Below are 124,710 nucleotides of genomic sequence, written 5' to 3' on the forward strand. Positions count from 1 at the left end.
TTCACGGGAAACACAAACAACTGAAAAAATCTACAGATATGTATTATTGACAAGAGTATTGATATGGGGTTGTGCTTCTCCATTCTCTCCCCTGCTGCTCACTGCTCAGGAGTGTGGGTTGGTTAACGGGTGCTGTGAGGAGTGTGGGTTGGTTGATGGGTGCTGTGAGGAGTGTGGGTTGGTTAACGGGTGCTGAGAGGAGTGTGGGTTGGTTAACGGGTGCTGTGAGGAGTGTGGGTTGGTTGACCGGTGCTGTGAGGAGTGTGGGTTGGTTGACTGGTGCTGTGAGGAGTGTGGGTTGGTTGACTGGTGCAGTGAGGAGTGTGGGTTGGTTGACTGGTGCTGTAAGGAGTGTGGGTTGGTTGACTGGTGCTGTGAGGAGTGTGGGTTGGTTGACTGGTGCTGTGAGGAGTGTGGGTTGGTTGACGGGCGCTGTGGGATCGTGTTTGAGTTGGATCCGGTCTGAGAGGAAGGATGTGAATGGGGCAGGTCTGGGTTGGATCTGGTCTGATATGAATGGGGCAGGTCTGGGTTGGATCTGGTCTGATGTGAATGGGGCAGGTCTGGGTTGGATCTGGTCTGATGTGAATGGGGCAGGTCTGGGTTGGATCTGGTCTGATATGAATGGGGCAGGTCTGGGTTGGATCTGGTCTGATATGAATGGGGCAGGTCTGGGTTGGATCTGGTCTGATATGAATGGGGCAGGTCTGGGTTGGATCTGGTCTGATATGAATGGGGCAGGTCTGGGTTGGATCTGGTCTGATATGAATGGGCCAGGTCTTTAATCCTCAGACAGCTGTCAGCAGAGGGTGAAACTTGCTCTCTACAACAGAGACTGTGAGAAAGCAGAAAAAAGACCACAGGCGTTAATAAACCATTGAAGCTCCTTGGCCACAGTCAGTTCAGTCTGAGTGGGAGTTCCTCTCATTCAGTTACAGACTGGTTTGTTGAGGAAACACACCACAAAGATACAGTCCAGTTTTAATTCAGGTTGAACAGAAATGTGCAACAAAATGCTTGCATAATAAACTATGGCCTGGCCTCTCAAATTATACAGCTGGTCTATGTCCTGGCCAGTGGATCCACAAATTACATTTATCCAGCCTATATTGGACCTAGCAGGACACCGTCCTTTGTGCCAAGCACTTAGTAGCAAAGTTAAAGTGTTTGGAAGGAGTTTAATATGGAGCCCTCTTTATCACACTGGCATCCAAAGGGCCCCCATGTGTCACTCAGCAGGCACTGGCTATTTTCAAATGCAAGAGGAGGTAGCAGATAGATAAAGCCTTGCTTCCTATGTTCGTGCTGTTGCCGGTAGGTGCACTTGATTCAGCAGCCCTAATGCCAGGAAGGCAAAGTGTTCCCATTTTGAACCATTTCATGTGTCTGAAGGTAGAACTTGTTCTAACCAGCAGGCCCAGAGAGCAATGACCTCTGAAAACCCACCCACAAGGCCTGAAAACTAGGCCAACATTCGCAGCAAGAGAGGAGTTGCCACATTTATCCAATAACATTATGGAAAATGGTTTATCGAGCGAATTAAGAAAGAATATCGACGTAATTTTTTACAACATAGGCTAAGAAGCAAAATTCGGTTTTCCATCAACATAATAATTCTTGTCAGTTTTTAAGAATATGTCGCAAGAGAAAAGATAAATCGCCCTTATTAAACTATTGTTTAAATAAATCCCGTTTGCGCATGTGCATAACTATAGATAAATCCAACAGGAGAGTTAGAGTGATGAAAGTTGGATAGAGGATCTCGAAATATCTGTGCAAGAAACACTGGAGGACAAACTTCAAAAAAATGAATGTTGGGCTATTTCTGGCAATTGGGCCGTTATTTTGTGTCTATTTGCGAGATTGACTTGTTATTTCAATAGGCATAGGCTACTGACTAAAATGTGGGTTTATAATTGCAATTCAACTTTGCCTGGGTTTGCTGAGCTAGATGCAGGTAGCCTATAGCCCCTGATAGGCCAACATCTCATTTCAGGGAAAAGTGCACAATGAAACTGACATTACATTTGGAAAATGATACATTTGCGATAGAGCTGTGACCATGATCACAATTGATAACTTCCAATTTAATTAACTAAACATGGCCATTCATAATTGCGCAATAACACAAGGCTACGACAACAAACTGAGTTATAGGCTATTTATTAAATCAATTTGCCAGCTCCTGGTAGGCTACCCAAGTGGCACAAATTGATTTGCAATGATTCCAGTGATTTCGTCATTTCAATATATTTATTGTATCAAATGGTAGGCTACAGTAGCCTGCAATGGCAAATAAATTAATAGCCTACTTGATGGCCAACAAATGCAACTGTAGCCTATCATTCTCCACATTTAATGTAATTTTAATTGCAGACTTTTTCCCATAACAAGCATGCTAAGGAGTTCCATAACTTCCATTTCACATGTCCACTCGCGCAGCGCTCCAGACCCTAGAACTGAGCATGAGTAAAACCCTTCACTTGATACTGTTATTCATAAGAAAAGTCGACATTAGAATGCAGTTTACTTTAAACCACCTCTGAGCGAATGTATCTAACGCGCTCTAGTGCGCCTTACAGTCGTTTTCCAATGCTTTGTTGCCGTTATATCAGTTCTAGCGCGTTAATATGCTTTATGGAAAAAGCGTGTCTCCATAATGACCAATCTAAATAGCCTACCTACAACTGGTCAAAAGTTGTCACGACGTGCGCGCGTGCTGCTCTGTCTCCGTGACTCAGCTGCAGCACTCTAATAACCAGTGCTCTCAACTCACACACACCCCTCCGGCCCTCCTCCTCTCAACCACTCACTCACTCACGCAGTCAGTAACACTGCCTGATAGTCAGCAGCAGCAGGTCACAGTGAAATATATATATTTTAAGAGAAATTACCAATTTTTCAGAAAAACAAAGAACATAGTAACACTGCCAGAAAGCAAATCAAGTGCAATTATAGGCCTACCGCTGGCCAATCAGATCAAATCAAATTTTAAATAAAATAAAATAATATTTGTCACATGCCCCGAATACAACCTTACAGTGAAATGCTTACAAGCCCTTAACCAACAACGCAGTTTTAAGAAAAATAAGTGTTAATTAAAAAATAGATACGTAAAAAATTAATAATTAAAGAGCAGCAGTAAAATAACAGTAGCGAGGCTATACAGGAGGTACCGGTACAGAGTCAATGTGCGGAGGCACAGGTTAGTCGAGGTACAGTACCAGTCAAAAGTTTGGACACACCTACTCATTCAAGGGTTTTTCTTTATTTTTACTGTTTTCTACATTGTAGTTCTGGGTGTCTTTAACCTCCCTACATCTGCCTTTGACTCATTTCTCTCTGTCTCCTTCTTTCCACTCGTTTCCTCTTTTGACCTCACCCTCTCACCGTCCCCCCCTACTCACAAGGCAGGCAATATGCTTGACCTCATCTTTACTAGATGCTGTTCTTCTACTAATCTCACTGCAACTCCCCTCCAAGTCTCTGACCACTACTTTGTATCCTTTTCTCTCTCGCTCTCCTCCAACACTACTCACTCTGCCCCTACTCAGATGGTAATGTGCCGTCGCAACCTTCGCTCTCTCTCTCCCGCTACTCTCTCCTCTTCCCTCTGCTAAATCCTTCTCCCTCAAATCTCCTGATTCTGCCTCCTCAACACTCCTCTCCTCCCTTTCTGCATCTTTTGACTCTCTATGTCCCCTATCCTCCCGGCCAGCTTGGTCCTCCCCTCCTGCTCCGTGGCTTGACGACTCATTGCGAGCTCACAGAAGAGGGCTCCGGGCAGCCGAGCAGAAATGGAGGAAAACTAGACTCCCTGCGGACCTGTCATCTTTTCACTCCCTCCTCTCTACATTCCTCTGTTTCCGCTGCTAAAGCCACTTTCTACCACTCTACATTTCAAGCCTCTGCCTCTAACCCTAGGAAGCTCTTTGCCACCTTCTCCTCCCTGCTGAATCCTCCTCCTTCTCCCCCTCCCTCCTCCCTCTCTGTGGATTACTTCGCCAACCATTTTGAAAAGAAGGTTGACGACATCCGATCCTCATTTATTAAGTCAAATGACACCGCTGGTCCTGCTCACACTGCCCTACCCTATGCTTTGACTTCTTTCTCCCCTCTCTCTCCAGATGAAATCTTGTGACTTGTGATGGCCGGCCGCCAAACAACCTGCCCGCTTGACCCTATCCTCCTCTCTTCTCCAGACCATTTCCGGAGACCTTCTCCCTTACCTCACCTCGCTCATCAACTCATCCTTGACCGCTGGCCATGTCCCTTCCGTCTTCAAGAGCGAGAGTTGCACCCCTCCTCAAAAAACCTACACTCGATCCCTCCGATGTCAACAACTACACACCAGTATCCCTTCTTTCTTTCTCTCCAAAACTCTTGAGCGTGTCCGCCTCTAGCCAACTCTCCTGCTATCTCTCTCAGAATGACCTTCTTGATCCAAACCAGTCAGGTTTCAAGACTGGTCATTCAACTGAGACTGCTCTTCTTTGTGTCACGGAGGCTCTCCGCACTGCTAAAGCTAACTCTCTCTCCTCTGCTCTTATCCTTCTAGACCTATCCGCTGCCTTTGATACTGTTAGAAATAGTGTAATTCAAATCTGGTATTGGAATAAGAGAAAACATAATCAAGAGATATTCAATCCAAGCTAAATTTATTATATGCAAAATGTATGTATGATAAGTATGATGGTTCGTATACGGGCTCACTGAAATACCACGCAGGGCAGACAGAGAACTGATCCATTGTTACAGGCTCTTCTTTAAATACCCTGACAGTGATAGTTCCCGCTCCTTGCTGGGCCTATCAGGGTAGAGACTGAGCGTGGTTTAGACTTACTCAGCCAATCGTTGGCGCACAGGCTGATCCCAGTCCCTTGGCGCTTCACTGTTGCCAGGCATAAGTTGTTATCATCACAACCTGTAGAGAGTCGGCACTTTTGCAGTACACATGTCCTTGAGCGCGGTTTAACAAAGAGGCAGTGTTCGTGTATGTGAGACATTTGAGACACAAGTTCTTATCTCCCCCTACTCCCTAACAGCTCCTCACATGAATCACAGCTTGTTATGTGAAACAATTTATATCAGTACAGTACAAACCTATTATGTTTAATCATTAATGCATTATTTCTAAGCTAGGCATCACATCTAGATCCCCACAATCCCCCTTTTCACACCCACTGGGTGTGAACCCAAAATAAGAAAACCCAAAATATGAAATTTCAGGGAAATGTAGGATTCCCCGTATTGACACCCTCTAGGGTGTCACTCATTAAAATACAATACAAACAAAAAGAATCACACTTTTATTAATAGGCAATAATGATAATAAAAAGGCCTTCAGTCCTTCCATCTACACCTAACTCGTACTAGGTTGGCTACCAGCCACCCAGGAATCCTTTACCTTCACATAAGGAAAGACAAACATTCACAATGGTTAACTTGATTAATAAAGCATAAAACACAGGATTAATAGAACACAAAACACAAGATTAATAAAACATAAAACACAAACAGGGAAGTAAATTTTGGCCCTCCACCAAGCCTGGTAGGTCATATCCTTCATTCCTTAGGTCGGAGTCCGGGATTGGGCCGTATCTCACCATCTGTTGGGAAACCGCCTACTCCATCCCCTTTCTCACCAACCCTCAGACACAGGGAATAAGACAACATCCACAAAGAACAAGTATACCCATAGAAGCTATAACTTCACCCAGAATAGTTACAACAATAGTTTTCCATTTACCAAATATGTTATCAAACCAACCGTTTAGGGAGTTATCAATACCAGAGTTCTCAGCCGGTTCGTTCGCCAGCGTGGTTTGTAGGTGACCAAATACTTATTTTCCACCATAATTTGCAAATAAATTCATAAAAAATCCTACAATGTGATTTTCTGGAAAAAAAAATCTCATTTTGTCTGTCATAGTTGACGTGTACCTATGATGAAAATTACAGGCCTCTCTCATCTTTTTAAGTGGGAGAACTTGCACAATTGGTGGCTGACTAAATACTTTTTTCCCCCACTGTATACAGGGGGTACCAGTACAGAGTCAATGTGCTGCACCGGTTAGTCGAGGTAATTGAGGTAATATGTACATGTGGGTAGATTTAAAGTCACTATGCATAGATAATAAACAGAGTAGCAGCACCGTAAAAGAGGGGGTGGGGTGGGGTGGGGGGACAATGCAAATAGTCTGGGTAGCCATGATTAGCTGTTCAGGAGTCTTATGGCTTTGGGGTAGAAGCTGTTAAGAAGCCTTTTGGATACTGGTGGTAGTTGAGGTAGAGCAGGGATACTGGTGGTAGTTGAGGTAGATCAGAGATACTGGTGGTAGTTGAGGTAGAGCAGGGATACTGGTGGTAGTTGAGGTCAGGGGTAAAAGTGACTGGACAGCAAATAATAATAAATAGTAGTAGCAGCAGCATAAAAGGTGAATGTGTGTGCATGTGTCATTGTGTGTAGGTGTGTGTGTGTGTGTGTGATCGTCAATATGTTTGTGTACGTGTGGATAGAGACCTGTGAGTGTGCATAGAGTCAGTGCAGATAGTCAGTGCAGATAGAGTCAGTGCAGATAGAGCCAGTGCAGATAGAGCCAGTGCAGATAGTCCGTGGGTGAGGGTGGGCAGCCATTGATTAGCTATTCATCAGTCTTATTGCTTGGAGATAGAAGCTGTCTCGGAGCCTGTTGGACCGAGACCTGATGCTCCAGTAACGCTTGCCAGACGTGGTGGAGATAACAGTCCATGGCTGGGGTGGCAGAAGTCTTTGGCAATTTTCCTCAGACCCTGCCTGGTATAAATGTCCTGGGTGGCTGGGAGCCCGCCCCCAGTGATGTACTTGGCTGTCTGCACCACCCTCTGTAGAGTCTTGGGGTCGAGTGCGGTGCAGTTGCCATACCAGGCGGTGGTGCAACCAGTCAAGATGCTCTCGATAGTTCATCTGTAGAAGTTCTTGAGGATCTGAGGGGCCATGCCAAATCTCTTCAGCCTCCTGAGGGAGAAGAGGCGCTGTTGTGGCTACAATATCTCTGTTCATTTCCAGATTATGCCGTGGGTAAAATGCATTCTAGATTATTTTGTGACACACAAATGCATGTGTGTAACGGGAAAATGTAAGATGAATAAAGGTCTTATTCAGTTTAGAGCGATTAACACAATGCTTAGCATATTTACAGTGGGGAAAAAAAGTATTTAGTCAGCCACCAATTGTGCAAGTTCTCCCACTTAAAAAGATGAGAGAGGCCTGTACTTTTCATCATAGGTACACGTCAACTATGACAGACAAATTGAGAAAAAAAATCCAGAAAATCACATTGTAGGATTTTTAATGAATTTATTTGCAAATTATGGTGGAAAATAAGTATTTGGTCACCTACAAACAAGCAAGATTTCTGGCTCTCACAGACCTGTAACTTCTTCTTTAAGAGGCTCCTCTGTCCTCCACTCGTTACCTGTATTAATGGCACCTGTTTGAACTTATCAGTATAAAAGACACCTGTCCACAACCTCAAACAGTCACACTCCAAACTCCACTATGGCCAAGACCAAAGAGCTGTCATGGGACACCAGAAACAAAATTGTAGACCTCCACCAGGCTGGGAAGACTGAATCTGCAATAGGTAAGCAGCTTGGTTTGAAGAAATCAACTGTGGGAGCAATTATTAGGAAATGGAAGACATACAAGACCACTGATAATCTCCCTCGATCTGGGGCTCCACGCAAGATCTCACCCTGTGGGGTCAAAATGATGACAAGAACGGTGAGCAAAAATCCCAGAACCACACGGGGGACCTAGTGAATGACCTGCAGAGAGCTGGGACCAAAGTAACAAAGCCTACCATCAGTAACACACTACGCCGCCAGGGACTCAAACACACTGCAGTGCCAGACGTGTCCCCCTGCTTAAGCCAGTAAGCAGGGGGACACGTCATGTTCCATCAGGGTCATTCATGTACTGTACAGGTACAGGCGTGTGTGTGTGTGTGTGTGTGCGCAGGCCCATCTGAAGTTTGCTAGAGTGCATTTGGATGATCCAGAAGAGGATTGGGAGAATGTCATATGGTCAGATGAAACCAAAATATAACTTTTTGGTAAAAACTCAACTCGTCGTGTTTGGATGACAAAGAATGCTGAGTTGCATCCAAAGAACACCATACCTACTGTGAAGCATGGGGGTGGAAACATCATGCTTTGGGGCTGTTTTTCTGCACCGACTGATCCGTGTAAAGGAAAGAATGAATGGGGCCATGTATTGTGAGATTTTGAGTGAAAACCTCCTTCCATCAGCAAGGGCATTGAAGATGAAACGTGGCTGGGTCTTTCAGCATGACAATGATCCCAAACACACCGCCTGGGCAACGAAGGAGTGGCTTCGTAAGAAGCATTTCAAGGTCCTGAGTGGCTCTAGCCAGTCTCCAGATCTCAACCCCATAGAAAATCTTTGGAGGGAGTTGAAAGTCCGTGTTGCCCAGCGACAGCCCCAAAACATCACTGCTCTAGAGGAGATCTGCATGGAGGAATGGGCCAAAATACCAGCAACAGTGTGTGAAAACCTTGTGAAGACTTACAGAAAACGTTTGACCTGTGTCATTGCCAACAAAGGGTATATAACAAAGTATTGAGAAACTTTTGTTATTGACCAAATACTTATTTTCCACCATAATTTGCAAATAAATTCATAAAAAATCCTACAATGTGATTATCTGGATTTTTTTTCCTCATTTTGTCTGTCATAGTTGACGTGTACCTATGATGAAAATTACAAGCCTCTCTCATCTTTTTAAGTGGGAGAACTTGCACAATTGGTGGCTGACTAAATACTTTTTTACCCCACTGTATATACGTTTTCAGTTTCTGTAATACACATGATTTCCAGTGTTCTATTTGTGACACTCATTTGTGTACGGGTTGATGGTCACTATACTAATTACTGATGTTCCTACCTTTGACCTGTGAAACTGCCAGTATCAAATGTTTGCCAGTGTTGAATGTTATGGTTAACGTTTGGCTCCATTCTGGGCCGGGAACACACTGATAATGTATCTTTGACCCTGTGTGATTCTGTAGCAGCTGATGTTGTGACTTCCTACAAACCTCTCGAGCTGATGTTCAGAGAACGTTTGGTACTGTCTGATTAGAATATAAAGGGCCTGTCCCCAAGAGGTCTGTTTCTGTTCTGTAGGTGTCTCCCTGTTGATTTATGATTGACTATATCCACGACTGCTCTTCTCTTTTATTCACCTAAACATCCCCTTTACAATGTCTATAGGCAATGGTGCGAACCATGAATGAATGAATGGGGTCTCTTCTGAATGGACAATAAGCACTCAGTGCGGGAGGTAAGCTAGGAAAAGTTTGTGAGATTTAGGCATCCATGTGATTGTTGTGAAACGGTCTGCTGGGTGAGGGTTGACCTGGGGACACAGCGTTGGTTTACCTCTCTATGACTGGGCCAGGGCTGACCAGGGGACACAGCGTTGGTTTACCTCTCTATGACTGGGCCAGGGCTGACCAGGGGACACAGCGTTGGTTTACCTCTCTATGACTGGGCCAGGGCTGACCAGGGGACACAGCGTTGGTTTACCTCTCTATGACTGGGCCAGGGCTGACCTGGGGACACAGCGTTGGTTTACTGCTCTATGAGGCCAGGTGTGAGGAGACTGCAAGGGACAATTAATATGCTAAATATGGTTATTACCACCTGGGCTCCTCATTAACATGAATGAATGTTTGTTTATTTATTTATGTATGTGTGAGAGAGTGTGTGTGGGCTCCTTGTGTGTGAGAGAAAGTCAGTGTATGTGTGAGAGAAAGAGTGTGTCTGAGTCTGTGTGTTTACGTGAGAGTGTGTGTGTGTGTGTGGTGGGGAGTATTTAGGTCATTGTTTGTGAGAATAAGTGTGTGTGTGTGTGTGTGTGTGTGTAGGTGTGTTCCGACCAGGGATTTACGTGTGTGTGTGTCATACATCTTCATGGTGCCTGTGTCACATGTTCCTGTCAGTCAGTCAGTCAGGGTGAAGCAAGCTGCCACATCACGTGACACACAAGGCCGCACGTAAAATTGATTATTGTCAAAATTAGCTAAAAAGTCCTTTATCCATCACCTTTGGAATTTTCAATGCTTCCTGACTGTCTAGCTTTCCTTTCGATGACTGTTAGCAAGTTGGATTGAGTGAAGAGACTATACATTACTGTTAGCAAGCTGGACAGAGGGAAGAGACTATAAATTACTGTTAGCAAGCTGGACAGAGGGAAGAGACTATAAATTACTGTTAGCAAGCTGGACAGAGGGAAGAGACTATAAATGACTGTTAGCAAGCTGGACAGAGGGAAGAGACTATAAATGACTGTTATCAAGCTGGACAGAGTGAAGAGACTATAAATTACTGTTAGCAAGCTGGACAGGGGGAAGAGACTATAAATGACTGTTATCAAGCTGGACAGAGTGAAGAGACTATAAATGTAGGTCCATTATCATTTCTACACAGTTTTAGTCATTTCAATGTCAATTGAGATCGTTTTTTCAAGAAAATGTTTTATTATATTTTAGGCATCCATGTGATTGGATGGTTTGAGTAAATAGGCCTTGAGTTTGACATGTGCTCAAAAAATTCAAAATACATCAACATCAACCGTTACATTAAAAACATATATATATATTTTTGTTTTTACATCATATTGAGCTCATTTATACAGGACTGAATGGAATAGATACAGTATATTTGTTGTGTATCTCTGGCTTGCTGAAGTGTGATAATAAGTTGCTATGGAAAAAGAAGGTGAAGTATCTTCCATTCTATTTCTTTCAGAGGGTTAACCTTGTGAAAAGAGCTATATTTTCCTTGAGAAACATATATTTTCCAAAAGACAAACAGCTTCTAAAGTGATTTTCCTCCAATGGAAACAGCTTTAGAAGTAGAGGTGACCGTATTATCGACATGCTAGATGACCTCCATCAAGTCAAGTGCATCTGGTGAGGGGAAGAGCAGCAGTCTTCCTTTGAAGCCCATGGATCATTCCCAAATGGCACCCTATTCCCTACATAGTGCATTGCACCCCCTATGGGACCTGGTCAAAAGTAGTGCACTACATAGGGAATAGGGTGCCATTTGGGATGCAACCTGCTCTTTTAAATCGCAAGTTAAACTGGAGTAAATGAAATGTTTAAAGTGTACCAAAGTAAAAAGCTTTAGTCTTTGGTGAAAGTCCTATTCAGTCCAACTTTAAACAGCTCAGTCTGAAGTAGGAGTTAGAAACTGTTAATCCCTTTTTAAAAGAATGAGCTTGAGTTGGAAGAGAGAACATTCCTCTCATCCTCTTCCCCTTTCCTTACTGATGACAGCAGGGTATGGCAGGACAACAGGAGAGCTAATACTAAAACTGTTTTGCTGTCCCTTCTGCTGACTGCTGGAGATCTGTATTCATTTACTAAAACAAACATAACAGCAATGTTTCAATGGCATAATCATTCATGGAAATGTTTATTGTACAATCAAATAGCTAATTAATATATAATCAGTATAAACCTAACATAAGCTTCATGCAATACAATGTTACTGATATGAATATGCAGACATGCATGGTATTTACAGTATTAGCCATTACAGATGGACATAAGGTGTGAGCATTTTCTTCTGAAATTACATAACATTCACTACACCTTTCCTGCAGTCAAATGACCAAATCACCCTCTAGTGGCCTCATGGGTGGAATGTTATTAATATATTTTATATTTTCATAATTAATCAACATTATTTTACAAAACCTGCCAAAAATCACAAGGTTTTGTTATATTTCAGTCTTCTGTGATATATAAAGTATATAAAGTGTAATATTGGGATGCAAACTCAAAATGTAATACATTTTAACTCTATATCTGACATGGTACAGGTGTCTTCTTTTTTTTAAGCCCATAACCATGTGTGTGAGGTGTATACTTTTGTTTCAAAGTAGATTTTATTAAGACTACCAAGAAATGTTTCCAAAAGAGAGCCAAAGCTCTGAACATCAGGGTCTATCTCTGAATTCTCTAAGTTCAGTTTATATTTTCAGTCGCCTGTCAGAGGCCTTGTGTCCAGAGGTTAGGGTGTGAGATAACCAAACAAGCCTGCTGGTCACTCTGACCCCTGACCTCTGACCCCTTACCCAAGCCTGACAGATCAGAGCTGGAGGCAGGGGAGACGGGCACACTGCCGCTGAGCTCCTGTCCACAGCTCATGTCCAAGGGGTCACGTTGTGTCCCTATATGCGCCCTGCTGACCCCTGTGTTACTGCCTTGGAGCTTAGTGGGATCTGTGGGGTAGAGGTGGTGCTGCTGGTGCTGGTAAATGCTTTCATCCTGCTGGCTACAGGTGAAGTATATGTCTGGATGGAGTCATCATAACTGCCCCTGATGCCTAACAGGTAGGTGGCCGTCATCCAGATCCAGAGAAAGGAAATCAGTTGGTGGAGTCACTCTCAATGTCTATACCTTCTACATAGCAGTCCAGGTTGAGGAGCTCAGGGTCAGAGTCAGTGCAGGAGAGGGCGGGCTTTTCTATACGTATACACTGCAACAGTTCCTGGTCTACGGGACACTGAGCACTCGGCATCCAATCAGATGTGTCCCAGTGATAGCCTGCTCAGGGCGAAAATGTCATCAGTGAAAAACAAGCATCACAAGTATGTACCAATGATTCATATTTTGGCACAAATAAGCTGTGCACCGCTGTTCATTGAGATGTGATTTAGTTTAATAATTAGTACACAATTAGATTATTTCAGTGTCTGTCTTCCTTTACACACAAATACACATAGAGACATTCATAGATCATCTCAGTAGCCTGTTACTGTGGCCATTGTTGGAGAATAGACCTTATGTCTCTATCATAATCTGTTCAAAAGTTATTGGAGTTTTTACCCTTGTAGGATGGCAAAGATTAGGGTCACGGTAACTAAATGAATGGAGCCCAGAGAAAATAAAGTGGTCAAAAATCAGGAAAATAGCATTGTGTCAGCTAGGCTGGATGCTGTGAGAGAATGATGGCCATTTGACAGGCTCACCATTGAACTCATCATCTGTTCTTGAATCAGGAGGACATAAAATAACATAGAGGTAAGATAGATAACGATTTTGAAACATGACATGTCATATTAATGCAAAATTCCGGTTATTTTTCTAAGATTTCTCTGAAAAACAAGTGTATCTCTGTGAAACGGAGCACTGAGCGTACCGGAAGCCATTTATTTTCAAAGCCTTTTACAGTTAATTCATCTCGTGTCATGTTAATTAAGTGATAACGCCCGAGAAGCCGGTGTTTGGAGGATATATTGGCACGGGTGTTGTTAGGCCCGAGACGAAGTCGAGGCAAACTGTGCCAATATATCCTCCAAACACCGGCTTCGAGGGCATTATCACTTTTATACAACGGGTTACCAACATACTGTGTCTATCAATAATGATTGATAGACATATATATTTTTTAAAACATTATTTTGATGAATTTATTCATACTATTTCTTCCACGAGATGTAGTCCTGACACAAATCTGGGGTTGCTACCCAAGCCGGCTGGTCGTTCGTTCTATCGGTTCGGTTGCCAGAGACGCGACACAGTAAAGTATCTTTTTTCTAAATCTATGGACACAATGTTCCATTGCCATGATGGCTGGCAACGTTCTTATCCCTTACTTGCTAGCTAATAAACTTTGACTAACACAGTCACGTCAAACAGTATAGCCAGAATAACAGCAAAGTAGCTGCATTTGCGTTTGTTTAAGCTGTTTTCTAGTGATTTTGGTGGGGATACATCCATAACAATGAGCCAATGATGTGCGATTTCGCCTGGCATAGAACATTTGCTCTCTTGCCAGGCCACTGTTCAGAAGAGATAGCCAACTACACAGCTAACACAATCATTTCAAACTGAAGCTGGAATGACAGCAAACTAGCTGCATTTCGTGTTTTTCTACTGACATTTCTTTGTATATATCCATAAAAATGATGCTGATTCATGATTTCGACTGGCTGAGAAACGGCTCCTGACACCATGTTCATTACCATAGAACAGCTGGATACTGAATTTCAATATTGAAACAGACAGCAAGGTCATTACACATCTCCGCTGCTGAAAACCAAATGCTAGTCTAAAAGAAATGTGAGATAATGTCTAGATACTTTTTACAGTGGAGATCAAGTTTATAAAGTGCCTGGCTGGGCTGATGAGACAGTGGATTGCGCAGTCAGATGGAACAGAGTAAATAGGCATTTTAATGTCATAGATTTAGCCGGTGGTAACTTGTGGAATAGACACCGGCTGGAATGCATTTTCAAACAATCAGCATCCAGTATTAGACCCACCCGTTGTATAATTTAACTTTTTGCGACCTGCAGAAACAACTTTGAAGACGACCACAGCATATAAAATCAAGTCACTGCGAGAAGCGGATTCACTCTGTCAACAGAGCTCGGTACGTATTATGGTATGTATTTGGTTACGAAATCCAACTTTTTTGATATAATGTTAATGATATGTTAGAGAAAGACCCAACTGAATGATTCAGAACATGAATAATCATAAAGGAAGTAAAATTCCATCACCAAAGTGTGTGACACTAATAATTAGTGATTTCTCAACATCGTTGTGAAATCTCCTCTGTATTAAATCAGATTAGACACCCGCAGGCCTTCAACAGCACATTAAACATTAAGATGTTATAGAGGGGTTGATTTACAAGGCAGCACATTATGTTAAAATATCCTTTCTGAGCGCAATTCTGCATTCACTATGGTAAGCTAACAACGCATGAAATAAGAGGAAAGAAGACAAGCACATCACCTCTGGGGTTTTGAAGAGAGAAATAAAATATTTCAAGTTTAAAATCAAGAGTTTATACTACAAAGAGACAAATTAACACCCATGGGAGTCAGTGTATTAGACTGATGCAGACTAAAGAGCATATACTACATGTAATGATGTAGCCAGAACCACTGGGACCTAGTCAGAACCACTGGGACCGAGTTAGAACCACTGGGACCTAGTCAGAACCACTGGGACCTAGTCAGAACCACTGGGACCTAGTCAGAACCCCTGGGACCTAGTCAGAACCACTGGGACCTAGTCAGAACCCCTGGGACCTAGTCAGAACCACCGGGACCTAGTCAGAACCCCTGGGACATAGTCAGAACCACTGGGACCTAGTCAGAACCACTTGGACCTAGTCAGAACCCCTGGGACCTAGTCAGAACCACTGGGACCTAGTCAGAACCCCTGGGACCTAGTCAGAACCACTGGGACCTAGTCAGAACCATTGGGACCTAGTCAGAACCCCTGGGACCTAGTCAGAACCCCTGGGACCTAGTCAGAACCACTGGGACCTAGAACACAACTATATACTGACTCCCTGAACACAACTATCTACTGACTCCCTGAACACAACTATCTACTGACTCTCTGAACACAACTATCTACTGACTCCCTGAACACAACTATATACTGACTCCCTGAACACAACTATCTACTGACTCCCTGAACACAACTATCTACTGACTCCCTGAACACAACTATCTACTGACTCCCTGAACACAACTATCTACTGACTCCCTGAACACAACTATCTACTGACTCCCTGAACACAACTATATACTGACTCCCTGAACACAACTATCTACTGAATCCCTGAACACAACTATATACTGACTCCCTGAACACAACTATCTACTGACTCCCTGAACACAACTATCTACTGACTCCCTGAACACAACTATCTACTGACTCCCTGGACACAACTATCTACTGACTCCATGAACACAACTATCTACTGACTCCCTGAACACAACTATCTACTGACTCCCTGAACACAACTATATACTGACTCCCTGAACACAACTATCTACTGACTCCCTGGACACAACTACCTACTGACTCCCTGGACACAACTATCTACTGACTCCCTGAATACAACTATCTACTGACTCCCTGAACACAACTATCTGCTGACTCCCTGAACACAACTATCAACTGACTCCATGAACACAACTATCTACTGACTCCCTGAACACAACTATCTACTGACTCCCTGAACACAACTATCTACTGACTCCCTGAACACAACTATCTACTGACTCCCTGAACAAAACTATCTACTGACTCCCTGAAAACAACTATATACTGACTCCCTGAACAGAACTATCTACTGACTCGCTGAACACAACTATCTACTGACTCCCTGAACACAACTATCTACTGACTCCATGAACACAACTATCTACTGACTGCCTGAACAACTATCTACTGACTCCCTGAACACAACTATATACTGACTCCCTGAACACAACTATCTACTGACTTCCTGAACACAACTATCGACTGACTCCCTGAACACAACTATATACTGACTCCCTGAAAACAACTATCTACTGACTCCCTGAACACAACTATCTACTGACTCCCTGAACACAACTATCTACTGACTCCCTGAACACAACTATCTACTGACTCCCTGAACACAACTATCTACTGACTCCCTGAACACAACTATATACTGACTCCCTGAACACAACTATCTACTGACTCCATGAACACAACTATCTACTGACTCCCTGGACACAATTATATACTGACTCCATGAACACAACTATCTACTGACTCCCTGAACACAACTATCTACTGACTCCCTGAACACAACTATCTACTGACTCCCTGAACACAACTATCTACTGACTCCCTGAACACAACTATCTACTGACTCCCTGGACACAACTATCTACTGACTCCCTGGACACAACTATATACTGACTCCCTGAACACAACTATCTACTGACTCCCTGGACACAACTATCTACTGACTCCCTGAACACAACTATCTACTGACTCCCTGGACACAACTATCTACTGACTCCCTGGACACAACTATCTACTGACTCCCTGAACACAACTATCTACTGACTCCCTGAACACAACTATCTACTGACTCCCTGAACACAACTATCTACTGACTCCCTGGACACAACTATCTACTGACTCCCTGGACACAACTATCTACTGACTCCCTGGACACAACTATCTACTGACTCCCTGGACACAACTATCTACTGACTCACTGGACACAACTATCTACTGACTCCATGAACACAACTATCTACTGACTCCCTGAACACAACTATCTACTGACTCCCTGAACACAGCTATCTACTGACTCCCTGAACACAACTATCTACTGACTCCCTGAACACAACTATATACTGACTCCCTGAACACAACTATCTACTGACTCCCTGAACACAACTATCTACTGACTCCCTGAACACAACTATCTACTGACTCCTGAACACAACTATCTACTGACTCCCTGGACACAACTATCTACTGACTCCTGAACACAACTATCTACTGACTCCTGAACACAACTATGTACTGACTCCTGAACACAACTATCTACTGACTCCTGGACACAACTCTCTACTGACTCCATGAACACAACTATCTACTGACTCCTGAACACAACCATCTACTGACTCCCTGAACACAACTATCTACTGACTCCCCTGAACACAACTATCTACTCACTCCCTGAACACAACTATCTACTGACTCCCTGGACACAACTATCTACTGACTCCCTGAACACAACTATCTACTGACTCCCTGGACACAACTATCTACTGACTCCATGAACACAACTATCTACTGACTCCATGAACACAACTATCTACTGACTCCTGGACACAACTCTCTACTGACTCCATGAACACAACTATCTACTGACTCCTGGAACACAACCATCTACTGACTCCTGAACACAACTATCTACTGACTCACTGAACACAACTATCTACTCACTCCCTGGACACAACTATCTACTGACTCCATGAACACAACTATCTACTGACTCCCTGAACACAACCATCTACTGACTCCCTGAACACAACTATCTACTGACTCCTGAACACAACTATCTACTCACTCCCTGGACACAACTATCTACTGACTCCCTGAACACAACTATCTACTGACTCCTTGAACACAACTATCTACTGACTCCTGAACACAACTATCTACTGACTCCATGAACACAACTATCTACTGACTCCCTGAACACAACTATCTACTGACTTCCTGAACACAACTATCTACTGACTCTCTGAACACAACTATATACTGACTCCCTGAACACAACTATCTACTGACTCCCTGAACACAACTATCTACTGACTCCCTGAACACAACTATCTACTGACTCCCTGAACACAACTATCTACTGACTCCCTGAACACAACTATCTACTGACTCCCTCAACACAACTATCTACTGACTCCCTGGACACAACTACCTACTGACTCCCTGGACACAACTATCTGCTGACTCCTGAACACAACTATCTACTGACTCCATGAACACAACTATCTACTGACTCCCTGAACACAACTATCTACTGACTCCCTGAACACAACTATCTACTGACTCCCTGAACACAACTATCTACTGACTCCCTGAACAAAACTATCTACTGACTCCCTGAAAACAACTATATACTGACTCCCTGAAAACAACTATATACTGACTCCCTGAACAGAACTATCTACTGACTCCCTGAACACAACTATCTACTGACTCCCTGAACACAACTATCTACTGACTCCCTGGACACAACTATCTACTGACTCCATGAACACAACTATCTACTGACTCCCTGAACAACTATCTACTGACTCCCTGAACACAACTATATACTGACTCCCTGAACACAACTATCTACTGACTCCGTGGACACAACTATCTACTGACTCCCTGGACACAACTATCTACTGACTCCCTGAACACAACTATCTACTGACTCCCTGAACACAACTATCTACTGACTCCTGAACACAACAATCTACTGACTCCTGAACACAACTATCTACTGACTCCCCTGGACACAACTATCTACTGACTCCCTGAACACAACTATCTACTGACTCCTGAACACAACTATCTACTCACTCCCTGAACACAACTATCTACTGACTCCCTGGACACTACTATCTACTGACTCCATGAACACAACTATCTACTGACTCCCTGAACACAACTATCTACTGACTCCTGAACACAACTATCTACTGACTCCTGGAACACAACTATCTACTCACTCCCTGAACACAACTATCTACTGACTCCCTGGACACAACTATCTACTGACTCCCTTAACACAACTATCTACTGACTCCCTGGGCACAACTATCTACTGACTCCATGAACACAACTATCTTCTGACTCCCTGAACACAACTATCTACTGACTCCCTGAACACAACTATGTACTGACTCCCTGAACACAACTATCTACTGACTCCCTGGACACAACTCTCTACTGACTCCATGAACACAAATATCTACTGACTCCCTGAACACAACCATCTACTGACTCCTGAACACAACTATCTACTGACTCCCTGAACACAACTATCTACTCACTCCTGAACACAACTATCTACTGACTCCCTGGACACAACTATCTACTGACTCCCTGAACACAACTATCTACTGACTCCCCTGGACACAACTATCTACTGACTCCATGAACACAACTATGTACTGACTCCTGAACACAACTATCTACTGACTCCCTGGACACAACTCTCTACTGACTCCATGAACACAACTATCTACTGACTCCCTGAACACAACCATCTACTGACTCCCTGAACACAACTATCTACTGACTCCCTGAACACAACTATCTACTCACTCCCTGGACACAACTATCTACTGACTCCATGAACACAACTATCTACTGACTCCCTGAACACAACCATCTACTGACTCCCTGAACACAACTATCTACTGACTCCCTGAACACAACTATCTACTCACTCCCTGGACACAACTATCTACTGACTCCCTGAACACAACTATCTACTGACTCCCTGAACACAACTATCTACTGACTCCCTGGACACAACTATCTACTGACTCCATGAACACAACTATCTTCTGACTCCCTGAACACAACTATCTACTGACTCCTGAACACAACTATCTACTGACTTCCTGAACACAACTATCTACTGACTCTCTGAACACAACTATATACTGACTCCCTGAACACAACTATCTACTGACTCCCTGAACACAACTATCTACTGACTCCCTGAACACAACTATCTACTGACTCCTGAACACAACTATCTACTGACTCCCTGAACACAACTATCTACTGACTCTCTGAACACAACTATATACTGACTCCCTGAACACAACTATATACTGACTCCCTGAACACAACTATATACTGACTCCTGAACACAACTATATACTGACTCCCTGAACACAACTATTTACTGACTCCCTGAACACAACTATCTACTGACTCCCTGAACACAACTATCTACTAAACACAACTACTAGACTCCTGAACACAACTATCTACTGACTCCCTCAACACAACTATCTACTGACTCCCTGGACACAACTACCTACTGACTCCTGGACACAACTATCTACTGACTCCCTGAACACAACTATCTACTGACTCCCTGAACACAACTATCTGCTGACTCCTGAACACAACTATCTACTGACTCCATGAACACAACTATCTACTGACTCTGAACACAACTATCTACTGACTCCCTGAACACAACTATCTACTGACTCCCTGAACACAACTATCTACTGACTCCTGAACAAAACTATCTACTGACTCCTGAAAACAACTATATACTGACTCCCTGAAAACAACTATATACTGACTCCCTGAACAGAACTATCTACTGACTCCCTGAACACAACTATCTACTGACTCCCTGAACACAACTATCTACTGACTCCCTGGACACAACTATCTACTGACTCCATGAACACAACTATCTACTGACTCCCTGAACAACTATCTACTGACTCCCTGAACACAACTATATACTGACTCCCTGAACACAACTATCTACTGACTCGTGGACACAACTATCTACTGACTCCCTGAACACAACTATCTACTGACTCCCTGAACACAACTATCTACTGACTCCCTGAACACAACTATCTACTGACTCCCTGAACACAACAATCTACTGACTCCCTGAACACAACTATCTACTGACTCCTGGACACAACTATCTACTGACTCCTGAACACAACTATCTACTGACTCCCTGAACACAACTATCTACTGACTCCCTCAACACAACTATCTACTGACTCCCTGGACACAACTACCTACTGACTCCCTGGACACAACTATCTACTGACTCCCTGAACACAACTATCTACTGACTCCCTGAACACAACTATCTGCTGACTCCCTGAACACAACAATCTACTGACTCCATGAACACAACTATCTACTGACTCCCTTGAACACAACTATCTACTGACTCCTGAACACAACTATCTACTGACTCCCTCTTGAACAAAACTATCTTCTACTGACTCCCTGAAAACAACTATATACTGACTCCCTGAAAACAACTATATACTGACTCCCTGAACAGAACTATCTACTGACTCCCGGAAACAACTATCTACTGACTCCCTGAATACAACTATCTACTGACTCCCTGGACACAACTATCTACTGACTCCATGAACACAACTATCTACTGACTCCATGAACACAACTATCTACTGACTCCCTGAACACAACTATATACTGACTCCCTGAACACAACTGTCTACTGACTCCGTGGACACAACTATCTACTGACTCCCTGGACACAACTATCTACTGACTCCCTGAACACAACTATCTACTGACTCCTGAACACAACTATCTACTGACTCCTGAACACAACAATCTACTGACTCCTGAACACAACTATCTACTGACTCCCTGGACACAACTATCTACTGACTCCCTGAACACAACTATCTACTCACTCCCTGGACACAACTATCTACTGACTCCCTGAACACAACTATCTACTGACTCCTGAACACAACTATCTACTGACTCCCTGGACACAACTATCTACTGACTCCATGAACACAACTATCTTCTGACTCCCTGAACACAACTATCTACTGACTTCCTGAACACAACTATCTACTGACTCTCTGAACACAACTATATACTGACTCCCTGAACACAACTATCTGACTGACTCCCTGAACACAACTATCTACTGACTCCCTGAACACAACTATCTACTGACTCCTGGAACACAACTATCTACTGACTCCTGAACACAACTATCTACTGACTCCCCCAACACAACTATCTACTGACTCCCTGAACACAACTACCTACTGACTCCCTGGACACAACTATCTGCTGACTCCTGAACACAACTATCTACTGACTCCATGAACACAACTATCTACTGACTCCCTGAACACAACTATCTACTGACTCCTGAACACAACTATCTACTGACTCCCTGAACACAACTATACTGACTTCCCTGAACAAAACTATCTACTGACTCCTGAAAACAACTATATACTGACTCCCTGAAAACAACTATATACTGACTCCTGAACAGAACTATCTACTGACTCTGAACACAACTATCTACTGACTCCTGAACACAACTATCTACTGACTCCCTGGACACAACTATCTACTGACTCCATGAACACAACTATCTACTGACTCCCTGAACAACTATCTACTGACTCCTGAACACAACTATATACTGACTCCCTGAACACAACTATCTACTGACTCCGTGGACACAACTATCTACTGACTCCCTGGACACAACTATCTACTGACTCCCTGAACACAACTATCTACTGACTCCTGAACACAACTATCTACTGACTCCTGAACACAACAATCTACTGACTCCTGAACACAACTATCTACTGACTCCCTGGACACAACTATCTACTGACCCCTGAACACAACTATCTACTGACTCCTGAACACAACTATCTACTCACTCCCTGAACACAACTATCTACTGACTCCCTGGACACTACTATCTCACTGACTCCATGAACACAACATATCTACTGACTCCCTGAACACAACTATCTACTGACTCCTGAACACAACTATCTACTGACTCCTGAACACAACTATCTACTTACTCCCTGAACACAACTATCTACTGACTCCCTGGACACAACTATCTACTGACTCCTTAACACAACTATCTACTGACTCCTGGGCACAACTATCTACTGACTCCATGAACACAACTATCTTCTGACTCCCTGAACACAACTATCTACTGACTCCCTGAACACAACTATGTACTGACTCCTGAACACAACTATCTACTGACTCCTGGACACAACTCTCTACTGACTCCCATGAACACAAATATCTACTGACTCCCTGAACACAACCATCTACTGACTCCTGAACACAACTATCTACTGACTCCCCTGAACACAACTATCTACTCACTCCTGAACACAACTATCTACTGACTCCTGGACACAACTATCTACTGACTCCTGAACACAACTATCTACTGACTCCCTGGACACAACTATCTACTGACTCCATGAACACAACTATGTACTCGACTTCCTGAACACAACTATCTACTGACTCCCCTGGACACAACTCTCTACTGACTCCATGAACACAATTATCTACTGACTCCCTGAACACAACCATCTACTGACTCCCTGAACACAACTATCTACTGACTCCCTTGAACACAACTATCTACTCACTCCCTGGACACAATATCTACTGACTCCATGAACACAACTATCTCACTGACTCCCTGAACACAACCATCTACTGACTCCCTGAACACAACTATCTACTGACTCCTGAACACAACTATCTACTCACTCCTGGACACAACTATCTACTGACTCCCTGAACACAACTATCTACTGACTCCCTGAACACAACTATCTACTCGACTCCCTGAACACGACTATCTACTGACTCCATGGAACACAACTCCTACATGACTCCTTGAACACAACTATCTCATGACTCCCTGAACACAACTATATCATTGACTCCTGAACACAACTATCTACTGACTCCCTGAACACAACTATCTACTGACTCCCTGAACACAACTATCTACTGACTCCCTGAACACAACTATCTACTGACTCCTGAACACAACTATCTACTGACTCTCTGAACACAACTATATCACTGACTCCTGAACACAACTATTATTGACTTCCCTGAATACAACTATATACTGACTCCTGAACACAACTATATACTGACTCCTGGAACACAACTATTTACTGACTCCTGAACACAACTATCTACTGACTCTCTGAACACAACTATCTACTGACTCCTGAACACAACTATCTACATGACTCTCTGAACACAACTACCTACTGACTCCCTGAACACAACTATCTACTGACTCCCTGAACACAACTATTTACTGACTCCTGAACACAAACTATCTACTGACTCCTTGAACACAACTATCTACTGACTCCATGAACACAACTATCTACTGACTCCCTGAACACAACTATCTACTGACTCCCTGAACACAACTATCTACTGACTCCTTGAACACAACTATCTACTGACTCCTGAAACACAACTATATACTGACTCCTGAACACAACTATCTACTGACTCCCTGAACACAACTATCTACTGACTCCTGGAACACAACTATTTCACTGACTCCTGAACACAACTATCTACTGACTCCCTGAACACAACTATCTACTGACTCCTGAACACAACTATATACTGACTCCCTGAACACAACTATCTACTGACTCCTGAACACAACTATACTGACTCCCTTGAACACAACTATCTACTGACTCCCTGACACTATCTCTGACTGGACACAACTATCTACTGACTCCTGAAACAACTATCTACTGACTCCTGAACACAACTATCTACTGACTCCCTGGAACACAACTATCTACTGACTCCTGAACACAACTATCTACTGACTCCCTGAACACAACTATCTACTGACTCCCCCCTAACACAACTATCTCACTGACTCCTGGACACAACTACATGACTTCCCTTGAACACAACTATCTACTGACTCCTGAACACAACTATCTACTGACTTCCTGAACACAACTATCTGCTGACTCCTGAACACAATTATCTACTGACTCCATGAACACAACTATCTACTGACTCCCTTGAACACAACTATCTACTGACTCCTGAACACAACTATCTACTGACTCCCTGAACACAACTATCTACTGACTCCTGAACAAAACTATCTACTGACTCCTGAAAACAACTATATACTGACTTCCCTGAAAACAACTATATACTGACTCCCTGAACAGAACTATCTACTGACTCCCTGAACACAACTATCTCACTGACTCCTGAACACAACTATCTACTGACTCCCTGAACTATCTACTGACTCATAGAACCAACTATCTACTGACTCCCATAACACAACTATTTACTGACTCCTGAACACAACTATATACTGACTCTGAACACAACTATCTACTGACTCCTTGAACACAACTATCTACTGACTCCCTGAACACAACTATCTCACTGACTCCTGAACACAACTATCTACTGACTCCCTGAACACAACTATCTACTGACTCCTGAACACAACAATCTACTGACTCCATGAACACAACTATCTACTGACTCCCTGAACACAACTATCTACTGACTCCCTGGAACACAACTATCTACTGACTCCCTGAACACAACTATCTACTCACTCCTGAACACAACTATCTACTGACTCCTGAACACAACTATCTACTGACTCCATGAACACAACTATCTACTGACTCCTGAACACAACTATCTACTGACTCCTGAACACAACTATCTACTGACTCCCTGAACACAACTATCTACCGACTCCCTTGACACAACTATCTACTGACTCCTGAACACAACTATCTCACTGACTCCTGGGCACAACTATCTACTGACTCCTGAACACAACTATCTTCTGACTCCCTGAACACAACTATCTACTGACTCCTGAACACAACTATTACTGACTCCTGAACACAACTATCTACTGACTCCTGGACACAACTCTCTACTGACTCCCTGAACACAAATATCTACTGACTCCTGAACACAACCATCTACTGACTCCTGAACACAACTATTCTGACTCCCTGAACACAACTATCTACTCACTCCTGAACACAACTATCTACTGACTCCCTGGACACAACTATCTACTGACTCCTGAACACAACTATCTACTGACTCCTGGAACACAACTATCTACTGACTCCATGAACACAACTATGTACTGACTCCCTGAACACAACTATCTACTGACTCCTGAACACAACTCTCTACTGACTCCATGAACACAACTATCTACTGACTCCCTGAACACAACCATCTACTGACTCCCTGAACACAACTATCTACTGACTCCTGAACACAACTATCTACTCACTCCCTGGACACAACTATCTACTGACTCCAGAACACAACTATCTACTGACTCCTGAACACAACCATCTACTGACTCCTGAACACAACTATCTCACTGACTCCCTGAACACAACTATCTACTCACTCCCTGGACACAACTATCTACTGACTCCCTGAACACAACTATCTACTGACTCCCCTGAACACAACTATCTACTGACTCCCTGGACACAACTATCTACTGACTCCCATGAACACAACTATCTTACTGATTTCCTGAACACAACTATCTCTACTGACTCCTGAACACAACTATCTACTGACTTCCTGAACACAACTATCTACTGACTCTCTGAACACAACTATATACTGACTCCCTGAACACAACTATCTACTGACTCCCTGAACACAACTATCTACTGACTCCTGAACACAACTATCTACTGACTCCTGAACACAACTATCTACTGACTCCCTGAACACAACTATCTACTGACTCTCTGAACACAACTATATACTGACTCCCTGAACACAACTATATCACTGACTCCTGAACACAACTATATACTGACTCCCTGAACACAACTATTTGCTGACTCCTGAACACAACTATTTCACTGACTCCTGAACACAACTATCTACTGACTCCTGAACACAACTATCTACTGACTCCCTGAACACACCACTATCTCACTGACTCCTCAACACAACTATCTACTGACTCCCTGAACACAACTATCTCACTGACTCCCTGAACACAACTACCTACTGACTCCTGAACACAACTATCTACTGACTCCTGAACACAACTATCTCACTGACTCCTGAACACAACTATCTACTGACTCCCATGAACACAACTATCTACTGACTCCTGAACACAACTATCTACTGACTCCTGAACACAACTATCTACTGACTCCTGAACACAACTATCTACTGACTCCTGAACAAAACTATCTACTGACTCCTGAAAACAACTATATACTGACTCCCGAAAACAACTATATACTGACTCCCTGAACAGAACTATCTACTGACTCCTGAACACAACTATCTACTGACTCCTGAACACAACTATCTACTGACTCCCTTGAACACAACTATCTACTGACTCCATGAACACAACTATCTACTGACTCTCTGAACACAACTATCTACTGACTCCTGAACACAACTATCTACTGACTCCTGAACACAACTATCTCACTGACTCCCTGGACACAACTATCTACTGACTCCTGAACACAACTATCTACTGACTCCCTGAACACAACACTATCTCACTGACTCCCTGAACACAACTATCTACTGACTCCTGAACACAACTATCTACTGACTCCTGAACACAACTATCTCACTGACTCCTGAACACAACTATCTACTGACTCCTGAACACAACTATCTACTGACTCCCTTTGAACACAACTATTTCACTGACTCCCTGAACACAACTATCTACTGACTCCTGAACACAACATCTGCCTGACTCCTGAACACAACTATCTACTGACTCCCTGAACACAATTATCTCTTGACTCCTGAACACAACTATCTACTGACTCCCTGAACACAACTATCTGGACTGACTCCCTGAACACAACTATCTACTGACTCCCTGAACACAAACTATCTCACTGACTCCTGAAAACAACTATATACTGACTCCCTGAAACACAACTATATCACGACTCCTGAACAGAACTATCTACTGACTCCCTGAACACAACTATCTACTGACTCCCTGAACACAACTATCTACTGACTCCCTTGAACACAACTATCTCACTGACTCCATGAACACAACTATCCATTGACTCCATGAACACAACTATCTACTGACTCCCTGAACACAACTATCTACTGACTCCCTGGACACAACTATCTACTGACTCCTGGACACAACTATCTACTGACTCCCTGAACACAACTATCTACTGACTCTCTTCTGCTCCCTGAACACAACTATCTACTGACTCCCTGAACACAACAATCTACTGACTCCCTGAACACAACTATCTACTGACTCCCTGACACAACTATCTACTGACTCCTGAACACAACTATCTACTGACTCCCTGAACACAACTATCTACTCACTCCTGAACACAACTATCTACTGACTCCCTGGACACTACTATCTACTGAATCCATGAACACAACTATCTACTGACTCCTGAACACAACTATCTACTGACTCCCTGAACACAACTATCTACTGACTCCATGAACACAACTATCTACTCACTCCCTGAACACAACTATCTACTGACTCCTGGACACAACTATCTACTGACTCCCTGAACACAACTATCTACTGACTCCCTGGGCACAACTATCTACTGACTCCATGAACACAACTATCTTCTGACTCCCTGAACACAACTATCTACTGACTCCCTGAACACAACTATGTACTGACTCCCTGAACACAACTATCTACTGACTCCTGGACACAACTCTCTCACTGACTCCATGAACACAAATATCTCACTGACTCCCTGAACACAACCATCTACTGACTCCCTTGAACACAACTATCTACTGACTCCTGAACACAACTATCTACTACTCCTGAACACAACTATCTACTGACTCCTGGACACAACTATCTACTGACTCCTGAACACAACTATCCTACTGACTCCCTGGACACAACTATCTACTGACTCCATGAACACAACTATGTACTGACTCCTGAACACAACTATCTCACTGACTCCCTGGACACAACTCTCTACTGACTCCATGAACACAACTATCTACTGACTCCCTTGAACACAACCATCTACTGACTCCTGAACACAACTATCTATTGACTCCCTGAACACAACTATCTACTCACTCCCTGGACACAACTATCTACTGACTCCATGAACACAACTATCTACTGACTCCCTGAACACAACCATCTACTGACTCCTGAACACAACTGTCTCACTGACTCCCTGAACACAACTATCTACTCACTCCCTGGACACAACTATCTACTGACTCCTGAACACAACTATCTACTGACTCCTGAACACAACTATCTACTGACTCCTGGACACAACTATCTACTGACTCCATGAACACAACTATCTTCTGACTCCTGAACACAACTATCTACTGACTCCCTGAACACAACTATCTACTGACTTCCTGAACACAACTATCTACTGACTCTCTGAACACAACTATATACTGACTCCTGAACACAACTATCTACTGACTCCCTTGAACACAACTATCTACTGACTCCTGAACACAACTATCTACTGACTCCCTGAACACAACTATCTACTGACTCCCTGAACACAACTATCTACTGACTCTCTGAACACAACTATATACTGACTCCCTGAACACAACTATATACTGACTCCCTGAACACAACTATATACTGACTCCCTGAACACAACTATATACTGACTCCTGAACACAACTATTTACTGACTCCTTGAACACAACTATCTACTGACTCCTGAACACAACTATCTACTGACTCCTGAACACAACTATCTACTGACTCCTGAACACAACTATCTCACTGACTCCCTCAACACAACTATCTACTGACTCCCTGGACACAACTACCTACTGACTCCTGGACACAACTATCTACTGACTCCTGAACACAACTATCTACTGACTCCCGAACACAACTATCTGCTGACTCCTGAACACAACTATCTACTGACTCCATGAACACAACTATCTACTGACTCCCTGAACACAACTATCTACTGACTCCTGAACACAACTATCTACTGACTCCCTGAACACAACTATCTACTGACTCCTGAACAAAACTATCTCCTGACTCCCTGAAAACAACTATATACTGACTCCCCTGAAAACAACTATATACTGACTCCCTGAACAGAACTATCTACTGACTCCCCTGAACACAACTATCTCTGACTCCCTGAACACAACTATCTACTGACTCCCTGGACACAACTATCTACTGACTCCATGAACACAACTATCTACTGACTCCCTGAACAACTATCTACTGACTCCCTGAACACAACTATATACTGACTCCCTGAACACAACTATCTACTGACTCCGTGGACACAACTATCTACTGACTCCCTGGACACAACTATCTACTGACTCCCTGAACACAACTATCTACTGACTCCTGAACACAACTATCTACTGACTCCCTGAACACAACAATCTACTGACTCCTGAACACAACTATCTCACTGACTCCTGGACACAACTATCTACTGACTCCCTGAACACAACTATCTACTGACTCCCTGAACACAACTATCTACTGACTCCCTCAACACAACTATCTACTGACTCCCTGGACACAACTACCTACTGACTCCCTGGACACAACTATCTACTGACTCCCTTGAACACAACTATCTACTGACTCCCTTGAACACAACTATCTGCTGACTCCCTGAACACAACTATCTACTGACTCCATGAACACAACTATCTACTGACTCCCGAACACAACTATCTACTGACTCCCTGAACACAACTATCTACTGACTCCCTGAACACAACTATCTACTGACTCCTGAACAAAACTATCTCACTGACTCCCTGAAAACAACTATATACTGACTCCTGAAAACAACTATATACTGACTCCCTGAACAGAACTATCTATGACTCCCTGAACACAACTATATACTGACTCCCTGAACACAACTATCTACTGACTCCCTGGACACAACTATATACTGACTCCATGAACACAACTATCTACTGACTCCATGAACACAACTATATACTGACTCCCTGAACACAACTATCTACTGACTCCCTGAACACAACTATCTACTGACTCCGTGGATACAACTATCTACTGACTCCCTGGACACAACTATCTACTGACTCCCTGAACACAACTATCTACTGACTCCTGAACACAACTATCTACTGACTCCTTGAACACAACAATCTACTGACTCCTGAACACAACTATCTACTGACTCCCTTTGAACACAACTATCTACTGACTCCCTGAACACAACTATCTACTGACTCCCTGAACACAACTATCTACTCACTCCGAACACAACTATCTACTGACTCCCTGGACACTACTATCTACTGACTCCATGAACACAACTATCTACTGACTCCTGAACACAACTATCTACTGACTCCTGAACACAACTATCTACTGACTCCCTGAACACAACTATCTACTCACTCCCTGAACACAACTATCTACTGACTCCCTGGACACAACTATCTACTGACTCCCTGAACACAACTATCTACTGACTCCCTGGACACAACTATCTACTGACTCCCTGAACACAACTATCTACTGACTCCCTGAACACAACTATCTACTGACTCCCTGAACACAACTATGTACTGACTCCCTGAACACAACTATCTACTGACTCCCTGGAAACAACTCTCTACTGACTCCATGAACACAACTATCTACTGACTCCCTGAACACAACCATCTACTGACTCCCTGAACACAACTATCTACTGACTCCCTGAACACAACTATCTACTCACTCCCTGAACACAACTATCTACTGACTCCCTGGACACAACTATCTACTGACTCCCTGAACACAACTATCTACTGACTCCCTGGACACAACTATCTACTGACTCCATGAACACAACTATGTACTGACTCCCTGAACACAACTATCTACTGACTCCCTGGACACAACTCTCTACTGACTCCATGAACACAACTATCTACTGACTCCCTGAACACAACCATCTACTGACTCCCTGAACACAACTATCTACTGACTCCCTGAACACAACTATCTACTCACTCCCTGGACACAACTATCTACTGACTCCATGAACACAACTATCTACTGACTCCCTGAACACAACCATCTACTGACTCCCTGAACACAACTATCTACTGACTCCCTGAACACAACTATCTACTCACTCCCTGGACACAACTATCTACTGACTCCCTGAACACAACTATCTACTGACTCCCTGAACACAACTATCTACTGACTCCCTGGACACAACTATCTACTGACTCCATGAACACAACTATCTTCTGACTCCCTGAACACAACTATCTACTGACTCCCTGAACACAACTATCTACTGACTTCCTGAACACAACTATCTACTGACTCTCTGAACACAACTATATACTGACTCCCTGAACACAACTATCTACTGACTCCTGAACACAACTATCTACTGACTCCTGGAACACAACTATCTACTGACTCCCTGAACACAACTATCTACTGACTCCCTGAACACAACTATCTACTGACTCTCTGAACACAACTATATACTGACTCCCTGAACACAACTATCTACTGACTCCGTGGACACAACTATCTACTGACTCCCTGGACACAACTATCTACTGACTCCCTGAACACAACTATCTACTGACTCCCTGAACACAACTATCTACTGACTCCCTGAACACAACAATCTACTGACTCCCTGAACACAACTATCTACTGACTCCCTGGACACAACTATCTACTGACTCCCTGAACACAACTATCTACTGACTCCCTGAACACAACTATCTACTCACTCCCTGAACACAACTATCTACTGACTCCCTGGACACTACTATCTACTGACTCCCTGGACACTACTATCTACTGACTCCATGAACACAACTATCTACTGACTCCCTGAACACAACTATCTACTGACTCCCTGAACACAACTATCTACTCACTCCCTGAACACAACTATCTACTGACTCCCTGGACACAACTATCTACTGACTCCCTGAACACAACTATCTACTGACTCCCTGGACACAACTATCTACTGACTCCATGAACACAACTATCTTCTGACTCCCTGAACACAACTATCTACTGACTCCCTGAACACAACTATGTACTGACTCCTGAACACAACTATCTACTGACTCCCTGGACACAACTCTCTACTGACTCCATGAACACAAATATCTACTGACTCCCTGAACACAACCATCTACTGACTCCCTGAACACAACTATCTACTGACTCCCTGAACACAACTATCTACTCACTCCTGAACACAACTATCTACTGACTCCCTGGACACAACTATCTACTGACTCCTGAACACAACTATCTACTGACTCCCTGGACACAACTATCTACTGACTCCATGAACACAACTATGTACTGACTCCCTGAACACAACTATCTACTGACTCCCTGGACACAACTCTCTACTGACTCCATGAACACACCTATCTACTGACTCCCTGAACACAACCATCTACTGACTCCCTGAACACAACTATCTACTGACTCCCCTGAACACAACTATCTACTCACTCCCCTGGACACAACTATCTACTGACTCCCATGAACACAACTATCTACTGACTCCCTTGAACACAACCATCTACTGACTCCCTGAACACAACTATCTACTGACTCCCTGAACACAACTATCTACTCACTCCCTGGACACAACTATCTACTGACTCCCTGAACACAACTATCTACTGACTCCCTGAACACAACTATCTACTGACTCCCTGGACACAACTATCTACTGACTCCATGAACACAACTATCTTCTGACTCCCTGAACACAACTATCTACTGACTCCCTGAACACAACTATCTACTGACTTCCTGAACACAACTATCTACTGACTCTCTGAACACAACTATATACTGACTCCCTGAACACAACTATCTACTGACTCCCTGAACACAACTATCTACTGACTCCCTGAACACAACTATCTACTGACTCCCTGAACACAACTATCTACTGACTCCCTGAACACAACTATCTACTGACTCTCTGAACACAACTATATACTGACTCCCTGAACACAACTATATACTGACTCCCTGAACACAACTATATACTGACTCCCTGAACACAACTATATACTGACTCCCTGAACACAACTATATACTGACTCCCTGAACACAACTATCTACTGACTCCCTGAACACAACTATCTACTGACTCCCTGAACACAACTATCTACTGACTCCCTGAACACAACTATCTACTGACTCCCTCAACACAACTATCTACTGACTCCCTGGACACAACTACCTACTGACTCCCTGGACACAACTATCTACTGACTCCCTGAACACAACTATCTACTGACTCCCTGAACACAACTATCTGCTGACTCCCTGAACACAACTATCTACTGACTCCATGAACACAACTATCTACTGACTCCCTGAACACAACTATCTACTGACTCCCTGAACACAACTATCTACTGACTCCCTGAACACAACTATCTACTGACTCCCTGAACAAAACTATCTACTGACTCCCTGAAAACAACTATATACTGACTCCCTGAAAACAACTATATACTGACTCCCTGAACAGAACTATCTACTGACTCCCTGAACACAACTATCTACTGACTCCCTGAACACAACTATCTACTGACTCCCTGGACACAACTATCTACTGACTCCATGAACACAACTATCTACTGACTCCCTGAACAACTATCTACTGACTCCCTGAACACAACTATATACTGACTCCCTGAACACAACTATCTACTGACTCCGTGGACACAACTATCTACTGACTCCCTGGACACAACTATCTACTGACTCCCTGAACACAACTATCTACTGACTCCCTGAACACAACTATCTACTGACTCCCTGAACACAACAATCTACTGACTCCCTGAACACAACTATCTACTGACTCCCTGGACACAACTATCTACTGACTCCCTGAACACAACTATCTACTGACTCCCTGAACACAACTATCTACTCACTCCCTGAACACAACTATCTACTGACTCCCTGGACACTACTATCTACTGACTCCATGAACACAACTATCTACTGACTCCCTGAACACAACTATCTACTGACTCCCTGAACACAACTATCTACTGACTCCCTGAACACAACTATCTACTCACTCCCTGAACACAACTATCTACTGACTCCCTGGACACAACTATCTACTGACTCCCTGAACACAACTATCTACTGACTCCCTGGACACAACTATCTACTGACTCCATGAACACAACTATCTACTGACTCCCTGAACACAACTATCTACTGACTCCCTGGACACAACTATCTACTGACTCCATGAACACAACTATGGGAAAGACCCGAGAATACAGTAATGATGTGCGACAAAAGGCTGTTGAGCTGCACAAATCTGGAAATGGCTATAAAAAAATTGCTCAACGGTTGAAAATGCCCATTTCCACTATCAGGGCATTAATTAAGAAGTTTAAAGCAACTGGAGATGTTAACAATTGGCCTGGAAGAGGATGTGTGTCTATATTGACCCCACGCACAGTGAGGAGGATGGGTCGAGTGGCCAAAAAATCTCCAAGGATCACAGCTGGAGAATTGCAGACGTTAGTTGGGTCTTGGGGTCAGAAAGTCTCCAAAACTACGATCAGACGCCACCTACATAACCACAAGTTGTTGGGAGGGTTGCCATAAAAAAGCCTTTGCTGTCATCAAACAACAAACTTAAGCGCCTACAGTTTGCCAAACGTTACTGGATCTTTCAATGGGACCAGGTTCTATGGTCAGAAGAGACCAAAATATAGCTTTTTGGAAACAAACACCAGAGGTGGGTTTGACGTAGACAGAACGATAGCCATGCATTTAAGTACCTCATCCCCAATGTGAAGTATGGTGGTGGATCTTTGATGTTGTGGGGCTGTTTTTCTTCCAAAGGCCCTGGACAAATTGTTAGGATACATGGTATCATGGACTCCATCAAGTACCAGCAGATATTACATCAAAACCTGACTGCCTCTGCTAGGAAGCTTAAACTGGGCCGTAGTTGGATCTTCCAGCAGGACAATGATCCAAAGCACACCTCAAAATCAACACAAAAATGGTTCACTGACCACAGAATCAAGGTTTTGCCATGACCATCCCAGTTCCCTGACCTAAACCCCATAGAAAGCATGTGGGATGAGCTGAAGAGGAGAGTCCACAAGCATGGACCTCGGAATCTGAAGAATCTGGAGAGATTCTGTATGGAGGAATGGTCTCAGATCCCTTGCCATGTGTTCTCTAACCTCATTACACTTTATAGGAGAAGACTCAGAGCTGTTATGTTGGCAAAGGGAGGTTGCACAAAGTATTGAATGAAGGGGTGCCAATAATTGTGGCACACATATATTTGAGAAAAATATTTGTTTTATGATAAGAATAAACATTTTCTTTCAATTTTACTTTATTTAAAGGTTAGATTTTTGTGAATATTTTAAATGAAAGACCAAGAGGATAAACAATAAAGAAAAAAATGTCACAGCCCGTTTTGCTCATATTTACCAAGGGTGCCAATATTAGTGGAGGGCACTGTATATACTGACTCCATGAACACAACTATCTACTGACTCCCTGAACACAACTATATACTGACTCCCTGGACACAACTATCTACTGACTCCCTGGACACAACTATCTACTGACTCCCTGAACACAACTATCTACTGACTCCTGAACACAACTATCTACTGACTCCCTGAACACAACTATCTACTGACTCCCTGAACACAACTATCACGACTCCATGAACACAACTATCTACTGACTCCTGAACACAACTATCTACTGACTCCCTGAACACAACTATATACTGATTCCCTGAACACAACTATCTACTGACTCCCTGAACACAACTATCTACTGACTCCCGAACACAACTATCTACACTCCCTACACAACTATCACTGACTCCTGAACACAACTATCTACTGACTCCCTGAACACAACATGAACACAACTATCTACTGACTCCCTGGACACAACTATATACTGACTCCATGAACACAACTACATACTGACTCCATGAACACAACTATATACTGACTCCCTGAACACAACTATCTACTGACTCCCTGGACACAACTATATACTGACTCCATGAACACAACTATATACTGAAACAACTAGTGTAGTATAAGATAGGAATTATACCTTATTTTCCACAGTAAATACTGTGTGATTGAAGTCCTATGAGGGCTAAGGAGGGAGTGACAAGAGAAATCTAACATTAGTACACAATAAATGTAACAAATACTACATGGTTAATACTCCATTGAGTAATGGTGCTGGAAATAAATACATAGGAATCTAACCATATTTTTCAGAATAAACAAATGGTAATGGTATGGATTGGAACCACAGAAGCCACAAACTACACTTAACACACGAGTTCAGGACAAGACAAGGACGCGATCTTACACTTACATGTTACATCAGAAGACTATCAGCAGACTATCAAGAGATTGTCAGACTATCAGGAGACTATCAGACTATAAGAAGACAATCAGAAGACTGTTGGGCAACTTCCCACAACGTCAATGTAAATGACAACTTACACTGTGCCCCCTGTTAAACCCTGACCTGGGGCTGTGCATAGATTTAATCCAAACTGGAGCTGAGACTAGAGGAAAAGAGTGGAAAAATGACAAGTGATGTAAGAGAGAACACTCATTCAGAGGTATCATTACAGGTAGAAGGTGTTGCCTAATAACATGTATTAGCCTGGATTCCAGTACTTACACTGTGATGTTTCTCACCCTGTCATCTTGGATGAGTAAAGAAACCTACCATTCTCATCTCCTGTTCCTGACTGGTAGGAACAGAGGGACTCTGAGGCACTGCCATGGTTTTCCTGGTCTTTCCTAGATCTATGAGTGGAGACCGGATCGAGCTCCACTTCCTCTTCTGGAAGAGACAAACATACAAAATCACTTCTTAGTCCTTATGACTTCATTGACGATGCTGATGAAGACAACATTGTTTGATTCACCATTAACACAAAGGTATCATACTGTACTGTAGGTAAAGCCACATCATGTGCAATTTAATTTGGTTGTTTACAATACAAATACTTGCAGGTTATCAAAGTAAAGCTGATAGGTAAAAATTTGAAAACTATGAATGACAAAACAGTGTCTTCTCATTTACTACTCCAAGCCTCCAGTCATCTGCTCTCTCACCATCATAGTGGTAGTCCCAGCAGTGTTTCTGGATGGACTCAGTCTCTGAGGGGGTGTTAGAATGCGGGCGTCGTGGCAGGGTGGGAGCCACACTGCACACTGCCACCCCTCTCCTCAGGATGGGCATGGGGTCTGGGTCAGGCGACGTGCTGTGCTCCATGGGTTCCACCAACCCAAGGCCTTCGCAGGAACCCTTGTTCAGGTTGTGGCGTGAGTTGCTGGGGTAACTAGGGGTGTAGGAGATGGGTCTAACTGGGATCTGTGGTGGAACGTCCAAGTAGACTGGGACTCCCCGGCTGGACTTGGCCTCCAGGTAAGCCCTCCCAAAGAAGTCTTTATCATCTTCATCCTCAAGGTTCAAAGGTCAAAAATTACATTTATTTGTCATATATTAAAAAATACAATCAAACGCTTACTGACAACAGATATGATACACTAAGATATCATACCTCATCTTCCTCAGATCCGTCCTGTTTGGCCCTCTTCCGGACGGCTACAAAGAGCAGCGCCAGGCCGAAGATGGTGACCAGGAACAAGGCCAGTCCCAGGAGCTCCTCCAGGCCGATGGACCAGCTGGTGAACAGCAGCTCGTTCCTGACCAACACCTCCAGCTCACACTGCCGCCCAGCGAACCCCACCACGCAGCTACAGTTGAAGGAGCCATAGGTGTTTACACACACACCTCCGTTAGAACAGAGGCTCTCTGTCTGCATACACTCATCTACGTCCCCAAGGCACCTGGGCAGAAGAACACCGTCCAGAGTCACATTCACATACACCATATATATGGAGTGTGTCCCAAATGGTCCCCATATAGTGCACTACTTTTGACCAGAGCTCTGTAGTGCACTATGTAGGGAATAGGGTGCCATTTGGGATGCATACATCCAGAATCTATATACAGTATATATTGCAGCTCTGGCACAGTGTGACATCATGGATGTGTCATACCAAACCCTGAGTGGAAGAAAGCTGGTTAATGAGAGTAATGGATTCTGCTTACCGTTCTCCCTGAAACTCCGGCTCACACTCACACACAGCCCCATCCAGACTGTCGATACAACGTCCACCGTTTCTGCAGGGGTTATCTCTGCAGTATGGACCAACCTCACACCTGGACATAGACACTCTTTTAACTTCCCATCCATCATGTATTTTTTCAGTTTTTCACCAACAATAACAACGCTATGAGAAACTTCCAACCCCACAGGATAGCAGACATGTGACTAACACGTTCCAAACTAAAGACATTGTGAGACCTTGGGACTATAAGGTTCTATCTGCGCAAAGCATAGTTCAGCGATATTGAGCATTAAAGTCTCAGAACTGTTAGGTAGTGAATTCTTCTTTCATAACTCATTAAGGTCCTCACCGTAAAGGTACAGTCCCTTCAGAAAGTATTCACACCCCTTGACTTTTTCCATATATTGTTGTGTTACAGCCATATTGAGTCACTGGCCTACACACAATACCCCATAATGTTAAAGTGGAATTATGTTTTTCGAAATTGTTACAAATTAATAAAAAATAAAAAGCTGAAATGTCTTGAGTCAATAAGTATTCAACCCCTTTGTTATGGCAAGCCTAAATAAGTTCAGGAGTAAAAATGTGCTTAACAAGTCACATAATAAGTTGCATGGGCTCACACCGTGTGCAATAATAGTGTTTAACGTGATTTTTTAATAATTACCCCATCTCTGTACCCCACACATACAATTATCTGTAAGGTCCCTCAGTCGAGCAGTGAATTTCAAACACAGATTCAACCACAAAGACCAGGGAGGTTTTCCAATGCCTAGCAAAGAAGGGCACCTATTGATAGATGGGTCAAAAAAAAAAGCAGACATTGAATATCCCTTTGAGCATGGTGAAGTTATTAATTCCACTTTGGATGGTGTATCAATACACCCAGTCACGACAAAGATACAGGTGTCCTTCCTAACTCAGTTGCCAGAGAGGAAGGAAACCGCTCAGGGATTTCACCATGAGGCCAATGGTGACTTTAAAACAGTTACAGAGTTGAATGGCTGTGATAGGAGAAAACTGAGGATGGATCAACAACATTGTAGTTACTCCACAATACTAACCTAATTGACAGAGTGCAAAGAACGAAGCCTGTACAGAATCTAATATTCCAAAACATGCATCCTATTTGCAACAAGGCACTAAAGTAATACTGCAAAAAATGTGGCAAATACATTTTATTTTTGTCCTGAATACAACTTGTTATGTTTGGGGCAAATCCAATACATTACTGAGTACCACTCTCCATATTTTCAAGCATAGTGGTGGCTGTTATGGGTATGCTTGTAATTGTTAAGGACTGGGGATTTTTTCAGGATAAAAACGAAACGGAATGGAGCTAAGCACAGGCAAAATCCTAGAGGAAAACCTGGTTCATTCTGCCTTCCACCAGACACTGGGAGATTAATTCACCTTTCAGCAGGACAATAACCTAAGACACAAGGCCAAATCTACACCAGAGTTGTTTACCAAGAAGACAGTGAATATTCCTAAGTGGCTGTGTTACAGTTTTGACTTAAATCTACTTGAAAATGTATGGCAAGACTGAAAATGGTTGTCTAGCAATGATCAACAACCAATTCGACAGAGTTTGAAGATTTTTTAAATGAATAATGGGCAAATGTTGCACAATTCAGGTGTGGAAAGCTCTTAGAGACTTACCCAGAAAAACTCACAGCTATAATCGCTGCCAAAGGTGCTTCTACAAAGTATTGACTCAGGGGTGTGAATACTTATGTAAATTAGATATTTCTGTGTTGAACTGAGGTCTGTGCCCAGTGAGAAGGTTCTATTTGGCACAGAATGTTAAAATAATTCAAATTTCCATAGAAAAGTACAAACATTTAATGATTAAATAAAGATAATACCCTTCCTTCTTTCTAATCACATCATATATATTAATTCATGTTCATCACACATTCATTAAAGCGATATCCTATGGATAACTAGCAGCATTGCTAAAGCTTAGCTCTGGATGAGTAAACTGATATATTTGTGTCTGGTCTCTGACACCCAAAGTCATTAAACTACTTGCTAGTTATCAATAAAATGTGGTAAGTTTGAAATTTTTGTGAAATACCCCTTCCTTGGAGGTTTGATATAGAACAAGACAAAACATGCTCTAAGGCACCTGTATTTATTTGTTTTTACCATAAAGAGCTGACCATTCTTCTGACAAAGTGGTGGAAAAAAGAAAACCAGAACCTATGATATGAATAATCAAGGACTTGGGACTAGAACCTATGATATGAATAATCAAGGACTTGGGACTAGAACCTATGATATGAATAATCAAGGACTTGGGACTAGAACCTATGATATGAATAATCAAGGACTTGGGACTATAACCTATGATATGAATAATCAAAGACTTGGGACTATAACCTATGATATGAATAATCAAAGACTTGGGACTATAACCTATGATATGAATAATCAAAGACTTGGGACTATAACCTATGATATGAATAATCAAGGACTTGGGACAACAAGGTTCTACCTGCAAAATGTATAGTTTTGAGATACAGTGGGGGAAAAAAGTATTTAGTCAGCCACCAATTGTGCAAGTTCTCCCACTTAAAAAGATGAGAGAGGCCTGTAATTTTCATCATAGGTACACGTCAACTATGACAAGACAAAATTAGATTTTTTTCTCTCCAGAAAATCACATTGTAGGATTTTTAATGAATTTATTTGCAAATTATGGTGGAAAATAAGTATTTGGTCAATAACAAAAGTGTCTCAATACTTTGTTATATACCCTTTGTTGGCAATGACACAGGTCAAACGTTTTCTGTAAGTCTTCACAAGGTTTTCACACACTGTTGCTGGTATTTTGGCCCATTCCTCCATGCAGATCTCCTCTAGAGCAGTGATGTTTTGGGGCTGTCGCTGGGCAACACGGACTTTCAACTCCCTCCAAAGATTTTCTATGGGGTTGAGATCTGGAGACTGGCTAGGCCACTCCAGGACCTTGAAATGCTTCTTACGAAGCCACTCCTTCGTTGCCCGGGCGGTGTGTTTGGGATCATTGTCATGCTGAAAGACCCAGCCACGTTTCATCTTCAATGCCCTTGCTGATGGAAGGAGGTTTTCACTCAAAATCTCACGATACATGGCCCCATTCATTCTTTCCTTTACACGGATCAGTCGTCCTGGTCCCTTTGCAGAAAAACAGCCCCAAAGCATGATGTTTCCACCCCCATGATTCACAGTAGGTATGGTGTTCTTTGGATGCAACTCACCATTCTTTGTCCTCCAAACACGACGAGTTGAGTTTTTACCAAAAAAGTTATATTTTGGTTTCATCTGACCATATGACATTCTCCCAATCCTCTTCTGGATCATCCAAATGCACTCTAGCAAACTTCAGACGGGCCTGGACATGTACTGGCTTAAGCAGGACACGTCTGGCACTGCAGGATTTGAGTCCCTGGCGGCGTAGTGTGTTACTGATGGTAGGCTTTGTTACTTTGGTCCCAGCTCTCTGCAGGTCATTCACTAGGTCCCCCCGTGTGGTTCTGGGATTTTTGCTCACCGTTCTTGTGATCATTTTGACCCCACGGGGTGAGACCTTGCGTGGAGCCCCAGATCGAGGGAGATTATCAGTGGTCTTGTATGTCTTCCATTTCCTAATAATTGCTCCCACAGTTGATTTCTTCAAACCAAGCTGCTTACCTATTGCAGATTCAGTCTTCCCAGCCTGGTGCAGGTCTACAATTTTGTTTCTGGTGTCCTTTGACAGCTCTTTGGTCTTGGCCATAGTGGAGTTTGGAGTGTGACTGTTTGAGGTTGTGGACAGGTGTCTTTTATACTGATAACAAGTTCAAACAGGTGCCATTAATACAGGTAACGAGTGGAGGACAGAGGAGCCTCTTAAAGAAGAAGTTACAGGTCTGTTGAGAGCCAGAAATCTTGCTTGTATGTAGGTGACCAAATACTTTTTTTCCACCATAATTTGCAAATAAATTCATAAAAAATCCTACAATGTGATTTTCAGGATTTCTTTTCCTCAATTTGTCTGTCATAGTTGACGTGTACCTATGATGAAAATTACAGGCCTCTCTCATCTTTTTAAGTGGGAGAACTTGCACAATTGGTGGCTGACTAAATACTTTTTTCCCCACTGTAACTGTTTTGTGACGTCTTCCTCTTTCATGACTCAATAATATCACCTTCCATACAGTTCTTTTTGATTGGCAGCCCAGCATTGTGTGATTGGATTGCAGATAGAGCCTTATAGCACCAAGTTAAAAGGTGTTTGCGCAGATAGAACTTGCAGATTTTTATTTTTTTTCATTGTAAAATAAATCTGACATGTCTCACATGTTAAGGACCACCTAAAGAGCAACTCTATGTGAATAACTCATTTTTGACCAAGATGTCAGATAGAACCTCAAGGTCACGATTGGTTGTGTCCCAAATGGCAACCTGTTCCCTATACAGTGCACTACTTTCGACCAGAACCCTATGGGTCCTGGTCAAAAGTAGTGCACTACAAAGGAATAGGGTGCCATTTGGGACACATTATTCAAAATTTCAGTCCATAATGGGTAACTGCTCTATGTACCGTGGTCCTGAGTACTGTCCTCTACACTGGCAGTAAAAGTCCTGGTTGTCCAGGACACAGGTTCCTCCATACAGACAGGGGTTGGAGGAACAGGGGCTAGCAGCCACCTCACAGTGAGACCCCATGAACAAGTCACTGCATTTACAGAAGTAACCTGCAATAGAAACAAGTGTATAATGTACAAAATAATATATATAGGACAACAAGATGTTTGAGATCAATGTGTTCTGTATAGACTGTGAATAGGACTGTATGGTGATTCATCTCTGTCAGTAAATGGTGTCTGTCTCCTACCTCCATGAGGCAGAGTGGAGCAGGTTCCTCCATTCCCACAGGGCTGAGAGGAGCAGTCTGGGACAGGGAGGGTCCCACAGCCTGGTGTCACCCCCACCACCTCCTCTACTAGAACATGGGCCTGGGCCTCGGTGTCCAGGTTCAGATCATAGCCATTAAACCTGACAAAATTAAATCAACATTTATTTATGCATTTCACAAGCAAGTTTGTCACAAATCACTTTACGAAAAGAAGGACAACATTTGAAAAAAAAGTGGACAAAAAGGAAGGGAAACATCAAATACCTGACTGCCTCCATACAACCCTGTAGATCACGACTGTGAGAGACTGGCAAACGCTGCTGGTCAGATTCAGAAACACCACCCAGGAATAGGCTTCCGTCCAGGTTGAGGGAGTGGAGGGTGCCTGGTGCCGTGCCCGAGGCTGTGTAGAGCTGATCCAGAACCAGCATGGCGTGATTGCCGTCTACCTCAAGGGATACGGTGTGCCACTGGCCATCACTGACCTGGGCACTGTGGATAGAGACGATGCCTGGGCCACTGCCGCAGTCAAACTCGTACTGCAGCTTACCGTCCACTATCTGGGGGCAGTAGTGGGTTCATTAAGATAGACAATGGTTGTTAGGCATGGGAATTGCCAGGGACCTCACGATACAATATTATTACAATACTTTGGTACCGATTCGATATGTATTGCGATTCTCACAATCCTATATACACTATATATACAAAAGTATGTGGATACCCCTTCAAATTAGTGGATTCGGCTATTTCAGCCACACCCTTTGCTGACAGGTGTATAAAATTGAGCACACAGCCATGCAATCTCCACAGACAAACATTGGCAGTAGAATGGCCTTACTGAAGAGCTCAATGACTTTCAATGTGGCACCATCATAGGACCTTTCCAACAAGTCAGTGCGTCAAATTTCTGCCCTGTAAGAGCTGTCCCGGTCAACTATAAGTGCTGTTATTGAGAAGTGGAAACGTCTCGGAGCAACAACGGCTCAACCTCGAAGTGGTAGGCCACACAAGCTCACAGAACGGGACCACCGAGTGCTGAAGTGCATAGCACGTAAAAATCTTCTGTCCTCGGTTGCATCACTCACTTCCGAGTTCCAAACTGCCTCTGGAAGCAACGTCAGCACTAGAACTGTTCCCCGGATCTTCATGAAATGGGTTTCCATGACTGAGCAGCCGCACACAAGCCTAAGATCACCATGCGCAATACCAAGCGTTGGCTAGAGTGGTGTAAAGCTTGCCGCCATTGGACTCTTGAGCAGTGGAAACGCGTTCTCTGGAGTGATGAATCACGCTTCATCATCTGGCAGTCCGACGGACAAATCTGGGTTTAGCGGATGCCAGGAGAACGCTACCTGCCCGAATGCATAGTGCCAACTGTAAAGTTTGGTGGAGGAGGAATAATGGTCTGGGGCTGTTTTTCATTGTTCGGGCTAGGCCCCTTAGTTCCAGTGAAGGAAATCTTAACGCTATAGCATACAATGACATTCTAGACAATTCTGTGCTTCCAACTTTGTGGCAACAGTTTGGAGAAGGCTCTTTCCTGTTTCAGCATTACAATGCCCCCGTGCACAAAGCGAGGTCCATACAGAAATGGTTTGTCAAGATCGGTGTGGAAGAACTTGACTGGCCTGCACAGAGCCCTGACCTCAACCCCATCGAACACCTTTGGGATGAATTGGAACGCCTACTACGAGCCAGGCCTAATCACCCAATATCTGTGCCCGACCTCACTAATGCTCTTGTGGCTGAATGGAATGAGATGTTCGACGAGCAGGTGTCCACATACTTTTGGTCATGTAGTGTATATTGCAATTCAATACTGTGATATCTTTGCTATTTGATGTTCCACACATATTGCCCACCATATGTCTGTTGCAGAGGGACAAGAGAGCCATGAGAAAACAAGTTTTGATCAGTCACAGAAATAAAAGTGTTGAAAATAAATTGGCTCCCTATTTAAAAAGAAGATGGAGAACAAGCTATAAAGGAATATACTGGAGCCTTGGTGCAGGTACAGCCAACTAGCGCAACAAAAATTATTTTGCGATATTGTCAAAACGATATGATACATTGTATTGAGTTTTTACCCATCACTAATGGTTGTGTCTGAAATGGCACCATATTCCCTATATAGTGCACTCAGGGGCCAGTTTATTAGGTACACCACCCCATTCACGAAAATGGTTTGCTCCTACAGACAGTGAGTCAGGTGGCCGTGGCTTGCTATATAAAACAGGTAGACAGGAATTCAGTTCCTGTTAGACTAAACGATAGAATGGGCAAAACGTGTGACCTAAGCGGCTTTGAGTGTGGTATGATTGTTGCTGCCAGGCGCGCCGGATCCAGTATCTCAGAAACGGTGGCCCTCCTGGGCTTTTCACGCACAACAGTGTCTAGGGTTTACCGAGAATGGTGCTACAAACAAAAAACATCCAGTCAGCGGCAGTCCTGTGGGCGAAAACAGCTACAATCAATCAATTAAATGTATTTATAAAGCCATTTTTACATCAGCAGATATATATACAGAATACCCAGCCTAAAACCCCAAACAGCAAGCAATGCAGAAGCATGGTGGCTAGGAAAAACTCCCTAGAAAGGCAGAAACCTAGGAAGAAACCAGGCTCTGAAGGGTGGCCAGTCCCCTTCTGGCTGTGCCGGGTGGAGATTATAACAGTACATGGCCATTAAGGCCAGATTTTTCTCCAAGATGTTCAAACGTTCATAGATGACCAGCAGGGTCAAATAATAATCACAGTGGTTGTAGAGGTTGCAACAGGTCAGTACATCAGGAGTAAATGTCACTTGGCTTTTCATAGAGGTTGAAATAGCAGGTGCGGTAGAGAGAAAGAGTTGAAAACGGCAAAGTACAACAGTGGTGTGCAGAACGGCATCTCGGAACGCACAACTCGTCGGTCCTTGTCACAGATGGGCTATTGCAGCAGATGACCACACCGGGTTCCACTCCTATCAGCTAAAAACAAGAAGAAGCGGCTCCAGTGGGCACGCATTCACCAACACTGGATAATTGAGGAGTGGAAGAACATCGCCTGGTCCGACGAATCCCGGTTCCAGTTGCGTCATGCTGAATACAGTGTCAGGATTTGGCGTAAACAGCATGAGTCCATGGCCCCATCCTGCCTTGTGTCAACGATACAGGCTGGTGGCGGTGGTGTAATGATGTGGGGAATGTTTCCTGGAACACGTTAGGTCCCGTGATACCAATTGAGCAACGTTTGAGCTACAGAGTGTAACTGAATATTGTTGCTGAGCAGGTGCATCCCTTCATGGCTACAGGGGGGTCCGACCCGGTACTAGATGGGTTTACCTAATAAACTGGCCACTGAGTGTAGATGGAGTAGGGTGCCATTTGGAACGCAGACAATGTGATGTCAGAGAATACTGACTAAACGCATACTATTTTCCAATTCAGTATGTGAGTGTCTCTAGAGGTGTACTGTATAGTGTTGTATTGATGGATGTGTTACACCTGAGTTTATGGCCTGTTTTATTCCCTTAAAATTACATTATTGATTTTCCTAACTGAACAACCAACAGCAACTTGTGACCTATTCTGTATATAGTGCACAGTTTATAGTGCACTACTATTGACCAGAGCCCTATATAGGGAATAGGTGCCATCTGGGACTCATCTATAGACCTACCTCTAGAATGCTGTAGTCTGTTCCTCTGGCGAACAGGAGAGTGGCATGGTGGGACAGGGTTCTCAGTCTGAGAGACACTTTCATCTCCTCTCTATTACGGTTCTCCATCAGACGGTACCTGATGTAACCCTTCCCACTGAACCACAGAGACTGACCTCCTGTGGTTTAAAAAGAACAGATCGACGGATCAGTTTGTTATGTGACACATTACATCTCTGTTACTAATATCTGTTTTGGTGGTGACTGAAGTAATGGTTATATAGGATCCGAAGAAACAGGAGCCATTCTAGGGCGGCAGGTAGCTTAGTGGTTAAGAGCGTTAGGCCAGTAATCGAAAGGTCGCTGGTTCGAATCCCTGAGCCGACTAGGTGAAAAATATGTCGATGTGCCCTTTAGCAAGGCACTTCACCCTAATTGCTCCTGTAAGTCGCTCTGGATAAGAGCGTCTGCTAAATGACTCAAATGTAATTCTGTTCGTCATCCTCTATTCATCTGGAATGTGAGAATAATGTCTAGCAACATTAGACTAAAGAAACAGTCATTCAAACACTATCTTGGTTGATGATCTGTTAGGTTGTTTAAGTGACAGAGAGTACCTGAGCATCCTCCCTGTTGGTCAGGTGGACAGACACAGCTGTATGGTCCCTCTCTCTGGTTGGACACACATCCCTCAGGACAGGGCTTCCCCTCACAGAGCTGCTTCAACACAGGACACTCACCACCTAGGACCGAGCATATCAAATCAATACAATGAGGGAGAGGACACATCCTAAATGGCACCCTATTCCCTATATAGTGCACTACTTCTGACCAGGGCTCATCCAGCTCATACAGCTATGGAAAAAAGTAATGCACTATGTAGGGAATAGGGTGCCATTTGGGACACGGCCAAAATGTAGTGTATTGGACGACCTCTATTGTTTTATCAATAGCCTGATGATATGTGATGTGTTGTGTGAGGTGTGAGGTGTGGTGTGTGGTGTGTGGTGTGTGATGTCTGTTGTGTAATGTGTAATGTGTGGTGTGTGTGGTGTGTGGGGTGATGTGTGAGGTGTGAGGTGTGAGGTGTGATGTGTGTTGTGTGTTGTGTGTTGTGTGTTGTGTGTTGTGTGTTGTGTGATGTGTGGTGTGTGGTGTGATGTGTATTGTGTGTTGTGTATTGTGTGATGTGTGTTGTGTGTTGTACCTTTGCAGAGGCACACAGCAGATCTGTGATGTGGCGGGGTGATGAGGCTGAGTCTAGCCGTGCTGTAGGTGGTCAGGAAGTTCTGGTCCAGGGTGACCACCTCACTACAGAGCATGGCAGGACAGTCCAAGCCTGCACATAGCTTCCTGAACACCCTGACCACGCGGAGGCCTGTAACCTCCTGAATAGCCCCCACAGAGGCATTGAGCTTACTGAGGAGGATCCTGTCCTTGGTAGTGGTCAGCAGGACATCCAGGCTACCAGGGGGCTCACAGGGCTGCAGACTGACCAGCTGGACATCACTCCTCCTGATCCCTGCCACCATGCGCAGCGCCCTCAGGAAGCCCCTCCAGTGCTCCCCTATGAACTCCTCGGGGCCCACCCCAGCCAGGCGGACAGCCACGGAGCTCTCCAGCATGCGCTTGGTCACCTGGTGGACGTGCACGCCGACACCGGTTGCCGTGGTGAAGCGTCCATCGGTGACGGTGACGTTGAGCAGGTAGTGGCCCAGTTTGAGGACCTGACCCGGCCGGGTCACCAGCCGGCCATCTGAGGGGGACAGGGAGAACAGTAGTGTGTTGGCTATGTCGGGCTGGAGGTGGTAGGTCAGGGAGTCATAAAGGTCCTGGTCAGTGGCTCGGATCTGACCCAGCACCCCGCCCGGGTAGGCCTCTCCTGGGGTGGAGATGAGTACCTCCAGGGGAGGATAGCAGGGGGTGGAGGCTCTCCTGGATCACCCTGATATTGATCACTGTGGAGGCCAGGATCGGTGGTCTGCCACTGTCTAACACCTGAGGAAACACAACAGAACCACAACCATTACATAATTATTACAACCTATCATTATAATCGCTACCCAGTGCTTGAATTCCTCACTTCAGGTTAAGAGAATAAAATAACAGGCTTGCAAGCGCCATTGCTGACCAGAGGGGGGAGTTGGTGGACTTTTAGTCACTGCTGCTTCTGGGATTAAAGAAGAGAATCAATACTGGAATGAGGGCAATCTGTACCAACTCTGCTATGATCACGGAAGCTTGCAACCATTCCTGTGTTTCCGGTGAACCTACTGGTGCTCCCTGATACAGGAGGTAGCTTAGTGGTTAAGAGCGTTGTGCCAGTAACCGAAAGGTCGCTGGTTCTAATCCCCGAGCCGACTAGGTGAAAAATCTGTCAATGTGTCCTTGAGCAAGGCACTTAACCCTAATTGCTCCTGTAAGTCGCTCTGGATAAGAGCGTCTGCTAAATGACAAAAAAATACAAAAAAAATACAAATATATATAAGATTTTAAAAAAAATACAGATAGCAGATATACGACCCTTCAGTCACCTCTATGGTTAATCGATTACTATTCATTTACTGTATCAAGAACAAAACACATTTCAGAAAAATTTACATTTATGAATGTAGTCCAACCTGAGCATGTAGTATGTAGTGGTCCTTTACTGTGCGGTCCAGCAGTGTGGTGGTCCTGAGGGTTCCCTGGGGGTCTATTAGGAAGGAGCCTCCCTCGTCTCCCCCCAGGATGGTGAAGGAGAACGGGGGGCCGTTGTGGGAGGCATCCCTATCTGTTACAGTCAGCTGGAGAACACTGGTCCCTACTGGGACACTCTCCTGGGGTAAAGAGGGAGGGGGGAGAAAGAGAGAGACAGGGACAGAGGGAGGGAGGGAGAGAGAGACAGAGAGAGAGGGGGACAGAGGGAGGCAGGGAGAGACAGAGAGAGAGAGAGGGAGAGAGAGAGAGAGAGAGAGAGAGAGAGAGACAGAGAGAGAGACAGAGAGAAAGAGGGAGAGAGAGAGAGAGACAGAGAGAAAGAGGGAGAGAGAAAGAGGGAGAGAGGGGGACAGAGAGAGGGAGAGAGAGAGAGAGAGACAGAGAGAGAAAGAGGGCGAGAGAGAGAGGGGAGAGAGAGAGAGAGAGAGACAGAGAGAAAGAGGGAGAGAGAGAGAGACAGAGAGAAAGAGGGAGAGAGAAAGAGGGAGAGAGGGGGACAGAGAGAGAGAGAGAGAGAGAGAGAGAGAGAGAGAGAGAGAGAGAGAGAGAGAGAGAGAGAGAGAGATTCCATATCCATGTCTTTCGATGCTGATTCAGTAGCTATTGTTCAGAGGCTTACTGAAGCTCCCTCGTTTATCCTGTCTTTCTCTTCTCAGCTATACATCCTGTATCTATACCTCACACTATTCCTTACACTCACCTGCTTCAAGTGCAACTCTATGGCACCCAATAACGTTTCTGAGTCCTCTTAACTTCAGTTAACTTGCACCCTCCAGCTAAACCTCACTTCATTTCAGACGTGTAGTCAGTGTTGTCAGATGTAATCTCTCTCTTATCTCTCCGTGGCATGTCTACCTCTGACATGCCTGTCTTACCTGGATGACAAGGCTGTAGTCGGCCTCAGAGAACACGGGTGCATTATCATTCACATCCGACACGTCAATGTTGATCAGGGCACTGCTGGATCTGGAGGGGCTCCCACTGTCTGATGCCAGTACCGTCAAAGTGTACGAAGCCACCTAGTTTTAACACAGAGTGAAGGGGTGGAAAAAAATCTACTCTAGACTTAGTGAGCAATTAGACACAATTGAGGCTTGTAACATTGCCAATCCTTGTCTGCTTCAAACTGTGACAGTTGGAGTGTTAATTGTGCTCTGTTGAATAAGAGGAACATGGGTAGAAAGATGGGAAGAATGTGGAAAGTTAGTTAGCTACCTTTTCTCGGTCTAACGGGCAGACAACCTTCACCTCACCGCTGACCGTGTCTATGGTGAAGGGCCCGGCCTGGATTGCCCTTGATGATGGAAAAGTGGATGTGGTTGTTGGAGGGACCATCAATGTCATCAGCCATCACCTTAACAACAAAGAACAGAGTGCATGAATGGACATGTTAACAATATTGCATCAGACATTTTCTAGTAAAATGACACTGCAGGATTTCCCCCCTTTCTTTCTATAGAGCATTGAGTACAAATCAAAGGTTGAAAATGTTTCATTTATAGTGATTGCAGTTTTAGTACTACTAGACACTCACGGTCAACATGGTCAGGCCCGTGTCGGTATCTTCACTGATCACAGCAGAGTACACCTCCTGGCTGAAGACAGGAGAGTTGTCGTTGACATCTGTCAAGTAGATGGTTACTGTGGCAATGTCACCTTGGCTCGTCCTGCCTTTGTCCAAGGCCTGTACTGTCAAATAGTGCTCATGGGACGCTTCATAATCCAGAGCCTTGGTCACAAAAATGTCACCTGTAGACACACATACGCTCAGTAAAGGGACATTAAACACACATGACTAGGACAGCTAATGGCATAAACAATAAAGTTGACATTTATAGTATAGCAACCGGTGTGTGAGTCGATGCTGAACATCCCATGCTCGTTGCCGTTGACGATGGAGTAGGTGATGTCAGCGGTGGCCTTGGGGTCACCGTTAGCCGCAAACACCCTGACCACCTGGGTCCCCAAGGTGACGTCCTCTGACACCGTGACGCCATAGTCCCTGTTTTGGAAGGCCGGGGGTCTGTCGTTGACGCCGAGCACAGAGACCAGCACAGAACAGACAGAGGACAGTCTTCTGGGTGAGCCCTGGTCTGTGGCCCGGACACGCAGCGTGTACCCAGCCTGGGTCCTCACCAGGGGTCGCTCCACACGGACCAGCCCTGAATCCTGCTGGATGGAGAATCGGCCATCGGCTGAGTCCTCAAAGGAATACAGGATCCTGCTGTTGTTTGCTAGAGAGAGGGAGAGAGAGAGTTTAACCCATAAATGCACAGCCATCTCCACTCTATCCTACATGAACAGTCCAGATGGAATGGGAGGTCAATGGCGTGTTTTAACCAGAGCTTGCCCAGCCCAGCCCAAGCATATCCAGCATACTGTATCTGACCACAGTCATTTGTTAAGATAACTTGTCACGCCCTGGCTCTGGGGACACTGTTATGTTGAGCCAGGGTGTGTAGATCAATGTGTTTTGTTTCTATGGGTGCTATTTCTATGTTGGCCAGAGTGGCTCCCAATCAGAGGCAACGAGTGTCAGGTGTTGCTGGCTGTCTCTGATTGGGAGCCATATTTAAACAGTCTGTTTTTCATTCGTGTTTGTGGGATTTTGTTTCCAGTCGGTTTGTGTTAGACCGTGAACTGTCACGATATCGTTTTGTTGTTTTGGTCATTTGACGCTAAATAAAGAGTATGTTTGCCTGCAACGCTGCGCCTTGGTCCTCATCTCTGTTCGACGATCGTGACAGAAGATCCCACCAAGACTGGACCAAGCAGCAAGTCCAGGAGCCATCGCCTGAGAGATCTCTAGCGGATCTCCTTCGCCTCCTCGACTGGGTCAAGCCATGTGAGGAAGAGAGGGGCTTGACGTGGAGGCAGAAGGGCGAAAGGCTGGCGAGAAGCATGGAGACCTGGTCCACGGGTAGGAGTGAAGCCCATACATTTTTTAGGGGGGGGCTAATGCCGTGGACGACTGGGCAGCAGGAGGCCGCCAGGTTACGGGAGTCACTGGTCACCAGGGGGAAGGAGGATGTAGAGGCACGGCGAGAGGTACTGGCGTGTGTTGCCAGTCCGGTCCGGCCTGTTCCTGATCCCCCACGTAGGGGCCAGTGGTGTGTGTTCCCAGTACGGTCCGGCCCGTTCCTGCTCCCCGCACCAAGCCAGTGGTGCGCCCGTCCAGCCCGGCTCGGCCCGTTCCTGCTCCCGCACCAAGTCAGTGGTGCGTTTTCGTTAGCCCGGTTCGGCCCGGGCTCCTGCTCCCCGCACCAAGTCAGTGGTGCGCTCGTCAGCCCCGGCTCGGCCCGTTCCTGCTCCCGCACCACGTCAGTGGTGCGCCCCGTCAGCCCGGCTCGGCCGTTCCTGCTCCCCCGCACCAAGTCAGTGGTGCGTTGCGTCAGCCCGGTTCGGCCCGGCTCCTGCTCCCGCACCAAGTCAGGGTGCGTTTGCGTCAGCCGGCTCGGCCGTTCCTGCTCCCCACACCAAGCCAGTGGTGTGCGTCGTCAGTCCGGCACAGCCCGTGCCTGTTCCACTGGGGCCTGGTTCAGCACGGGTCAGCTGCTTCACGCCGGAGCTAGAGCAATCCGCTCCACCAGTGTGCAGTCCAGCTCCGGCCAGCGGGGCCAGACCGGACCAGGGGTACTTTGGGGGTTGGAGAGGAGCGGGATCAGGCCCGGAGCCGGATCCGCCGCCTAGGCGGAGTGCCCACCGGTCCCTCCCTGTGGTATTTGGTTGACGCGTCGGAGTCCGCGCCTTTAGGGGGGTACTGTCACGCCCTGGCTCTGGGGACACTGTTATGTTGAGCCAGGGTGTGTAGATCAATGTGTTTTGTTTCTATGGGTGCTATTTCTATGTTGGCCAGAGTGGCTCCCAATCAGAGGCAACGAGTGTCAGGTGTTGCTGGCTGTCTCTGATTGGGAGCCATATTTAAACAGTCTGTTTTTCATTCGTGTTTGTGGGATTTTGTTTCCAGTCGGTTTGTGTTAGACCGTGAACTGTCACGATATCGTTTTGTTGTTTTGGTCATTTGACGCTAAATAAAGAGTATGTTTGCCTGCAACGCTGCGCCTTGGTCCTCATCTCTGTTCGACGATCGTGACATAACTGCACGGCAGCTGAGTGAATTGGGGCCAAATCTCTCCATGATCTCAACAACCTCCAGAGTCATCAGGTGACAAAACAATTCATTAACTGATCCTGTAAACTCTCATTCCTGTGTGGTGTCCTGAATGATGCACGTTGTTGAGGCCAGCGAGAATGAGTCTTTCTGTGATGACATGAACATCCTATGGGCACGTCTGTGTTTTCAGGTCTGTGATTAGTGTTGTTTATGATAGAGGCCTGGCTGGGGCGCGACATGGCTGCTTCACAACAACAGACCCTGATGAATACAGCCAGGCAGGCATCACAAACTACACCCTACTCCATATATAGGGCACAGGGCCTATGGGCCCTGGTCAAAAGTAGTGTACTATAAAGGGAATAGGGTGCCATTTATGATGCAACCAGAGAGGAGAGTGCTGCATAACTCAACTCTTATCACAGATTAAAGTCTGTCTGGCTCTCTATCACAGCAGGTACCAACGGAGATACGGAAAGTCCTAGGTAGGAGTCCATGGAGAAATAACCAGGCGAAAAAGAAATGGCTCCAAGGAGAGCACTATTGTCTCAATATGAAGTGCTGAAAAGCACCAGTAAGAGGTCAATTAGAGGTATATTGGAACAAACAGCTACAATTTGTTGTAAATCCACACAACAACACTGTGGAAGAATGACAGACATGCATAACTACATCATCATACAGTAAGTATTTCTGTTGGGAACAGAACCAAAGGCTGTGTCCCCAATGGCACCCTCCATATTCCCTTCTACATAGTTCACTACTTTTGACCAGAGCCTTATGGGTCCTGGTCAAAAGTAGTGAACTAAATAGGGAATAGGGTGTCATATCCAGAGTGACTTACAGTTAGTGCATTCATCTTAAGATAGCTAGGTTAGACAACCACATTTCACAGTCATAGTAAGTACATTTTTCCTCAATAAAGTAGTAATCAGCAAAGTAGATGCTAGTAGGAAATTACAAGTGCGAGTGTTTTAAAATATATACAGTGGGGGGAAAAAGTATTTAGTCAGCCACCAATTGTGCAAGTTCTCCCACTTAAAAAGATGAGAGAGGCCTGTAATTTTCATCATAGGTACACGTCAACTATGACAGACAAATTGAGGAAAAAAAATCCAGAAAATAACATTGTAGGATTTTTGATGAATTTATTTGCAAATTATGGTGAAAATAAGTATTTGGTCACCTACAAACAAGCAAGATTTCTGGCTCTCACAGACCTGTAACTTCTTCTTTAAGAGGCTCCTCTGTCCTCCACTCGTTACCTGTATTAATGGTACCTGTTTGAACTTGTTATCAGTATAAAAGACACCGCTCCACAACCTCAAACAGTCACACTCCAAACTCCACTATGGCCAAGACCAAAGAGCTGTCAAAGGACACCAGAAACAAAATTGTAGACCTGCACCAGGCTGGGAAGACTAAATCTGCAATAGCTTGGTTTGAAGAAATCAACTGTGGGAGCAATTATTAGGAAATGGAAGACATACAAGACCACTGATAATCTCCCTTGATCTGGGGCTCCACGCAAGATCTCACCCCATGGGGTCAAAATGATCACAAGAACGGTGAGCAAAAATCCCAGAACCACACGGGGGGACCTAGTGAATGACCTGCAGAGAGCTGGGACCAAAGTAACAAAGCCTACCATCAGTAACACACTACGCCGCCAGGGACTCAAATCCTGCAGTGCAGACGTGTCCCCCTGCTTAAGCCAGTACATGTTCAGGCCCGTCTGAAGTTTGCTAGAGTGCATTTGGATGATCCAGAAGAGGATTGGGAGAATGTCATATGGTCAGATGAAACCAAAATAGAACTTTTTGGTAAAAACTCAACTCGTCGTGTTTGGAGGACAAAGAATGCTGAGTTGCATCCAAAGAACACCATACCTACTGTGAAGCATGGGGGTGGAAACATCATGCTTTGGGGCTGTTTTTTCTGCAAAGGGACCAGGACGACTGATCCGTGTAAAGGAAAGAATGAATGGGGCCATGTATCGTGAGATTTTTGAGTGAAAACCTCCTTCCATCAGCAAGGGCATTGAAGATGAAACGTGGCTGGGTCTTTCAGCATGACAATGATCCCAAACACACCGCCCGGCAACGAAGGAGTGGCTTCGTAAGAAGCATTTCAAGGTCCTGGAGTGGCTAAGCCAGTCTCCAGATCTCAACCCCCATAGAAAATCTTTGGAGGGAGTTGAAAGTCTGTGTTGCCCAGCGACAGCCCCAAAACATCACTGCTCTAGAGGATATCTGCATGGAGGAATGGGCCAAAATACCAGCAACAGTGTGTGAAAACCTTGTGAAGACTTACAGAAAACGTTTCACCTGTGTCATTGCCAACAAAGGGTATATAACAAAGTATTGAGAAACTTTTGTTATTGACCAAATACTTATTTTCCACCATAATTTGCAAATAAATTCATTAAAAATCCTACAATGTGATTTTCTGGATTTTTTCCCCTCATTTTGTTTGTCATAGTTGACGTGTACCTATGATGAAAATTACAGGCCTCTCTCATCTTTTTAAGTGGGAGAACTTGCACAATTGGTGGCTGACTAAATACTTTTTTCCCCCACTGTACTGTATATATATTATTGGTCATGTGTAAGTGTGTTTTCACCTTGGTTAGGGCTGTTGACTGAAGCAAACTACCTAATGTATAGTGGATACCATCTCTTTATACTTGTATTGCCGAGGACAAATGGACAAAAGCACTATCATGAACTTTCTGTATCAATCACTCACTCACTGCATGAAGTCCATATAGAGGAAGTCTTTAATTATGTTGTTGTTGTTTTCCTGTGGGTTGGTTGGTTGGAGAGGAAATATTATTTACACAGCTTGCTGTTGTTTAAGTGGATTTGAGGAATATTTAGGCTTGACTGTTAAGAGGAAAGGACCACTGTCAATAACAGACTATCACGCCCTGGCTCTAGGGACTCTTATGTTGAGCCAGGGTGTGTAGAGTCTATGTTTTGTGTTCATTGTTTCAGTTTCTAGTTCATATGTTTCTATGTTGGCCGGGGTGGTTCTCAATCAGAGGCAACGTGAATCAGCTGTTGCTTGTTGTCTCTGATTGGGAACCATACTTAGGCAGCCGTTTGGTACTTGTGTTTTGTGGGATCTTGTTCCGTGTTGGTTTGTGTATGTACCCAAGGACTTCACGTATCGTTTTGTTGTTTTTGTTTGTGTGGTGAATAATAATAAAAGATGTTCGCATTCAACGCTGCGCATTGGTCCACTCCTTTTGACGATCGTGACACAGACTAAATAACATTATGTCAGTTCATCATCAAAGCAATCTTTTTTCAGTTGAATAATTCCATCAGTCTGCGCTGTGTGTTAATTTGTGTGTGTGTGTGTGTGTGTGTGTCTTGCGTTAATGCCGGGATAAAGCACAGACCTCATTCTCTGTCTTACTTCATAATTGATTGCTTGGCAACAAAGAGCAACCAGTGCTTACAAGTTTATTATGACTTTGGAAACTTCTGCGAGACTAATTTCAAAAGGTATACCACACCAACCATTTCTTTTGAATGTGAATTAGGACTTTTCTCAAGGCTCTTTATTCATTACATCAGCCATCTATTCTAATTGATCCGTAAATCGTAATTATTTGGTGCACATTTATTACATTAGTTATGTCTAATAACAGGATATATCTTATCATAACATGAATACTTTTTGGCACGTTAATGCATTAGATCCTAAAAGGCCTTAATATAAAGCCTCTTACCTGCATCCAGATCAGTGGCCTGTAGCCGTGCCACATACGTATTTATCTCAGTGTTCTCAAAGACAGTGACAGGGTAGGGGTCAGCTGTGAACTCAGGAGTGTTATCATTGACATCTCCCACTGTTATCACCACATTAGCCTGGCAGTAACGCTGTCCTCCATCCTCCGCTTGCACCACCAGACTGTACACATCCCTCTCCTCGCGGTCCAACGGCAACAGGGTTTTCAGCTGGCCTTCAGAGAACACACAGCACAGACAACTACGTCTCTTAGAAGGCTCCACTCTTAGAACATTTACTAGTAACATTTGGTGAACAATTTTCAACAAACATGATGATTATGTGTCTGACTCATATACAGTACCTGTGTCTGATTCAATGCTAAAGTAATCAGCTCCATCTCCAGAGAGAGTGTATGAGATCTGAGCGTTGGATTGGATGTCTGCATCAGTGGCAGAGACTCGCAGGACCAGCCTCCCTTCAGGAGTGTTCTCAGGGACTGTCTGGGCATAGAGAGCCTGTAGAGGAAGTCATGGACGTTATATGAAGTAAACAACTCTGTAAGAAACTCAACAAAATACATTGAAACTTTTGGACTTCGTATTACAAAGAAACTTCACAGGACTTCCTATTACAAAGAAACTTCACAGGACTTCATATTACAAAGAAACTTCACAGGACTTCATATTACAAAGAAACTTCATAGGACTTCATATTACATAGAAACTTCACAGGACTTCATATTACATAGAAACTTCATATTACAAAGAAACTTCACAGGACTTCATATTACATAGAAACTTCACAGGACTTCAAATTACAAAGAAACTTCACAGGACTTCATATTACATAGAAACTTCACAGGACTTCATATTACAAAGAAACTTAATAGGACTTCATATTACAAAGAAACTTCATATTACAAAGAAACTTCATAGGACGTCATATTACTGTAGGCCATTTTGTTTAACAGTACTTTCACTCTGTTACAGTATGTTCTCTAAGTGTCTTTGTACTGCCCAACCCTTACCCTCTCACAGACAGGACTGTTGTCGTTTGCATCGAGGACACTGATCTCCACAGTGGCTGTGGTCACAGACGTTCCGTCGGTAGCAGTGACGTTCAGGAGGTAGCGGTCCCTCTCCTCCCTGTCCAGAGCTCTCCTCACCACCACCCTCCACTCCCCCTGAGAGTGCTCCAGGCCAAACTGAGCCCGTGGATCACCTCCTGGGAGAGGCAAAGGAAATATGACATTCAGGGTAAGAAACAATCTTGCAAAAGTATCCAAAGCTGATGTAAGCAACTGAAACATCCCTGTAAAATTCTGTAATTCAAAGACAATCTGTCCACTCAAGCCAGCCAGAGTACCTGTGATGAAACAGCAGATTGGCTTGTTGAGGTCTTCAGAGTCTCTGTCGGTGGTCCTCAGGACTGCTATGGCCCTGCTAGGAACGGGGATGTCCTCACTGACGCTGGCCCTGAACACCTCCTCCGTGAAGCGCATGGGATTGTCATTCACGTCCACCACTGTCACCTCCACTGTGGCAGTGGCATTCAGCCTCCCGTCATGCCCTCTGTCTGTAGCCAGTACTGCTACTGAGTACCGGTCCTGCTGCTCCCGGTCCAGCTCCTTCAGTGTTGTGACCCACCCTGACTCTCCATCCACAGCAAATATCCCCAGGACCTCTACAGAGTTTTGGTACTGGTCCAGACTTATGTAACCTGGCCGTTCACTCCTGAGTCTAGATCAGTAGCCCTCACCTGAATCACTGAGGTTCCTCTAGGTAGGTTCTCAACAACAAATGATCTGTAAGAGTCCGATTCAAACTGTGGACTGTTATCGTTGACGTCCTGTACCTGAATATGGAGGTGGGCAGTAGTAATCACGTCAATGCCCTCTAGGTCGCCCTGTGCCTGCAGAGTCAGCAGGTACCATTTAGTGTATTCAAAGTCAAGACGTTTGGCTAGTTTGAGCTTCCCTGTGTCTGTGTTGACAACGAAGACTTGGTCTTGGTTGCTTTCAGGGGTGCTGCCTTTAACAAGGTTGTATATCAAAGGCTGCTCACTCTCTTGGATGACATCAATCTCTGAACCTATAGGAAGACCCTCACTGACTGACCATCTCTTCTGTAACTCAACTAGTTTTGGCACTGTCACCTCCTTGGGCAGTAGTCTGATGTATACTGGCACCACAGTTTGTTTAGGTGGATCTCCAGCGTCTTTAGCACTCACATAAAAGGAAAATAGGTCATTTCTATAAGCCGTAAAATTGTCTTTGGCGATTACATCACCATTGAGAGGATGTATGTCAAAACCTCCCACCTCAGATTCTACAGTGTAAGTGATGTCAGCATTGCTGCCTTCGTCTGCGTCCACAGCAGTAACTCTGACTATGATAGTTCCTTCAGCGACATCCCTGGGAATATTGGCTTTGTATTCTGCTGCCCTGAACTGAGGAGCGTTATCGTTAACATCCGTCAGGATCACGTTGACAGTGGTGAAGCCTAGCTTTCCCCCTCCATCTGTAGCCATCAGACTAATAGAGATTAGGCTACTGATTACATTCTCTCTGTCTAAGATTTCCACAGTAAAAATCTCCCCATTTTCATTGATAGTGAATTTATCCTTTGCGACGTCATTGACTATGTAATATGTCACCTTGCCATACACTCCTGTATCTTTATCGGTAGCTGTGACTTGAGTGACCAACGTGCCAACAGGGGAGTTCTCCAACAGCTCTATAACAGAGTCAGTGTGGGAGAAAGAGGGGCTGTGGAGGTTAGAAGTGATCACTGTGACCTGGACGTTACATCCACTACTATAAAGCCCATCAGACACAGACACACTGAGGTTATACAGTGGCTCCATGTTCAGCTTGCGGTGGTTCGATATGACAATCTCTCCACTCCTTCCGTCTATGATGAAGCTGGAGTCCTCATTGCCAGAGAGTAGGGAGTACTCCAGGCGGTCAGTGTCTGACAGGTCAGCATCAGAGGTCCTCACACAGGCTACAAAATGACCCCTTTCGGCCAGCTGGCTGACCATAGCCTTATACAGATGCTGAGTGAAGACTGGTGGGTTGTCATTGATGTCTGTCACTGAGATGATGACTGGGACCTCACTGGACTGGGCAGGGACACCCCCATCCACAGCTCTGACCACCAACCTATGTTGTGGTCCCACCTCATAGTCTAACAGGCCAGATGTCATGATCACCCCCACTGTCTTGGTCAATGGTGAAGTAATCTGAGGAGCCACCCCCCTCCTCCACTAACTGGTAAAACAGCACTTTGTTGTTGCCTGAGTCTGAGTCTATGGCAGACACCTGTAACACTGACGAGTCAATGTCAGCCGACTCAGACACACTAGCCTCATATAACCTCTCTTTGAAAGTCGGTGCATTATCATTGACGTCCTCCAAGATAATGTCAAGGAAAACTTCAGAGTGAGCCCCTGTAAGTGAGTCTGAGGCTCGGATGCTAAGTCTGTATGCTGGGTGGGTCTCGAAGTCCAACGGCTGTACAACATGGAAGACACCAGTGATGAAACTAATGGAGAACTGACCTAAAGGGTCTCCCTCAGAGATGCTATAGACAGTCCTTGGTCCCTCTGAGGCTTTGGCCTGGATCTTCACAATGGAGGTGTCTACTGGAACATCCTCTGGTATAACTATGTCATAGGAGGATTTCTCAAACACAGGCACGGCTTTGCTCACCACCGTCACCGCCACCTCCACTGTCGCTGAGAGAGATGGGTCCCCTCTGTCTTTAGCGATGACGCTGATCGCAAACTTTTTGTCAACGTCTTTTGGGTGAATAGTCCTTTTGAGAGAGATTTCCCCTGAGGGGCTGATCTGAAAATATCCCCAGTCTTCTTTTAGCTGGTATTTCATCTCAGCATTCCTACCAGTGTCTTTATCCACTGTGGTTATCTGCCTGACAACTTGACCCACTGCTGAATCTATCTGCACCAGGGCTGAGTAGGGGAGTCCCATGAATACAGGCTCATTGTCATTTATATCTTCAATGGTCACCACCACAAGAGCATGAGCCACTCCTGAGGATCTCTGTTCCTTTGTCACCTCCACAACGATCTCAAACGTATCCTGTTCCTCTCGATCAAAAGGTATTCCAGTCGTAAACAGCACACCAGAGGTGTGTCCAATCTCAAACCTCCCCTGTGGGTTCAAGATGGTGTAAAACAGAGGTTCGTTTATCCTTTTTCTCACAGTAGTTACCACAGCCAGAGTTTTCCTCTCAGATGAGTTCTCTGGTAGAGAGGCTGTGTACAGGTCCTTGGTGAACACCAGATCTTTGTTCTGGTTCTCTCTTATGTTGACTTTGACCAGGGCAGTCTTGGTGAACCTCCCGTCAGACACTCTGACTGTCAGCTCGTACCCATTTCGCAAGTGGACTGGATCCAAAACAGAAATAACACCTGACGTGGGATCAATCATGAATTTACCTCCAATGTTTCCATCTGAGATAGAGAACAGCAGTTTGGAACCAGCTCCTGAATCCAGATCAGTGGCGTTTATAGAAATCACCTTCAGTCCACTGTAGGTTGGCACTATGACAGACGTCTCAAACACGTCTTGGCTGAATGTTGGGGGGCAGTCATTGACATCAGTGATGTGGATGGTGACACTGGCTATGATCTCGGAGAAAAGGTGTGGCTTTCCACTGTCATGGACCTGCACAGTGAAGTTGAACTCTGACCTCTGCTCATAATCCAGGTCAGTGACAGTGCGAATGGCTCCGGTACTGGAGTCAATGGCAAAGTAACCAAGGGCATACGGCTCTACAATCTGGTAGACCAGCCTGCCATTCAGATCACTGTCAGCATCAGTGGCTTGGATAACTAGAGGAGACTTTCCATTGGTCAGCACCATACTGTTAACAGGGGCGGACTCACTGACAACTCCTCTGAACTCTGTCTGTGTGAGCACTGGACTGTTGTCATTCTCATCTCTGAGGTGAATACGGACTGTAACATAGTTCACCATCTCCGCCATGTTGGTGGCCTGCACGGTCAGTCTGTATGAAGACACACTCTCATAGTCCAACAGCCTCTGAGTGACAACAACACCAGACGTTGGATTGATATCGAAGGCGTTGTTGACATTTCCCTCTCTGATCTGGTAGAGGACAGAAGAGTGACCGCAGGCAGAGACTAGAGTCACTAAGCTCCCTACAGGGGCTGTCTCACTGATAACAGCTGAGATCTCCTCCTCAGGGAACCTGGGCCTGGCGTTATCTGGCACAGTGACAGCTATACGTACTGTTGTCACCGCACTCAGTGGAGGCTCTCCTCTGTCTGACGCCTTTACAGCCAGCTCAAACTGACTCTTGTCGTCACGATCAAGCTCCTTCGCCACTGTAATGGTCCCCAGGACTAGATCGATAGCAAATGAGTTGTCCTCGTTCCCTGTGAAGGGAAAACAGCAAAAGAGAAATTAGTAGCAGCATGGATTGTTATTCTACAGTCTGGTGTACTGTAGTTACTAATTAATAGTCAAAGACTAAAAAGTAATGGTACACAGAGTCATATTTTCAACAGTGTGGTAGGAACAGTACTGTACCTGACTCTATGATGTAGCTAATCTCTGCATTGCTTCCTCTGTCTCGGTCCTGAGCAGTAACTTGAAGTACAGCCGATCCCACAGCGGCTGACTCAAACACCTGGCCTGAGTACTGGGAGCTGGTGAACCAGGGGGTGTTATCATTGGTGTCCTCCACGTTAACTATCACTCTGACCAGGTTACGCTTTACAGGCACATCATCATCACGCACCTGGAAAACACATGGATCACAGTACTCATATAAAATACCATATATCTCACCTGGGTAGGTGCTACACTGTACAAGTTATTCCTACAGGCCTGTTTCTCAACCAAAACATCAACCAAGACATCCACACAGTGACACAGAAAGGCTTGTTTATCAGCTTGATTTGATCTGATTTGAAAGGCTTGTTTATCAGCTTGATTTGATCTGATTTGAAAGGCTTGTTTATCAGCTTGATTTGATCTGATTTGAAAGGCTTGTTTATCAGCTTGATTTGATCTGATTTGAAAGGCTTGTTTATCAGCTTGATCTGATTTGAAAGGCTTGTTTATCAGCTTGATTTGATCTGATTTGAAAGGCGTGTTTATCAGCTTGCTGATTTGAAAGGCTTGTTTATTAGCTTGATCTGATTTGAAAGGATTGTTTATCAGCTTGATCTGATTTGAAAGGCTTGTTTATCAGCTTGATCTGATTTGATAGGCTTGTTTATCAGCTTGATCTGATTTGAAAGGCTTGTTTATCAGCTTGATCTGATTTAAAAGGCTTGTTTATCAGCTTGATTTTGCGTGTTATGAGTGATACATGACTCATTGTGCGTTCCAAATAATAGCACCCTCCTCCCTATATAGTGCACTACTTTTGTGGGCCATGGTCAAAAGTAGTGCACTATAAAGGGAATAGCGTGCCATCTGGGACACAGATACGTTAGATATGTAGTGTTGTCTTACCATGACAGTGAGGGTGTGGCGGTAGATACCTAGTGTTGTCTTACCATGACAGTGAGGGTGTGGCGGTAGATCCCTCATGTTGTCTTACCATGACAGTGAGGATGTGTTTGTGCATGACCTCATGGTCCAGCGGTTCTGTGGTGTAGAGCTGTCCCGTTCCAGGGTCCAGCCTGAACCTCCTCTGGCTGAAGAGATCAGTGCTGCTCAGCAGAGTGAAGGATAGCTTGTTCCTCTGGTCTCTGTCTGTGGCACTGAGCTGCAGGATGCCTGTCTCTGGTACTGTGTCCTCTGGGATGCTGACCTCATACTGGGGCTGAGAGAACTGGGGCCGGTGGTTGTTGGTGTCAATCACTGTGATGAACACCTAGAAAAATGAAGACAGAGGCTGTGTATTTGTTGCACCAATTTTCAACATACTTCAAATTGAAAAGAGGCTGTTTGTTTCAAAATGCATTTAGTTACAACAGTATGCAAATCATGCATTGCTGTGTAAGTATTTGTTGCACCGATTTCCAACATCTTGCAAATTAACTTAACAGTAAGAGAGGGGGTTTCAAAGAGGGGGCTTATCATTGTGGCCCAGGTGGCACAAAATAATCAAAGGTCTGACTGCACGGAGATGCTTGGGAAAAATGGTTACAACGGGGGACCAGAGTGTTTGTGTCTCAGGTGAAGAGGGTGGATCTGATCTCCATCACCTAGGACTTGACATAGATTAAGTAGATTAATCAAATCTCACATTGTTGTCAATTTCTGCTCAATCTTGCATGCTTTCTCAATCAGCTGTAACTGTATGTGCACTCGTAAATCAGGTCCTTTCTTGAGTTGGGCTCTGGGATATAACAACCGTTGAGTAACTGGTTTTATGGTGGATTGTGGAGGAGGGGGGTTGAGTGTGTTGGAGTATGTGAGTATGTGCGTGTGTGTTTGTCCGGCATCTGTTGTGGGGGGGTGGAGATGTTGGGGGGGGTATGGGATGGACCACAGTCATTATTTGCTAGGATAATAATTGCTTGTCAATAAATTAAATGTAATACAATGGCAATCCGGGTTATATGTTAAAATCCTACGCATGAACTGCTGACATTATTACGCATATTAATTGATAATTATGGAAAATAAGATATGCAAGATATTTGAATAGATATATATTTTTAAATAGTTCTATATAGAGGTGATAGCATTGGAAATGCTTTTGGCGGTTAATCTGCTTCTGTTTTGTGCGTGGCACTGTGTGCTGTTTTCGATGGATGGGTCCTGGCCTCTCGGGGCCCTAGGGATCCGGAGGGATGTGGGTGGGATGCCGATCACTGGGATGATGGCTCAACTTGGGATGGGGAGGGGCTTTAGCGGGGGAATTAGTGGAGAACAATTAGTAGCAATTGTCACTGGGATGACAATACTTAGTAGCAATGCAAATATCATGGTACAGCTATATGGACACTCAATCATTACGGTATTTTTTATTGGTAAATTTACAAACATATATAATGATAAATAGACTTCAAACTTGTATCTCATTATGGTGTATGGTGAAATAAGTATAGCCAGTTATAATTGTAATGGCTTAGCTGATAATAACAAAAGAAGAACAATATTTAAATGGCTCAAAGAGAAGGAATATAATATCTATTGTTTACAGGAAACTCATTCAACAATTCTAGATGAAGTTGCGGGAAAAAGGAATGGGGGGGCTAAATATACTTCTCCCATGGGCAAATAAATTCAAAAGGGGTGATGATATTAATTAATAGTATTTTCGATCCGAATGTGCAAATTGTCCAAATAGATACACAAGGAGGATGGATTATTTATTATAATAAACAGATATGGCTCATTAACATTTACGGACCAAATAATGATGATCCACACTTCTTTGACAATATATATAATAAATTATCAACCCTGCAAGCAATTCAAGACAATATTATTATGGTGGGGGATTATAATACTGTTTTAAATAGCTCAATGGACCGTAAAGGAAATCACACCACAAACAATCACCCACATGCTCTTAAGGAAATCGTGAATGTCATGGATACATTAGAACTAGTAGATATATGGAGGCTTAAATGTCCTGATCTAGTGAGATATACAGTGGGGAGAACAAGTATTTGATACACTGCCGATTTTTGCAGGTTTTCCCTACTTACAAAGCATGTAGAGGTCTGTAATTGTTATCATAGGTACACTTCAACTGTGAGAGACGGAATCTTAAACAAAATCAGAAAATCACATTGTATGATTTTAAGTAATTAATTTGCATTTTATTGCATGACATAAGTATTTGATCACCTACCAACCAGTAAGAATTCCAGCTCTCACAGACCTGTTAAGTTTTTCTTTAAGAAGCCCTCCTGTTCTCCACTCATTACCTGTATTAACTGCACCTGTTTGAACTCGTTACCTGTATAAAAGACACCTGTCCACACACTCAATAAAACAGACTCCAACCTCTCCACAATGGCCAAGACCAGAGAGCTGTGTAAGGACATCAGGGATAAAATTGTAGACCTGCACAAGGCTGGGATGGGCTACAGGACAATAGGCAAGCAGCTTGGTGAGAAGGCAACAACTGTTGGCGCAATTATTTGAAAATGGAAGAAGTTCAAGATGACGGTCAATCACCCTCGGTCTGGGGCTCCATGCAAGATCTCACCTCGTGGGGCATCAATGATCATGAAGAAGGTGAGGGATCAGCCCAGAACTACACGGCAGGACCTGGTCAATGACCTGAAGAGAGCTGGGACCACAGTCTCAAAGAAAACCATTAGTAACACACTACGCCGTCATGGATTAAAATGCTGCAGCGCACGCAAGGTCCCCCTGCTCAAGCCAGCGCATGTCCAGGCCCATCTGAAGTTTGCCAATGACCGTCTGGATGATCCAGAGGAGGAATGGGAGAAGGTCATGTGGTCTGATGAGACAAAAATTGAGCTTTTTGGTCTAAACTCCACTCGCCGTGTTTGGAGGAAGAAGAAGGATGAGTACAACCCCAAGAACACCATCCCAACCGTGAAACATGGAGGTGGAAACATCATTCTTTGGGGATGCTTTTCTGCAAAGGGGACAGGACAACTGCACCGTATTGAGGGGAGGATGGATGGGGCCATGTATCGCGAGATCTTGGCCAACAACCTCCTTCCCTCAGTAAGAGCATTGAAGATGGGTCGTGGCTGGGTCTTTCAGCATGACAACGACCCGAAACACACAGCCAGGGCAACTAAGGAGTGGCTCCGTAAGAAGCATCTCAAGGTCCTGGAGTGGCCTAGCCAGTCTCCAGACCTGAACCCAATAGAAAATCTTTGGAGGGAGCTAAAAGTCTGTATTGCCCAGAGAAAGCCCCAAAACCTGAAGGATCTGGAGAAGGTCTGTATGGAGGAGTGGGCCAAAATCCCTGCTGCAGTGTGTGCAAACCTGGTCAAGACCTACAGGAAACGTATGATCTCTGTAATTGCAAACAAAGGTTTCTGTACCAAATATTAAGATCTGCTTTTCTGATGTATCAAATACTTATGTCATGCAATAAAATGCAAATGAATTACTTAAAAATCATACAATGTGATTTTCAATGATAAAAATTACAGACCTCTACATGCTTTGTAAGTAGGAAAACCTGCAAAATCGGCAGTGTATCAAATACTTGTTCTCCCCACTGTACATGGCAGAGACTCAATCAAGCTAGTCGTCTTGACTTCTTTCTTATCTCATTCTCGATGGCACCAAAAGTTAAAAAGGTGTTGATAGGGGACAGAATGCGGTCGGACCATCATATAATTGGCATATACAGTGGGGAGAACAAGTATTTGATACACTGCCGATTTTGCAGGTTTTCCTCCTTCCAAAGCATGTAGAGGTCTGTAATTTTTATCATAGGTACACTTCAACTGTGAGAGACGGAATCTAAAACAAAAATCCAGAAAATCACATTGTATGATTTTTAAGTAATTAATTTGCATTTTATTGCATGACATAAGTATTTGATCACCTACCAACCAGTAAGAATTCCGGCTCTCACAGACCTGTTAGTTTTTCTTTAAGAAGCCCTCCTGTTCTCCACTCATTACCTGTATTAACTGCACCTGTTTGAACTCGTTACCTGTATAAAAGACACCTGTCCACACACTCAATCAAACAGACTCCAACCTCTCCACAATGGCCAAGACCAGAGAGCTGTGTAAGGACATCAGGGATAAAATTGTAGACCTGCACAAGGCTGGGATGGGCTACAGGACAATAGGCAAGCAGCTTGGTGAGAAGGCAACAACTGTTGGCGCAATTATTTGAAAATGGAAGAAGTTCAAGATGACGGTCAATCACCCTCGGTCTGGGGCTCCATGCAAGATCTCACCTCGTGGGGCATCAATGATCATGAAGAAGGTGAGGGATCAGCCCAGAACTACACGGCAGGACCTGGTCAATGACCTGAAGAGAGCTGGGACCACAGTCTCAAAGAAAACCATTAGTAACACACTACGCCGTCATGGATTAAAATGCTGCAGCGCACGCAAGGTCCCCCTGCTCAAGCCAGCGCATGTCCAGGCCCATCTGAAGTTTGCCAATGACCGTCTGGATGATCCAGAGGAGGAATGGGAGAAGGTCATGTGGTCTGATGAGACAAAAATTGAGCTTTTTGGTCTAAACTCCACTCGCCGTGTTTGGAGGAAGAAGAAGGATGAGTACAACCCCAAGAACACCATCCCAACCGTGAAACATGGAGGTGGAAACATCATTCTTTGGGGATGCTTTTCTGCAAAGGGGACAGGACAACTGCACCGTATTGAGGGGAGGATGGATGGGGCCATGTATCGCGAGATCTTGGCCAACAACCTCCTTCCCTCAGTAAGAGCATTGAAGATGGGTCGTGGCTGGGTCTTTCAGCATGACAACGACCCGAAACACACAGCCAGGGCAACTAAGGAGTGGCTCCGTAAGAAGCATCTCAAGGTCCTGGAGTGGCCTAGCCAGTCTCCAGACCTGAACCCAATAGAAAATCTTTGGAGGGAGCTAAAAGTCTGTATTGCCCAGAGAAAGCCCCAAAACCTGAAGGATCTGGAGAAGGTCTGTATGGAGGAGTGGGCCAAAATCCCTGCTGCAGTGTGTGCAAACCTGGTCAAGACCTACAGGAAACGTATGATCTCTGTAATTGCAAACAAAGGTTTCTGTACCAAATATTAAGATCTGCTTTTCTGATGTATCAAATACTTATGTCATGCAATAAAATGCAAATTAATTACTTAAAAATCATACAATGTGATTTTCTGGATTTTTGTTTTAGATTCCGTCTCTCACAGTTGAAGTGTACCTATGATAAAAAATTACAGACCTCTACATGCTTTGGAAGTAGGAAAACCTGCAAAATCGGCAGTGTATCAAATACTTGTTCTCCCCACTGTACATTACTCTTACTGAATTTCCACATGGGCGAGGATATTGGAAATTTAATCAAAGCCTATTGGATGATAATTTATTTTTAACTAGGACAAAGTAATTTATAACTGACTTTTTTCGACATAACATAGGTACAGCAAATCCCCTTATTGTATGGGACACCTTTAAAATGTGCCTTTAGAGGCCATGCAATTCAGTACTCATCTCGAAAACAAAAGCAATTTAGGTCAAAATAGTTTATACTAACAAAGGAAATAGAAAGTCTAACAGAACAGATAGATGGCAATAAAAACTGTAACATAGAGGCTCAGAATAAATTAGAGGAAAAACAAAAAGAAATGGAGAAACTTATTCAAGAAAGATCAAGTGTAATATATTATAAAAAATAAAGCAAACTGGATGGAATATGGGGAAAAATGCACCAAATTATTTTTAAATCTTCAACATAGGAATGCTACCAAAAATAATTTAATGAAACTGGTTACAATTGACGGAGTAACCCATGATTCACCTAATTATGTTTTGAAGGAGGAAGCATATGTTTTCGTTTCAGTCGCCTCCATCTCCTCTAACTGAAGCTAATTGTAGAGATGTTTTTTCTATTGATAATGTAAAATTAACAGCCAAACAGAAATATATGTATATATATATATATATATATATATATATATATATATATATATATATGTATATATATTAAAAAACGTGGGGGATTGGAAGTGATGCAGACAATTACATTGATGGAAGTTACAATCTATCTGCAATATTAAGCTGATCTACCCCCCCACAAAAGAAAAACAGTAAGCTTTAAGGGCGGACATGTTCATTGCTGTCATGCATTACACTTTTGTAGTTAAAATAGTCTTCCCTTGTTTCCTGTGTGGAATCAGCACTAAAAGTGTTCACTTCTAAAATCTTGTTTGAATGTCCAATATTTTGGGACTGTAGCTTTTTTCAACATTAGTGCCATACCCCATAAACCCACATGAGAGGGGAAAGAGATGTGACTCAACGGCATTAAGAGCAGTAACATATGGTAGTGTTTTACTGAGGTAGAAATTGCCCAAAAATAAATGTGCTTTTTAGAGAAAACGCTGCTACAAACAAACAAATGAAGAAAATGATTGGGTGTTTGGCAGATGTCTAGATTGCGATAAAACCGCTTGGGTAAACAATTCTCTAAACCTGGCTCTTTAAAACCATATGAAGGCCACGTGTGTGTCCCAGATGACACCCTCCCTAATGTAGTGCACTACTTTTGACCAGGGCTCTGGTCTGTGTGGGCAGAACTGAAAAAGCGTGTGCAAGCAAAGAGGCCTACAAACCTGTTACACCAGCTCTGTCAGGAGGAATGGGCCAAAATTCACCCAACTTATTGTGGGAAGCTTGTGGAAGGCTACCCGAAACGTTTGACCCAAGTTAAACAATTTAAAGGCAATGCTACCAAATACACTGGGAATGTGATGAAATATATAAAAGCTGCAATAAATCATTCTCTCTACTATTATTCTGACATTTCACATTCTTAAAATAAAGTGGTGATCCTAACTGGCCTAAGACAGGGAATTTTAACTAGGATTAAATGTCAGGAATTGTGAAAAACTGAGTTTAAATGTATTTGGCTAAGGTGTATGTAAACTTCTGACTTCAACTGTATGTGTGTACACACATGCATGCAAAAACACACACAAGCACACACACACACACACACACACACCTCCAAATCCTCCACCAACAACAAGCACACATGGGTGGCCTGAGGATGTTGTGGCTATAGCAACAAGGAGGTATATGTATTTGGTGCAGATCACTCAACACAAACTATACCTAGATAAAATTGCCTTGATCTCAAGGTAATGTGTGCAGAATACGAAATGTTACCCACAACATTATAGCTAGTGTTTCTACTGTTTGATTCCCTAACGTCAGTCATCACCGATGCATTGCATTAACACATTTTACACCAGGGGTAGGCAACTATACTGAACAAAAATATGAACACAACATGTAAAGTGTTGGTCCCAAGTTTCATGAGCTGAAATAAAAGATCCCAGAAATGTTCCATATTCACAAAAAGCTTATTTCTCTCAAATGTTGTGCACAAATTTGTTAACATCCCTGTTAGTGAGCATTTCTCCTTTGACAAAATAATCCATCCACCTGACAGGTGTGGTATATCAAGAAGCTGATTAAACGGCATGATCATTACACAGGTGCACAACACAATGCCACAGATGTCTCAAGTTTTGAGGGAGCTTGCAATTGGCATGCTGACTGCAGGAATGTCCACCAGAGCTGTTGCCAGAGAATTTAATGTTAATTTCTCTAAAAACATAGTTTCAGAGAATTTGGCAGTACGTCCAACCGGCCTCACAACCGCAGACCACAAGTAACCACGCCAGCTCAGGACCTCCACATCCGGCTTCACACGCAGGTTCGTCTTGAGACCAGCTACCCAGACAGCTGATGAAACTGAGGAGTATTTCTGTCTGTAATAACGCCCTTTTGTGGGGAAAAACTAATTCTGATTGGCAGTGCACCGACTTGGCTCCCAAGTGGCTACACCCCTGCCCAGTCATGTGAAATCCATAGATTAGGACCTAATTTATTTATTTCAATTGACTGATTTCCTTATATGAACTGTAACTCAGTAAATACGTTGAAATTGTTGCATGCTGCGTTTATATTTTTGTTCAGTATAGATTCAGCCGTGGGCTGGTTTTTGTCTGAGCAGATGGTTGGGGGGACGCAACATAATTATAATAATTTGTACACTGCAAATTGACCACAACTAAGCCCAAAAATAAGTTGTATTTGAAAATAACAATCATTTCGTACCTTGATTACATTGAGACACGATCACGCCTCTTTTTATATTCGTTGGAATACTTGGGAACAGATTTGATAAATTAAAATAATTTTTTTGCTGAAATCATGGTGATTTGACAGTCTAATTATTTATTTTTTTTACTAAAAACGTTGCCACCCAAATAATCCCTTTACAGGCCGGTTTTGGCCAGCATGCCGACCCCTGCTTTACAATATATCTGAATCATTTAAAATAAGTTGGAAGATGTTCATAAAAATCCAACAGCCAACTCATTTGTCATACGGCAGTGTGACAAGTCAACGGCATTCCCTGGATGCTAGCATGGCACCAATATGGCAGGAGTTATCTGGAAAAAAATCTATTTAGTCCTGTGTTTTTCAGTGTTGTGAATTACCTGGGTACTGATGTAACTGTTTCCATCTGTTGCCTCCACTGTCAGGCTGTAATTTGATTTGGGTTCTGCATGGAGGGGTTTCACTAAAATGACGGTTCCACTGTCCTTGCCCACATCGAAGCGGCTGTCAGCGTTGCCACCTGTTATCAGTGTAATGAGAAGTGACAGTGGATTAAATTAACGTTTCCCTTTCTCTCAACAGGAGACATACAGGGCTTTAGGATGCATTGTCTTCTATGCTTAAGAGAAAACCCATCTAAACCCATATAATCCAATTTAATCTTATTCTATTTGATAACAACACCACAAAAGAGTGGAAAAATGTCAAAACATTTTTCTATGAAATCAGTACAAGTTCGGCATTCTGAGAAAGCATCATACAGCCTAACAAAGAACAGGAGATAGATAACAAGATCTGGGTAATCTCTGCAGCAGATACATTCTGTAGAACACGTCAAGTCGCAAGCCATTTGAGCGATGTGAAACACTTCTTTAGCGTGCATGTCTCCTTGCCAATTAAAGAGAAATCCGCAGAGGGTGAGAGAAAGAGGAGGGTTGGAATGGAGGAGCAAAACAGAAGAGAGAGCAAGTTGTCAGTTGAAGGACAGCTAATTAGTGCAGGAGCAAAGTTAAAGATAAAGAAAAGTGAACAACTTCCTCCAGGGGCTGTTACCTAGCAAGACTTACTTCTAACAGGGGCTGTTATCTAACAAGCCTTACTTTTATCAGGAACTGTTACCTAGAAAGTCTTACTTCCTCCAGGGGCTGTTACCTAGCAAGACTAACTTCTAACAGGGGTTGTTACCTAGCAATACTAACTTCTAACAGGGGCTGTTATCTAGCAAGCCTTACTTCTAACAGGGGCTGTTACCTAGAAAGTCTTACTTCTAACAGGGGCTGTTACCTAGCAAGACTAACTTCTAACAGGGGTTGTTACCTAGCAAGCCTTACTTCTAACAGGGGTTGTTATCTAACAAGCCTTACTTCTAACAGGGGTTGTTACCTAGCAAGCCTTACTTCTAACAGGGGATGTTACCTAGCAAGCCTTACTTCTAACAGGGGCTGTTACCTAGCAAGCCTTACTTCTAACAGGGGATGTTACCTAGCAAGCCTTACTTCTAACAGGGGCTGTTACCTAGCAAGCCTTACTTCTAACAGGGGCTGTTACCTAGCAAGTCTTTAGGAAAGTAAGCCTAAAGACTTCAACACAGCAGCTCAAGTTTTTACAGAATAATAGTGATATCAACAATAGTAACCGACATTCACATTCACACATGTTCTGCATTGGAAAGGTTCCTGTAATTTCAATGCAGACAGGTGAGTCTGGAAAAACAAATGTGTGTTACTGGTTACCTGTGATTTGGAACCAGACAGGTGAGTCTGTAAGCCCTAATGTGTGTTACTGGTTACCTGTGATTTGGAACCAGACAGGTGAGTCTGTAAGCCCTAATGTGTGTTACTGGTTACCTGTGATTTGGAAACCAGACAGGTGAGTCTGTAAGCCCTAATGTGTGTTACTGGTTACCTGTGATTTGGAACCAGACAGGTGAGTCTGTAAGCCCTAATGTGTGTTACTGGTTACCTGTGATTTGGAACCAGACAGGTGAGTCTGTAAGCCCTAATGTGTGTTACTGGTTACCTGTGATTTGGAACCAGACAGGTGAGTCTGTAAGCCCTAATGTGTGTTACTGGTTACCTGTGATTTGGAACCAGACAGGTGAGTCTGTAAATCCTAATGTATGTTACTGGTTACCTGTGATTTGGAACCAGACAGGTGAGTCTCTGGGCTGGGTGGAGATGACCCCCACTATGTGAGCCACTGGGTCAGTCTCCATGACAGAGAAGGTGAGGGAGGTCTCTTCAAACACCAGGGGCTCAGAGGAGGGCTCAGGCCTCATGATCCACTCAATGTGCAGCCGACAGGTAGAGGACCTTTGGGGTCTCCCGTTGTCCACCACTTTAATCTGGGAAAACACACAACATGGGAACGCAGGTGATAATAACTGGGTTATAAACACAAAGACTTAAGGTGTTGCCTTAATATACATGTTATACATTAGTAGCATGTTGAGCAGACTTAATACACATGTTGTACATTAGTAGCATGTTGAGCAGACTTAATACACATGTTGTACATCAGTAGCATGTTGAGCAGACTTAATACACATGTTGTACATCAGTAGCATGTTGAGCAGACTTAATACACATGTTATACATCAGTAACATGTTGAGCAGACTTAATACACATGTTATACATCAGTAACATGTTGAGCAGACTTAATACACATGTTATACATCAGTAGCATGTTGAGCAGACTTAATACACATGTTATACATCAGTAACATGTTGAGCAGACTTAATACACATGTTGTACATCAGTAGCATGTTGAGCAGACTTAATACACATGTTGTACATCAGTAGCATGTTGAGCAGACTTAATACACATGTTATACATCAGTAACATGTTGAGCAGACTTAATACACATGTTATACATCAGTAGCATGTTGAGCAGACTTAATACACATGTTATACATCAGTAGCATGTTGAGCAGACTTAATACACATGTTATACATCAGTAGCATGTTGAGCAGACTTAATACACATGTTATACATCAGTAACATGTTGAGCAGACTTAATACACATGTTATACATCAGTAACATGTTGAGCAGACTTAATACACATGTTGTACATCAGTAGCATGTTGAGCAGACTTAATACACATGTTATACATCAGTAACATGTTGAGCAGACTTAATACACATGTTATACATCAGTAACATGTTGAGCAGACTTAATACACATGTTATACATCAGTAGCATGTTGAGCAGACTTAATACACATGTTATACATCAGTAGCATGTTGAGCAGACTTAATACACATGTTATACATCAGTAACATGTTGAGCAGACTTAATACACATGTTATACATCAGTAACATGTTGAGCAGACTTAATACACATGTTGTACATCAGTAGCATGTTGAGCAGACTTAATACACATGTTATACATCAGTAACATGTTGAGCAGACTTAATACACATGTTATACATCAGTAACATGTTGAGCAGACTTAATACACATGTTATACATCAGTAGCATGTTGAGCAGACTTAATACACATGTTATACATCAGTAGCATGTTGAGCAGACTTAATACACATGTTATACATCAGTAACATGTTGAGCAGACTTAATACACGTTATACATCAGTAGCATGTTGAGCAGACTTACTGCATGTCTTTAACTAGTTCATATTTAAGCACAATGTTTGAAGCAGCAGGCTGGTGTTGAATGGATATATAGATATGATAGATGATTTAATACATCTCATTGTTAAACAGATGTAATACCACAGTAGCTACTGCAACAAGCTGTACAGACTTACTGTAAGGATGTCATTCTGTCCTGCCGAGACGACCTCTCTGGAGAACACATGGCCAGTTTTGGGTTCGATGAAGTACCTCCCCTGCTCGTCTCCCCCCTCGATGCTGTAAGAGACCTCAGCGTTGGGGCCCGTGTCTCTGTCAGAGGCGATCACTCTGTAGATGGGCTCTATCTTAGCAACCCCCCTCCTCTCTGTTGGTCTTTCCCTCTCTGACCTGTCCCTGTCCCTCTCTGGGAGCTGGACCTTATAGATCTTCTCCAGGAACTGTGGGGTGTTGTCATTCTCATCCTGCACCCTCACCACCACCCGGACAGCGGTGGACCTGGCTGGGACGCCTTTGTCTGTTACTGTGATCTGGGTGTGGGGGAGGAGGGGAGGGGTCATGCAAGCATTAGGTGTCACTTTTACAGTATGTTAGATATTCATATTTTGATTAATTGGACATTGATTTCCAATAGGATTACACTACATATAAAAGATTTTCACCTCCAGCGTATGTTCCTCTTGCTGCTCTCTGTCCAGTTTTCTGGAAGTGGTTGTCACCAAACCTGTCAGGACAGACATCAAACACAGACTGTATTAATACAGTCATGATCTACATGTAAGATACTCCTGTGTTCTTGCAAAACTCCCATTTGCATCACTGACAATGTGAGTTAACGTTATTCAAAGCAAATAAACATGGGTATGTTTCAGAGGCATACTGTAGAATGTTTCTGTTTTGTACTCAGTACATGTAGCTCCACCCAGCCCTGAGGAGCTGGAATAGACCATCAGGCATGTTCTACTTTATATATGGTCCTTAAACACTAGGCCATAAACACAGGGTTTTTTTACACAAATTTATGCACATAAACCCAAGGAAATTAACCACTTCCATTACAACCAGTTTGTGCCATCTTCTGAGGAAAGGAAAACGGTTCTGTTTCCCAAGACTTAACGGGATGCTTGTTAGGTTGAATGTGGAGGCTCCTTGCCCATTGAAACCACATAAAAGATGGCTGTTTTGTGTGCTATGTATGATTAGCAGGGGGAAAAAATACATTTTGTAACCCAAGCCTGTTGATAGCATAGCATTATGTTAGTTATTACATTTTAGCAGACGCTCTTATCCAGAGCGACTTATAGTTTGTGAGTGCATACATTTTCATACTGGCCCCCCGTGGGAATCGAACCCACAACCCTGGTGTTGCAAACGCCATGCTCTACCAACTGAGCTACACAGGTTATGGAGGGGGAAAGTCCACAACAACATAGGGCTGGGAAGGTTCTTGATTACTACTTGACTTAACAATGAAGTAATTAAATAATGACATAATGGAAGTAACTCATTCTTCTCAACAGTTATAGTATAAAATAAATAAGCCAAGAGGGAAAATATATTCTAATACTGTAGCTAAGGATAGGCCCCGTGTAGCTCAGTTGGTAGAGCATGGCGTTTGCAATGCCGGGTTGTGGGTTCGATTCCCACGGGGGGCCAGTATGAAAAATGTATGTACTCACTAACTAACTGTAAGTCGCTAAATGACTAAAATGTAAATGTAACAAATGTAACCTATGATAGGTCTACAGACTACAGTAGGACTGTCTGGAAGTTGTTAGAGGAGGTATCCATTTCCTGCTTGGCTGGATCTGTTCTCCACAGGGTCTTTCTTTGAAAAAATGCTGAAATTGTTCTCTTCAGAACAAAAACTTTGGTAGCTAAAACCTGATACTGTTTGCGTCCCAAATAGCACCCTATTACCTACATAGTGCACTCCTTTTGATCAGAGCCCTGGTCAAAAGTAAGTGCACTATATAGGGAATAGGGTGCCATTGGGGACGAATCCACTGGCTGTGTGTGCAGTGGTATGAAATTGATTGATTTACAGTGAAACCCTGTTGGCTGGGGGCACAAGGGCTTTCGCATGGGCAGTAAACCTTGTTGGCTGGGTGCACAAGGGCTTTCTCATGGGCAGTAAACCCTGTTGGCTGGGTGCACAAGGGCTTTCTCATGGGCAGTAAACCCTGTTGGCTGGGTGCACAAGGGCTTTCTCATGGGCAGTAAACCCTGTTGGCTGGGTGCACAAGGGCTTTCTCATGGGCAGTAAACCCTGTTGGCTGGGTGCACAAGGGCTTTCTCATGGGCAGTAAACCCTGTTGTCTGGGTGCACAAGGGCTTTCTCATGGGAACAACAGAAAGTAGTGTAGTGTTAGAAATAAACTAAATGACATGTTGTGGCCATCAAGCTCTAGCCTGGTCCCAGATCTGTATTTGCATTAGCCAAGTCCTCTGACTGTTTCATGACATAACAAGGAGTTGGCTAAACAAGCACATACAGATCTGGGACCAGGCTCACCCAGCTGACACTGACATGAAACACAGAGATATATGCTAGACAGACAGCAACACTGTCTCTACAACGGACTAGCAATGTTAGATTTACTTTACAGGGAGTGCTTGCCATAAAACTTTGCATAACAGGAGCGCTTCCATGAGAAAAGTTCGTACTGAGTGTGATGTCTATGCAAACTGAAAATGTTCATGTTTAAATTAGCCTACTGTGAAGAAATATTCAGGGATGTTGCGCTTGTTATGACATCAAATGGTTTACAGTATAATGAAAAGTACAACACTTTGGCTAAAATCAGTTAAACATGATGACGCAATAGGACAGTCCCACACAAAGTTCAGTCTGTAACAATACAAAGCATAAATATTAACGAATAGTGTTTAGGATCTCACCAGTCTGGTGGTCGATGCTGAAGAATCCCTGTGGGTTCCCGCTGGTTATCTTATAGTAGACCTGGTCACTGTTTCCAGAGTCAGGGTCCACAGCCTCCACCTGGATAACAGAAGAGAAGAGAACATTCAGCAACTCTTGGAGGACAGTGGAAGTTTATAAAAGTGCTTCTTTAAAAGTATGGACCTGGATAACAGATACATCCTTGGGGGAATTCTCCATGACATCAGGGTAATAGACTGGCTCGGAGGTCTGTGGCGCGTTGTCGTTGACATCTTCAACCTGAATAATAAATAATCATACATTTGATTTGTAACACGGATGTCATTGAAAAACAATCGCAAAGTGCTACAGTGTGTGCATTAAGATAAATACACAAGAGGGACATAGACAAAAAAGAACACAATTCAACAATAAACTAACCTCAATGTAGACCTCCATAAATGACGACTGAGGCACCACAGCTAGGTCGGTGCCATAGATAGTCAGCCAGTAACGATTGGTGGTCTCATGGTCTAAAAGCTCCTGTGTCTGTATGACACCTAAGAGGAGAAAGAGAAGATGCATTTTTCATGTCAGTCACAGTTTGGGCTGAGCTTCCACTGAGCAAGGCATCACTGGGAACTCTGGTCTCTCACATGGCTCGAGATCCCAGCTCTCTGCTCTCTACTTTACATAGCAAACGTTACAAGCTGAAAGTCCAGACATAAGTCAAAAACATCATTGAAAATGCAAAGTAAGTTCAAGAATAACCAGGTTTTAAATACCTCAGTGATAAAGGGTTGTGTTGGCCTAAAGGGACAAATGTTTTGGCCAAACAAGAAAATATATGAAGACCATTTTGCATCCACCTGGTTACAACATGCAATATATAGTACATTTCAATGCTATAGCAGGGTTAGGGTTAAAGGTGATACTTTTTTTTATGGGAAAATCATTTTAAAAAGAAGGAATCTCTTACCACTCTCTTCATCTATGGTGAATACTCCGAGGCCTGATCCGTCCCTTATAGAATACTGTATTTTTCCATCTCTACCTTGGTCATTGTCCTGTGCTGTAACTGTCATTATAGTTGTGCCAATAGGAGCATCTTCTCTCACACTTCCCTTATCCACAAAAGAGGCAAACTGAGGCTGGTGCAGATTCTCATCCACATCTACTATGGAGATTTCAATAAAACAGGTGCAGGACAACGACTCAGGTTTCCCTTTATCCTTGGCTCTGGCGGTCAGGTTATACACCGGTCTCCTCTCAAAGTCCAGGGTCCTTAATATACGAACAGCACCGTTTGTTTTATCAACATCAAAGTCTCCATCTCCATCGTCCAGCAGGCTGAAATGGACCTGTCCAGACTGACCTTGGTCAGGGTCATGGACCTGTAGCCAGACCACCACCGCCCCTACCGGGAGATCCTCCCGCACCTTCACGCGCTGGTGGAGGGGGAAAAACCTAGGAGGGTTGTCATTGACATCCTCTAACACTACCTTCAGAGATACTGTAGAAATCATCTGAGGTTCATCAACTGCCTGATCACAGGCCACAACTTTTAGGATAATTGTTGGGTGGAGCTCCCGGTCCAATGGACTTTTAACCTTCACCACTCCCGTCTGGTCATCTATGACAAAGTGATCGGACTCAGCCATCAATGAATACCTGATGATTCCGTTGGCCCCTGAATCTTTATCTGTGGCATCAACCTGAATGACCGCTGTTCCTACATCTGTATCCTCCCGTATCGATACAGAGTAGCTATTCTGGAGGAAGTTTGGGCTGTTGTCATTTGAATCCAAGACATTGATCTGTAAGACATGTGATGCTGACCGCTGTGGTATTCCCAGATCATACACAGTGATGTTGAGAGTATATTGATCCGTTATTTCTCTGTCTAACGGCTCCATAATCTTTAGCCAACCAGTGTCCATTTCAATCATGAAACAACTTTCAACATCTCCTCCAGATATAACAAACATCAATGTTCCACTGAAGCCACTGTCTGAGTCTATGGCACTTAGATGAGCTATCCTCATTCCAACTGGTAGGTCCTCTTTAACCTCAATGACATTAGGAGTAGAGTCCACAAAGCGAGGAGAATAATTATTGATTGAATGAATGTCCTCAAAATGATCTTCACTCTCCCTTTGAGATTGGAGCTTGGTGCCAAGAAGCAGCTTCTCAGCCAGACGCCCAACCAGTCCTGTATCGACACACTGTTCGAAGACGGCTCCTGAACCAGACAGGACGGTGATGTTCACAAACATTGGCTTACTTGATGTCTCACCATCGTTGGCACTAATTTGTAAGGAGTGAAAGGTCAACCTTGCAGCCTTGCCATCATGTAAAGGCAATTTTAGTGATAACACCCCAGTGTCTGGTGTCAACTCAAAAAGACCAAGGTGGTTACCATCTATGATTACATACTGAACCACTTCCATGTCGTCTGCATCGATAGCAGACACTGCGGCTATCTGCTCACCAACCCTGTAGTATCTTGGTAAGCTCACTTCACAGTCAACCTTCTCAAACAAGGGCTCATTGTCATTGAGGTTGTTGAGTGTAATAGAAACTGGAGTCTCCACTTCACGGCAGAAAGGAGAGCCCCAATCTGAAGCTCTGACTCTGAGGTTGTAAACCCTTGGCATCCTCTCATAGTCCAATTCCCTGGCAGTGCTGATGACACCTGTGAAGTAATCTATGGTGAAAGGCTGTGGTTGGTTTACATTGGCGATGGTGTAAGTAACGTAACCATTCTCTCCTTCATCCATGTCGCTAGCACTGACCGTGAGGATGCTGGTCCCCACTGGCACATTTTCATTGACATTGCCTTTGTAGGACTGTTGCTGAAAAACTGGTGCGTTATTATTCACATCAATCACATTGATGACCACCCTGGTTGATGCTTGTTCTTGGTTAATAATCACCTCAAAGTCATACTTGCTGGCACGGTCGGCTTGGATAGCTGCAGTTGTTGTGATCAAGCCTGTGTTTGAATTAATAGTGAAAGGATGGGTGTTCTGTTGGATCCTGGGGTATTTTAAGGAGTATTTTAACATGGGGTGATTTGGCATAGCTCTCACCATTACAACAGAAGTGTTGGCGGGCAAATTCTGTCAGGTTGACTCTGTAAATGCTTTTTTCAAATGTAGGAGCCCTTACATCAACACGTGGGGATCTCACTCTAATGACTTCAGCTGAGGAGAACTGTGGTGGGCTACCTTTATCCTTGGCCTGTAGTGTAAGATTGCATCCAAAGTGACAACTATCCCAGTCCACATCCTTAATGGCTTTGACCCTGTATTCTTTTCCACCAGGGCTGGTTCTCACTGCCCTAAACTGCTGGAGTGGGTCCCCAGCTACTATACTCAGTGATGCTATCTCACCATTAGGCCCTTGATCATTGTCTTCCACGGTTACTAGAGCGTACGTAGGGTCCGTGTCTGTGTCTGATGGAGCTAAGGGAACAGCTGTGAGGATGGGAGCGTGCTCATTGGCCTGCAGTACCCTGACCGTCAGCATGGCTGTGCTGCTGAAGCCACTGCTCCCATAGAGTTTCATTCCCCGATCTACCGCCAAGACATCCATCTCAAACAGCCTCCGGTCAGCATAATCCAGCCTGGCCATCAGAGTAATCACCCCACTGGTGGGATGAATGGCAAACATATCGGTGTGTTCTCCTTCCAAGCTGAAATAGTACTCTCCATTTGTGCCGATGTCGGCATCGGTGGCGGTAACTCTCACGATGCTGGTTCTGATGGCAGCGTTTTCAGGCACGGAGACTGAGTAGGAGGTTGGTGAGAAAAGAGGCCGGAGATCGTTGGTGTCCAGAACTCGCACTTGAACTCTTGTTTGAGCGACAGCGTTGGTGCTCCATTTTAGTGCTTTGACTCTCAGTGAGTAGTGCTCCTTCACTTCCCTGTTGAGTATAGCAGAGCTGCCTCCTTTGGTCCTAATTCGCAGGAAACTGAAGTCTCCCAGTACATACTCTTCAGCCTTGAATAAAGCCTCTCCATCTCCAGATTCTATTTTGTATTGAATGTCCCAGGATGGGTCTGTGATGTATATTCCCATTTTAATGGGGCATTCTACATAGCTTTTGGCAGCTGAGTTTTCATATATAGTGGTATTGTATAGTGTTTGTGTAAATTGAAATGGTGATGTCTGCTGTCCAGGTATTCCTGAGCAACTCCATAAGATCTGCATAATAACAATTGCTGTGAAGAGCTTTCCCATGTTGGCACCGTACATCAGCATAGCTCCTAAAAAAAATTAAATAATCAAAGACTGAAGTGTGAATAAATTGCAGTTGGATGTATGTTTTGAGAACTACTATGCTTAGGTATGCAGCCAATTTAAACCAAATCCCAAAATCCAATTAAACATTTCAAGAGTATCTTAAATAAATCCCACGGCCCACTGTAAGTCGCTCTGGATAAGATCCGTCTGCTAAATGACAAAAATGTCCAAATGTAGGATGAAAGAGCACACACACACACACGCAGGCACTCTAACAGGCATAAAACAAGTCAACTATATAAAACAAGTCAACTATAATTGTCCTGTTACAAGCTACACTTGAGAGGGATAATACAAGTAGCCTACTGTAAATGATTGTCAATAGACTTATTCAATTAATCCACTTCTCAAGTAAGATTTTTAAGCAAATGCATGTTGGGTAGCCTAAAGCCTTAATTTATAACAGAACAGAATATGCAAATTAACATAAATACTCTGTAAACGATTGCAGGGTAATTAGCCTACAGACAGCCCTACATGGAAACTCACCTTCTCACAACTTTCTGCTACTCAATTAGTTGCGAACATTCCTTGACCTCTGTCAGTCCACTCCCAAAACAAGACGAATTTGAACTGGGATACTGCAAAGGGAATTCATTTGAAGTCATGTTTTATCCTTTAATATCCAAAGGACGATTGTATTTCGAAGTCGTTTGTGAGTCAGAGATTACAGCCCAACTGTTTGCTCCTCACTCCGAATGAGGCGCTCGAGAGCAGCAGCACAGTGTGGATACAGTACGCGCGCACTGCAAGAAGTGATGTAATCAAGCTCGAGCGCTCGTTCCTGGCTGAAAAAATTCTGACACCAGTGAGGGTAATAAGAATGCCAGACAATGGATGGAGTTGGCAATACAAGCACTTTTGAAAATGAAATATTGCCTGCCACCCACCTATGAGCTTGCACTGGTAATTGTTATCGAGCAAACTCAAGCTATTTGGTATTTACAGACGGCAGTCAGGTTCGACTTTCCCTTCCTTTGTATTTTATCGGTGTCAAGGCGACCAACAGACACCCATATTGTGTTTTTGCATAAAAAAATATGCACAAAAATAAGATATTTACCACAATTAACTGTTTTTCATTTTAAGATTTTCAGAAAAAGTAAAATCTTGTTTCAGGTATAATGAATAGAATAGAATAGAATAATTGCATTTAGATGTTTCTGTTCAGTATCAGGTAAAGTCTCTATCTGGGCTCAGAGTTACAATACTTAAGCTGCCTGAACTGAATGGTCTGCACCCAGTAATTTCCTGAGCAATTCAACTAAACCCAAGTATTATTCACTTCTGTTCTCAGTCATAAAACCAAGAGAAAGAAAGAAACTGCATTTCATCCTATAAATAATTTCCCTGTGGTGGGGATTTACTGTATGAGAGAGGTAGGGTGTGTTCCAAATGGCACCCTATTCCCTATATAGTGCACTACTTTTCACCAGAGCCTACGTTCCAAATGGCACCCTATTCCCTATATAGTGCACTACTTTTCACCAGAGTTCCTATTCCCCTACACTATACAGTATAGGGAATAAGGTGCCATTTGGGACTCAGAAGTACATTATTATAGGTGTTTTCAGGTAAAATATTGTAGGAAAAGGTTAGAAGCATCCTCTTTATGGTTCACAGCTCTTCGTACACCTAAATCTTTATGGGACTAAAGGGATTGATTTTGAGCACAGATCAATAGGGGTTAAAGCTGAGAGAATGAAATATTTTCCATCAAAGATTGAAGAAGAGGAAGAACAATTGATTGTCCATGAATTGGGTCAACTGAATCCAGCAAATTGGGCAAGAGAATTATAATTCCATGGACAAGATTTCTACAGATTATCTAGTAGAGACACTAGAGCCTGTGAAAGTTTGACAGATATTTGTGTAAATTACACTATTATCTAAAAAACATAATTTATATGATCTGTCAATACAGCAATTGTTCGACCAAGAAATGTGCATATAATTTTAGTGCAGCCTCAGACAATGTCCGCGTCCCGAATGGCACCCTATTCCCTACTTAGTGCACTACTTTTGACCAGGGCCCATAGGCAATGACAGAGCAGAGCCACTCAGTGGGTATAATGGAGGGGCTGTCTGATAGACACTTTCATTAAGTCCATTTTTGTATCAGCGATGTAGAGCCACACTGATACAATATTCCCATTTATATTTCTGCCCCTTAAAGAAAAACAACATCAATCACAGACTTTCATCATCTCATCACCTATTCAGTGAAGTGGACTGTACTGTATACATACATACATTGATAGCCTACAGTACTTACTCTGACCCAGAGAGACCACAGCCATAGCTGATGCTGTATATAAGAGCAATAGAATAGTGAATGCATGCTGTCTATCTCCTCCAACCTCAAGACATTTGCCAATGAGGATCTTGGTGAGGACTGTAGAGTACACCATAGAGGACTTAGCCTACTATATCCTCACAGGGTTTGGTCTCAGATTGAACTGTTCTTCATCAACAGATGCCATTTGTGTCTAATTGGCCCACGTCTAAGGAAGGTTAATGATGACACCTGACTGTCAGATATAATTTGTTGTAATTTTGGACAGTGACTAATAGAATGTGGTTAAACGTGTACTACTATGTTAGGCTGTGTCATGTCTTGGGCTGTGTGATCCCCTGGAAAAAGCTATTTTGGAAGTAAGTTGGCAGATTTATACAGTATGTGGTAGTACAGTATGTTGTAGTACAGTACAGTATGTTGTAGTACAGTACAGTATGTTGTAGTGGCGTTGCCCCTCTAGGTGTCTCATTGAGTATCCTGGGTCTGTAATCTGAAAGAATGTTGCATCTATTATTGCTAAGACACCCATCAAAGAGGGAAGGTGGAGAGAGAGGTGGTAGAGAATGCTGTCCAGGCAGGGGCCCACAGGACCAGCTTGGTCCATCAGGCTGGTCATTTCATTTCCTGCCTCTCAGCTAATGGGTATGATGAAGAAATATACCAGCCTGTTGTTTCAATATGCTGTGTGTTGTAGTCATGACAGACAAAGATATATAGTTAAGAGAACCTTACTGAGCATGTTGTCAACCAGCCACAGTACATCAAGTAGTAAACAAGCGGTTTCTGTTTCCTGTGTAACATCAATATGAGTAACATCAATATTGCTGCTTCACCTGTGCCTGCAACCTCTCTGCATCTCAGTGCTGGCCGATACACATTACCCCATCATTTTGGAACGTTTTGCAAATCACTAAGTTGTAGTTAAAGAAGCCTGGCTAAGAGAACAATAACAACATCACTTACAGTTGTATTTAACTGCCTTAATGTTGCTGGACCCCAGGAAGACTAATGGGGATCCATAATAAATACAAAAACAGTATATTTATGTAGACTTCAGAATCATTTCCACATTACTGAATAAAATAAAATAAAAACATTGAAGCATAATGAACTTAATGAAAGCATAATGAAAGCACATTGACGCTAATTGTTCTAAGGCTAAGTGGTCTTCAAGATACTGTTATTATGAAAAAGTATCTCTCAAAAGTATTTCAAACTTTTATATGCCTACATCAATCTCAGAAACCCTGGGCGCTGGAGTCACAGTCCATTATGCTGCTCCCTCCAGGCAGTCAGACGATCATGTTCAGATTGCTGCCGCTTCCCCTCTGTGACACTGTCCTGAGTGGGCTGACGGGCTGGCATGAGGCCTGGTTTGATGACTTCCCATCTTCAGCTCCATTGAGCTTTAGTGCTCTCCAAATCCCCTGGGAACTGTGGGGTATCTGAGCTGCCAACTTCTATAGCGAGGCCATCTTTATGCAGCCACTACTGTAGTCACCACCCTACTTCTTCACAACATGAGGCTTATAGCCATGGAATGACAGCAGATGTCCTCCCTTTCTCCCTGGATGCACTGACAACCACAGATATCTTCCGAGTGGCGCTAATGCTGTCTTTGACTTTTAATGCCCTCCCTCTCACAGAGAATCTCACGTCTGTCATGACAAAACGTTGAAAGGAGGGAACAAATGTACCTCTTTAACTGAACGTAAATGGCTCGTGACAGACTTGTGTGTGGGATTTAACTTCGTATACTGGAATCCAAAATAAGATTAGGACTTCCCCCTGGGACCATCTAATTCTATTTTCTCCTAATGCCATGTGACATTGTTTTAATAAGACACTTCTTAGTCCTGTTTGTAATTAACCTAAGCCGCAAATCATCTTCTGAGCTGGCTAAAGGGTCTTAGTCTAACTAGCTTTGGGCCGGTAAAGGCCAGCTGGACATCTCTCCTAGCTGTTTACAGGGCTCTATCCCAGGGCTCTATCCCTGGATTAAAGAGAGGCCAGTAGATCAGAATATAGATCAGAACATGTTCCAGTGTTCTTCAGTGTTAACTCTGTGAGTCGCCTGGGAGAATAAATTTGTTTGACATTTTATCTCATTGGCCGTGGATTTGTATGGTTACTCTCATCAAATGTTGAGAAGTGTTCAGCAATATGCTCCAATGAGAACAGAAAGAAAACATGTTATTTCTGTTAAGGATAACTGATTCGACATGATACAGTATGAGAAAAGCTTAGGTTGTTATCTTGAGATAGGACTTTAGAAACTGAAATACTGGATTCATTTAAAGAATACATTCTTATACACGCTAATCGTTCTGTGGTTATTATATTTTCTTTGCATGACATCTTATCCTTACTTTACCCATTCAATGTATGCACATGCTTCAACTAGGGTTAATTGTTTCAGATAAAAATTCTGAGGGCTAAATGATATCTAAACATTACCATAGAAATGATTTATTATGTACTTTGATACAATTACCACTATTCCATAGTACTTGACAGCATTTTCTCTTGGCAATTTTAGCATGCTTCAAGAGAAAATGAGAGGCCTGTAGAGATGGACAGAGACTGGCAACATGATTACATGATTGATATATTTTTTAAAGGTTAAACTACTTTATCCAATTATTTGAAGTGCATTAAAACCCCTTGACTCCCAAGTGCTGTTGACTGACTGTTGACTGTGATTTAGATTAGTACCAGCGAGCGTTACTTTTTTTATCTCGTAAAACGTGTGCTTGGTGCACATGTTGATGATGCAGACTCATCAGTGACCCACCAAACACTGTTAAGTTTTAGCTCAAGGTATTACAGTATGGTAAGGAAATTATTAACTGATCTTCTGATGAGAAAATACACATTGTGTCAAAACATACAGGAAACAGTGTCAGTAGACAAATTAGTCTCAGGTGGGGCTTGGACAGACAATTAGCATTCTCTCTCTTCATCACTGGAGATTCACAGAGATAAAGGTGAGTGAGAGACAGAGAGAGAGAGAGAGAGAGAGAGAGAGAGAGAGAGAGAGAGAGAGAGAGAGAGAGAGAGAGAGAGAGAGAGAGAGAGAGAGAGACCTGTCACTGTCAGCATGTCAGGACTGTGAGGACGTGGGAGAACTAACCACAGGGACATTTTTAGGGATAGTACATCATCATTTATCTGAGTGTACACAATGACAAATGTCCTGCAGTGAGGTCCCTAAGACTGTGTGTTCATGACAGATCTACAGTAACTTCTCCTCCTCATGTAGTCTTCATCTGATGGAATGAACAATGAGGAGCAGATGGGTTGTACAGTCGTGGTCAAAAGTTTTGAGAATGACACAAGTATTAGTCTTCACAAAGTTCGCTGCTTCAGTGTTATGAGATATTTTTGTCAGATGTTACTATAGTATACTGAAGTATAATTACAAGCATTCCATAAGTGTCAAAAGCTTTCATTGACAATTACATTAAGTTTATGCAAAGAGTCAATATTTGCAGTGTTGACCCTTCTTTTTCAAGACCTCTGCAATCCGCCCTGGCATGCTGTCAATTAACTTCTGGGCCACATCCTGACTGATGGCAGCCCATTCTTGCATAATCAATGCTTGGAGTTTTTGTGTGGTTTTGTTTGTCCACCCGCCTCTTGAGGATCGACCACAAGTTCCAAATGGGATTAAGGTCTGGGGAGTTTCCTGGCCATGGAACCAAAATGTCGATGTTTTGTTCCCCGAGCCACTTAGTTATCACTTTTGCCTTATGGCAAGGTGCTCCATCATGCTGGAAAAGGCATTGGTCATCACCAAACTGTTCTTGGATGGTTGGGAGAAGTTGCTCTCGGAGGATGTGTTGGTACCATTCTTTATTCATGGCTGTGTTCTTAGGCAAAATTGTGAGTGAGCCCACTCCCTTGGCTGAGAAGCACATGAATGGTCTCAGGATGCTTTACTGTTGGCATGACACAGGACTGATGGTAGCGCTCACCTTGTCTTCTCCGGACAAGGTGTTTTCCGGATGCCCCAAACAATCGGAAAGGGGATTCATCAGAGAAAATGACTTTACCACAGTCCTCAGCAGTCCAATCCTTGTACCTTTTGCAGAATATCAGTCTGTCCCTGATGTTTTTTCTGGAGATCAGTGGCTTCTTTGCTGCCCTTCTTGACACCAGGCCATCCTCCAAAAGTCTTCGCCTCACTGTGCGTGCAGATGCACTCACATCTGCCTGCTGCCATTCCTGAGCAAGCTCTGCACTGGTGGTGCCCTGATCCCGCAGCTGAATCAACTTTAGGAGACGGTCCTGGCGCTTGCTGGACTTTCTTGGGCGCCCTGACGCCTTCTTCACAACAATTGAACCTCTCTCCTTGAAGTTCTTGATGATCCGATAAATGGTTGATTTAGGTGCAATCTTACTAGCAGCAATATCCTTGCCTGTGAAGCCCTTTTTGTGCAAAGCAATGATGACGGCACGTGTTTCCTTGCAGGTAACCATGGTTAACAGAGGAAGAACAATGATTTCAATCACCACACTCCTTTTAAAGCTTCCAGTCTGTTATTCTAACTCAATCACCTTGTCCTCGTCAACACTCTCACCTGTGTTAATGAGAGAATCACTGACATGATGGCAGCTGGGGCTGAAATGCAGTGGAAAAGTTTTTTGGGGGATTAAGTTAATTTTCATGGCAAATCTTCATGACATTCTGGAGTATATGCAAATTGCCATCATCAAAACTGAGGCAGCAGACTTTGTGAAAATTAGTATTTGTGTCATTCTCAAAACTTTTGACCACGACTATACAGCGTAGTAACTGCATGGCCTGGAGTGACAGACACACCCTCCATCAAGTACACTGCAAACTCACATTAGAGTTAGACTCCCAGAGGTAAATATGGAACAAGGTGGCGAGGGTTCTTGCTGAGTGAAGTGAACTTCCAAAGACTTCTATGAGAAAATAGTAGTTCTGTAAAGTCTGATGAATAAAACACTCTACTGTGGAGATCAGTTCTGTCTGTCGCAGCCAAGTGCTGAGAGCCATCTAATTGATGCAGGTTTTTAGGCTTGAGTATGAGAAAGAACCATAACACAAATAATTGGAAACAGAGTTTTCTATTCTGCAATAGCACATGGCCAAATGTTTTATGCATTGCTGTGACCGCTTTAATAACAACATGTGAGTGTGAGAGGTTAAAGAGCCACCGATTGGCATGTGTGTTTTTCTGTTGCTCATTAGAAAAAACGAGATTTCAGTCTTAGAAGTGTTTCCTGACCAAATCCTCAGAATGAATCTATGATAACTCAAGAAATCTGTAAATAATTTTAAAGTTCTTGCCGAGGACGTTTTAGTTGCGCAATTTTACATCTAAGGTGTTTGGTGCAGTATTTCTCAAGATTTTTTTTTTGCAACGTTTTGTCTTATGCAAACAAAGTTGGAGCTGCTGGGCAGGTCTGTATTACTGTCTATGTCAGTGGTCACCAACCTTTTCTGAGTCCAGATCAATTTCTGAGTCAAAACGCAAGATGAGATCTACCGCTCAGATTTTTTTTCAACACAATTTAAGCCTATGCAACATTAACCAATCAAAAACAGTTATGTAGCAATGAGGTTTGTGCAGTAGACTATAGGCCCAATACATTATCACTGCATATTGGCTATGCTTGAATTGCCCTGCCAATGTTGTTCTTCTCAGAACATTTTGAAATTATATTTAGAAAATGTAGGTGTATGATCACACTGGTAATATATCATTTGTTGTATTGCTTGTGAGGCACAGCTAAGTGAGCATAATAATCTGCTTCTTTTTTGTTTTACTGGACTGATGGTCTGCATCTGATGGTCAGTTTGAGGGGAGGTGAGGCCGCCTCTCTCCCTCCCTCCACTGAGAAAACGGGACACAGTCTTCCAATTCATGTTACTCCTATGACCAGAGAAAGTGAAATATTCCTAAAAAAGACAAGCCACTAATAATAACAAGGCAATCTTATGGGAACACTTTTGCTATTATCATTCATTGCAGCTGCAATGCTGGTTGTAGCGTGAGTGGAAGTTGGGAGAACGTGCATTTTATGGCTTATAAAAGTATTGAACAAAGTGTTGACACTGCTGAATAACAACTTAAACATGAACTTGCTCATAAAAACACCAGCTCTTTGCTGTATTCGTTGAGTTGCTCTATTCATGGTTTTATAAGTTTTGAAATCTCACAGTATCAACATTGCTGTGCGTTCAAGGCTTCTTTTTACAGTCAATGGCTTGAGGAAACTGTGCAGACGTGGTGATCTGAGCTATCTGTATTTGCTCTCTGGGCCTGCCGGGTAGGCGGAGTTCTACCTTCAGACATATTAAATGGTTCAAAATGGGAACACTTTGCCTTCCTGGCACTAGGACTACTGAATCAAGTGCACCTCCCGCCAACAGTGCAAAACGGGTTTTTACAGAAATGTTTGGTGATGGACTAGGAATGCCTTGGAGATGGACCAGTTGGTGACTACAGTCTATGCTATTGGATAGAGCGCAATCACCACAGCTGTTCACGCCATGTTAGTGGGCAAATGGACATTGTCAAATCCAAACCCAACCTTCATTTACCCGGTGTGATGCACGGATGTTCCAAACTCTGTTTTAGACGAGACTGACTTTATGACCAAAATTATCCTATTTACACTTTGTAGTCAATTTTGACACTAGAAAAACTGTTTCTGACTCATATCGATGCCACATAAAGTGCATTCGGAAAGTATTCAGACCCCTTCACTTTGTCCACATGTTGTAACTTTGTTTTTGAATGGGACTAGTGAGTGTATGGAGTACTGTAGAGTTCTATCGATGACAAACTCCGATCAGAGAAATGTAGCATCCACATTCTACATAAACTTACGCTTCTGTGTGAAGCTTCAAACATGAATATCCCTTTACAGAAATACTATATTTACCCCATGAGCCCATAGATTAACATACAGGGGACAATACTCTGGCTAAATTTAAACGAAGAAGAAGAAGAAGAAGGCAGCATCCAACCACATCACAACCACATTGTCATTTATCGCCCTCCAGGTTCCCTTGGAGAGTTCATCAATGAGCTTGACGCCTTGATAAGTTCCTTTCCTGAGGATGGCTCACCCCTCACAGTTCTGGGGGACTTCAACCTCCCTACGTCTACCTTTGACTCATTTCTCTCTGCCTCCTTCTTTCCCCTCCTCTCCTCTTTTGACCTCACCCTCTCACCGTCCCCCCCTACTCACAAGGCAGGCAATACGCTTGACCTCATCTTTACTAGATGCTGTTCTTCTACTAATCTCACTGTAATATCTCCGACCACTACTTTGTATCCTTTTCTCTCTCGCTCTCCTCCAACACTACTCACTCTGCCCCTACTCAGATGGTAATGCGCCGTCGCAACCGTCGCTCTTTCTCTCCCGCTACTCTCTCCTCTTCCATCCTATCATCTCTTCCCTCTGCTCAATCCTTCTCCCTCCAATCTCCTGATTCTGCCTCCTCAACCCTCCTCTCCTCCCTTTCTGCATCCTTTGACTCTCTATGTCCCCTACCCTCCCGGCCGGCTCGGTCCTCCCCTCCAGCTCCGTGGCTTGATGACTCATTGCGAGCTCACAGAACAGGGCTCCGGGCAGCCGAGCGGAAATGGAGGAAAACTAGACTCCCTGCGGACCTGGCATCTTTTCACTCCCTCCTCTCTACATTTTCTTCATCTGTTTCTGCTGCTAAGGCCACTTTCTACCACTCTAAATTCCAAGCATCTGCCTCTAACCCTAGGAAGCTCTTTGCCACCTTCTCCTCCCTGCTGAATCCCCCCTCCCTCTCTGTGGATGACTTCGTCAACCATTTTGAAAAGAAGGTTGACGACATCCGATTCTCGTTTGTTAAGTCAAATGACACTGCTGGTCCTGCTCACACTGCCCTACCCTATGCTTTGATTTCTTTCTCCCCTCTCTCTCCAGATAAAATCTTGCGACTTGTGACGGCCGGCCGCCCAACAACCTGCCCGCTTGACCCTATCCTCTCCTCTCTTCTCCAGACCATCTCCGGTGACCTTCTCCCTTACCTCACCTCGCTGATCAACTCATCCTTGACCGCTGGCTATGTCCCTTCCGTCTTCAAGAGAGCGAATGTTGCACCCCTTCTCAAAAAACCAACACTCGATCCCTCTGATGTCAACAACTACAGACCAGTATCCCTTCTTTCTTTTCTCTCCAAAACTCTTGAGCGTGCCGTCTTTAGCCAACTCTCTTGCTATCTCTCTCAGAATTACCTTCTTGATCCAAACCAGTCAGGTTTCAAGACTGGTCATTCAACTGAGACTGCTCTTCTCTATGTCACGGAGGCTCTCCGCACTGCTAAAGCTAACTCTCTCTCCTCTGCTCTTGTCTTTCTAGACCTGTCTGCTGCCTTTGATACTGTGAACCATCAGATCCTCCTCTCCACCCTCTCTGAGCTGGGTATCTCCGGCGCGGCTCACTCTAGGATTGCGTCCTACCTGACCGATCGCTCCTACCAAGTGGCGTGGCGAGAAGCTGTCTCCGCACCACGTGCTCTCACCACTGGTGTTCCCCAGGGCTCAGTTCTAGGCCCTCTCCTTTTCTCGCTATACACCAAGTCACTTGGCTCTGTCATATCCTCACATGGCCTCTCCTATCATTGCTACGCAGACGACCCACAACTAATCTTCTCCTTTCCCCCTTCTGATAACCAGGTGGCGAATCGCATCTCTGCATGTCTGGCAGACATATCAGTTGGATGACGGATCACCACCTCAAGCTGAACCTTGGCAAGATGGAGCTGCTCTTCCTCCCGGGGAAGGACTGCCCGTTCCATGATCTTGCCATCACGGTTGACAACTCCGTTGTGTCCTCCTCCCAGAGTGCGAAGAGCCTTGGCATGACCCTGGACAACACCCTGTCGTTCTCCGCTAACATCAAGGCGGTGACCCGATCCTGTAGGTTCATGCTCTACAACATTCGGAGAGTACGACCCTGCCTTACACAGGAAGCGGCACAGGTCCTAATCCAGGCACTTGTCATCTCCTGTCTGGATTACTGCAACTCGCTGTTGGCTGGGCTCCCTGCCTGTGCCATTAAACCCCTACAACTCATCCAGAATGCCGCAGCCCGTCTGGTGTTCAACCTTCCCAAGTTCTTTCACGTCACCCCGCTCCTCCGCACACTCCACTGGCTTCCAGTTGAAGCTTGCATCTGCTACAAGACCATGGTGCTTGCCTACGGAGCTGTGAGGGGAACGGCACCTCCGTACCTTCAGGCTCTGATCAGTCCCTACACCCAAACGAGGGCATTGCGTTCATCCACCTCTGGCCTGCTGGCTCCCCTACCTCTGCGGAAGCACAGTTCCCGCTCAGCCCATGTGTGAATGCACCAATTTGTAAGTCACTCTGGATAAGAGCGTCTGCTAAATGACGTGTAAATGTAAAAATGTAACAGTGAGGGTGTATTTTCAAAAGGACTCTGACGGTCAGGTTAGTCAGACCTACAGTAGTATGCCTTAATGAGCTTCTTCATGAAAGGATGTTAGGATACTGCTTTCAACCCCCATCTTAACATCCATATACAGTGCCTTCGGAAAGTATTCAGACCCCTTGACTTTTTCCACATTTTGGTAGGTTACAGCCTTATTCTAAAATTGATTAGATTGTTTTCCCTCCCTCATTAATTTACACACAATACCCCATAATGACAAAGCAAAAACAGGTTTATAGAAATTTCTGCAAATGTATTACAAATAAAAAACGGAAATATCACATTTACATAAGTATTCAGACCCTTTACTCAGTACTTTGTTGAAGCACCTTTGGCAGCGATTACAGCCTAGAGTCTTCTTGGGGATGACGCTACAAGCTTGGCACACCTGTATTTGGAGAGTTTCTCCCATTCTTCTCTGCAGATCCTCTCAAGCTCTGTCAGGTCGGATGGGGAGCGTCGCTGCACAGCTATTTTCAGGTCTCTCCAGAGATGTTCGATCGGGTTCAAGTCCGGAATCTGGCTGGGCCACTCAAGGACATTGAGACTTCCGAAGCCACTCTTGCGTTGTCTCGGCTATGTACTTAGGGTCGTTGTCCTGTTGGAAGGTGAACCTTCGCCCTAGTCTGAGGTCCTGAGTGCTCTGGAGCAGGTTTTCATCAAGGATCTCTCTGTACTTTGCTCGATTCATCTTTCCCTCGATCCTGACTAGTATCCCTGTCCCTGCCACTGAAAAACATCCCCACAGCATAAAGCTGCCACCACCATGCTTCACCGTAGGAATGGTATTGGCCAGGTGATGAGCAGTGCCTGGTTTCCTCCAGACGTGACGCTTGGCAGTCAGGCTAAAGAGTTCAATCTTGGTTTCATCAGACCAGAGAATCTTGTTTCTCATGGTCTGAGAATCCTTTAGGTGCCTTTTGGCAAACTCCAAGCGGGCTGTCATGTGCCTTTTACTGAGGAGTGGCTTTCGTGTGGCCATTCTACCATAAATGCCTGATTGGTGGAGTGCTGCAGAGATGGTTGTCCTTCTGGAAGGTTCTCCCATCTTCACAGAGGAACTCTGGAGCACTGTCAGAGTGACCATCGGGTTCTTGGTCACCTCCCTGACCAAGGTCCTTCTCCCCCGAATGCTCAATTTGGCCGGGCGGCCAGCTCTAGGAAGGGTCTTGGTGGTTCCAAACTTCTTCCATTCAAGAATGATGGAGGCCACTGTGTTCTTGGGGACCTTCAATGCTGCAGAAATTGTTTGGTAGCCTTCCCCAGATCTGTGCCTCGACACAATCCTGTCTCGGAGCTCTAAGGACAATTCCTTCGACTTCATGGCTTGGTTTTTGCTCTGACATGCACTGTCAACTGTGGGACCTTAAATAGACAGGTGTGTGCCTTTCCAAATCCTGTCCAATCAATTGAATTTACCACAGGTGGAATCCAATCAAGTTGTAGAAACATCTCAAGGATGATCAATGGAAACAGGATGCACCGAGCTAAATTTCGAGTCCCATAGCAAAGGGTTTGAAGACTTATGTAAATAAGATATTTCTTTTTTTATTTTTAATAAATTTGCAAAAATGTCTAAAAACCTGTTTTCATATTGTCAATATGGGGTATTGTGTGTAGATTGATGAGGACCATTTTTTATTTAATCCATTTTAGAAAAAGGCTGTAATGTAACAAAATGTGGAAGTCCCGTGTAGCTCAGTTGGCAGAGAATGGCGTTTGCAACGCCAGGGTTGTGGGTTCGTTTCCCACGGGGGACCAATATGAAGAAAAAAAATGTATGCACTGACTAACTGTAAGTCGCTCTGGATAAGAGCGTCTGCTAAATGACTAAAATGGAAAATTAAAAAGTGAAGGGGTCTGAATACTTTCCGAATGCACTGTAGGCCGTTTTCAAAGGGATTTGTGATTTTTTAAGACAGTTGCTCTTTAATGCTGATGCTCTGGTTATTAGGGAAATAAATATATGTGCATCCCAAATGGCACCCTATTCCCAAGAGTGCATGGGCCCTGGTCAAAAGTAGTGCACTAAATTGGGAATAGGGTGACATTTGGGACGCACCAAAAGCCCTTGGTGCTAAGAGATCACATCCCTTTTTATTCCTAGGAGAGAAACTGTGTCTCTGAGCTGTTGGAGAAACAATATAAGACTGTGTACACAACAAGGAAGTGATGCCAGGTACCTAACTGGTCCTGCTCCATAAGAGTTCTTGTTGTGGTGAAATGTGATGTTCCACCTTGTGCCAAAGCCTATTTTCCTCTACTTAGGTTTATCAAGCACGAGTCTCATTGAATGAACTCACATAAATGTGAAAGTAATTATGTTTCTGGATTCTGGTAGCTTTTTGGTCTCAGGTACAGATCATTACTGTGTACTTCAAAAGTTACTAAGTTTGACTCGGTAGGCTATCACCCCAATAAATTGCTTTGAAGGTAGTTGTTCAAAGCAACAGGAAAATCAGAGGCATCTCTGTGTCACTGATTTCATCTCAGCCAGCCTCTGTGTTTCCTCAAGCATTTCAGCAAAACGACTCATCACAAGGTACTCCTAAAAACAACTCTTGATAACCCCTTTTTCTGACTCACAGAACTTGCAGTTCATGGATGGTGAGGTTTGAATTATTCAAAGACCAAAGAGCAGGGGTGTCTATTCCAGTATGGTGAAGAAAGAGGACAGTTCTGAATGATGTGTTCAGTAAAGACACATGGTGGCACCAATTCCACTTCTGTTCAGGTAAATTGCATTTTATGGTCTAAGCACAGTCATTTTATTAACAGAGTCAATCCAGAAAACGACAATAGAAGAGCGTTCATAAATGATTTGAGGCCAAAACAGTTGGAACACTATTGGAAACAGTCTAGTCTACCAGGAAATTATTAGACATCGAGATAAATCTAGTGGTCAAACTAGATACAGACAGTATGCAAAACATGACGTAATTCATCAAATACACGACATTGGCCCAACACTGGAACACAATACTGTCTGCTACTTTACACTCTCCTCTGGCAACCATTAGTTATTATGTTGTGAGTCAACATAAAGGCAGGCAGAGGTGTTGTGGACAGATAAATGATGAGTCTGACCATTTCTGCTGCAGTATACTGATGAAGCAGTCGTCTACTTGTTCAGCGCCCATCAAGACCAAGCGTCAGAACAGTATGTTCCTACATATTCTCTTCACACAAGGATAATTGTTTTACTTAATGTTTACTATATCAATGCTTTTTGTATGACACATTTAAGCTTGTTAAAGAAAAATAAAAGAACATTGCATTTAAACATGGGCAAGACTATACTTTCCTGCGTAATCAGGATGAGTAATCTCTTTTACTGCTCATATTCTGTCTACTATAGACTAAAACAAAGTTAAGGGGTACAATTTAGGGGAAAATAATACATGTAATAATAAATTATTCACTAAGCCCAGTCAGAGACAGTCATTCCTCTATACAATTATAGAAGAGCTAAGGGAATGATGCATATCGTCCTAAAAAGCTCTTCATTCAAACCAGAGGTTCAGGACAGTATGTCATCGAGGTCCATAAAGGCTGACTCAGTGCTTTCACAATCACCAGCCCAATACAACAGCAGGCAGTGAACATTATCATGTACTGAAAAACATCCTGGACTCTCTCCCCCATCTAGTCCCACTTCACATGACAGACCATGCTGTGCTGCTGAACAAGGGATTGCCAACAGAGGTTATAGGTTCAACATCTATAGACAGAGTTGGCACTTGGGAACTAGAAACAGGCCGCTTTATTACCATTGTCAGAGGAAACAAGGAAAGAAATGTTTCCTTATGTTGTGAACTTAAATCCCAATGCAGCCTACATACATTTAGTCCACCATAAAATAACATGGTTAGATTAAGATAAAGATATCTAACTGTATCAGAATCCATGTAGCCATAGAAACTGATCCCTGAGTGTTTGAATGAGAAACATGGTTGAGTAATCAGTTATATCGTTCTTCTTCGTTACAGTGGATTGCTTCAGTGAATGTAAAATCAGACACAGAAGAGATGTAGGGAAAATCTGTCCGAAGCCCATCCTGATCTCTAATAAACAGCTATCCACCGACAAATCACTAGGTTTCACATTTGATCATGTATTGATTTGTTTTTGATATGGAAACACTTTCCTTGCTGATGTATGCTGTGAACCATCAGTTAAGAGAAGAATGAGACGACGTCGTGCCTCTAGGCCAGAGACACTTCCATGGATGAAACAAACACTGTGGCATAAAAGTGTTTTACTATCACTATACCAGGTTTGTTTAATATTTCACATTCTACGTTTGTCTCACAGGGGAAGAAGAATATTCAGAAAAGTGTCAAACTTGGGATTACTGTAATTGAAAAGTTATATTTCGTTTTAAGAGATTCAAGAGTTTTCAGAATTGTTGTTTTCTTTAATAATCGATTCAACTGTTGTGAAGTTGTCCTGTACCGTCAGAGTCAAGCTTGAGATTTCTTGTTGGTACTGTTTTTTCCATCAACTACCTCAGACAAACTGCTTTTCTGATCTTCAGTTCAACTTTTTTGAATCTCCTCCTTTATGAAAAAAGCAACAAAGATGTTATTTCCATCTGCATCAGTAGTCAGTCACATTGCTAATATTTCACATTTTATTTGTTGTTTGCATCATCAGGACATACCTTATTAACTTCAGGATGTTGCGGCGGTGGTATATCTTCCACTTTGACAAAAACATCCTCATCCGACTTTTGGCTTACATTTCCTGACCCTCCCTCCTGTAAAGGATAAATGAATACATGTGACCCCATTATGGTTACTCAGGGCTTGATAACTCAGGAGGAGGAGAGTATAGTATACTATATAGGCTTGGAGAGAGTCGTTACTGGCTTGGAGAGAGGTCTGGACGTCATCAGGCTCAGCCTTGAAGTCTTTTTCTTCCTCTTCCTCATTCTCGTCCTCTCTGCTTCTGTAGTTAGTCAGAGCCTGGGTGTCTGCCTTAGACAGGTCTACAGGACCAACACAGACCAAATCAAACACTTCACACAATATCAAAATCATATATGTATTAACCAAGGTGAAATACAATTTTGAAGCTTACTTATTGATAGAAGCAGTCCTTCACTGTCATTCAGATCTTCCACTTCTTCTCCTTCTAAGGCATCATTGCAGCTGTTTTCTTTCAAACTAGTCATCCTTTCCCCTGCCTCAGCACATTCTCCCTCCGCTCTGCTTCATCCTTGTCCTAACAAAACACATTCAAGATACAGTCGTTTAGGAATTTTGTAGATGGCAGGGTCTACATCTCAAACGGCACCATGTTCACTATGTAGTGCACTACTTTTGATCAGGGCTATGGTCAGAAGTAGTGCACTACAAAGGGAATAGGGTACAATTAGGCCTGGCTCGCAGTTGGCATTCCAATTGATCCCAAAGGTGTTCGATGAAGTTGAGGTCAGGGCTCTGTGCAGGCCAGTCAAGTTCTTCCACACCAATCTCAACAAACCATTTCTGTAGGGACCTCACTTTGTGCAAGGGGGCATTGACATGCTGAAACAGGAAAGGTCCTTCCCCAAACTGTTGCCACAAAGTTGGAAGCACAGAATCGTCTAGAATGTCAGTGTACGCTGTAGCGTTAAGATTTCCCTTCACTGGAACTAAGAGGCTTGGCCCGAACCATGAAAAACAGCCCCAGACTATTATTCCTCCTCCACCAAACTTTACAGTTGGCACTATGCATTGGGGCAGGTAGCGTTCTCCTGGCATCCGCCAAACCCAGATTCGTCCGTCGGACTGCCAGATGATGAAGCGTGATTCATCACTCCAGAGAACCCGTTTCCACTGCTCCAGAGTCCAATGGCGGCAAGCTTTACACCACTCCAGCAGACGCTTGCATTGCACATGGTGATCTTAGGCTTGTGTGCGGCTGCTCGGCCATGGAAACCCATTCTATTAAGCTCTCAAATACCAGTTCTTGTGCTGAAATTTCTTCCAGAGGCAGTTGGAACTTGATAGTGAGTGTTGCAACCGAGGACAGACGATTTCTACGCGCTACGCACTTCAGCACTTGGCGGTCCCATTCTGTAAGCTTGTGTGGCCTACCACTTTGCGGCTAAGCTGATGTTGCTCCTAGACGTTTCCACTTCACAATAACAGCATATACAGTTGACTGGGGCAGCTCTAGCAGGGCAGAAATTTGACAAACTGACTTGTTGGAAAGGTGGCATCCTATGACGGTGCCACGTTGAAAGTCATTGAGTTCTTCAGTAAGGCCATTCTACTGCCAATATTTGTCTATGGAGATTGCATGGCTGTGTGCTCGATTTTACTAATTTGAAGGGTTGTCCACATACTTTTGTATATATAGTGTATGTAAATTAAAAGGGGAAAAGACAGGACTAAAATAGTAAATATACTTTATCTTCATCTTCCAGTGCTGTCGGGTATGGCTGTTGTTCCGCCAATGATTTTGTCTCCTGGAAAACAATGAATAAATGAAATAACAATTTGGCTGCATTTGTCAAACAGCTATATGATGGTAAATAAAATAAACACATTGTCTAACACTAATACCAACATCAGGGTAGCAGGTCCATTTCACTGCAGGAGCTGTGATGGTGTTGGTGCATTGAATGTTCTGCTTGACTGCTGAGCTGTTCATGTCCTGCATCAGGTGGAAGAAGGCCAGCTCATTGAAGATGATCTCAGAGAGGTCCCCCAGTAGATCACCACCACTTTCTCTCAACGGCCTCCCTGCATACTGAGCCATGGAACTCTGACAAAGGTGAAATAAAGAGAGAGATGGTTTTAAACCCAGTCAGATATAAGTTAATGTCAAATGACCAATAGGATCAGTTATGTCCCAAATGGCACCCAATTCCCTACATAGCGCACTACTTTTCACCAGAGCCCTACAGTATGGGTCAAAAGTAGTGCACTTTATAGGGAATAGGGTGCCATTTGGGATGCAGACAGGACGTGATGTTTTCTCACCTGCAGAACATCATTGAGCTGTTTGTGGAAGAACCGGATGAATTCTTTGCTCCCGCCCCTTTGCTCTGTCAGAGCCAGAACCTTGTGTCTGATGGAGGCCAGGAGATAAGAAGAGCTCCTCCTCTACACGCTCCTGACAACACAACACACACTGTGAGAAATTAAGAAGTTCTTCATTTCAGTTCTAAATACATCTTTTTCAGCTTAGAAATTGTAAAAATATAATGAGTATACACATTCAGGGCATTGAAATCGCAAGTAGCCTACACCAAGCATTGTGTCTAACTGTGATGAGGTGTGAATGAAGGAGTCAAGCGCAGGAGGTAAAACACCGAAGTCCAGAGTTTATTCCGTTTACATAAATAAAACGCACCAACCGTCAATACGAAACTATTACAAGGGAAATATTCCACCTTGGCAATAACAAATGGAAGAGTAGCTCAACCGAGCTACTCGCTCTCACAATGAAACAATCACTCACAAAGACAAGGGGAACAGAGGGAACACTTATACACATACTAATTAGGCGAATGAGCACCAGGTGTGTGTGATTGACAAGACAAGACATGACAAGTGGAGTGATGAGAATGGGATCGGCAGTAGCTAGTAAGCCGGTGACGATGAACGCCGAAACCTGCCCGAACAAGGAGGGGAGGCAGCTTCGGCGGAAGTCGTGACACTAACCTTCAAAATGGGAAGGATCTCAGCCATGATAATGTTTATCTGCCTGTCAAGTTGTTGAGTGTCAACTTGTGCACACTGGATCTCAGTTAAGCAAGAGTTAGTACCATCACAGGCACCTAGAAAACAGCAGGGTGTCCAGTCAATCATAGCAACAGATCAAAGTTAAACAGACACTTAGACATATAGCATTGACTATTCATTAAGGAGACAGCACTGTTCAAATCCATGAACTGTTCTTACCCAGATCCTCATTGGCAAATGGCTTAAGGTGGGAGGCGATAGACAGCATGCATTCACCTCCTTCTGAGACATTTCTTTTCTGTCTCTTTCCTGAGTAATCCTGTTACAAATCCAATAAACAGTGACATTAATATTATTCTTGTTATGGTAATTTCGGTCTGGTCATAAAACAAACAAAGGATGTCATGTGTTACATTAGTCAGGTGATTGCAGGTCAGAGAAAAACATACAGCATACGTTGAGAACATGATCTTTCTGGATGTCAGTTCTGTGGTGGCGGAAGCCTGGAGAACAGGGCTGGGAGGCATAGGCTGGTCTTCAGACACATCTCTCTCAGAAAGATGCCGAGCCACTATGTCCTGCAAGTAATGGAAAATTGATTATTATAAAAACAACAATCTCATATGGCTCTTGTATTACCGTGGTGACAATAGCCTATTGTATAACACCTGTAGATGGTAAATGGCACAGTTCAATTGTTCCAGTACCTTCAGGGCGAACAGTGCTCTCTGCCGTAGGTAGTCCGTGTTGAGCAGCTACAGCTTCAGGGCGAACAGTGCTCTCTGCCGTAGGTAGTCCGTGTTGAGCAGCTACAGCTTCAGGGCGAACAGTGCTCTCTGCCGTAGGTAGTCCGTGTTGAGCAGCTACAGCTTCAGGGCGAACAGTGCTCTCTGCCTTAGGTAGTCCGTGTTGAGCAGCTACAGCTTCAGGGCGAACAGTGCTCTCTGCCGTAGGTAGTCCGTGTTGAGCAGCTACAGCTTCAGGGCGAACAGTGCTCTCTGCCGTAGGTAGTCCGTGTTGAGCAGCTACAGCTTCAGGGCGAACAGTGCTCTCTGCCTTAGGTAGTCCGTGTTGAGCAGCTACAGCTTCAGGGCGAACAGTGCTCTCTGCCGTAGGTAGTCCGTGTTGAGCAGCTACAGCTTCAGGGCGAACAGTGTTCTCTGCCGTAGGTAGTCCGTGTTGAGCAGCTACAGCTTCAGGGCGAACAGTGCTCTCTGCCGTAGGTAGTCCGTGTTGAGCAGCTACAGCTTCAGGGCGAACAGTGCTCTCTGCCGTAGGTAGTCCGTGTTGAGCAGCCACAGCTTCAGGGCGAACAGTGCTCTCTGCCGTAGGTAGTCCGTGTTGAGCAGCTACAGCTTCAGGGCGAACAGTGCTCTCTGCCGTAGGTAGTCCGTGTTGAGCAGCTACAGCTTCAGGGCGAACAGTGCTCTCTGCCGTAGGTAGTCCGTGTTGAGCAGCTACAGCTTCAGGGCGAACAGTGCTCTCTGCCGTAGGTAGTCCGTGTTGAGCAGCTACAGCTTCAGGGCGAACAGTGCTCTCTGCCGTAGGTAGTCCGTGTTGAGCAGCTACAGCTTCAGGGCGAACAGTGCTCTCTGCCGTAGGTAGTCCGTGTTGAGCAGCTACAGCTTCAGGGCGAACAGTGCTCTCTGCCGTAGGTAGTCCGTGTTGAGCAGCTACAGCTTCAGGGCGAACAGTGCTCTCTGCCGTAGGTAGTCCGTGTTGAGCAGCTACAGCTTCAGGGCGAACAGTGCTCTCTGCCGTAGGTAGTCCGAGTTGAGCAGCTACAGCTGCTGAAACAGCTCTTTGAGAAAACAGGGCCTGGTCTCATCCTGAGATATCACAGTAGCAACCTCAGAGTGGATGGTCTCACGCAACACCTCAAACAATGAACCATCAGTGACCCCCGCATCTGTCAACACACAAATCAACAAACATTCCTTTTAGGTCAATGGCTGTGTCCCAAATGGCACCCTATTCCCTATGCAGTACACTACTTTTGACCATGGGCCCTAGTCAAAAGTGATTTTTAGTTGTATGCACAAATGCATCAGATTCATTGCTCTATAATCCCCTTCACTCACCAGGGGTTCTTCTGTGTCCTCTACTCTGGTTCCTCTTGTTCTTAGACGAGGACAGGCTGTGTTTAGACATGAGGCTGACGGGGGCGGTGGCCTTGTTGGATTTGAGGGTTGTCATTGGGCTGGCGGTGGTGTCCACGGGGTTGGATAGACTGCTGGTGAGAATTCTAGAAGATTTCTCTCCAAACCGACTGCTCCTGCCATTTCTATGGAGAGGAAATAACCTGGAGGTTTTCTGGCTCTTCGCTTTACCACCTAGCTGGTCTGGACTTCCAACATGGACATCCGCCAAGCTGACGGCTCTTGGCAGTGTGCTTCTGTCCTCCTCCTCCTTCTCCTCCTCAGGAACCCTAGAATTGAGAATCCAAGTTGTTCTATTCTGGAATACTGTCTCCATTAACAACATGTATTTAGTGTGCCAACCCAATCAGAAAACATTCTCTCAACTGAGCAGGCACAGGCTTCCACTGTCTCAAATTGAGTGTGCTTTTCAATAACAAATCATGATGTAATTTACCATGAAACAAACAGAGGAGGAGGCAGCTCCAAAAACGGTGATTGCTGTAGGTTTACCATTGTTCTGGCCCATTTATAGAGTGGCTATCAAATGGCTGTGGAAAGGCTGTATCATGAGCTGTCAGCACAGAGGACTTCGGCTCAGCCCACTGCTGCCATCTGGTGCTTGACTGGGGATCTGGTAATTCCCCCATGGATGGGTGAGGTGCAGGACATGGGTCAAATCCTGAAAAGATACAAACAGTTACTGATCAATGATTAATTATAATTCACTATTCATACTTTTTAAACACTTTGTTCTTGTTAAGTCATACAAAATCCCCAGCTTGCATTGAAACCTGGAGAGTTAAATAAAGACCTTGCCTGAGGGAGGATATGAGAAGGTGTTGATGCCACTCATCTTCAAGGTATTTACTGGGGGAGGCAAGGGAGGTTGAGACTGTTGTTCGTGTAGGAGATCATTCAAAAGCTGCCTCATTCTGTTAAATGAAATCATGTTTTAGTTGAAGTGGACAATATGCATTTTCACTACTGAACAGGGAACAAGCCCTTGCATTTGGTCACAGTAATGTCATCGCAAACACATTCATCGCAAATACAGTAATGTCATCGCTGTTTATGGTCAAGGCTTTACTGTATCCCACCTTTGGATGTTGTTCTGTTGTCTGGCCAGCTTGGTGCAGCAGTGGTTGAGTTGGTTCCTGATGAGGTAGACCTGTGTATGTCCAGGGCTGATGCCATAAGGGCTCAGGGAGAGTACAGACTGGAACACATAGGACATAATCTGGTACAATGTAGGAAGAGAGTAGCACACAATATTACAAACTCCTCCTATTCCTCATTATAAAATCCTCATCACCACCACCACCCTCTTAACAGAAACCAGTGCTTTGAAAGCTCAGTTCTCCTGTAAGAGGTGTCTGACCTGCTGGTTCTGTCCCAGTGAGTGGCACACCCTTGTGCTGTAGTCCAGTTGTCTCTGGAGCTGTCTGATCTGCTCCTGTCTCTCCTGTCTCTGCTGTCTCTCCTGTCTCTCCTGTCTCTGCTGTCTCTGCTGTCTCTGCTGTCTCTCCTGTCTCTCCTGTCTCTCCTGTCTCTCCTGTCTCTGCTGTCTCTCCTGTCTCTCCTGTCTCTGCTGTCTCTCCTGTCTCTCCTGTCTCTGCTGTCTCTCCTGTCTCTCCTGTCTCTGCTGTATCTGCTGTCTCTCCTGTCTCGCCTGTCTCTCCTGTCTCTCCTGTCTCTGCTGTCTCTCCTGTCTCTTCTGTCTCTGCTGTCTCTTCTGTCTCTGCTGTCTCTCCTGTCTCTCCTGTCTCTCCTGTCTCTCCTGTCTCTCCTGTCTCTCCTGTCTCTGCTGTCTCTCCTGTCTCTCCTGTCTCTCCTGTCTCTCCTCTCTCTGCTGTCTCTGCTGTCTCTGCTGTCTCTGCTGTTTCTCCTGTCTCTGCTGTCTCTCCTGTTTCTGCTGTCTCTCCTGTCTCTCCTGTCTCTCCTGTCTCTGCTGTCTCTCCCGTCTCTGCTGCCTCTCCTGCCTCTCCTGCCTCTCCTGCCTCTGCTGTCCCTCCTGTCTCTGCTGTCTCGGCTGTCTCGGCTGTCTCGGCTGTCTCTCCTGTCTCTCCTGTCTCTGCTGTCTCTGCTGTCTCGGCTGTCTCGGCTGTCTCGGCTGTCTCGGCTGTCTCTCCTGTCTCTCCTGTCTCTCCTGTCTCTCCTGCCTCTCCTGTCTCTGCTGTCTCTGCTGTCTCTCCTGCGTCTGCTGTCTCTCCTGCCTCTGCTGTCTCTGCTGCCTCTGCTGTCTCTGCTGTCTCTCCTGTCTCTCCTGTCTCTCCTGTCTCTGCTGTCTCTGCTGTCTCTCCTATGTCTGCTGTCTCTCCTGTCTCTCCTGTCCCTGCTGTCTCTCCTGTCTCTCCTGTCTCTGCTGTCTCTCCTGTCTCTCCTGTCTCTGCTGTCTCTGCTGTCTCTCCTATCTCTGCTGTCTCTCCTGTCTCTCCTGTCTCTGCTGTCTCTCCTGTCTCTGCTGTCTCTGCTGTCTCTCCTGTCTCTCCTGTCTCTGCTGTCTCTCCTGTCTCTCCTGTCTCTGCTGTCTCTGCTGTCTCTCCTCCACCTCCACGCTAGACAGATCTGACACCCAGTGCACCTTCTCCTAACCATGACTCCTGACCCTCAGCTGACCCCTGGCCTAGAGAGAGGGACGCAGGTTTCCCTCCACAGAGGGGTCACTGGAGAGGGAAGACCAGGCCCGGATACATTGTCTGCATCCCAAATGACACCCTATTCCCTATATAGTGCACTGTATGGGCCCTCATGGGCCCTGGTCAAAAGTAATTCACTATAAAGGGAATAGGGTACCATTTGGGACGCAGACATTATCTCCATGTTTTCCTACATCAATAGCAATGTAAAGTGGAATGGGAAACAGTCAATAGCAACCTTTCTCTGGATCCTCTGGTCCTGTTGGACTGTCTCATTCTGAAAGACTCAGAGGACACTTAACTTGAACTGGAGTCCACCTCCTCCTCTTCCTCAACCCCCATCTCCTAGCCATCTTCCTCCAGCTGACACGGCGTGGATCCTCCCCACGTGGCCATCGTCCTGAAAGGGGACATCCCAACAAATAATTAAATTATCACTAGAATGGACATTGGCATCCTAGCAACATACAAATCTGCTATCTTGGTCAGGTGAATTTCATTCCAAACTCATTAACACACAAAAACACTGCCAGCACAGGCACAAAGGGTCATGGAATCATCTATGGACTACTTACAGGAGAAAGAGCAACAAGCAAACACAGAGGCATGCACACAGACAACAGATCATCAACCAGGGAAGGCACCTGCCCTGACACGCTTCTTCATCAGAGCAGCAGTCAAACAACGACATGCTGCTGGACACATGACTGAGAAAAACTGTCTTCCACATGACGGCAAGACATTAGCTCAAATACATCACTTCTAAAAGATAATGGTCTCCCAAATGATAACGCAGGCTGCCCTCCAAAGTTATCCCCTTAGTCTAACCTGTCATCCATCCACTGATGCTCTGAGAGCTGCTCCTCCATCCTTTTGTAGGAGTCATTCAATCTGTGTCTCCCCTGATACTCTGCCATTAAAGATTCAGGCCCTGTCCTCTTCTGGCTCAGCTTCCCTCCCAGGATCTGGTGTCGCTGCACCTCAGAGTTAGTCCACAGCTGAAAACAAACAGGGATCAGATCAGTTGGGTATTAGCTATTACGTTTTGGGATGTACTGTGTGTGTACTATGCTGTACCTGTGTCTCGAGTGAACAGGCTGAAGCAGCGTGCTCTGTGTGGTTCATCATGGCTTCACTGTAACTAGGCTGTAAGGGCTGCACTTGGTCAGGGAAATCTGTGACGCCCTGGTAACTCGTCACACTGGACACAGATACCTGGAAACGTAATGCCACCCAGAATTCACCCTCTAACCATGAGGGATGCTCTCTCTCTCTCTCTCTCTCACACACACACACACACACACACACACACACACACACACACACACACACACACACACACACACACACACACACACACACACACACACACACACACACACACACACACACACACACACACACACACACACACACACACACACACACACACACACACACACACACCCCTACCTGGTAGGGAACATGTCCGTGTGAGCTCTTCTAGCTTGCCCTTTAAGTCGATCAGGTGCTGTTGCTCATCATTTAACCCCTTCAACTCTCTCTTCTGCTGCCACAGCCTCTATTCCAAGAACACAGACACAACCATTAATTTACCTTCAGTTTGAAACTATTTGGATCCAGCAGAATGTAGACTACAGAAAAGCACATACCGTACCTTAATCGCTCTTTCTCAGAAACATCTTTCTGAGTAGAACATCTTGAGTTGTAATCCATTATCTTTTGTTAAAGCTAACTAACAAAGGTAGCTAATAAACTAGCTAATAACATGACCAGCTGTCACATACATTGAGGAAGTTGAAACCGTTGTTATGGATACAGAGCCAGTTTAGAATCTTTTCAAAATGTTATGATATTCTAATATTCTGATCTTTCCCTATTTAGTACAAGCTGACCTGAATGTCAGTCTACACTTCCCATAACTTGCTTCACACATATTTTGTCCATTATTCTGTCATGTCTGTAGCAAATCAGGTATTCCCTTCTAAGCCACCCCCCTAAACACAAAGGGCAGTAGGATACTTTATTAATATTATCATCAAAAGATATAAACAAAGATTGCAGCTTAATGCCACAGATAAATTGATTATGAATACATACTGTGCCTGTTTGTTTGTAAAAAATAAACAATGTGCCAAAGGGGGTTGTCTGGTTATCATAATGTTAGTTCTTCACTTTCTGACTCACCCCTGTGGATTGTGATACTAGACAGCAGATTTAAGAGGACAAGCTCAACTGGTACTGAGAATCCTCACATTCTTGTGGGGCGGCTATGAAGAGACAGCTGTGGAAAGTCTGTTGAAGTCCTTTTTCCACTAAAAGACAAAGCAACTGGACCTAAATATCCCAGTTGTAACTGTGAATATTTCAGCATCTCTGCAGGTAAAATGAGAACCTTGAGGTTGTTTTTCATTGGACTCATCTTCATCATGGACATGTCCCTTTCGGTAAGTGCTCATTACAAGGAACTATGTCTAAGGTCTACTCTTTCTCATGTTTGGTTGATTTTGATATTGGCCAACTGTAGCCTACTGCAAGGGAACCAAGTTCTTTATGCTACTTCTACTACTTGCTATACTGTGTGTGTGTGTGTGTGTGTGTGTGTGTACATGCATACCATATGTACATACACTGAGTGTACAAAACATTAGGAACACCTTCCTAACACTGAGTTGCACCCACTTTTGCCCTCAGAACAGCCTCAATTCGTCATGGACTCTACAAGGTGTCGAAAGCGTTCCATAGGGATGCTAGCCCATGTTGACTCCAATGCTTCCCACAGATGTGTAAAGTTGGCTGGATGTCCTTTGGGTGGTGGACCATTCTTGATACACATGGGAAACTGTTGAGTGTGAAAAACCCAGCAGCATTGCAGTTCTTGACACACTCAAACCTGTGCACCTGGCACCTACTACCATACCCCGTTCAAAGACACTTAAATATTTTGTCTTGCCCATTCACCCTCTGACCAACTGTCACATACATTGGGATGTACTGCGTGTGTACTGTGCTGTACCTGTGTCTTGAGTGAACAGGCTGAAGCAGCGTGCTCTGTGTGGTTCATCATGGCTTCACTGTAACTAAAGGCTGTAAGGGCTGCGCAGGTCGAATGGGCTGCAGGGAAATCTGTGACTCCCAGGTAACTCGTCACACTGGACACAGAGGTGCTGCTGCCTACATACAGACTGGAAAATCACTGGCCACTTTAATAAATGGAACACTAGTCACTTTAATAATGCCACTTTAATAATGTTTACATATCTTGCATTACTCGTCTCATATGTATATACTGTATTCTATACTATCTATGCATCTTAGCCTATGTCGCTCTGACAATGACATTGCTCATCCATATATTTATATATTCTTCTTCCATTCCCTTACTTAGATTTGTGTGTATTAGATATTTGTTGTGGAACTGTTAGATATTACTTGCTAGATATTACTGCAGTGTCGGAACTAGAAGCACAAGCATTTCGCTACACTCGCAATAACATCTGCTAACCATGCATATGTGACCAATCAATTTGATTTGATTTGATTTTGAATGCACACATTCACAATCCATGTCTCAATTGTGTCAAGACTTAAAAATCCTTCTTTAACCTGTCTCCTCCCCTTCATCTACACTGATTGAAGTGGATTTAACAAGTGACATCAATAAGGGATCATAGCTTTCACCTGGATTCACCTGGTCAGTCCATGTCCTAATGTTTTGTCCACTCAGTGTATACAGTACCAGTTAAAAGTTTGGACACACCTACTCATTCCAGGGTTTTTCTTTATTTTTTAAACTATTTTCTACATTGTAGAATAATAGTGAAGACATCAAAACTATGAAACAACACATATGGAATCATGTAGTAACCAAAAAAGTGTTAAACAAATCAAAATATATTTGCTATTTGAGATTCTTCAAAGTAGCCACACTTTGCCTTGATGACAGCTTTGCACACTCTTGACATTCTCTCAACCAGCTTCACCTGGAATGCTTTTCCAACAGTCTTGAAGGAGTTCCCACATATGCTTTTCCTTCACTCTGCGGTCCAACTCATCCCAAACCATCTCAATTGGGTTGAGGTCGGGTGATTGTGGAGGCCAGGTCATCTGATGCAGCACTCCATCACTCTCCTTCTTGGTCAAATAGCCCTTACACAGCCTGTAGGTGTGTTGGGTAATTGTCCTGTTGAAAAACAAATTATAGTCCCACTAAGCGCAAACCAGATGGGCTGGCATATCGCTGCAGAATGCTGTGGTAGTCATGCTGGTTAAGTGTGCCTTGAATTCTAAATAAATCACAGACAGTGTCACCAGCAATGCATCCCCACACCATCACACCTCCTCCTCCATGCTTTACAGTGGGAACCACACATGCGGAGATCATCCATTCACCTACTCTGCGTCTCACAAAGACAAGGCAGTTGGAACCAAAAATCTCACATTTGTACTCATCAGACCAAAGGACAGATTTCCACCGGTCTAATGTCCATTGCTCGTGTTTCTTGGCCCAAGCAAGTCTCTTCTTCTTATTGGTGTCCTTTAGTTGTGGTTTCTTTGCAGCAATTTGACATGAAGGCCTGATTCACGCAGTATCCTCTGAACAGTTGATGTTGAGATGTGTCTGTTACTTGAACTCTGTGAAGCATTTATTTGGGCTGCAATTTCTGAGGTTGGTAACTCTAATGAACATATCCTCTGCAGCAGAGGTAACTTTGGGTCTTCCTTTCCTGTGGCGTTCCTCATGAGAGCCAGTTTCATCATAGCGCTTGATGGTTTTTGCGACTGCACTTGAAGAAACGTTCAAAGTTCTTGACATTTTCTGGATTGACTGACATTCATGTCTTAAAGTAATGATGGACTGTCGTTTCTCTTTGCTTATTTGAGCTGTTCTTGCCATAATATGGACTTGGTCTTTTACCAAATAGGGCTATCTTCTGTATACCACGTCTACCTTGTCACAACAAAACTGATTGGCTCAAACACAACAAGGCACATCTGTTAATTGAAATGCATTCCAGATGACTACCTCATGAAGCTGGTTGAGAGAATGCCAAGAGTGTGCAAAGCTGTCATGAAGTCAAAGGGTGGCTAGTTTGATTTGTTTAACACTTTTTTGGTTACTACATGATTCCATATGTGTTATTTCATCGTTTTGATGTCTTCACTATTATTCTACAATGTAGAAAATAGTTTAAAAATTAAAGAAAAACCATGGAATGAGTAGGTGTGTCCAAACTTTTGACTGGTAGTGTATGTGTGTGTAGTCTTCAGATGAATGCCAGCAGGAGACAGTACGGCTGCGGGCCCAGCTGAAGACTCTGGAGGTGCAGTTGATGAAACAGCAGCAGCAGCTCATCCAGACTCTCGGCAGCCAGAGGACTGAGCAGCTGGCTTTAGACCAGGACACCTTCCATGACCTGGGAGATCATCAGTATAGAGGTCAATAATCGTTTTTTATCCTTTTATTTCTAGTATGGAGTGGCCAGTAAGGGCACAAATGGATTCCATAATTTATAGTTTCAAACCATCAAATTTGTGAAGTAAACATCCATAACCTCATCAGTAACCCCTAGTCCCTCTCAAACTGCCTCATATAGTTCCTTTGTTCCTCCCCCCATACACGCCGAGACCGGCTCAATCGATGCCTCCAATGACGCTATCTCTTTCATTGTTACCCAACGCTTAGGGTTACCTGAACTGTACTCATATCCTTCCATATCCTTTTCTGTACACAATGCCCTGAATCTTTTCTACAACGCCCGGAGAACTGCCTCCTTTATTCTATGTACCCAACGCACTAGAAGACCAGTTCTTAAAGCCTTTAGTCGTATCCTTATTCTAGTCCTCCTCTGTTCCTCTGGTGATGTAGAGGCTAACCCAGGCCCTGCAGCCCCCAGTATCACTCCTACTCCCCAGGAGCTATCATTTGCTGACTTCTGTAACCGTAAAAGTCTTGGTTTTCTGCACATAAATATCAGAAGCCTCCTTCCTAAGTTTGAGTTATTCACTGCGTTAGCACACTCCGCCAACCCTGATGTTCTAGCAGTGTCTGAATCCTGGCTTAGGAAGGCCACCAAAAATTCTGAAATGTCCATCCCCAACTATAACATTTTCCGTCTAGATAGAACTGCCAAAGGGGGTGGAGTTGCAATCTACTGTAGAGATAGCCTGCAGAGCTCCATCATACTATCCAGGTCTGTGCCCAAACAGTTTGAGCTTCTACTTCTAAAAATCCACCTTTCCAGAAATAAATCTCTCACTGTTGCCGCTTGCTACAGACCCCCCTCAGCCCCCAGCTGTGCCCTGGACACCATATGTGAATTGATTGCCCCCCATCTATCCTCAGAGTTCGTACTGCTTAACCTAATTTGGGATATGCTTAACACCCCGGCCATCCTACAATCTAAACTAGATGCCCTCAATCACACACAAATTATCAACGAACCTACCAGGTACAACCCTAAATCCATAAACATGGGTACCCTCATAGATATCATCCTGACTAACTTACCCTCTAAATACACCTCCGCTGTCTTCAACCAGGATCTCAGCGATCACTGCCTTATTGCCTGCGTCCGTAACGGGTCCGCGGTCAAACGACCACCCTCATCACTGTCAAACGCTCCCAAAAACACTTCAGCGAGCAGGCCTTCCTAATTGACCTGGCCCAGGTATCCTGGATGGATATAGATCTCATTCCGTCAGTAGAGGATGCCTGGTTGTTCTTTAAAAGTAATTTCCTCTCAATCTTAAATAGACATGCCCCATTCAAAAATACAAAACTAAGAACAGATATAGCCCCTGGTTCTCCTCAGACTTGACTGCCCTTGACCAGCACAAAAACATCCTGTGGCGTACTGCATTAGCATCAAATAGCCCCCGCGATATGCAACTTTTCAGGGGAAGTTAGGAACCAATATACACAAGCAGTTAGGAAAGCAAAGGCTAACTTTTTCAAACAGAAATTTGCATCCTGTAGCACTAACTCCAAAAAGTTTTGGGACACTGTAAAGTCCATGGAAAATAAGAGCACTTCCTCCCAGCTGCCCACTGCACTGAGGCTAGGAAACACTATCACCACCGATAAATCTACAATAATCGAGAATTTCAACAAGCATTTTGCTACGGTTGGCCATGCTTTCCACCTGGCTACCACTACCCCGGCCACCAGCTCTGCACCCTCCGCTGCAACTTGCCCATGCCCCCCGCTTCTCCTTCACACAAATCCAGACAGCTGATGTTCTAAAAGAGCTGCAAAATCTGGACCCCTACAAATCATCTGGGCTAGACAATCTGGACCCTTTCTTTCTAAAACTAGCCGCCGAAATTGTCGCAACCCCTATTACTAGCCTGTTCAACCTCTCTTTCGTAACGTCTGAGATCCCCAGAGATTGGAAAGCTGCCGCGGTCATCCCCCCTCTTCAAAGGGGGTGACACTCTAGATCCAAACTGTTACAGACCCATATCCATCCTGCCCTGCCTTTCAAAAAGTTTTTGAAAGCCAAGTCAACAAACAGATCACCCGACCATTTCGAATCCCACCGTACCTTCTCCGCTATGCAATCCGGTTTCCGAGCTGGTCATGGGTGCACTTCAGCCACGCTCAAGGTCCTAAACGATATTATAACCGCGATCGATAATAGACAGTACTGTGCAGCCGTTTTCATTGACCTGGCCAAGGCTTTCGACTCTGTCAACCACCGCATTCTTATTGGCAGACTAAATAGCCTTGGTTTCTCAAATGACTGCCTCGCCTGGTTCACCAACTACTTCTCAGATAGAGTTCAATGTGTCAAATCGGAGGGCCTGTTGTCTGGACCTATGGCAGTCTCTATGGGGGTGCCACAGGGTTCAATTCTTGGGCCGACTCTTTTCTCTGTGTATATCAATGACGTCGCTCTTGCTGCTGGTGACTCTCAGATCCACCTCTACGCAGACGACACCATTTTGTATACATCTGGCCCTTCATTGGACACTGTGTTAACAAACCTCCAAACGAGCTTCAATTCCATACAACACTCCTTCAGTAGCCTCCAACTGCTCTTAAACACTAGTAAAACTAAATGCATGCTCTTCAACCGAACGCTGCTTGCACCCGCCCACCCGACTAGAATCACTACTCTCGACGGGTCTGACCTAGAGTATGTGGACAACTACAAATATCAAGTTGTCTGGTTAGACTGTAAACTCTCCTTCCAGACTCACATTAAGAATCTCCAATCCAAAGTTAAATCTAGAATCGGTTTCCTATTTCGCAACAAAGCCTCCTTCACTCATGCTGCCAAACATGCCCTCGTAAAACTGACTATCCTACCGATCCTTGACTTCGGCGATGTCATTTACAAAATAGCCTCCAACACTCTACTCAGCAAATTGGATGTTGTCTATCACAGTGCCATCCGTTTTGTCTCCAAAGCCCCATATAATACCCACCACTGTGACCTGTACGCTCTTGTTGGCTGGTCCTCACTACATATTCAGTCGCCAAACCCACTGGCTCCAGGCCATCTATAAATCACTGCTAGGCAAATCCCCGCCTTATCTTAGCTCATTGGTCACCATAGCAACACCCACCCGTAGTCTGCGCTCCAGCGGGTATATCTCACTGGTCATCCCCAAAGCCAACACCTCCTTTGGCCGCAATTCCTTCCAGTTCTCTGCTGCCAATGACTGGAACAAATTGCAAAAATCTCTGAAGCTGGAGACACTTATCTCCCTCACTAACTTTAAGCATCAGTTGTCAGAGCACCTTACCGATCACTGCACCTGTGCACAGCCCATCTGAAATTAGCCCGCCCAACTACCTCATCCCTATATTGTTATTTATTTTTGCTCATTTGTACCCCAGTATCTCTATTTGCACATCATCTCTTGCACATCTATCATTCCAGTGTTAATACTAATTGTAATTATTTTGCACTATAGCCTATTTTATTGCCTTACCTCCATAACTTGCTAAATTTGCACACTGTATATTATATGTATTTCTGTTGTATTTTTGACTTTGTTTTGTTTTACCCCATATGTAACTCTGTGTTGTTGTTTTTTATCGCACTGCTTTGCTTTATCTTGGCCAGGTCACAGTTGTAAATGAGAACTTGTTCTCAACTGGTTTACCTGGTTAAATAAAGGTGAAATAAAAAAATTAAAAAATAAAAGTAACCTGTTTTCAGACTGTGCCCAGATTTTCAACGCTGGGAACAAAGGCAGTGGGTTCTACACGATCAGACCCATGGCGAGCCCGGGCCTAGTCAGGGTCTACTGTGACATGACTGAAGGGGGCGGATGGACAGTCATCCAGAGACGCTCAGATGGCAGCCAGTCTTTCAACAGGTAAAACACATTCAAATACGATTCAGATGTTATGTAATAATGAGATTACAGTAACATTCTTCTGTATGTGAATGAGTAATGTGTTGTATTCATATCTGATTTGTATGCAGGCCCTGGAGTGATTATCAGCGGGGGTTTGGTGACCTGCAGTCAGCCAGAGGAGAGTTCTGGTTGGGGAATGACAACTTACATTACCTAACTTCACAAGGTAAATGTGAGCTCTTACAACGTCTGAAAAGTCAAGACAAACAGTGAGAGAGTCACAGTGAGATGAGGTATAGAGTTTCGACTAAAGGCTACCATCACCCCTTGGCTTTAGGTGACTACAATCTGAGGATCAACTTAGCTGACTTTGAGGGAGTACAACGCTATGCAGTGTACAAAAACTTCAAAGTTGCAGATGACAAGGTGTTGTATTCTGTGGTTTTCATTTTTACACCTCTGCTCAACAAGTGTCCATATGGAATGATGACGATGTTGTCTTTGGGTGATGTTTCAATCTATCCGTGTTAGTGGGTCATTGGGAAGATCTCAGTTGCACACTCCTCGCGTCCTTTCTCCCTTCTCCTCGTCTCCTTCTCAAAACCTATTGGATGAGAAAGCCAGTGGTCCCTCCCCTCTGACCTTCTCCTCCAATGGGTTTTGAGGAGACAAGGAGAGAGGGTGTGAGTAGGATTAAATTGAGATCTTCCCATGGTCTAGATCAGGGGTATTCAACTCTTACCCTATGAGGTCCAGAGCCTGCTGGTTTTCTGTTCTACCTGATAATTAATTGCACACACCCAGGAACAATGAAAAAATGCAGTGGAACTGGCTTCATGGTCCAGAGTTGAGTTTGAGGGGTCTAGATGGACAACTCATCTGTTGTTTCCTTTAGAAAAAAGGAAAGGAAACAACAGATCAAAGGTTAAACAAACAAGAGGAGGACAATCTCTTTATCAATATGTCAATTGTAGGAAAAACACAAAATAGTACGATGCAACTCATTCCTCCCTCACAGAGTTTTACTTCCCATCCACTTATTACAGTTGCACAGTAGGCTTTTTTTTTGGTTTGCATTAGCTCACTATATTACCATGATGTTTATCCCCAGGAGTTTTACCAGCTTCATTTTGGTGAGTTCTCTGGTGACTCAGGTGACTCTCTGTCAGGCAGTTACCACCCACAGGACCAGGGGTGGGCCAGTCACCAGGGCATGAAGTTCAGCACCTACGACAAAGACAACGACCGCTACGAACGCAACTGTGCCCAGGAGGACAAGGGAGGCTGGTGGTTCAACAGGTTCCTTATTCTCTCTGTCTGTCAATGGTCTAGGCTACTAAAAGGGCTAATTTGGGTGATGTCACAAGTTCTCTCTTTGGACAAGTTCTCTCTCTAATCTACAACCATTCGAAGAATACATCATTTGACATTATGACAAATAAAATACACTTTATGATTATTTCTTTATCCTAATTCTTGCTGTTCTGTTTTGTTTCCACTAGATGTCACTCTGCCAACCTGAATGGCTACTACTACCAAGGTGCCTACAGTGCTGTGACAGACAGTGGAGTAGTCTGGTACACCTGGCATGGCTGGTGGTACTCCCTCAAGTCTGTAGTCATGAAAATAAGGCCGGCTGCTTTTGAGCCCAATATTGTCTGATCCTGTGGATACAATCCAATTAAAGTAGGCTAAAACAGTGTATTATTTAGTCACATTTTATCACATAAGCTATGCAAGAAGCAGAAGTGTTTGAATGAATTCCTGATCACAATTATGTGCTCTTATCATTCTCAATAAGTGCCTTGCTTGCAAATCTGATTAAACGATTCCTTAAAATGTTTTACTTGTTGTTTTTCTGTCTCACTGGCGGAGAAAATAAGCTGACTGACTATTCAAATTTACCTAAAAATAAAAACCTGCAGGGAAAGAAGAATAGTCTGTCAACAAAGAAAGATAGACTATTTCAAACAATTTCTAAAAAGATGAGAGTGCTTAGGCTTGGTGACTGTAGTGTGTGCAATAATTAGGCATAGGCCTACTGTCCTAAAACAAAAACTAACTGAAGGCTCCCCACCTCTTTAAGGAATACCTGGGATAGGATAAAGTAATCCTTCTACCCCCCCCATAAAAAAATAAAAATAAATTGTAAAGTGGTTATCCCAGGGGTGAATGCACCAATTTGTAAGTCGCTCTGGATAAGAGCGTCTGCTAAATGACGTAAATGTAAATGTAAATGTACCTCACCTCAGGCTCCTGACATCCATGGCCACGTTCAGTAGGTAGTTAGTATACATTTTCTTACATTGCAGATAGAAATGCCATGAATTGAAGAATAGAGCCAACTTAATTCCTTATTCCATAGATAATTGCTCCTGTAAGTCGCTCTGGATAAGAGCGTCTGCTAAATGACAAAACATTATAATATATATATATATATATATATATATATATATATATGGAGCCCATGATATGGTCTGTGCCTTGTTAGCCTATTCAACATTTTAGAGAAGCATGTTTTTTTGTTCTACAGCATATTTATATCTGAGCGTTTCAAAACCTTGAGTCCTGCTGAGGTGAGCGCGAACTCTGAGGATGCGCGTGCAGCAGGCTGCGGGCATATAAATTCCATGTCGGGATTTGGAAAATCCATTTGATTTCCCATATCAACTCAAACATGGTTCTTCTTGTGAGTATGATTTTTCTACATACACGCAGCAATTGACACAAGCAAGTGTAAAAAAATAATCAATTCGTTAATTTAGTTTGCAGTAGGCTAGACTTTTAAAGATTTGTGAAAAAATATGATAGTCTAGGAACCTCTAGAAAAAGCAACGCTTCAAATACAATTTGTGCCCTGATTTAGCTGACTAAACTCCACTCCTTCACCGTGGAGGGGCGTTTAGTCAGCTATTATCAGGCCTTGTGGACTATGTAGCCTATTTTAAAGTGCTTTATTTTGATTTGGCCTAATTTCGATGCTTATTAGTTCTAGCAACGCCTATACCCTCCAACCAAGGCCCGAGTGTTTTACAGATTGAAAAGTGAAGGAGGCTTCTATACATTTCAAAATGGACTCCTGGCCTCCTAATGGTCATATTTCTGCAAGTCATTTACCAATGGTGGAGTTCGTTTTGCATGGGGTGCCCCAAGTGGGGGAAGATTACTCTTAAAGGGATACTTCGGGATTTTGGCAATGAAGCCCTTTATCTACTTCCCCAGGGTCAGATGTCTCTGCATCCAGTATGAAGGAAGTAAGAGGTAGTTTTGCGAGTCAATGATAACTAGCCTCAGGGCAATGAAAAAGTCTATGGTATCTACTAGCTAGCAATTACCATAGACTGTCATTGCGCTAACATTAGTTAGCAATTGTGCTAATGTTGTTAGCAATTGTGCTAATGTTGTTAGCAACTTCCTTAAAACTGCACACAGAGACACAAAAATGGTATCCAAGAGTACATCTGACTCATTGCCAAAATCCTGAAGTATCCCTTTAAGGATCAATGGTCTAGAATGGTTTAAAACTCCGCCCACCTGGGGCCCTGAGCCATGCAAAACACTCAACCAATCGCATCAGGGTTTTTTTTATTCCCATTGTGATTGGTCACTGAACCCAGGAGGCTGGATTTTGAAATGTATATATCCCTCCTTGACTTTCTTATTCTGTAAACCTAAGAACTTTATGAACTTCCACTTGCCTGCAAGAGTTGCCAAATTTCCTCTTCACTTCAGTTTGCTACTCAAATTAATGTGCCTTGGTTGAAGAACGAGGTGGTGGTGCCTGTGAGTAGATGGAGTACAGCTATGACCGGAATTGACTTTTCGTAGCAGGTTAGGAGAGCATTTTAGCTAACCTTAACCTAATTCTCCTAACCTGCTACGTTCATTCTCCTAACCTGCTGTGTAAGTTCTAACCTGCTGCGTAAGTTCTCAAAAGTTATTTCTGGTCGTAGCTGTATACCATCTAGTTAAAACCAGTGGTGTGCCTATGGAGCTATGACCTCATGATTAGTAAGAGGATCCTGAATGAGTTACTAGAAATACACCCAGGGTCTATTCAGGCTATTTTCTCTGTTCTCTGTAATGCTCTCATTCCACTGGCTGTAAGCGGCTTGGCTTGGCTGTTGTTTGGTGTTGCTCATAAGCTGCTCTTCTTGAGAAACCTGAGCTGAGGTTCAGTTCATTAGTTCACAATTAAAACACCCTGTTTCTCTTGGAACCATCCTGAAGCACATTAGGTACTTTGTTGAGATTTTCCATTTTGGGGAATTGGAGGAAATGATTGGAAATAGATCTTCAGTATGCTCATACTCTCATCTATAAGGGAAAAACTCACTAACATTTATTGCTGGCTCCAAACTATTGTTGCATTCTATAATCTAATGTGAAATGCCTATCAAACTAGTATGCATGGCATCTTAGGCTGTGTGTAAGTTCTCTTTGAGTATTGCCTCTTTGCGCTGACCAGTGCAAGCAAACAGCTTATCAGAGAAGGTTTCTTTATTTACATTGCCATGCAATACCTCAAAGGCTTTTGTGCACAGTAAGCCATATTATTTTTGTAGCTGGCTCTAACTATCCAAAGACCATGCCAAGGACCTTGGTTGGCTGTTCCTCTGCAATGGCATGTAGAGTGGAATCCCAAAGCTTGACCTGTTGTCCCCTGCCTGTGGCCCAGCTTGAGCAGTGGGCTTTGGGTCTGTGTCCCAAATGGCACCCTATATCCATATATTTAGGGAATATGGCGCCATTTTGGTTGCAACCAGGGTGTGTCTACTCATAACCTTGTCTCTGTGTTACGCTGGCCTGGCAGCTCCAGTCACACATGGAGACCAGCGCAGAGCGTGCTGGGTGCCTGGGGGATTAGGATGTAGAGCAGGCTGGGTGCCTGGGGGATTAGGATGTAGAGCAGGCTGGGTACCTGGGGGATTAGGATGTAGAGCAGGCTGGGTGCCTGGGGGATTAGGATGTAGAGCAGGCTGGGTGCTGGGTGCCTGGGGGAATAGGATGTAGAGCAGGCTGGGTGCTGGGTGCCTGGGGGATTAGGATGTAGAGCAGGCTGGGTGCTGGGTGCCTGGGGGATTAGGATGTAGAGCAGGCTGGGTGCCTGGGGGATTAGGATGCAGAGCAGGCTGGGTGCCTGGGGGATTAGGATGCAGAGCAGGCTGGGTGCCTGGGGGATTAGGATGTAGAGCAGGCTGGGTGCTGGGTGCCTGGGGGATTAGGATGTAGAGCAGGCTGGGTGCCTGGGGGATTAGGATGCAGAGCAGGCTGGGTGCCTGGGGGATTAGGATGCAGAGCAGGCTGGGTGCCTGGGGGATTAGGATGTAGAGCAGGCTGGGTGCCTGGGGGATTAGGATGCAGAGCAGGCTGGGTGCCTGGGGGATTAGGATGTAGAGCAGGCTGGATGCCTGGGGGATTAGGATGTAGAGCAGGCTGGGTGCCTGGGGGATTAGGATGTAGAGCAGGCTGGGTGCCTGGGGGATTAGGATGAAGAGCAGGCTGGGTGCCTGGGGGATTAGGATGTAGAGCAGGCTGGGTGCTGGGTGCCTGGGGGATTAGGATGTAGAGCAGGCTGGGTGCTGGGTGCCTGGGGGATTAGGATGTAGAGCAGGCTGGGTGCTGGGTGCCTGGGGGATTAGGATGTAGCGCAGGCTGGGTGCCTGGGGGATTAGGATGTAGAGCAGGCTGGGTGCTGGGTGCCTGGGGGATTAGGCTGTAGAGCGTGCTGGGTGCCTGGGGGATTAGGCTGTAGAGCGTGCTGGGTGCCTGGGGGATTAGGATGCAGAGCAGGCTGGGTGCCTGGGGGATTAGGATGTAGAGCAGGCTGGATGCTGGGTGCCTGGGGGATTAGGCTGTAGAGCAGGCTGGGTGCTGGGTGCCTGGGGGATTAGGATATAGAGCAGGCTGGGTGCCTGGGGGATTAGGATGTAGAGCAGGCTGGGTGCCTGGGGGATTAGGATGTAGAGCAGGCTGGATGCTGGGTGCCTGGGGGATTAGGATGTAGAGTAGGCTGGGTGCTGGGTGCCTGGGGGATTAGGATGTAGAGCAGGCTGGGTGCTGGGTGCCTGTGGGATTAGGATGTAGAGCAGGCTGGGTGCCTGGGGGATTAGGATGTAGAGCAGGCTGGGTGCCTGGGGGATTAGGATGTAGAGCGTGCTGGGTGCCTGGGGGATTAGGATGTAGAGCAGGCTGGATGCTGGGTGCCTGGGGGATTAGGATGTAGAGCAGGCTGGATGCTGGGTGCCTGGGGGATTAGGATGTAGAGCAGGCTGGATGCTGGGTGCCTGGGGGATTAGGATGCAGAGCAGGCTGGATGCTGCGTGCCTGGGGGATTAGGATGCAGAGCAGCAGTGAGGTTCCATATACCTGTCATTTCCCTTCAAATCCATGAAGGGAAGTGAACAAGTGCACACTTCGGGAGAAAGGAACGATTATTGGGATACCACCACTGTGATGGCATTGTTTGACCTCTGCTCCAGTTCATAGTGTGTAGAACAGGTGTAAACCTTCACTGACTGGATTTACTTGATTAACTCCAGTAAGGTGCCACTTGTCTCATTTCCACCTGCCATGGTCAGAATTCATCATCATTGGCGTTTGAACACAGGTTTTCTGTTATCACATCCCTGATTTACAGGAAATCTATCCTATGTCACAGTCTTGTAGCGTCACTCACTGACACTGCATGCATGGGGCACAATGAAGCACATTCACTGGTTAGCCTAGCTAGTTGTTATGTTCCACGAAGACAAAGCTTGTGTGTTCCATCTTCATTTCTATCTGCCCACAAGGGTCACACTGAGAGCTGAAGATAATGGGGCATTAATCTTGTAATAATTATTTTGGAATTTTTCTTCCCAGAGCAATTTTCCAGGAAGTATCAGATGTATATCAGATGTTTTTAGAGGTCCTATGACTGAGTCGGGCGGGGGGGATAGTGTTTCATACCCTGCTATTTCAGATTGTAACAATGATCTTCTAAATTACATTTCGGCCAGGCTCTGCTGAGTGTGTGGGCAGACTGTGCTCCGCTCATCCAGACCTAATCACTGTTCACGTTGGAGGAGTCTGGGAGGGAGCTGGACTGCTGCTGTGTTGGAACCAAGCCTCACAGGGCTCACAGCTACAAACTGATGAGCTCCGGTACACACTCCTCTCTCTCATGTTCTCCAGGCTGATGATGGGCACTAATTACAGGCAAAATTGTTACATAATAGAACTTTGCAACAGAAACACCAAACTGTCCCCTGGGTAACTCCAGGTAATCCTATTTTGTAATCCCTTTAGGAAATGGTTTGGAACGGGAGCTCTTC

The 124,710-nt window shown here is 44.1% G+C and overlaps 4 protein-coding genes and 2 long non-coding RNA genes across 6 annotated transcripts; 1 reads left to right on the plus strand and 5 right to left on the minus strand.

The window, feature by feature from the left end:
* Nucleotides 1-11,908: 11,908 nt before the first annotated feature.
* Nucleotides 11,909-83,808, minus strand: fat1b (FAT atypical cadherin 1b). Its single transcript, XM_045225471.1, is given in 35 exon segments — nt 11,909-12,621; nt 37,820-37,936; nt 38,212-38,560; nt 38,646-38,949; nt 39,215-39,325; nt 43,805-43,958; nt 44,099-44,259; nt 44,384-44,679; nt 47,785-47,942; nt 48,381-48,506; nt 48,971-49,686; nt 49,688-49,761; nt 50,385-50,582; nt 51,339-51,482; nt 51,679-51,750; nt 51,752-51,817; nt 51,998-52,212; nt 52,311-52,697; nt 58,317-58,550; nt 58,680-58,833; nt 59,346-59,542; nt 59,684-60,031; nt 60,034-61,534; nt 61,536-63,742; nt 63,897-64,107; nt 64,918-65,193; nt 73,445-73,584; nt 75,198-75,408; nt 76,838-77,191; nt 77,324-77,385; nt 79,563-79,662; nt 79,747-79,842; nt 79,984-80,102; nt 80,522-82,659; nt 82,661-83,808. Coding segments are annotated over 35 exon segments (13,323 nt in total). The 3' UTR covers nt 11,909-12,442.
* A 16,930-nt stretch (nt 83,809-100,738) lies between these two features.
* On the minus strand, nt 100,739-105,498 carry LOC123481238 (sialidase-like). Its single transcript, XM_045225477.1, has 9 exons — nt 105,384-105,498; nt 104,010-105,092; nt 103,752-103,880; nt 103,522-103,621; nt 103,282-103,397; nt 102,598-102,730; nt 102,182-102,379; nt 102,021-102,080; nt 100,739-100,849 (listed from the first exon to the last, which is right to left on the minus strand). Exons 1-3 carry the CDS (start codon nt 105,496-105,498, stop codon nt 103,855-103,857), a joined length of 1,224 nt encoding a protein of 407 aa, XP_045081412.1. The 3' UTR covers nt 100,739-100,849; nt 102,021-102,080; nt 102,182-102,379; nt 102,598-102,730; nt 103,282-103,397; nt 103,522-103,621; nt 103,752-103,854.
* Nucleotides 105,499-106,283: 785 nt separating this feature from the next.
* LOC121586974 lies at nt 106,284-106,918 on the minus strand. Its single transcript, XR_006657154.1, has 3 exons — nt 106,822-106,918; nt 106,541-106,659; nt 106,284-106,375 (listed from the first exon to the last, which is right to left on the minus strand). It is a non-coding gene; the product is annotated as an uncharacterized LOC121586974 (long non-coding RNA).
* A 1,014-nt stretch (nt 106,919-107,932) lies between these two features.
* On the minus strand, nt 107,933-109,233 carry LOC121536201 (pericentriolar material 1 protein-like). The gene is made up of 3 exons (XM_041843477.2): nt 109,157-109,233; nt 108,908-109,077; nt 107,933-108,479 (listed from the first exon to the last, which is right to left on the minus strand). The coding sequence occupies exons 1-3, from the start codon at nt 109,205-109,207 to the stop codon at nt 108,425-108,427; spliced, it is 276 nt and encodes a 91-aa protein (XP_041699411.1). The 5' UTR covers nt 109,208-109,233; the 3' UTR covers nt 107,933-108,424.
* Nucleotides 109,234-109,245: 12 nt separating this feature from the next.
* Nucleotides 109,246-109,867, minus strand: LOC123481486. The gene is made up of 3 exons (XR_006657155.1): nt 109,737-109,867; nt 109,532-109,640; nt 109,246-109,294 (listed from the first exon to the last, which is right to left on the minus strand). It is a non-coding gene; the product is annotated as an uncharacterized LOC123481486 (long non-coding RNA).
* Nucleotides 109,868-110,311: 444 nt separating this feature from the next.
* Nucleotides 110,312-119,237, plus strand: fgl1 (fibrinogen-like 1). Its single transcript, XM_041843484.2, has 7 exons — nt 110,312-110,526; nt 113,344-113,518; nt 117,253-117,412; nt 117,523-117,620; nt 117,732-117,820; nt 118,506-118,693; nt 118,897-119,237. The coding sequence occupies exons 1-7, from the start codon at nt 110,467-110,469 to the stop codon at nt 119,054-119,056; spliced, it is 930 nt and encodes a 309-aa protein (XP_041699418.1). The 5' UTR covers nt 110,312-110,466; the 3' UTR covers nt 119,057-119,237.
* Nucleotides 119,238-124,710: the final 5,473 nt, after the last annotated feature.

Source organism: Coregonus clupeaformis, chromosome 2 (assembly GCF_020615455.1).
Source record: "Coregonus clupeaformis isolate EN_2021a chromosome 2, ASM2061545v1, whole genome shotgun sequence".
Taxonomy (NCBI): domain Eukaryota; kingdom Metazoa; phylum Chordata; class Actinopteri; order Salmoniformes; family Salmonidae; genus Coregonus; species Coregonus clupeaformis.

Excerpts from the sequence above, each read along its gene's own strand:
- LOC123481238 (XM_045225477.1), bottom strand. The coding sequence starts at position 105,498 with ATGACAACCCTCAAATCCAACAAGGCCACCGCCCCCGTCAGCCTCATG. Across the intron at positions 105,093-105,383 it reads AGGACACAGAAGAACCCCTG|CAGCTGTAGCTGCTCAACTC; the intron begins GTGAGTGAAGGG and ends GAGCTGTTTCAG. Across the intron at positions 103,881-104,009 it reads GAGCACTGTTCGCCCTGAAG|GACATAGTGGCTCGGCATCT; the intron begins GTACTGGAACAA and ends CATTACTTGCAG.
- LOC121536201 (XM_041843477.2), bottom strand. The coding sequence starts at position 109,207 with ATGATGAACCACACAGAGCACGCTGCTTCAGCCTGTTCACTCGAGACA. Across the intron at positions 109,078-109,156 it reads CCTGTTCACTCGAGACACAG|CTGTGGACTAACTCTGAGGT; the intron begins GTACAGCATAGT and ends GTTTGTTTTCAG. Across the intron at positions 108,480-108,907 it reads CATCAGTGGATGGATGACAG|GACGATGGCCACGTGGGGAG; the intron begins GTTAGACTAAGG and ends GTCCCCTTTCAG.
- fgl1 (XM_041843484.2), top strand. The coding sequence starts at position 110,467 with ATGAGAACCTTGAGGTTGTTTTTCATTGGACTCATCTTCATCATGGAC. Across the intron at positions 117,413-117,522 it reads GGCAGCCAGTCTTTCAACAG|GCCCTGGAGTGATTATCAGC; the intron begins GTAAAACACATT and ends ATTTGTATGCAG. Across the intron at positions 118,694-118,896 it reads GGAGGCTGGTGGTTCAACAG|ATGTCACTCTGCCAACCTGA; the intron begins GTTCCTTATTCT and ends TGTTTCCACTAG.